The sequence below is a fragment of the Hyla sarda genome, chromosome 1 (genome assembly GCF_029499605.1).
Source record: "Hyla sarda isolate aHylSar1 chromosome 1, aHylSar1.hap1, whole genome shotgun sequence".
NCBI lineage: Eukaryota > Metazoa > Chordata > Amphibia > Anura > Hylidae > Hyla > Hyla sarda.
Genome location: NC_079189.1, coordinates 265,915,871 through 266,060,049, shown reverse-complemented (window position 1 = coordinate 266,060,049; position 144,179 = coordinate 265,915,871). Strand labels below are relative to the sequence as shown.

Sequence of the window (144,179 nt, the reverse complement as noted above, 5' to 3'; positions counted from 1 at the left end):
CACATGGGGTATTTCCATATTCAGAAGAAATGGGGTTACAAATTTTGGGGGGCATTTTCTCCTATAACCCCTTGTAAAAATGTAAAAGTTGGGGGAAAACCAGCATTTTAGTGAAAAAAAAAATTCATTTACACATCCAACTTTAACGAAAAGTCATCAAACACCTGTGGGGTAAGGCGGCTCACTGGACCCCTTGATACGTGCCTTGAGGGGTGTTTCCAAAATGGTATGCCATGTGGGGTTTTCTGCTGCTCTGGCACCATAGGGGCTTCCTAAATGTGACTTTCCCCCCCCCCAAAAAAAAAAAAAAATAAACATTTCAGCAAAATTCACTCTCCAAAATCCCATTGTTGCTCCTTCCCTTCTAAGCCCTCTACTGCGCCCGCCGAACACTTGACATACACATGAGATATTTCTTTACTCGAGAGAAATTGGGTTACAAATTTTGGGGGGCTTTTTCTCCTATTACCCCTTGTAAAATTTGAAAAACTGGGTCTACAAGAACATGAGAGTGTAAAAAAAATTAAGATTTTGAATTTTCTCCTTTACCTTGCTGCTATTCCTGTGAAACACCTAAAGGGTTAACACACTTTCTGAATGTCAATTTGAATATTTGGAGGGGTGCAGTTTTTATAATGGGTCATTTGTGGGGTATTTCTAATATGAAGACCCCTCATATCCACTTCGAAACTGAACTGGTCCCTGAAAAATTCAGATTTTGAAAATTTTGTGAAAAATTGGAAAATTTCTGCTGAACTTTGAAGCCCTCTGATGTCTTCCAAAAGTAAAAACATGTCAACTTTATGATGCCAACATAAAGTAGACATATTGTATTTGTGAATCAATATATAATTTATTTGGAATATTCATTTTCTTTACAAGCAGAGAGTTTCAAATTTCGAAAAATGCTAAATTTTCATGAAATATGGGGATTTTTCACCAAGAAAGGATGCAAGTAGCAACGAAAATTTACCACTGTGTTAAAGTAGAATATGTCACGAAAAAACAATCTCGGAATCAAAACAAAATTGGTAAAAGCATTCCAGAGTTATTAATGCTTAAAGTGACAGTGGTCAGAATTGCAAAAAAGGGCTCAGTCCTTAAGGGGTTAAAGGGGTACTGTGGTGGAAACTTTATTATTTTTTTTTTTAAATGAACTGGTGCCAGAAAGTTAAACTGATTTTTAAATTACTTCCATTAAAAAATCTTAATCCTTTTAGTACTTTTTAGCAGCTGAAAATTCTTTAACTTTTTGGATTTTTTTTGTCTTGTCCACAGTGCTCTCTGCCGACACCTCTGTGTCAGGAACTGTCCAGAGAAGCATGTTTGCTAGGGGGATATTTATCCTGCTCTGGACAGTTCCTGAGAGGGGCGCCAGGTGTCAGCAGAGAGCACTGTGGACAACACAAAAAAAAAAAATTTAAAAATTAAGATTTTGCTCTGTAGCAAACAGCTGATAAAAACTACTGAAAGGATTAAGATTTTTTTTATAGAAGTAATTTACAAATCAGTTTAACTTTCTGGCACCAGTTCATTTAAAAAAAAAAAAAGTTTCCACCGGAGTACCCCTTTAACCCCTTAAGGACCTGGCCATTTTTTGAACATCTGACCACTGTCGCTTCAAACATTAATAACTCTGGGATGCTTTTAGTTATTCTGATTACGAGATTGTTTTTTCGTGGCATATTCTACTTTAACATAGTGGTAAAATTTTATGGTAACTTGCATCCTTTCTTGGTGAAAAATCCCAAAATTTGATGAAAAATTTTAAAATTTAGCATTTTTCTAACTTTGAAGCTCTCTGCTTGTAAGGAAAATGGATATTCCAACAAAAAAAAAATTTAATTCACATTTCCTATATGTCTACTTTATGTTTGCATCATAAAATTGACGTGTTTTTACTTTTGGAAGACACCAGAGGGCTTCAAAGTTCAGCAGCAATTTTCCAATTTTTCACAAAATTTTCAAACACTATTTTTCAGGGACCAGTTCAGGTTTGAAGTGGATTTGAAGGGTCTTCATATTAGAAATACCCCACAAATGACCCCATTATAAAAACTGCACCCCTCAAAGTACTCAGAATGACATTCAGTCAGCATTTTAACCCTTTAGGTGTTTCACAGGAATAGCACATAACACATGACATACCATTATGGAAACTAGACCCCTTGGGGAACGTAACAAGGAATTAAGTGAGCCTTAATACCCCACCCCACGACTTTTGCATATGTAAAAAAACAATAAAAAATTCACTAAAATGTGTGTTTCCCCCCAAATTTCACACTTTTGCAAGGGTTAATAGCAAAAAATACTCCCCAAAATTTGTAACCCCATCTCTTCTGAGTATGGAAGTACCCCATAAGTGGACCTGAAGTGTACTGCTGGGGTGTACAATGCTCAGAAGAGAAGGAGTCACATTTGCAAACTTTGATGAAATGAGGGGGGGGGGGGGGGAGACATGTCGCATTTAGGAAGCCCCTATGGTGCCAGAACAGCAAAAAAATAAAATAAATAAATAAAAAAACACATGGCATACTATTTTGGAAACTAGACCCCTTGAGGAACGTAACAAGGGGGAAGTAAGCCTTAATACCCCACAGGGGTTTCACGACTTTTGCATATGTAAAAAAAAAAAAAAAAAAAAATTTTCACTAAAATGTGAGTTTTCCCCAAAATTTTACATTTTTACAAGGGTTAATAGCAGAAAAGACCCCCGACAATTTGTAAATACATTTCTTTGGAGTAAGGACATACCTTATTTTTGATGATTTAGGCTTGGCGGGGGCACAGCAGGTCTTGCTGGAGTGGGAGGGCAGTCAGGGGCCTTGAGATTCATATGGAGCCAGGATGTGGGTCCCCCCCCCCCCCCTCAAGGAGCGTTAATGGGGGAGCACTGAGCCCTAAAATAGGGTAACACTATGGGGGACAACGGGCCGTAACTGGGGTATACAGGCCCGTAATATGGGGTACAGTGGGCCAGAAAATTTATAATAAAAAAGGATATATTCCCAGAATGATGACCCAGAGCATAGCCCAAAAAAAATAAAAATAAAAATATGCCCGCCCCAAACCCTATGCTCTGAATCCTCATTCTGGGAATGTGATGTGTGTGGCCGTCCCTAACCTGTTGCCTCAAATGCGCACACGCTCAGGTGGAGAGAGAGAGAGAGCGCTGCGCATTTGAGGCAACATAAAGTCCCCGATGATAGTGACTCAGTGACATATGACCCATTTTTGAAAAAAAAAAACACCCCCAGAGGTTTTATCAGGTTTTTTTTTTTTTTAAGGTTTTTGGGGCAATTTAGAGATTTATGGGGTTAAAAATTTGGAATGTACTCTGGACTTGGTACATTGGTCAAATTATGGAAAATTTACATAAAAAGGGTAAATTTAGGGCTCCATGGAAGTGTGATACTCCCTGAAGCAGCCTATGCAGAGGCCCGGATTATCTGGGCAAGTGTCACATTGATATGTGGTGTCCTTTCGAATCCCCCTCCTGAAACACACTCTGCATTTTTTCTGGGTTCGTCCCTTCTTTCCAGTGGGGGGGGGGGGGGGGAAGAAATCACACCTGGAAAGTGTTGGCCTGGGACGATCCTGGCGCCTATAACTCCAGACCCTTGGGAAGTCCGGCCTGATCTTTCCCGGTCAGCAAAGATCAGGAAACTTAGGACTTCTTCTTGGTACTGGAGGAATGTCCCTGTGTTGCCAGCGTACTGGGATAGTACAAAAGCGTTGTACCTGTACCATGTAGACCGCAACTTTTTTGCACCATGCCCGTGTTTTCCGCATGGTGTTATATGGCTTGAGGACTTGATCTGAGAGATCAACTCCCCCCATATACCGATTATAGTCCAGAATACAATCGGGCTTGAGGACCGGTCCCACGGTACCTCGCACAGGGACAGGGGTGCTGCCGTTCCCATGAATAGTGGTCAGCATAAGGACATCCCTCTTATCCTAATACTTCACCAACAACAGGTTATCATGGGTCAGGGCACGGGACTCACCCTTGGGGATAGGCGTCTGGACCAAATTTAGAGGGAGGCCTCTCTGGTTCCTCCGCACGGTCCCACAAGCGGACGTGGATCTGGCGGCAAGGGATGTGAAGAGAGGGATGCTGGTATAAAAGTTGTCCACGTACACGTGGTAACCCTTATCCAGCAATGGGTGCAAAAGGTCCCAAACGATTTTCCCGCTAACACCCAGAGTGGGGGAACAATCTGGGGGTTCAATACGGGAATCTCGTCCCTCATACAATCTAAACTTGAGAGTGCACCAGGAGGTACTCTCACAAAGTTTATAGAGCTTCACGCCATACCACGCCCGCTTCGAGGGAATATACTGGCGGAAGATGAGTCTCCCCTTAAAACTGATGAGAGACTCATCTACCGAGAGGTCCCTGAGCGGTACGTAGGCCTCCAAAAATTTGGACCCAAAGTGATCGATGACTGGCCTCACTTTGTAAAGCCGGTCATGGGCGGCATCACCTCGGGACGGACATGCCACATTATCTGCATAATCCAGGCATTTCCGAATCGCCTCGAACCGCTTCCGTGTCATCGCCATACTGTAAAGCGGGGTCTGATAGAGGACGTCCCCCGCTCCAGTACTGATGAGCACTTTTTTGACCAGGCCCATATGCAGCGTGAGGCCCCAAAATGTCCTCATTTCCGCTGCATCAATGGCGCGTCATTCATTGGACCTGGCCAAAAACTAATCGGGGTGGTGGGCAATGAACTGCTGGGCATACAAGTTCGTTTGCTCCACCATGTGATTGACCAGGCTGTCACAGAAATTTTTTTTTTTTTAAAAGTCCAGATCAGTGAAGCCAGCATGGTCAATCCGGATTCCAGAGTCGCCAACAAACTGCGGAACCCGTGGCTGATAACCCTCTGGGGGGCTCCAGACAGGGTCATCGGAAGGGGGCTCCGGTGCACTTGTCTGGGGGGCCGGACTCCTATTACGAGCGGCATTGCCACTTGTACCAGTGTCAGCCACTGCGTCACTCTCATGGGGGGTGCGTGGCCTCGCCTGGCGGTGTCTCCGCCGCCGTACAGGGGACTCATCACTGCTAGATGAGGAGGACGAGGAAGAACACAAAAAAGTAGGATCTTCTTCGTCCTCACTGGCAGATTCGGAGTCGGAGGCTAAAAAAGCGTAAGCCTCCGCTGCCGAAAATGCCCGGCGGGCCATCGCCTTTTTTCTACGGTGGCGGGGTGGTGGGGAGGGTGGGGGGGGCAGGGAAGTGTGTGGTGCTTGGTGTAAACTTACAGGAAAAAAAAAAAAAAGCTGCGGACAAAAAAAATAAATAAATAAGTGGCACTCGCAGCACCCTGAACCCCCCTAATAGGGCCCGGGGGTCACACGGATCAGGTGACAGCGGACCCTTGGGGACCTATTAGGGGGTCGGAGGGGGTTACTTTTTTTTCTTTTCTGTTTTTTCACTTTCTTTTGATTGCCTACCTGTCCCTGGAAAAAAGCTCACCCTGATCTAATGGGGTCCTCTTCTTCCTGGGGGTCTCCGATGCTCTGAGGGGGGTTCCCGGTCCTTATCTTCCCGCACTGCCCGCTGACTGAACTCAGTAAGCGCGCAGAGCGAGGAGAAGGAGCTGTTAACCCCTCCTCTGCCGCACTGCTATTGGCTGGACGATCGCCAGCCAAGAGCAGCGTTGCTGGGGAGGTGACAGCAACGGCAGGTGATTGGCGGTGTATCGTACACCTCCGATCACCATTTATTACCGGGTCATCGGGTCACAATTGACCCGAATGACCGGAATCGGCGCAGTTCGCTGGCGTGAATTCGCTTGCGATCTGCGCCAATCGTCGACATGTGGGGGTCCCGGGACCCCCCCCTCGGCATTTGCATGGCATGCCTGCTGAACGATTTCAGCAGGCATGCAGTTTCGATCTCCGCCCGGCGAGCGGCGGAGACCGGAATGACTCAGGACGTATGCATACCTCCTGGGTCCTTAAGTACCAGGTACCCAAGACGTATGCATACGTCTTGGGTCCTGAACAGGTTAAAGAAAGGAACACATACATGTGAGCCTATTACAGACAGTACCCCACCAGGGGAATGTATATAAAGGGGGGGGGGGGGGGGGGAACGGTAAGTGTACATTTGGAAGGGACGCGTTCCCTAAATTTAATTTTCCAGGAATGGATGAAGTGTAAGTGCCAATTATGTTCCCAGAATGATGAACCAGAGCATAGCCAAAATTAGAAATATGCCCACCCCAAACCCTATGCTTTGAATCATCATTCTGGGATTGTGATGTGTGTGGCCATCCCTAAACTTATCTCAAATGCGCACCCCGCTCAGGTGGAGAGAGAGTGCTGCACATTTGAGGCAACATGCAAACCCCCAATGCTATTGACTCTGTGACCCCTTTTTGGGAACAAAATAAGAAACATTATCAGGGGTATTATGAAAGAATTATTATAATTTTTTTTTTTTTTTTTTTATTCAGCTTTTTTTTGGTGGTGGGGGGGGGTTAAAATTTTGAAGACAATGTGCTATGGGACTGGTACATAGGAGCAGAATTCTGGGAAATTAAAATGAGGGAAGAGGATAAAAATGTAGTACTCCATGGTAGGGATCAAACCGATCGGTTTGGCCGATAATCATGATTTTGGGCATTATTGGTATCGGCAATTACCATGCCGATAAGCAGATAATGCCCCGCACCCACCGCGACCGCACCCCGGTCCCCCACCCCCCGACCCGACCCGCCGCACCTCCCCGGCCCCATTGCCTCCCCCATCCCCGGTTTTATAATTACCTGTTCCTCGGGCCCGAGGTCCACGCTATTTCTGGCTCCTGCGGAGTCCTGCGTTACGCTGTGCGCAATGACGAGTGACGTGACGTCACCGTCAGTGCGCACAGTGACAGCTCAGGAGGACGCCACCGGAGCCAGTTGAAGAGTGGACCACGGGAACAGGTAATTATAAAACTGGGGATGGGGGTGGCAATGGGGCCGGGGCGGTGATAGGACTCAGGACCCCCGGACAGGCAGGGGGAGAGAAGCGGGTGGCGGCGGCGGTCTATGGCACCGCAAAAGCCACTGCAGTTCATTGATTTAAAGAGCCCGCTTTAAATCAATGATCTGCAGCGGTGTCGCGGGGGGATAAATAGCCGATAACTTATACCGATATTCCGGTATAAGTTATCGGCTATCGGCCCTAACCTCCACTGATTATCGGTATCGGCCCTAAAAAAACGATATCGGTCGATCCCTACTCCATGGTAGTGTGATACTTCCTAAGATGTCTGATAGCAGGGGGCCCCCCACGATATCCCGCAGAACCATGCATACTAAACAAAACACCGGGTTCCTGCGACAGTGGTCCTGACTCAAGGCATCATGCCATTGGTGCCTTAACACCACGCCCCCTCCATGCATGTCAATGGGAGAGGACGTGTCATCTGGCACTCATCTGACCATGACATCACGATCACGGCCTCCGACTCCAAGCGTTCTGAAGGTCCCAAATGATTTTCCTGCTAAAACCCAGAGAAGGGTGGGGAGGGCATTCTGGGGGTTCAGCACGGGAATCCCGTCGCTCGTACACTCTAAACTTGCAAGTATACCCTGAGGTACTCCCGCAAAGTTTTTACATCTTCACAGGACATAGGCCTCCAAAACTTTGGTCCAGAAGATTTTATACAGGCTGTCATACGCGGGATCACTTCAGGGAAACCGGGGACAGGTCATGGTCATACTGTAGAGGGGTCTCGTAGAGGATGTCCCCACTCCAGTACTGTCTTACCTTTGTTTGTTTTTTTAACTAGGCCCATATGCAGCACAAGGCCCCAAAAGATCCTCATTTCGGCTGCATCTACTGGGAACCAGCCATTGGGCCTAGCTAAAAAAGGAGCCCGGGCTTGCGGCAACGAACTGTTTAGTGTACAGGTTTGTCTGGTCAACCATTAAATTGACAAAGTAGTCACTAGAAGGAAAAATATATATATAAAATTCCCAGCCTGACCGAGTTTGACTTATATGGAACTTCCAACAAATTTGTCTCAAGATCGTGATAGTGTCGGGCTCAGAAGTTGCCGGAACTTAGGAAAAAAGAGTCTCAGAGAAAGCTCTTTAAAAAGGGTCACTCCAGTGGAAAAAATTTTTTCCATATCAACTGGCTCCAGAAAGCTAAAACAGATTTATAAATTACTTCTATTAAAAAAAAAACTTAATTTTTCCAGTTCCTATCAGCTACTGTATACTAGATAGGAAGTTGAGTTGTTCTTTTCTGTCTGACCACGGTGTTCTCTGCTGACACCTCTGCCCATATCAGGAACTGTCCAGAGTAGAAGCAAACCTCTCCTGCCCGGACAATTCCTGATATGGACAGAGGTGGCAGCAAAGAGCACTGTTGTCAGACTGTTAAAAAAAAAATTAAAAAAAAATAAAAAATTTCCTCTACAGCATACAGCAGCTAATAAGTACTGGAAGAATTAAGATTTTTAATAGAAGTAATTTACAAATTGGAGAAGTATTGTTTTCCACCAAGGTACCCCTTTATGGGTACGTTCACACAATACATATGCTGCAGATTTTCTACAGTGGGTTTTCTGCTGGTATGTGAATCATCAAATTTGCAGCAGAAAGTCAGCAGCATATATAGTACATGTGAACATACCCCCAAGGGTTTAGGGTTGCAGATCATATACTATAAATTTATAAGACGAAAGCACTGTATTACAACCTTGTAATTCCTGCAAAAGAAAAAGATGTCAGCAATGTGTTCAATAGCTGAATACAGCATATAGGTTTCTATATTTGATAAGGGGATGGAGTTGCTGGGTTTTTCTATGTGATTACACGTGTCCATGGATGCACAGAGGATTGGCCAATACAGCACTGGTGTTGGATCAATAATCTGATAATACAAACCAATGACACTGCCTAACAACTAAATAAGACTTTATCCAGTAAGCTCAGTACAAGTAATGATCTTTGTTATGGTTGGATCAGTTTTTCTTCCCAGTGGTTGTAAAACTACAACATGTAGACAGAGCCATATCTATAAATCTACAATTCAACAGAAGTATGCATGCATGTTCTAGTATAAACTCAAAACGGCTGATGAAACTTGTACTGTATGTAACCTGTAATGTATGTGACCAGTACTGTCAATGACCAGTAAAGCCCAACTTCTCTGCTGCGTCCTATACTGGCCTCCTCCCCTACTCTCCAATAGTAAGAGACAAGCTAACCTGCAGAACCAGGCAAGGGGGAGAGGGGGTTGTAAGGTGATGTGTATGAATGGATAGGGGCAGTGGGGGAGATTTATCAAAACCTGTCCAGTGGAAAAGGTTGTTGAGTTGCCCATAGCAACCAATCAGATCACTTCTTTCCTTTTTGAAGGCCTGTAAAAAGTGAAAGAAATTATCTGATTGGTTGCTATGGGCAATTCAGCAACTTTTCCTCTGGACAGGTTTTGATAAATCTCCCCCAGTGTGCATCTACTCTGTATAAGTATCTACATATACTACCAAACTTTTTGTCCTGCACGATATGAATTTTTTCCCATACAGCAATACTAGTTTGGCCCCTCCCCCTCGGGAATGAATTAATTATCAACCCAGCGCTGCGCTGTCCCCACATTAGGGAACTAATCATATGACCCGCGAGCACTGTTCTGCCCCCCAATTAATTATCAGTGCTGCACTGTCCCAATCGGGGTAAACACTCACATGTCACCCGCAGGCGCTGCCCTCCTCGTCCTCCTGTTTGTTGCGGCCGCTGGCGCTGACACTCTATACTGTACGCTGTGTATCCCTATGTCCGGGCTGCAAAATGTAAACAAAATAAACTTCAACTCACCTTCCCCGTCGGTCCGGACCAGGAACGTTGGAGAGCCGTCAGCCTATCACTGGCCAAAGCCATGTTCTGCCCCAGCTGGTGATAGGTTGAGCCCACTGTCATGTAAGAAGCCGGTCTCTTACATGACAGTGGGCTCAGCCTATCACCGGCCGAGGCGGAACATCACTGCGGCCGGTGATAGGCTGACGGCTGTCCGACGTTCCCGTCCCCTGGAAGAGCGTAAGGCCAACGTAGGTGTGTTAAAGTTTATTTTGTTTACCTTTTGAAGCCCGGGCATAGAGATACACAGCGTACAGTATAGAATGTCAGCACCAGCGGCCGCAACAACAGGAGGACGAGGAGGGCAGCGCTTGCGGGTGACATGTATTTACCCCGATGGGGACAGCGCAGGGCTGATCATTTTGTGTGTGTGTGTGGGGGGGGGGGGGGGGAATACCGTTCTATACCATGGAACCGCCATAAGTTACAAAAATACCGCGATACACATATTTGGCCACACCGCCCTGCCCTAACATATACTGTATGTGTGTGCATAGTATCTACATATACTGTGGCCCATATTCATCAATCAGCCTGAAACCCTAATTCAGAGCTTTCCAACCAGGGTGCCTCCTGCTGTTGCAAAACTACAACTCCCAGCATGCCCAGACAGCCATTGGCTTTCTGGGCATGCTGGGAGTTGTAGTTTTGCCACAGCTGGAGGCACTGTCCTAATTGTCTGTTTGTTTTTTCCCCATAGCAACCAATCACAGCTCAACTTTCACTTTACCAGAGCTCATTAACCCCTTAAGGACCGGAGGTTTTTCCGTTTTTGCATTTTCGTTTTTTGCTCCTTGCCTTTAAAAAATCATAACTCTTTCAAATTTACACCTAAAAATCCATATGATGGCTTATTTTTTGCGACACCAATTCTACTTTGTAATGACGTCAGTCATTTTGCCCAAAAATCTATGGTGAAGCGGGAAAAAAAATCATTGTGCGACAAAATTGAAAAAAAAACGCTGTTTTGTAACTTTTGGGGGCTTCCGTTTCTACGTAGTACATTTTTCGGTAAAAATGACACCTGATATGTATTCTGTAGGTCCATACGATTAAAATGATACCCTACTTATATAGGTTTGATTTTGTCGGACTTCTGGAAAAAATCACAACTACATGCAGGAAAATTAATACGTTTAAAATTGTCATCTTCTGACCCCTATAACTTTTTTATTTTTCCGTGTATGGGGTGGTATGAGGGCTCATTTTTTGCGCCGTGATCTGAAGTTTTTAACGGTACCATTTTTGCATTGATAGGACTTATTGATCACTTTTTATTCATTTTTAAATGATATAAAAAGTGACCAAAAATGCACTATTTTGGACTTTGGAATTTTTTTGCGCGCACGCCATTGACCGAGCGGTTTAATTAATGATATATTTTTATAATTCGGACATTTCCGCACGCGCTGATACCACATATGTTTATTTTTATTTTTATTTACACTGTGTTTTTTTTTTTATTGGAAAAGGGGGGTGATTCAAACTTTTAATAGGGGAGGAGTTAAATGACCTTTATTCACTTTTTTTTTTCCACTTTTTTTTTGCAGTGTTATAGGTCCCATAGGGACCTATAACACTGCACACACTGATCTTCTATGTTGATCACTGGTTTCTCATAAGAAACCAGTGATCAACGATTCTGCCGGATGACTGTTCATGCCTGGATCTCAGCAGTCATTCGGCGATCGGACAGCGAGGAGGCAGGAAGGGGCCCTCCCGCTGTCCTGTCAGCTGTTCGGGATGCCGCGATTAGCCGCGGCTATCCCGAACAGCCCGACTGAGCTAGCCGGGAACTTTCACTTTCACTTTTAGCCGCGCGGCTCAGCTTTGAGCGCGCGGCTAAAGGGTTAATAGCGCGCGGCGCCGCGATCGGCGCTGCGCGCTATTAGAGGCGGGTCCCGGCTTCACTATGACGCCGGGCCCGCCATGATATGACGCGGGGTTACTGTGTAACCCCGCGTTATATCAGAAGAGCAGGACCAAGGACGTACCGGTACGTCCTTGGTCCTTAAGGGGTTAAGATATGAAAGTTGAGCTGTGATTGGTTGCTGTGGGGGAAAAAAAAAAAAAACAGACAATTGGGCTTCCAGGCTGATTGATGTGTCCCCCCTGTATGTGTGTATTGAGAGAAATATATATATATATATATATATATATATATATATATATATATATATATATATATATATACATACATACACACACACACACACACACACACACACACACACCTGGGGCTTCAGAGTTCCACCAAGCAGGTACTATTTATGAGGGTTTTTCCAGACATTTTTCTACCCAGACTATTTCAGTGTAAGTACTGTCCATTTCCAATACACACAATAAAAGCTTCCGGTGTAGACATCAAACAGATTGACCCCTATAACTTGATGGAAGCTAAAAGCTATTTCGTTTGTAAGGGTACATTCACACTACAGGATCTGCTGCATATATTTTTTTCTCCATATTTTGTGGAGCTGATTTTGCCACCCATTAAAGTTTATGTGTAGCAGAATCAGCTGCACAAAATATGCAGCAGATCCTGTACATTATACTCTATGGATAAAGACAGCTTTCAGAGGTATTTATTGGACGTGTATACATAAGGAAATACCCTTCAACAAACACTGCCATATGTGCTGTCAGAACGCCTAGAGCAGCACCAGCTGGAACCACAGCCCTACATATAGGTGGTATGTGAGACATGACAGGGGCTGCTGAGGGATAGTAGAGTAATAAGAAGAGATCCAAGATAAAAAGGTGCACTACCGACTAGATAGGTCTCATTCTACTCATAGACAAACTCAGGAGAAGCAATAAAACAAATTCCTATAGTAAAGTATACACATGTCTGACCAGTTTCCTTGTATACGTGTAGTCTAAGCCTCCGGGCTTCACGTCAAACTCCTCCGTGTTCCCTGTCGGTTCAGCCTTGGTATGACTACTAAGGCAAAGCAAGAGAGCAACGCTCAAAAGCACAGCGGCCGCCATCTTCCTCCCCGGCTAATAGGCTCCCTGTGCTTAGTGACGTGGGGACTTAAACATGGTAGAACGTCACACTGGGTGTAGTAGACTAGCAGTCAGGTGACTTGAGAAGGGGAGGAGCCTAGTCCTACAACGGAGGTAAATGAGGTCTATATATGCAGAGCGGAGCCCCACCCACTTCACAACATCATCCCAAATCCTTCCGCCATATTCTCCTCTAGCTGTACTGCTGATCTAGGCCCCCACGTGACATCCACATGGGTCACATTATTGTGACATCCTCACAGGTCCTAGCCCTACATCTTAGTACATTATCTAGAATACACAGAGCAGATCCTTGTTGTTCTTTGTGTTGTGATCTCTACTGCTTAGTGCAGTGTTTGCCAAGCAGGGTGCCTCCAGGTGTTGCAAAACTACAACTCCCAGCATGCCTCGACAGCCGAAGCCTGTCCAGGCATGCTGGGAGTTGTAGTTTTGCAACATCTGGAGGCACCCTGGTATGGAAACACTGGCTTAGTGTGTCACCCCAGTAGTAAGATGATTACATAAGAAGGGGGTTTGTTACAGTGTGCAACCATGTACCGTAATAAAATGATTACATAAGGGAGCTGCTGCTGCTATTGTATGCAGTTGTGACCTGGACTTGCCACTGTTTAGTTCGTTAACCCCTTAAGGACCCAGCCAATTTTCACTGTAGGACCCGGCCATTTTTTGAACATCTGACCACTGTCACTTTAACCCCTTAAGGACACAGCCCATTTTCACCTCTAGGACGCAGCCCTTTTTTGCACATCTGACCACTGTCACTTTAAACATTAATAACTCTGGAATGCTTTTACTTATCAATCTGATTCCGAGATTGTTTTTTCGTGACATATTCTACTTTAACATAGTGGTAAATTTTTGTGGTAACTTGCATCCTTTCTTGGTGAAAAATCCCAAAATTTGATGAAAAAATTGAAAATTTTGCATTTTTCTAACTTTGAAGCTCTCTGTTTGTAAGGAAAATTGATATTCCAAATATTATTTTTTTTGGATTCACATATACAATATGTCTACTTTATATTTTAATCATAAAATTGACATGTTTTTACTTTTGGAAGACACCAGAGGGCTTCAAAGTTCAGCAGCAATTTTACAATTTTTCACAAAATTTTCAAACTCGCTATTTTTCATGGACCAGTTCAGGTTTGAAGTGGATTTGAAGGGTCTTCATATTAGAAATACCCCATAAATGACCCCATTACAAAAACTGCACCCCCCAAAGTATTCAAAATGACATTCAGTAAGTGTTTTAACCCTTTAGGTGTTTCACGGTAAAAGCAGCAAAGTGAAGGAGAAAATTCAAAATCTTCATTTTTTACACTTGCATGTTCTTGTAGACCCAATTTTTGAATTTTTACAAGGGGTAAAAGGATAAAATTTATACTTGAATTTGTAGCCCAATTTCTCTCGAGTAAGCACATACCTCATATGTCTATGTAAATTGTTCGGCGGGCGCAGTAGAGGGCTCAGAAGCGAAGGAGCGACAAGGGGATTTTGGAGAGTACGTTTTTCTGAAATGGTTTTTTGGGGGCATGTTGCATTTAGGAAGCCCCTATGGTGCCAAAACAGCAAATAAAAAAAACATGGCATACCATTTTGGAAACTAGACCCCTTGAGGAACGTAAAAAGGAATTAAGTGAGCCTTAATACCCCACAGGTGTTTCATGACTTTTGCATATGTAAAAAAAAAAAAAAAAATTTCACTAAAATGTGTGTTTCCCCCCAAATTTCACATTTTTGCAAGGGTTAATAGCAGAAAATACCCCCCAAAATTTGTAACCCCATCTCTTCTGAGTATGGAGGTACCCCATAAGTTGACCTGAAGTGCATTACGGGCGAACTACAATGCTCAGAAGAGAAGGAGTCATATTTGGCTTTTTGAGAGCAAATTTTGCTCGGGGGGCATGTCGCATTTAGGAAGCCCCTATGGTGCCAGGACAGCAAAAAAAAAACGACATGGCATACCATTTTGGAAACTAGACTCCTTGAGGAACGTAACAAGGGATAAAGTGAACCTTAATACCCCACAGGTGTTTCACGACTTTTGCATATGTAAAAAAAATAATTTTTTTTTTACCAAAAATGCTTGGTTTAGCAAAAATTTAACATTTTTAAAAAAGGTAATAGCAGAAAATACCCCCCAACATTTGAAGCCCAATTTCTCCCGATTCAGAAGACACCCAATATGGGGATGAAAAGTGCTCTTCTGGCGCACTACAGGTCTCAGAAGAGAAGGAGTCTCATTTGGCTTTTTGGAAGCAAATTTTGCTCTGGGGGCATGCCGCATTTAGGAAGCCCCTATGGTGCCAGGACAGAAAAAAAAAAACACATGGCATACCATTTTGGAAACTAGACCCCTTGGGGAACGTAACAAGGGGTAAAGTGAACCTTAATACCCCACAGGTGTTTCACGACTTTTGCATATGTAAAAAAAAAATATTTTTTTTACACTAAAATGCTTGTTTTCCCCCAAATTTTACATTTTTACAAGGGATAATAGCAGAAAATACCCCCCAAAATTTGTAACCCCATCTCTTCTGAGTATGGAAATACCCAATAAGTGGACGTGAAGTGCACTGGGGGCGAACTACAATGCTCAGAAGAGAAGGAGCATCATTGAGCTTTTGGAGAGAGAATTTGGCCATGTGCATTTCCAAAGCCCCCCGTGGTGCCAGAACAGTGGACCCCCCACATGTGACCCCATTTTTAAAACTACACCCCTCACGGAAGGTAATAAGGGGTGCAGGGAGAATTTACACCCCACTGGCATTTGACGTATCTTTGGAACAGTGGGCTGTGTAAATTAAAAATTTTATTTTTCATTTTCACAGACCCCTGTTTCAAAGATCTGTCAGACACCTGTGGGGTGTAAATGCTCACTATACCCCTTGTTACATTCCGTGAGGGGTGTAGTTTCCAAAATGGGGTCACATGTGGGTATTTATTGTTTTGCACTTATGTCAGAACCACTGTAAAATCAGCCACCCCTGTGCAAATCACCAATTTAGACCTCAAATTTACATGGTGCACTCTCCCTTCTGAGCCTTGTTGTGCGTCCCCAGAACACTTTGCGCCCACATATGGGGTATCTCCATACTCAGGAGAAAATGCGTTACAAACTTTGGAGGCTTTTTTTCTTTTACCGCTTGTGAAATTTTAAAGTATGGGGCAACACCAGTATGTTAGTGTACAAAAATGTTTTTTTTTTTACACTAACATGCTGGTGTAGACCCCAACTTTACCTTTTCATAAGGGGTAAAAGGAGAAAAAGCCCCCCAAAATTTGTTAGGCAATTTCTCCCGAGTACGGCGATACCCCATATGTGGCCCTAAACTGTTGCCTTGAAATACGCCAGGGCTCCAAAGTGAGAGCGCCATGTGCATTTGAGGCCCAAATTAGGGATTTGCATAGGGGTGGACATAGGGGTATTCTAAGCCAGTGATTCCCAAACAGGGTGCCTCCAGCTGTTGCTAAACTCCCAGCATGCTTGGACAGTCAATGGCTGTCCGGAAATGCTGGGAGTTTTTGTTTTGCAACAGCTGGAGGTTCCGTTTTGGAAACACTGCAGTAGGATACGTTTTTCATTTTTATTGGGGGGGAAGGGGTGGTGGTGGGGGGGGGGGCAGTGTACGTGTGTATATGTAGTGTTTTACTCTTTATTTTATGTTAGTGTAGTGTAGTGTTTTTAGGTTACATTCACACTGACGGCGGATTACACTGAGTCTCCCGCTAGGAGTTTGAGCTGCGGCTGCTGCAGCTCAAACCTGAAGCAGGGAATTCACTGTAATCCGCCGCCAGTGTGAATGTAACCTGTACATTCACATGGGAGGGGGGGGGGGCAAAACTACAACTCCCAGCATGCACTGACAGAACGTGCATGCTGGGAGTTGTAGTTTTGCAACAGCTGGAGGCACACTGGAAAATACTGAGTTGGGTAATAGAACCTATTACCTAACTCGGTATTTCCCAACCAGTGTGCCTCCAGCTGTTGCAGAACTACAACTCTCAGCATGTACTGATTGCCAAAGAGAATGCTGGGAGATGTAGTTATGCAACAGCTGGATGCACGCAAGTACAACTCCCAGCATGCCGAGACAGCCATTTGCTGTTCCTGAATGCTGGGAGTTGTAGTTTTGCAAGATTTAGAGGGGTTCAGGCTGGAGATCACTGACAGTGGTCTCTAAACTGTGGCCCTCCAGATGTTGCAAAACTACAAATCTCAGCATGCTAAGACAGCAAACTGCTGTCTGAGCATGCTGGGAGTTGTAGTTTTGTAATATCTGGAGGGCTACAGTTTAGAGACCACTGTCAGTGATCTCTAGCCTGAACCCCTCTAAATCTTGCAAAACTACAACTCCCAGCATGCCAACACAGCAAACAGCTGTCAAGGCATGGTGGGAGTTGTAGTTTTGCAACATCTGGAGGGCGACAGTTTAGAGACCACTCTCTAAACTGTCGCCCTGCAGATGTTGCTAGGCAACAGACTCTGCACACGCGGCGTCATACTTACCTCCACCGCCGCCGTGATCACAGCCGCCGCCGGGTAAGTGATCGCCGCCGCCGCCGCTACTGCACGGTTCCCCCCGCTGTGCCCGGACACCGATGGGCGGGCATAGCGCGGGGAACCGAACTTTAACCCCCCCGCCCCCAGTCTTCTATTGGTCGGCCGCTCCGCCGATCAATAGCAGGGATAGGAGGGGTGGCAACCCTGCCACCTCACTCCTATCTCTTCAAGGGGGATCGAGGGTGTCTTGGACACCCCCGATCCCCCTTATTTTATCGCGGCGACGCGATTGATGGGCAGGGGGAGAGCGCTCCCCCTGCAAACACTATAGATGCCGTGATCAGACTGATCACGGCATCTATGGGGTTAATGCTGCCGGGACCGGCGCGATCGCGGCCCCGGCAGCTGCGGTGGGACTCCGGCTGTGATTGACAGCTAAGTCCCACCCGCGATCTCCTGCGCTGCCCGCGGCAGAGCAGGAGATCGCTTGGACGTATGCATACGTCCATTTGCGCGAACGTGTAATTCGCCTGGACGTATGCATACGTCCAATAGCGGGAAGGGGTTAAGCATTAATAACTCTGGAATGTTTTTACCTTTCATTCTGATTCCGAGATAGCTTTTTCGTGACATATTCTACTTTATGTTAGTGGTAAAATTTTGTCGATACTTGCCTTTGTGAAAAATTCCCAAATTTGATGAAAAAATTGAAAATTTTGCTTTTTTTTTTTTACTTTGAAGCTCTCTGCTTATAAGGAAAATGAACATTCCAAATAAATAATATTTTGATTCACATATACAATATATCTACTTTTTGTTTGCATCATAAAGTTGACATATTTTTACTTTTGGAAGACATCAGAGGGCTTCAAAGTATAGCAGCAATTTTCCAATTTTTCACAAAATTTTCAAAATCGCATTTTTTCAGGGACCAGTTCAGCTTTGAAGTGGATTTGAAGGGCCTTCTTATTAGACATACCCCATAAATTATCCCATAATAAAAACTGCACCCCTCAAAGTATTCAAAATGACATTCAAAAGGTTTGTTAACCCTTTAGGTGTTTCACAGGAATAGCAGCAATTTGATGGAGAAAATTCAAAATCTTCATTTTTTACACTGGCATGTTCTTGTAGACCCAGTTTTTGAATTTTTACAAGGGGTAAAAGGAGAGAAATCTTCCTAAAATGTGTAACCCAATTTCTCTCTAGTAAGGAAATACCTCATATGTGTATGTCAAGTGTTCGGCGGGCGCAATAGAGGGCTCAAAAGGGAAGGAGCGACAGTGGGATTTTGGAGAGTGAGTTTTTCTGAAATGGCTTTTGGGGGCCATGTCACATTTAGGAAGCCCCTATGGTGCCAGAACAGCAAAAAAAAAAAAACACATGGTATGCTATTTTGGAAACTAAACCCCTCAAGGAACGTAACAAGGGGTCCAGTGAGCCTTAACACCTCACAGGTGTTTGACGACTTTTTGTTCTAGTCGGATGTGTAAATTAAAAAAAATATTTTTTTCACTAAAAGGCTGGTTTTCCCCCAAATTTTACATTTTTACAAGGGGTAATAAGAGAAAATCACCCCCAAAATTTGTAACCCCATTTCTTCTGAGAATGGAAATACCCAATGTGTGGACGTCAAGTGCTCTGCTGGCGTACTACAATGTTCAGAAGAGGAGGAGCGCCATTGAGCTTTTGGAGACAGAATTCGTTTGGAATAGAAGTCGGGGGTCATGTGTGTTTACAAAGCCCTCCGTGGTGCCAGAACAGTGGACCCCCCCACATGTGACCCTATTTTGGAAACTACACCCCTCACAGAATTTAATAAGGGGTGCAGTGAAAAATTACATTTTTCATTTTCACGGACCACTGTTCCAAAAATCTGTCAGACACCTGTGGGGCGTAAATGCTCACTGTACCCCTTATTACATTAAGTGAGGGGTGTGGTTTCCAAAATGGGGTCACATGTGGGTATTTCTTTTTTTTGCGTTTATGTCAGAACCGCTGTAAAATCAGCCACCCCAGTGCAAATCACCAATTTAGGCATCAAATGTACATAGTGCACTCTCACTCCTGAGCCTTGTTGTGCGCCCGTAGAGCATTTTACGCCCACATATGGGGTATTTCCATACTCAGGAGAAATTGCGTTAAAAAGGTTAGTGTAAAATTTTTATTTTTTTACACTAACAAGCTGGTGTAGCCCCCAACTTTTCCTTTTCATAAGGGGTAAAAGGAGAAAAAGCCCCCCAAAATTTGTAGAGCAATTTCTCCCTAGTACGGAAATACCCCATATGTGGCCCTAAACTGTTTCCTTGAAATACGACAGGGCTCCGAAGTGAGAGCGCTCCATGCGCATTTGAGGAGTAAATTAGGGATTGCATAGGGGTGGACATAGGGGTATTCTTCGCCAGTGATTCCCAAACAGGGTGCCTCCAGCTGTTGCTGAATTCCCAGCATGCCTGGACAGTCAGTGGCTGTCCGGAAATGCTGGGAGTTGTTGTTTTGCAACAGCTGGAGGCTCGGTTTTGGAAACACTGCCATAAAATAAATTTTTCATTTTTATTGGGGGGGGGGGGGGGGGGCAGTGTAAGGGGGTGTATATGTAGTGTTTTACCCTTTATTATGTGTTAGTGTAGTGTAGTGTTTTTAGGGTACATTGGCGGGTTACGGTGAGTTTCCCGCTAGGAGTTTGCGCTGCGGCGAAAAATTTGCCGCAGCCCAAACTTGAAGCAGGAAACTTACCGTAAACCCGCCTGTGTGAATGTACCCTGCACATTCACATGGGGGGGGGGGGGGGGGGCAAACCTCCAGCTGTTTCAAAACTACAAAAAGTAAACAAAACAAAAGTAAACACCCCCCCCCCCCCCCCCCTGATCTGCTACTGGTCATCTCTTCTGGCGACCATTAGCAGAGATAAGAGGGGTGGCACCCATACCACCTCACTCCTATCCCTTCAGGTGTCTTAGACAACCGCGATCCCCCTTATATTCCGGGTCACCATAGACCCAGAATCGCGCAAATCGCAAGTGTGAATTCACTTGCGATTTCCCGCAATCGCCGACATGGGGGAGTCTGATGACCCCCCCTGGGCGTTTGCACGGGATGCCTGCTGAATGATTTCAGCAGGCATCCTGGTCCAATCCCCGCCCGGCACGCGGCGGGGGCCGGAATTCTCCATGACGTACGCGTACATCATGGGTCCTTAAGTACCAGGGTGTCATGACGTACGCGTACGTCAAGGGTCCTTAAGAGGTTAAACTACTGAAACAGGACGGCAGTGAAGAAGCATTAAAAAGCTATAGAGAAAATGTAAAATATGTTAAAAAAAAACCTGATAAAAGCCGCAAAAATAGAGACAGAAAGACTCATTGCCAAAGAAAGTAAAACTAACCCCAAAATGTTCTTTAACTATATATTTATAGCAAAAAGGTCAAAATTGAAAGTGTTGGACCTTTAAAAAATTATAAGAAATTATAAACGGGGATCAGGAAAAAGCTAATATATTAAACAAATTCTTCTCCACTGTATTCACCAAGGAAAATGAAATGCCAGGTGAAATACAGCGAGATAAGGTAAACTCCCCAGTACAGGTCACCTGTCTAACCCAGGAAGAAGTACAGTGCCGCCTGCAAAAAAATCAAAATAGACAAATCACCAGGTCCAGATGGAATTAACCCCCGTGTTCTAAAGGAACTAAGTAATGTAAAAGACAGACAACCATTTTTAATATTCAGGGTCTCTATAGTGACAGGGACTGTTCCCCAGGACTGGCGCATGGCAAATGTGGTGGCAATATTTAAAAAGGGGTCAAAAGGTGACCCTGTGAATTATAGACCAGTTAGTTTAACCTCCGTTGTATGTAAATTGTTTGTAAGAGATGATATTTTGGAATATCTTGATAAAAATAAATGTATGACTCCATATCAGCATGGCTTTATGAGGGATCGGGTCCTGTCAAACTAACCTGATCAGATTTTATGAGGAGGTGAGCTCCAGACTGGACCAGGGGGAATCGCTGGATGTCGTATATCTGGATTTTTCCAAAGCATTTGATACGGTTCCACATAAAAGGTTGGTGCATAAAATGAGAAGGATGGGGCTGGGGGAGAATGTGTGTAAGTTGGTAAGTAACTGGCTTAGTGATAGGAAACAGAGGGTGGTTATTAATGGTACTTATTCTGATTGGGTGACTGTTACTAGTGGGGTACCACACGGGTCAGTCTTGAGTCCTGTTCTATTTAATATATTTAAAATTGACCTTGTAGAGGGGTTGAATAGTAAAGTAGCAATCTTTGCAGATGATACTAAACTCTGTAAAGTGGTAAACACTATAGAGGACAGTGCACTGTTACAAATGGATCTGGATAGGTTGGAAGCTTGGGCTGGGAAGTGGCAGATGAGGTTCAACACTGAAAAATGTAAGGTAATGCACATGGGGAGGAAAAATCCGGGCTGGGATTATGTATTACATGGAAGAACACTTGGGACGACTGACATGGAAAAGGACTTGGGACCCTTAGTTAATAGTAAATTTAGCTGTAGTGACCAGTGTCGGGCAGCTGCTGCCAAGGCAAATAAAAATCATGGGGTGCATCATTAGGGGCATAGATGCCAACGACAAGGAAATAATTCTGCCACTGCACAAATCACTAGTCAGACCACACATGGAATACTGTGTACAGTACTGGGCACCAGTGCACCAGAAAGATATAGTGGAACTGGAGGGGGTTCAAAAACAGGCAACCAGGGTAATATGGGGAATGGGAGGACTACAGTACCCAGAAAGATTATCAGAATTAGGGTTGTTTAGTTTAGAAAGAAGAAGGCTTAGGGGAGACCTAATAACTATGTATAAATATATCAGGGGACAGTATAGAGATCTCTCCCATGATCTATTTATACCCAGGACTGTATCTATAACAAGGGGGCATCCTCTACGTCTTGAGGAAAGAAGGTTTCTACACCAGCACAGACGGGGGTTCTTTACTGTAAGAGCAGTGAGACTGTGGAATTATCTGCCTAAGGAGGTGGTTATGGTAAACTCTGTAAAAGAGTTCGAAAATGCATCCAGCCCCTTTTTGGAGAATAATAAAATCGCAGGTTACGTATACTAGATTTATAGGGACAGAACGTTGATCCAGGGATTTATTCTGACTGCCATATTTGGAGTCGGGAAGATTTTTACCTCTAGTATGAGTTTTTTTTTGCCTTCCTCTGGATCAGCTCAACTCAGTAGGGACTTATTAGGGGTATAGGTTGAACTTGATGGACTCTGGTCTTTTTTCAACCTTATGAACTATGTTACTATGTTACCATTTTGGAAACTAGATGCCTCCAGGAACCTTTACCCGGCTTCATCTTTCTGGGAACAACTAACATGTGACAGAATTTTCGCCTGGAAATACGACAGCACTCATGAGCAAGAGCTCTTCGCATTTGAGTACGAGGTTTCTTACGGACCTAACAGTTACATACATTCAAAGGAAAATACAAGAATGGAAAACCCACATGCAGGGCCCATGTCCTGCAGGAACTCATGGGAACTGAGTTCCTGCACTTTTTCCACAGCAGGAACGCAGTTCCCATTAGCAAGAGTCCTGCAGCCCTTAAGGAGGTACTCCACCCCTAGACATCTTATCCCCTATCCAAAGGATAGGGGATAAGATGTCTAATTGCGGGGGTCCCGCCGCTGGGGACCCCCGCGATCTCAGCTGTGGCACCTCAGACATCCAGTGCATGGAGTGAACTTCGATCCATGCCGAATGACTGGCGAAGGGGGGCAGAGGCTCGTGACATCATGGCCATGCCCTCTCAATGCAAAAAGTGTGGGAACTCACCCAAGATGTCCACTTAAAGGGGTACTCCGTACCAAAGGATAGGGGATAAGATGTTTGATTGTAGGGGGCCCGCCGCTGGGGACCCCCGCATTTTCCCTGCTGCACCCGGCATTCGTTTAGAGCGTTGGGTGCAGCGCCGGAGCCTCGTGACGTCACAGCACCTCAATGCAAGTCTATGGGAGCCTATTACAAACATGTGAGCCTATTACAAACAGTACACCCCCTAGGGAAGGTTTATAGGGGTGAAGTGGAGATTTGGAACAGACGGGTGTTCCCTAATTTTTTTTTCCAGGAATGGATGAAGAGTACTATGGGGGGGGGGGGGGGGAATGAAAATTGCAATTTTAATACTGATATGCCAATTCCCAGAATGATTACCCAAAGTATAGCAGAGAGTAAAGATGATGCCCGCCCCAAACCCTATGCTTTGAATCATCATTCTGGGAATGTGATGTGTGTGGCCGTCCCTAACCTGTTACCTCAAATGAACACCCCCTTCAGGTGGGGAGAGAGTGCTGCACATTTGAGGCAACTGCAAACCCCCAATGCTGTTGACTCTGTATCCCATGACCCATTTTTTTTTTTGGGGGGGGGGGGGGGGGGGCGGGTTGGTCTTAAAATTTGGAAGACAATGTACTCTGGACTGGTACATTGGAGTATAATTCTGGGGAATTAAAATTAGGGAAAAGGATTAAAAATTGAGTGCTCCATGGAACTGTGATACTCCCTGAAGCAGTTTTTAATGCAGAGGCCCAGATGATCGGGGCAAGTGTCACACTGAGTGGTGGCATCCTTCCGAATCCCCCTCCTGTGACACACACTGCATTTTTTTTCTGGGATCATCCCTTCTTTCCAGTGTGGGGGACCTCACCTGAAAAGTGTTGGCCGGGGACGATTGGGGGGCCCACAGTTCCAGAGGTGCTCTGACCCACTCCTTGGCGGCCACCAAAATGAGGGCCTTTAGAACTACCTCTTGAAACTGCAGGAATGTCTCTGTGTTGCCAACATACTGGGATAGTACAAAAGAGTTGTACATGGCAACCTGTACCATGTAGAGTGCAATTTTTTTGTACCATGTCCGTGTTTTGTGCATCATATGGCTTGAGGACTTGATCAGAAAGATCAACTCCCCTCATATACCGATTGTAGTCCAGAATACGATCGGATTGAGGAACGGTCCCGCGGTAACTCGCACAGGGACAGGGGTGCTGCCATTGCCATGAATTGTGGTGAGCATGAGGACATCCCTTTTGTCCTTATACCTGATCAGCAACAGGTTTTCATGGGAAAAGGCACGGGACTCACCCCACAGATAGGAGCATGTAGGGAATGGGGCGGAAGGCCTCTTTGATTCTTCCGGACTGTCCCACAAGAGACCGTGGATCTGGCGGCAAGGGATGTGAAGAGAGGGATACTAGTATAAAAGTTATTCACGTAAAGGTGGTAACCTTTATCTAGCAATGGGTCCAAACGATTTTCCCGCTAACACCCAGAGTGGGGGAACATTCTGGGGGTTCAATACAGGAATCTTGTCCCTCATACACCATAAACTTGCAAGTGTACCCTGAGGTACTCTTGCAAAGTTTATACATCTTCACGCCATATCGCGCTCGCTTGGTTGGGATGTATTGCCGGAAGCTGAGGCTCCACTTAAAGCTGATGAGAGACTCATCAATAGCGACCTCCCAAAATTTGGCCCGGAAGTGATTGATGACTGGCCTGATTTTATACAGGCGGTCATACACGGGATCACCTCAGGGGAGACATGCCGCATTATCAGCATAATGCAAAATTTCTGAATGGTCTCAAACCGGGAACGTGCATGGCCATACTGTAGAACGGGGTCTGGTAGAGGACATCCCCACTCCAGTATTGCCTAACACTGGGTTTTTTAACTAGACCTATATGCATAACGAGGCCCCAAAATGTCCTCTTTTCAGCTGCATGCATTGACTGGGCACCACTCATTGGGTCTAGCTAAAAATTAGCCCGGGTTTGAGGCGATGAACTGTTAGGCATACAGGTTCGTCTGGTCAACCATCAGATTGACAAAGTCGTCACTGAATTATTTTTTTAAATAGTCCATTTCAGTGAACCCGACGATGTCAATCTTGATTCCTGAGTTGCCAACAAACTCAGGAATCACAGGCTTGTGGTCCTGACAAGTTTGCCGGTATGGGGCACCAGTAAACTTGGCTGGGCGGCTTGACTAGTATGAGCGCCAGGGGGACTCATAATAGCATGGGACACAGGGTCAGGAGCAGAGGAGGTTTGTTGCCTCACATGGCGGTATCTCCACCGCCTTGGTGGCTCATATAGTTACATAGTTAGTACGGTCGAAAAAAGACATATGTCCATCAAGTTCAACCACGGAATTAAGGTGTGCGCGATATTGGGGAAGGGATGGGATTTTATATTTCTTCATAAGCATTAATGTTATTTTGTTCCATGAATGTATCTAATCCTGTTTTAAAGCTGTTAATTGTTCCTGCTGTGACCAGTTCCTGAGGTAGACCGTTCCATAAATTCACAGTCCTCATGGTAAAGAAGATGATGAGGACAAGGAAATAAGGACGGCGGGATCTTCCTCGTCCTCTGTGGCGCTTCCAGAGTCGGAGGCAAATAAGGCATATGCCTCCTCCGTTGAAAACGCCCTGCAGGCCATTGCCCTACTCTAATGGGGGGTGAAGTGTATATATGGGGGGGGGGGGAAACTTTATTGGTGTGTGTGGGTGTGTGTGGGTGTGTGTGTGTGTGTGTGCTGTGTGTGGTGTGGTGCGAGACTTCCTACCCTAACCAACAAACCCACCCTAAGAACACAAATATAAAAATATAAAATAAGCAAAAAAATAAATAAATAAATAAAAAAACTTTAACCCCTTAACGACTTGGGACGTAAATGTACGTCCTGGTTTGGCGGTACTTCGGTACTTACCAGGATGTACATTTACATCCTGAGTATGAGCGCAATCATCGGAGCAGTGCTCGCATCATATACGGCAGGCAGGGACCCGCGGTAATGGCCAACATCTGTGATCTGTACAGATTACGGCATCTACAGCAATGCGCATGATAAAATAGATGATCGGATCACCTGCAGCGCTGCCGTCCGATCATCTGTATTGGCGGACGGAGGTCCCCTCACCTGCCTCCGTGCATCTCCCGGCATCTCCTGCTCTGGTCTGAGATCAAGCAGACCAGAGCAGAAGATAGCCGATAATACTGATCAGTGCTATGTCCTATGCATAGCACTGAACAGCATTAGCAATCAAATGATTGCTATAGATAGTCCCCTATGGGGACATAAAAAGCGTTAAAAAAAAAAAGTTGAAAAATGTAAAAAAGAAAAGTAAAAAAAAAAGTGAAAAATCCCCTCCCCCAATAAGAATGAAAACTATCAAAATATAATGTTAATGATCCCGTACGGTGAACGGCGTAAACCTAAACATTTTTTAAAAAGTCCAAAAATGATGCTTTTTTGTCACATTTTTTGTCAAATTTTTTTTATAAAAAATGATATAAAAGTTTTATATTAGCAAATGTGGTATTGATAAAAAGTACAGATGAAAGCGTAAAAAATTAGCCTTTCATACCGCCCTATATACAGAAAAATAAAAAAAAGTTATATATTTTTTTAACTCCTTGAAGGGGTACTCCGCCCCTGGCATCTTATCCCCTATCCAAAAGGATAGGGGATAAGATGTTAGATCGCCGCGGTCCCGCTGCTGGGGACCCCGGGGATCACCGCTGCGGCACCCCGCCATCATTACTACACAGAGCGAGTTCGCTCTGTGCGTAATGACGGGCGATACAGGGGCCGAAGCAGCGTGACGTCATGGCTCCGCCCCTCATGACATCATGGCCCTTCCCCTTAATGCAAGTCTATGGCAGGTGGCGTGACGACCGCCACGCCCCCTTCCCATAGACTTGTATTGACGGGGGCGGGCTGTGACATCACGAGGGGCGGAGCCGTGACGTAACGAGGCTCCAACCCCTGTATTGCCCGTCATTACATGCAGAGCGATCTCGCTCTGCCCAGTAATTATAGCGGGGTGCTGCAGCAGCAATCCCCGGGGTCCCCAGCAGCGGAACCCCGGTGATCTGACATCTTATCTCCTATCCTTTGGATAGGGGATAAGATGTCTAGGGGCGGAGTACCCCTTTAACGACGAAGGACGTATATACGTCCTCCGCCGGCTCCCACGATAAGTGACGTGGTGACCCCGCGTCATATCGGGTCGATCAACGGCCGGGACCCGCGGCTAATACAGGACATCACCGATCGCGGTAATGCCCTGTATTAACCCTTCAGATGCAGCGATCAAAGCTGACCGCCGCATCTGAAGCGAAAGTGAAAGTATCCCGACTGCTCAGTCGGGCTGTTCGGGACCACCACGGTGAAATCGCGGCATCCCGAACAGCTTACAGGGCACCGGGAGGGACCTTACCTGCCTCCTCGGTGTCCGATCGGCGAATGACTGCTATCGATAACGTTGATAACACTGATCACAGGCGTGTTAATACACGCCAGTAATCTGTGTGAAGGATTAGTGTGTGCAGTGTTATAGGTCCCTATGGGAGCTATAATAGTGCAAAAAAAAAAGTAAAAAAAGTGTTAATAAAGATCATTTAACCCCTTCCCTAATAAAAGTTTGAATCACCCTCCATTTCCCATAAAAAAAATAAAACAGTGTAAATAAAAATAAACATGTGTGGTATCGCCGCGTCCGTAAATGTCCGAACTATAAAAATATATTGTTAATTAAACTGCACGGTCAATGTCGTACACGTAATAAAATGCCAATGTCCAAAAAAGCTTATTTTTGGTCACTTTTTATACCAATAAAAAATGAATAAAAAGTTATCAAAAAGTCAGATAAAAACAAAAATGATACCGATAAAAACTTCAGATCACGGTACAAAAAATGAGCCATCATACTGCCCTGTATGTGGAAAAATAAAAAAAGTTATAGGGGTCAGAAGAGGACATTTTTAAACGTATAAATTTTCCTGCATGTAGTTATGATTTTTTCCAGAAGTATGACAAAATCAAACCTATATAAGTAGGGTATCATTTTAACTGTATGGACTTACAGAATAATGATAAGGTGTCATTTTTACCGAAATATGCACTGCGTAGAAACGGAATCCCCCAAAAGTTACAAAATGGCGTTTTTTCTTTGATTTTGTCGCACAATTATAATTTTTTTTCCGTTTTGCCGTGGATTTTTGGGTAAAATGACTAATGTCACTGCAAAGTAGAATTGGTGACGCAAAAAATAAGCCATAATATGGATTTTTAGGTGGAAAATTGAAAGGGTTATGATTTTTAAAAGGTAAGGAGGAAAAAACGAAAATGCAAAAACTGAAAAACCCTGCGTCCTTAACCCCTTAACGACGCAGGACATATATTTACGTCCTGCGCCGGCTCCCGCGATATGAAGCGGGATCGCGCCGCGATCCCGCATCATATCGCGTCGGTCCCGGCGCTCATCAACGGCCGAGACCCGCGGCTAATACCACACATCGCCGATCGCGGCGATGTGCGGTATTAACCATTTAGAAGCGGCGGTCAAAGCTGACCGCCGCTTCTAAAGTGAAAGTGACCCGGCTGCTCAGTCGGGCTGTTCGGGACCGCCGCGGTGAAATCGCGGCGTCCTGAACAGCTGACCGGACACCGGGAGGGCCCTTACCTGCCTCCTCGGTGTCCGATCGACGAATGACTGCTCCGTGCCTGAGATCCAGGCAGGAGCAGTCAAGCGCCGATAACACTGATCACAGGCGTGTTAATACACGCCTGTGATCAGGATGAGAGATCAGTGTGCCCCTATGGGACCTATAACACTGCAAAAAAAATGTTAAAAAAAAGTGTTAATAAAGGTCATTTAACCCCTTCCATAATAAAAGTTTGAATCACCCCCCTTTTCCCATAAAAAAAATAAAACAGTGTAAAAAAAAAATTAAAATAAACATGTGTGGTATCGCCGCGTGCCTAAATGTCCGAACTATAAAAATATATCATTAATTAAACCGCACGGTCAATGGCGTACGCGCAAAAAAATACGTGGAAACGTGGAAAAATAAGTACGTGGAAAAATAAAAAAGTTATAGGGGTCAGAAGATTACATTTTTAAACGTATAAATTTTCCTGCATGTAGTTATGATTTTTTCCAGATGATTTTTTTTTTCCGTTTCGCTGTGAATTTTTGGGTAAAATGACTAATGTCACTGCAAAGTAGAATTGGCGACGCAAAAAATAAGCCATAATATGGATTTTTAGGTGGAAAATTGAAAGGGTTATGATTTTTAAAAGGTAAGGAGGAAAAAACGAAAGTGCAAAAACAGAAAAACCCTGAGTCCTTAAGGGGTTAAGGACACATGACGTACTGGAACGTACTGGAACGATACCACACCCTGTAGGGCCAGGATCACGCAGCTAAAGGTGCGGACCTGCAGACACCTACAGATGGTAGGGGTTAAAAAAAATTTTTTTTTTCCTTTTATATAACTGTCCCTACCTAATTTAATGCTTTCCCTGACTGCTTTCTGTGCCAAGGGGCCACAGAAAGTGGGCACTTTTTTAAGTGTGAGGGGGAGATGGCAGCTCCGTCTTGCACACCAGATCTCTAGGAAATGGTGGCCAGAATGGAGCAACGTGCTCCTGCACCCACCTACCTATACTGCTGTACTGGGGTGTGGCAATACTGTCTCCCCCCCAGTAATGTATGGATGATGACTGGTGGTGTATATTACACCACCGATCATCATCCTTATTCAGGTCATCGGGTATCCGGGTCAACGTGACCCAGATGACCCGGAACCGACGCAGCCCGCCGGTTAGTATTTACCGGGGATCGCCAATATGGTGAATCCTCAGGATCCCACTTGTCACTTTGCCAGGATGCCTGCTGAATGATGTCAGCAGGCATCCAGCTCCAGTCCCCGCCCGGCGTGCAGCGGAAACTGGAATTGCAGAAGATCGCGGGTCTGAATTGACCGGCGATCGCCGACATGTGAGGGTCTCAGGACCCCCCCTCGACAATGTGCTGGGATACCTGCTGAATGATTTCAGCAGGCATCCTGGTCCAGTCACCGACAGGCTAGCAGCAGGGACCGGAATTCCCACGGCGTACCCATACGCCCTCATTCCTTAAGGACTTTAAAACGGGGGCGTATGGATCCGCCTGCCGTCCTTAAGGGGTTAAACATAATGATTCATTTTTAGGAGCTACAATAAATCTGACATCACCATCATTATAGTGTTAAAAGTAACATTTTAAATTTTTATGGTCCACTGTTCAAAAAAAACATCAAACACCTGTGAGGTGTTTAGGCTCACTGTACTCCTTGTTAAGCTCCTTGAGGGGTGTAGTTTCCCGAATAGTGTGCCATGTGGAGTTTTTTTTTATTTTTTATTTTAAATAACCATGACAGCAAAATTCCCCCTCCAAAATCCACAGTTGCTCTTGAGCCATGTTGCGAGCCCGAAGAGCACTTTATGTCAAAATATGATGTATTTCCATACACAAGAGAAATTGGGTTACAAATTTTTGGGGGGCTTTTTTTCCTTCTACCCCTTGTAGAAATGAAAAATAAATAAATGGGGCTACATGAACATGTTGGTGTAAAAAAGTGAAGATTTTGAATTTTTTACTCCACTTTGCTGCTATTTCCGTGAAACACCTAAAGAGTTAGCAAACTTTCTGAATGTCATTTTGAATACTTTTAGAGGTGCAGTTTCTATAATGGGGTCATTTATGGGGTATTTCTCACAGATAGACAACTCAAATCCACTTCAAACCTAACTGGTCCCTGATTTTGAATTTTTCGTGAAAATTTGTTAAATTGCTGCCATACGTTGAAGCACTCTGATGTCTCGAAAAAGTAAAAACATGTCAACTTTATCATGCCAAAAAAAAACATAAAGTAGACATATTGTATATGTGAATCAATATAATTCATTTGGTATGTCCATTTTCCTTACAGGCAGAGCGTTTCAAAGTTAGAAAATTGCTAAATTTTCATGAAAATTTTGGATTTTTCACCAAGAAATTATGCAAGTAACAATGAAAATTTACCACTATGTTAAAGTAGAATATGTCACCAAAAAATCATTTTGGATCAGAATGAAAAGTAAAAAGCATCCCAGAGTTATTAAAGGGGTATTCGGGGAAAAACTTTTTTTTTTTTTATATCAACTGACTCCAGAAAGTTAAACAGATTTGTAAATGACTTCTATTAAAAAATCTTAATCCTTTCAATAATTATCAGCTGCTGAAGTTGAGTTGTTGTTTTCTGTCTTGCAACAGTGCTCTCTGCAGACATCTCTACTTGTCTCGGGAACTGCACAGAGTAGAAGAGGTTTGCTATGGGTATTTGCTTCTAAACTGGGTGGTTCCCGAGACACGTGTCATCAGAGAGCACTTAGAAAAGAACAACTAAACTTCAGTAGCTCATAAGTACTGAAAGGATTTAGATTTTTTAATTTACAAATCTGTTTAACTTTCTGGAGCCAGTTGATATATATATATATAAAAGGTTTTTCCTGGATAACCCCTTTAATGCATAAAGTGACAGTGGTCATATTTGCAAAAAAATGCTCTGGTCCAAGGTCAAAATAGTGTTGGTCCTTAAGGGGTTAAAGTGGAATAATAAGAGTCCTTAAAGGAGATAAAAACAAGTAAAAACAAGCTTCTTTCCCTGTGCCCGGGATGCAAAAAAAAACAAAAAACTTTTACTCACCCTCCTACATTCCCCAGTTGCAGAGATATCAGGTCTGGCCGGCTCCTTACATCGCTGCAGCTGGCGAAACGCTCACATCGCTGATGTTCAGGGCCTAAAGAAACCAGAAGACCTGCAGCACCGGAGAAATATGACCCGATATTTCTGCAACGGGGGAACGTAGGAAGGAGTTAAAGTTATTTTTTTTCTTTTGCAGCCCGGTTTGGGGAAAAAAGTTTGTATTTACTGCATATCTCCTTTAAGGTGTAAAGATCTGCCAAACAGAGGAGGTCTATAAGGAGCATCTCATTCAGTCGCCAGGTGAATTTCCTCTGGGGGAGGGCGGGGAGATTTAAAGTACATGAGATCGGGAATGGACCACAGGGTCAATGGTTGCGGTCATGAGAGAGGGGAGAAGATGATGAGCGACAAAGACAGTCGAGTCTTGAGTACACCCCTTTAGCAAAGGAAAAGAAGGTATAGTCACGTACAGTAGGATGAAGCAAGCACCAAGCATCGCTCAACTGGTGCATGTGCAGTGACGTCTTAATATCATTCAGCGCAGCCTAAGAAAGCGCACTAGAGCCCGAGGAGGTGTCCAGAAAGGAATTGAAAGGTGTCCAGAAAGGGGTACTCCGATGGAAAAAAAAAAAAAAATTTTAGGGATCGACCGATTATCGGTTTGGCCGATATTATCAGCCGATATTCACGATTTTGGACGTTATCGGTATCGGCAATTACCTTGCCGATAATCCCCCGCCCTCCACACCACCGCGCCGCAACGAAAGAAATGCTAAATATGCTAATATATACAGAGATAAAGCTCAACTAACCAATCAATGTAACATGATGATTTTAACATCATAACTAAACCTCCCTTTTTGTCAGATGTAACACAATGTACTTCCGTGTAATTAAACAGAAACTCTTTGAGAACTCTCTGTGAACAATTTCTGAGTTTCCTGCTGAGGAAAGAGTTTTAATACCAACATTCTGTCTGGTGTGAATCCCTTGTGCCGACCCTCAGCAATATGCAGCAGCGGTCACTCAAATTTTAATGCCTCACCTCGAGCCATCCTTGACACTTTTAATTAAAAATCTTAATCCTTCCAGTACTTAGCTATTGTATAATACAGAAGAAGTCCTTTGGCTGTCTGGGCATGCTGGGAGTTGCAGTTTGGCACCCACTAGGAAGGGCAGCAGTAAATATTGCTTACTGCCCCCTTCCTCCCCCCCCACCGTTATACTGCTTACTGCCCCCTTCCTCCCTTATAACTCAAAAAATGACATTAACCCCAATAACTCTGAAAATCCCATTAGTGAGACTACATGTGTAAAACTTAATGGAAATGTAAAGTGTATGTTCACAAATGCCAGAAGCCTAGCAAATAAAATGGGGGAGCTTGAGGCCTTGATACTGGAGGAACATATTGATATAGTTGGGGTCACTGAGACATGGCTGGACTCCTCGCATGACTGGGCTGTCAATCTGCAGGGGTTTACATTGTTTCGCAAGGATAGAATGAACAGAAAAGGTGGTGGAGTCTGTCTGTATGTAAGAAGTGGTATGAAAGTCAATGTGAACGATGCCATAGTGTGTGATGATTCTGAGGATGTGGAATCATTGTGGGTAGAATTACAAAAGGAGGGAAATACTGAAAAAATAATATTTGGTGTAATCTACAGACCCCCTAATATCACTGAAGAGATAGAAGGTCGGCTGTATAAACAAATAGTGAGGGCCGCCCGGGCAGGTACAGTGGTAATAATGGGAGATTTTAACTATCCAGATATAGATTGGGGCCGGGGGTTGGCTAAAACTACAAAGGGGAGAAAATTCCTAAATTTATTGCAGGATAATTTTATGGGCCAGTTTGTGGAGGACCCAACAAGAAGTGATGCCTTGTTGGATCTGATCATTTCCAACAACGCAGAGCTGGTTGGTAATGTAACTGTGCGGGAAAACCTTGGTAATAGCGACCACAATATAGTTACTTTTGACTTAAAATGTAGAAAACAAAGACAGACGGGGAAAGCAAAAACATATAACTTTAAAAAGGCAAACTTCCCTGGGTTGAGGGCTGCACTACAGGACATAGACTGGGGGGAGGTGTTCTCAAATGCTGATACAGAAGGTAAATGGGACATCTTTAAATCAACTCTAAATAACTATACAGCTAAATATATACCAAAGGGGAACAAATATAAACGATTAAAACTAAATCCTACATGGCTGACACATGATGTTAAAAGAGCAATAAACAACAAAAAAATAGCCTTCAAAAAATACAAATCTGATGGGTCAGCTATAACATTTAAACAGTACAAGGAGCTTAATAAAATCTGTAAAAATGTAATAAAAACAGCAAAAATTCAAAATGAGAGACAGGTGGCCGAAGAAAGCAAAACTAATCCTAAATATTTTTTTAGATATATAAATACAAAAAAACCAAGGACAGAGCATGTAGGACCCCTTAATAATGATAATGGGGAGGTTGTCACGGGCGATCAAGAGAAGGCGGAGCTACTGAATGGGTTCTTTAGTTCTGTATATACTATGGAAGAAGGAGCTGACATTGGCCAGGTCAGTGCTGGTAACACATCATATAATGTACTGAACTGGCTTAATGTAGAGATGGTACAAGGTAAGTTAAGTAAAGTAAATGTAAGCAAATCTCCAGGGCCGGATGGACTACACCCAAGAGTTCTTAGAGAGGTAAGTCCAGTAATATCTGTACCCTTGTTCATGATATTTAGAGATTCTCTGGTGTCTGGTATTGTGCCAAGGGACTGGCGCAAGGCTAATGTGGTACCAATCTTCAAGAAGGGCTCTAGGTCTTCGCCAGGCAATTATAGACCGGTAAGTCTAACGTGCATTGTGGGTAAATTGTTTGAAGGACTTATAAGGGATTACATTCAGGAATACATAGGGGATAATAGTATTATAAGTGATAGCCAGCATGGGTTTACTAAGGATAGAAGTTGTCAAACCAATCTAATTTGCTTTTATGAAGAGGTGAGTAGAAGCCTTGACAGAGGAATGGCTGTGGATATAGTGTTTCTGGATTTTGCCAAAGCGTTTGATACTGTCCCTCACAGACGTCTGACAGGTAAGTTAAGGTCCTTGGGCTTGGAAACTTTAGTTTGTAACTGGATTGAACACTGGCTCATGGATCGTACCCAGAGAGTGGTGGTAAATGATTCGTACTCTGATTGGTCCCCGGTTATTAGTGGTGTACCCCAAGGTTCAGTACTGGGCCCGCTGCTGTTTAATTTATTTATCAATGATATAGAGGATGGTATTAACAGCTCTGTTTCTATCTTTGCAGATGACACCAAGCTTTGTAGCACAGTACAGTCTATAGAGGATGTGTATAGGTTACAAGATGACTTGGATAGACTAAGTGTCTGGGCATCCACTTGGCAAATGAGGTTCAATGTGGATAAATGTAAAGTTATGCATCTGGGTACTAATAACCTGCATGCGTCGTATGTCTTAGGGGGGATTAAACTGGCAGAGTCACTGGTAGAGAAGGATCTGGGTGTACTTGTAGATCACAGACTACAGAATAGCATGCAATGTCAGGCTGCTGCTTCCAAAGCCAGCAGGATATTGTCATGTATCAAAAGAGGCATGGACTCAAGGGACAGGGACATAATACTCCCCCTTTATAAAGCATTGGTACGGCCTCACCTGGAATATGCTGTTCAGTTTTGGTCGCCTGTTCATAAAAGGGACACTGCAGAGTTGGAAAGGGTGCAGAGACGCGCGACCAAACTAATATGGGGCATGGAACATCTTAGCTATGAGGAGCGATTAAAGGAGTTACAATTGTTTAGTCTTGAGAAGAGACGTTTAAGGGGGGATATGATAAACGTATATAAGTATATTAATGGCCCATACAAAAAATATGGAGAAAAACTGTTCCAGGTTAAACCCCCCCAAAGGACGAGGGGGCACTCCCTCCGTCTGGAGAAGAAAAGGTTTAGTCTAAAGGGGCGGCACGCCTTCTTTACCGTGAGGACTGTGAATTTATGGAACGGTCTACCTCAGGAACTGGTCACAGCAGGAACAATTAACAGCTTTAAAACAGGGTTAGATACATTCCTGGAACAAAATAACATTAAAGCTTATGCAGAATTATAAAACTACATCCCTTTCCCTTATCCCCTTACATCCTTCCCTTCAATCCCCTGGTTGGACTTGATGGACGTATGTCTTTTTTCAACCATACTAACTATGTAACCGTTGTTTCCCTACCTGCGCCTGTCTCCAGTGAATATCTGCGGTCCCCAGGCCATCTTCTCCCCCCGTTCTGCCCGACATCCAGGGGTGGGCAGAACGGGGGGTTGCCATGGCAACCCACTGTCCTGTGCTGCCATTGGTCATAATCAGTTCTGACCAATGGCAGGGGATAGGAGGAGATCGCAGCACTGTGACCTCGCTCCTATCCCTCAGGATGATCGGGGCTGTCACTGACAGCTCCGATCATCCCTATTTTCCAGGTGATCGGGTCACCAGAGACCCGATCAGCCCGGAATACTAGAAAATCGCATGTCTGAATTGACATGCGATGCTCTGCGATCGCCGACTTGGGGGGGGGGGGTCTCAGAACCCCCCACGGCAATGTACCGGGATGCCTGCTGAATGATTCCAGCAGGCATCCCGGTCCGGTCCCCAACCAGCTAGTGGCGGGGACCGGAATTCCCACGGGCGTATGCATACGCGCCACGTCCTTAACGACGCAGGACGTATATTTACATCCTGTGCCGGCTCCCGCGATATGATGCGGGATCGCGGCGCGATCCCGCATCATATCGCGTCGGTCCCGGCGCTCATCAACGCCGGGGACCCACGGCTAATACCACACATCGCCGATCACGGCGATGTGCGGTATTAACCCTTTAGAAGCGGCGGTCAAAGCTTACTGCCGCTTCTAAAGTGAAAGTGACCCGACTGCTCAGTCGGGCTGTTCGGGACCGCCGCGGTGAAATCGCGGCGTCCCGAACAGCTGACAGGACACCGGGAGGGCCCTTACCTGCCTCCTCGGTGTCCTGAGATCCAGGCAGGAGCAGTCAAGCACCAATAACACTGATCACAGGCGTGTTAATACACGCCTGTGATCTGTGTAAAAGATCAGTGTGTGCAGTGTTATAGGTCCCTATGGGACCTATAACACTGCAAAAAAATTTTTTTAAAAAGTGTTAATAAAGGTCATTTAACCCCTTCCCTAATAAAAGTTTGAATCACCCACCTTTTCCCATAAAAAAATAAAACAGTGTAAAAAAAAATAAACATATGTGGTATCGCCGCGTGCATAAATGTCCGAACTATAAAAATATATCATTAATTAAACCGTACGGTCAATGGCATACGCGCAAAAAAATTCCAAAGTCAAAAAAAGCGCATTTTTGGTCACTTTTTATACCATTAAAAAAAATGAATAAAAAGTGATCAAAAAGTCCGATCAAAACAAAAATCATACCAATAAAATCTTCAGATCACGGCACAAAAAAATGAGTCCTCATACCGCCCTGTACGTGGAAAAATAAAAAAGTTATAGGGGTCAGAAGATTACATTTTTAAACATATAAATTTTCCTGCATGTAGTTATGATTTTTTCCAGATGATTTTTTTTTTCCGTTTCGCTGTGAATTTTTGGGTAAAATGACTAATGTCACTGCAAAGTAGAATTGGCGACGCAAAAAATAAGCCATAATATGGATTTTTAGGTGGAAAATTGAAAGGGTTATGATTTTTAAAAGGTAAGGAGGAAAAAACGAAAATGCAAAAACGGAAAAACCCTGAGTCCTTAAGGGGTTAAGGACTCGGGATGCAGGGCGTGTGCATACGCCTGGCCTCCTGAAGAGGTTAACACCCCACAGGTGTTTGACGACTTTTCGTAAAATTTGAATGTGTAAATGATTTTTCTTTTATACTAAAATGCAGTTTTTCCCCCAAATTTTACATTTTTACAAAGTGTAATAGGAGAAAATGCCCCCCAAAAATTTTAACCCCAACCCTTCTGAGTATGGAAATACCCTATGTGTGGACGTCAAGTGCACTGCGGGTGCACTACAATGCTCAGAAGAGAAGGAGTCACATTTGCACATTTTGCTGAAATGGGGGGGGGGGGGATGTAGCATTTAGTGCGAGAACAGCAAAAAATTTTTTTGATTTGGACATACCTCATATCTGGGCGTAAAACAGCTCTGCGGGTGCACACTGGTCAAGGAAGAACAGGAGGGCAATCAGGGGCCTTAAGCTTCGACATAGCTGTATATAGAGCCAGAACAGCGGTACCCCCCCCCCTCAAGGAGCGTTAAATGGGGTAAATAAATGGGGTACAGTGGGACATAAAATTATAAAACAGGTTATGTTCCCAGAATGATGACCCAGAGCATAGCGAAAACAAAAAAATATGCCCACCCCAAATAATCATTCTAGGAATGTGATGTGTGTGGAGCGAGAGCTGCACATTTGTGGCAACATAAAAAGTCCCCGATGATAGTGACTCAGTGACCCATTTTATTTTTTTTTTAAACTACCCCAGAGGTCTTATCAGGTTTTATTTTTTTTTGATGAAAGAGTTTTTTTGGGCAATTTAGTGGTTTTATAAGGTTAACATTTGGAATGTACTCTGGACTTGGTACATTGGGGTAAATTTATGGAAATTTAAAATGAAGAGGGAAAATTTAGTACCGCATGGAAGTGTGATACTCCCTGAAGCAGTGGTGGTGTACTTCCGTATCCTCCTCTTGTGACACACACTGCATTTTTTCCTGGGATCGTCCCTTCTTTACAGTGTAGGGGACCTCACCTGGAGAGTGTCGGTCTGGGACGATCCTGGCACCTATAACTTCAGTTTCTTGGGAAGTCCGGCCTGCTCTTTCCTGGTTGCCAAAGATCAGGGCCCTTAGGACTATTTCTTGGAACTGGAGGAATGTCCCTGTGTTGCCAGCGTACTGGGTCAGTACAAAAGAGTTGTACATGGTTACTTGTACCATGTAGACCGCAACTTTTTTGTACCATGCCCATGTTTTCCACATGTCGTTATATGGCTTGAGGATTTGATGAGAAAGATCAACTCCCCCATATACTGATTGTAGTCCAGATTACAATCAGGCTTGAGGACCGATGTTGTGGTACCTTGCACAGGTGAGCTGCCGTTACCATGAATTGTGGTCAGCATAAGGACATCCCTCTTATCCTTATACCTGACCAGCAACAGGTTTTCATGGGTAAGGGCACGAGACTTACCCTTGGGCATAGGTGTCTGGACAAAATTTAGAGGGAGGCCTCTCTCGTTCTTCTGCACGGTCCCACAAGCGGACGTGGATCTGGCGGCAAGGGAAATGAACAGTTGTCCACGTACACGTGGTAACCCTTAACCAGCAATGGGTGCACAAGGTCCCAAACGAGCTTCCCGCTAACACCCAGAGAGGGAAACATTCTGGGGGTTCAATACGGGAATCTCGTCCCTCATATACTCTAAACTTGTAAGTGTACCCGGAGGTACTCTCACAAAGTTTGTAGAGCTTCACGCCATACCGCGCCCGCTTCGAGGGAATATACTGGCAGAAGACGAGTCTCCCCTTAAAACTGATAAGAGACTCATCTACCGAGAGCTCCCTGAGCGGTACGTAGGCCTCCAAAAATTTGGCCCCAAAGTGATCGATAACCAGCCTCACTTTGTAAAGCCAGTCATAGGCAGGATCACCTTGGGGGGGCGGGACATGCCTCATTATCAGAGTAATGGAGGCATTTCCAAATGGCCTCAAACTGCTTCCATGTCATGGCCATACTGTAAAGCGGGGTCTGGTAGAAGATCTCCCCGCTCCAGTGCTGCCCGACACTTAGCTTTTTGACCAGGCCCATATGCAGCACGAGGCCCCAAAATGTCCTAATTTCTGCTGCATCAATGGCGTACCATTCATTGGACCTGGCCAAAAAAGAATCTTGGTGGTGGGCGATGAACTGCTGGGCATACAGATTTGTCTGCTCCACCATTAGATTGACAAAGCCATCACTGAAAAAATAACTGAAAATTTCAATTTCAGTGAACCCGGCCGTGTCAATCCAGATTCCAGAGTCGCCAACAAACTCCGGAATCTGTGGGCGATAAGCCTCTGGGGGTCTCCAGACAGGTTCACTGGAAGGGGGCTCCGGTAAAATTGTCTGGGGGGGGGGGGGGGGGGTCGGACTCCTATGACGAGCGGCATGGCCACTCGTACTAGCGTCGGCCACTGGGTCACTTTCACAGGGGGTGCGTGGCCTCGCCTGGTGGCGCATCCGCCGCCTTCTGGTGGGGCTCATCATCAGTACTAGATGATGAGAAGGACAAGGAAGAACACAGGAATGTAGGATCTTCCTCGTCCTTACTGGCAGATTTGGAGTCGGAGGCAAGTAAGGCGTATACGGTGGCGGGAAGGGGGGGGGGGTGCGGTCGGCAAAGTATGTAGTGTGTGCTTGGTGTGACTGTATTATATAACGGTGTGTGACTAGAAATCACACACAGTTATATGGGAAACAGAAAAAAAAGCGATGCGGACAAAAAGAAAAAAAATGGGGGTGCAAAATGCAGAGCCCGGAACCCCTAATAGGGCCCGGGTCACGCTGATAGACTGCGGTGGACCCTTGAGCACCTATTAGGGGGTCAGGGGGAATACATTTTTTTTTTTTTTTACTTCTGACTCCTACCTTTCCCGTTTCTGTATTCTGTCCCTGCTCTAAGGTGGCTTCTTCTTCCCTGAGGGGCTCTGATCACGCAGAGGAGGGTCCCTGGCTCCTTCTTGCAGCTCTGCCCGCTGATTGATCTCAGTGAGCTGGCAGAGTTGCGAGAAGAGGCGGTTAACCCCTCCCCTGCCGGCTGCTATTGTCCGGCCAACAGTAGGTAATTGGGGGTGCATTGTACACCCTCGATCACCATGTATCTCCGGGTCAACGGGTAACACGTGACCCGTATCGCAGCTGTGTGTGTGTGTCTCAGGACCCCCCCTGGGCATTTGCACGGGATGCCTGCTGAATGATTTCAGCAGGCATCCCGGGCCTGTCCCCGCCGAAATTCCCACGGACGTATGGATACGCCCCGGGTCCTTAACGATCTAAAACCCGGGACAATTAGAGTACCTTGGGAAAACACATTGAGGGCCTCTAGTACCTTAGAATGTGTCGGCAGATAAGAACCATTTGGCCCATCTAGTCTGCCCAATAATCTGAATCCTAGCAATAGTCTCTGGCCCTATCTTATATGAAGGATAGCCTTATGCTTGTCCCATGCATGTTTAAAGTACTCCGGCGCACACTTTTTTCCCTTTTATCCTGTCCGGGCTGCAAAATAAAAGAAAACACACTTTCTCTTTCCTGCTAACGAGCCCCCGGAGCTCCGGTACAGGTGTTCGGTCCGCGGACTGTGTTCTTCTTACTTCCTGTTAGCCCGGCACGTCACACGGAGCTTCAGCCTATCACCGGCCGCAGCGATGTCCCGCCTCGGCCGGTGATAGGCTGAAGCTCCGTGTGACGTGCCGGGCTAACAGGAAGATAAAAGGAAAAAAGTGCGCACCGGAGTACTCCTTTAAACTTCTTCACTGTATTTGCAGCGACCACTTCTGCAGGAAGGCTATTCCATGCATCCACTACTCTCTCCGTAAAGTAATACTTCCCGATATTACTTTTAAACCTTTGCCCCTCTAATTTAAAACTATGTCCTCTTGTGGTAGTTTTTCTTCTTTTAAATATGCTCTCCTCCTTTACCGTGTTGATTCCCTTTATGTATTTAAAAGTCTCTATCATATCCCCTCTGTCTCTTCTTTCTTCCAAGCTATACATGTTAAGGTCCTTTAACCTTTCCTGGTAAGTTTTATCCTGCAATCCATGTACTAGTTTAGTAGCTCTTCTTTGAACTCTCTCTAAAGTATCTATATCCTTCTGGAGATACGGCCTCCAGTACTGCGCACAATACTCCAAATGATGTCTCAACAGTGTTCTGTACAGCAGCATCAGCACTTCTCTTTCTACTGCTTATACCTCTCCCTATTACATCCAAGCATTCTGCTAGCGTTTCCTGCTGCTCTATTACACTGTCTTCCTACCTTTAAGTCTTCTGAAATAATTACTCCTAAATCCCTTCCCTCAGATACTAAGGTCAGGGCTGTGTAAAATAATTTATATTCTGCCTGAGGGTTTTTACGCCCCAGGTGCATTATCTTGCACTTATCCACATTAAATTTCAGTTGCCAGAGTTCTGACCATTCTTCTAGTTTGCCTAAATCCTTTTCCATTTGGCGTATTCCTCCAGGAACAACAACCCTGTTACATATCTTTGTTTCACCAGCAAAAAGACATACCTTACCATCGAGACCTTCTGTAATATCACTAATGAAGATATTAAACAATATTGATCCCAGTACAGATCCCTGAGGTATCCCACTGGTGACAAGACCTTGCTCTGAATATTCTCCATTGACTACAACCCTCTGTCTGTTACTCAGCCATTGCCTAATCCACTCAACAATATTGGAGTCCAAGCTCAAAGACTGTAGTTTATTGCTAAGTCTTCTATGTGGGACAGTGTCAAAAGCCTAACTAAAATCTAGATATGCGATGTCTATTGCCCCTCCGCCATCTATTATTTTAGTAACCCATACAAAAAAAATCAATAAGATTTGTTTGACATGAAGTAAACCCATGTTTTTCATCTTGCAATCTATGGGATTTTAGAAGTTCCACAATCCTATCCTTTAGTAGGGTTTCCATTAATTTCCCCACTATTAATGTCAGACTTACTGGCCTATAGTTGCTCGATTCCTCCCTACTACCTTTCTTGTGAATGGGCACAACATTTGCTAATTTCCAATCTCCTGGGATGGCTCCTGTTACCATTGATTTGTTAAATAAATCTGTTAACAGTTTTGCTAGCTCACCACTAAACTCTTAATTTTGGGTGTATCCCATCAGGCCCCTGTGATTTATTTGTCTTCACTTTAGAAAGCAAACGTACAACCTCTTCCTCTATAAAGACACATGCATCAAACAATTGCTTAGTTTTCCTCTCTAATGGAGGTCCTTTTCCTTCTGTAGAAACTGAACAGAAGTTTTCATTAAGGCAAAAAAATTAATAGAGAGGGTGATGTCCAAAAAGCCATCTATCACCCTTTACCAGCTGGAGTAAGGTGCCACCTCATAATAGGCATGATTAATCAGCAGGCCCAGCCAACCAATCACCTGTCCTGCTGGGCGGCATTGGCTGTGGCAGATAGACGGTGGGGAGGCTTACCTGGGGTCTGGTGTGTTGGCAGTCCCCAGTGGCAGAAGTCCTGGTGGAGAAGATATAACAGCAGGTGGTAAGCACTGTTTGCCTCCTGCTGTTTCCTAGCAACAACTCCCAGCATGCTGGGAGGTTTAATTTTTCAACAGCTGGAGGCACTGGTTGTGCAACACTGAGTTAACAACCAGTGTGCCTCCAGCTGTTGCATAACTACAACCCCCAGCATTCACAGGCCGCCAAAGGGCATGCTGGAAATTGTAGTTTGTCTCCAGCTGTTGCATAGCTACAAGTCACAGAATGCCATTCAGCTGTCACTGCATGCTAAGAGTTGTAGTTTTCGCAACAGCTGAATGCACACCGAGTGCGAAACAGCTTTTTACCCAATTCAGTGTTGCGCAACCAGGGTGCCTCCAGCTGTTGCAAACTACAACTCCCAGCAGACAACTGGTCACACAAAAATCAAGCCCTCATACTAGTCTGGATGAAAATATGAGTTATGACTATGACAATTTTATTTTAACGTTTAGTTTTTTCCCTCCTTGCCTTCTGAGTCCTTAAGGCCCAAATGGGCCGAGTCCTTAAAAGGGTTAAAGTTCGATGTGCTTTTACCCTTTTGTGAAAATGAGAAAATTGGGCTAATAGAAAAAAGCCCCACCCCCAAAATCTGTAACCCCAATTCTTAGTATATAAATATCCCATGTGTGGATCTAAAGTGCTCTGCAGGCACATTACAGGGCTCAGAAAAAGAGCACCATTGGGCTTATGGAGAATTTGGCTAGAATTCTGTTTACAAAGCCCCCATGGTGTCAGAACAGTGGACCCCCACATGTGACCCCATTTTGGAAACTACACCCCTCACGGCATGTAATAAGGGGTGCAGTGAGCATTTACTGGTGTTAGATTTTTTGGAACCATGGTACATGAAAAAGAAGTTTAATTTTTCATTTGCACAGCCCACTGTTCCAAAAGTCTGTCAAACATTAGTAGGATCCACTGTTCTGGCACCATGGGGGCTTTGTAAATGCAAATGGCCCCCCGACTCAAATTCCTGCCAAATACTCACCCCAAAAGCCCAATGGCGCTCCTCTGAGCATTGCAATTTGCCCGCAGAGCACTTTGCATCCCCACATGGGTTGTTTCCATACTCAGAAGACACTGGGTTACAAATTTGGGGGGCATTTCCTCCTATTGCCTCTTCTAAAAAAAAATTAATTGGGGGGGCAGCATTTTAGTGAAAAAATCTCATTTACACAGACTGAAGTCAAACACCTGTGGGGTTAAGGATCACTATACCTTCCTTGTAGTTTTCAAAATAGTATGCCATGTGGGTCTTTTGCTGTTCTGGCACCATAGGGGCTTCAAATGCGGCATGCCACCCCCAAGACTATTTTAAAAAAACTCTCCAAAATCCCATCGTCTCCTTCCCTTCTGAGCCCTCTATCACGCCCACAGAGCACTTTGCTTCTACATATGAAATATTTCCTTACTCTAGAGAAATTTGATTACAAGTTTTAGGGAGCTCTCTCCTTTTACCCCTTGTAAAAATTAAACTGGGTCTACAAGAACATGAGTAAAAAGTTTTATATTTTGAATTTTCTCCTTCCCTTTGCTGCTATTCCTGTGTAACACCTAAAGGGTTAACACTTTCTGAATGTCATTTTGACTACTTTGAGGGGTCTAGTTTTTACAATAGGTCATTTATGGGGTATTTCTAATATGAAGGCCCCTCAAAGCCACTTCAAAACAGGTCCCTGAAAAATTCTTATTTTGAAAAATTGCTGCTGAACTTTGAAGCCCTCTGATGTCTTCCAAAAGTAAAAACGTGTCAGCTTTATGATTTAAACAAAGTATATATATTGTATGTGGATCAATAGATATCTTGGGATGTCAATTTTCCTTCTAAAAAGAGCTTCAACGTTAAAAAAAAAATAAAAAAAAAAACAAAGTCTTCAAATTTTTCAAAAAATGTTGTAATTTTTTACCAAGAAATTTTGCAAGTATCGACAAAATTTTCCCACTAACTGTAGAATATGTCACGAAAAACCTCTCAAAATCAGAATGAAAAGTAAAAAAGCATCCCAGAGTTTAATGCTTGAAGTGGTCAGATGTGCAAAAAACACTTGTCCTTAAAGGGTACCTCTCAAATAAACTTGATATATTTTAGATTAATGAATGTTGAATAACTTTCCAATAGCATGTTAATGAAAAATATGCTTCTTTCTATTGTATTTTTCCTGATCAGTCCTGTCAGCAAGCATTTCTGACTCATGCTGGAGTCCTAAACACTCAGAGCTGCCAGCTTGCTTTGTTCACAGCCAAACAGGCTGTGAACAAAGCAGGCTGGCAGCTCTGAGTGTTCTTTGTGAACAAAGCAGACTGGCAACTTGTAGTGTTTAGGACTCCAGCATGAGTCTGAAATGCTTGCTGCCAGGACTGGTAGGGAGACCCCTAGTGGTAATTTCTTCAAAAGTGGAAAATTAAATAGAAAGAAGCATATTTTTTATAACATGCAATTGTAAAGTTATTCTGCATACATTAATCTATAATCAAAAGTTTTTTTGATGAGAGGTAGGTACCCTTTAAGGCCAAAATGGGCCTGGTCCTTAAGGGGTAATAAAAAAACCAATTCACAAAATTAGTGTTTAAAGTTGCCCTATTTGGACCACCTATAACTACCCATTTCTGTATACAGGGCTGTATGAGGGCTCATTCCCCTCCCCCTCCCCCCAGCAATTTGGGGCTTTTAGGTTTACAAAATGTAGAGACTTGAGCACAAATTATATTTTGTGGTAAAAAAATAAAAATAAAAAAAACAAACACCAATGCAGACCTCGATTTTTATACATTAGTTTCAGTTGTCAAAAAACTTCTTCAAACATTTTCCTTTAGAAACTTTTATTATCAACCAACAAGCAAACTGGAGATGGACTTCAGATCAGAGTGCTATGTAAACCAAGCATCAGGCATCTGAAAAAAATAAAAATAAAATACAAGTTACTGAAGGGTATAACTCAAATAGAGAAACTCACACTGACATGACAAGGACTTCTGTCTTTCCACCTACAATTGCATTGTCTTTGGGCTCGTTCACACTGCCATTGGGCTCAGTTATGTGGAGCTCTGTCGGCAGTTCTGTCAAGTTCAGTGGGAAAAAAATTGAATAGTGCAAGCAAATAAACTTGCATGGGGTCTGTTGGGAACTGCCAGTAGCAGTGTGTAACGGACCCCTTTCAGGGTCCATTCATCTCAAGACAAAAACACAAAAATAGACCCTTAATGGGTCAGATTCAAACAGCAATGAGACTAGCCTTATTCTGAAGTCACCTGAAACCAGTTACTCTTTATAGTGCAAAGTATAGTTACTCTAAATTCACACATTATCTACTAAAAGCAGGTTCCACTTTAAACATCTCCATGTATCCAGTATAACTGCAAAACACTGATGTAGTACGCTTTTCAAGACGTTTGTCAAATGGATGCCATTATAGCCTATGGGTGGCTGATATATTGACGAGTACCCTTCAATTCACCCTGGTTGCTGGACTGCAGCTCTGAATTCTGTTCACTTACTAGAGAAAGGCTCCCCATCGGCAGCCCACAATCAGAGGTGCCGATGGGACCACTTAACAGTAAGGATTATCTGCATTTTATGTTTAACCCCTCAACAATGGACGTATATTTATGTCCATTGCCTGCTCTAGTTATGAAGTGTGCTCTGTAACTTAGCATGCTTCATAACCAGTGGGTCCCAGTTGCTATTAGCAACCAGGAACAGCAACTAATGCCAGACATTGCAGTCCCGTATTAACCCTTTAGACATTGCAATCAAAGTTGATTGTGGTGTTTAAATAGAGAGAAAAGTCAACCCTGCTAGCTCAGTGGGCTGCTCGCAGACCTCCCTTCTTGCCGCCCGATCTGTGACTGCACTGGTCAGCTATGGCAGGCTGAAGCAGTGGAGCACTAATAATGATTAATACTATGGCATAGAATTGTTCATTGTATGCAATGTAAGGACTTCATGTAATACTAAGTGTAAAGTAAAAAGAAGGTTAGTGTGATTTTAATCCCTTCCCTAATAAAAGTTTGATCACCCCCGCCCCACCCCCAAAAAACACCATGTAAACTAACATGTGGTACCACCGCATACATAAATGTCTGAACTATAAAAATATAACTGCACCGTCAATGGCATACATGTACAAAACACCAATTTTTTTATTTTTATTTTTTTACTTTTTGGTCACTTTTTTATACAAAGTAAAAAGCGATCAAAAAAGTGTCATCAAAACAAAAATGGCACCATTAAAAACAGATCACAGCTCAATAATTAGCCCTCATCTCCATATAAGGAAAAGTTATAGGAGTCAGAAGGCATTTTATGTACAAAGTTTTTAAGAGTGAAACAAAATCTATATAAGTTGTAGGAATGTAAGAAAAAAATCGATTCTCGCGATAATCGCGATTTTTCATTTGCCGATACAGAATCGATTCAAAATATTTTTGAATCGATTCTTTTAGGGATGTGGAATTTTTAATAAAACGCACTTTATCTTACCTGCCAACGAGCCCCCGTAGCTCCGGTACAGGTGTTGGGTCCCCGGGCTGTATTCTTCTTACTTCCTGTTAGTCCGGCATGTCACACGGAGCTTCAGCCTATCACTGGCCGCAGAGATGTCCCGCCTCCGCTGGTGATAGGCTGAAGCTCCATGTGACGTGCCGGACTAACAGGAAGTAAGAAGAATACAGCCCGGGGACCGAACACCTGTACCGGACTGTACCGGAGCTCCGGGGGCTCGTTGGCAGGTAAGATAAAGTGCGTTTTATTTTATTTTGCAGCCCGGACGGGATAACATGAGAAAAGTGCGCGCCGGAGTACTAGATCGCCGCTGTCAAAGCTGACAGCGGCGTCTATTGGGATCTACGAATGCTCCCAGGTGGGCGATATATCGCGATGTATCGTCACCTAGACGGTATCGCGATATATCGAATCGCCACACTGGTATCGCGATTCGAATCGAATCGCCAAATTCTTGGCGATTCACACCCCTAATAAGTTGGGTATCATTTTAATTGTAGGGACCTACAGAATTATAATGTGTCATTTACTGAAAAGTGTATTGTAGAATCGGAAGCCAAAAAAGTTACAAAACTGCGTTTTGCTCAAGTTTGCCTACACATTTTGTTTTGTCATATTGTGGTAGACTGGAATGATGTCATTACAAAGTACAATTGGTGGTGCAAAGAAAAAACAAGCACATATGGACGCGATGGTGGAGTTCACCAAACCAGGCCCCAATGGCGGCGATCCTGATGTCATGGCAACGACGATCTGGGTAAGTGGTCCGGGAGACCAGTTTACAGTCTAAGCAGTGGCCCTTCAGATCTTGCAAAACTACAAATCCCAGCATGCACAAACAGCAAATTACTGTGCAGGCATTCTGGGATTTGTAGTTGTGTGCCTCCAGCCGTTTCATTACTACTCCCAGCATGCACTCTAAGCACATGCTGGGAGTTGTAGTTTTGCCACAGATGGAGGCACACTGGTGAGGAAACACAAAGGTAACAGAACCTTACTCAGTGTTTACCCACCAGTGTGCCTACAGCTGTTACAAAACTACAACTCCCAGCATGTACACTGTCAGTCCATGCTGAGAGTTGTAGTTTTGCAACAGCTGGAGAGGTTTGTGCACCCGCCCCCCCACATGAATGTACAGGGTTCACACAGGTGGGGGTTTACAGTGAGTTTTCTGCTTCACGCCTGAGCTGCAGCAAATTTTCTACTGCAGCTCAAACTCCCAGCGGGAAACAACCTGTGACTGTACAATAAAAAAAAAAAAAAAAAAACACCACAAAATAAATGCTAGAACAATCCATATACACCCCCTTAACACTGCCCTCCAATAAAAAAACTATAAAAAAAAACTCTTACAGTAGTGTTTCCAAAAAGGAACCTCCAGCTGTGGCAAAACAACTCCCAGCATTGCTGGAAAGCCATCGACTGTCCAGGCATTGCCAATTTCCCCCCCCCCCCCCATTTGTAACAGAAACAGGATAAAAGCTTTAACCTGTCTTTTGCAAAAAATATTGATAACATGTATAGTCAATATTGATAAAAATGTTGTATATTTGTAGGTTAAAATGCGGTCCTTGCAGCTATTGCCTGTGCAGAAATGACACAGGAAGTGTGGCTGGGGACAAGTAGGCTCCTGGCTTGTCAGTCTGCTGTGTGAGCCAAAAGCATGCGCACAGAGCCCCGCTTGTCATCAGTGCACACTTCCTATATTTTGTCTCTGCAGAGACAAGACAACATTTTTAACCAAAAATATTTTTTTTAACCTATGTACTGTATATTACAAGTCTACATATGTTATTATCTACAGTGCATTATATAAAAGGTTCTTGAAAAATCAGGAACCCTTCATAAGTCTGAGTACCTGTAAAGTCAATTTGATTTAGCAAAAAAAGTTTTAAAAATGCTACTAACGTTATATTGTCACAGCATTCAGCATGGGTGAAGACTGAGTCAGAAAACTCAATTGGAGACTGAACCTGTAGTGTCAAGTGCTATGCATGAAACACTTAAAAAACTGTACCTAAATTGGTCACCTAGTCTAGCATAGCTAACTATCCAGATATAGATTGGGGTCCGGGGTTGGCTAAAACTACAAAGGGGCGACAATTCCTAAATTTATTGCAGGATAATTTTATGGGCCAGTTTGTGGAGGACCCAACAAGAAGTGATGCCTTGTTGGATCTGATCATTTCCAACAACGCAGAGCTGGTTGGTAATGTAATTGTGCGGGAAAACCTTGGTAATAGCGACCACAATATAGTTACTTTTGACTTAAAATGTAGAAAACAAAGACAGGCGGGGAAGGCAAAAACATATAACTTTAAAAAGGCAAATTTCCCTGGGCTGAGAGCTGCACTACAGGACATAGACTGGGGGGAGGTGTTCTCAAATACTGATACAGAAGGTAAATCAACTCTAAATAACTATACAGCTAAATATATACCAATGGGGAACAAATATAAACTACTAAAAATATTGCCCTTTTAACAATTTGTCAGCCATGTAGGATTTAAACCAAAAAATAGCCTTCAAAAAATTTAAATCTGATGGGTCAGCTATAACATTTGAACAGTACAAGGAGCTTAATAAAATCTGTAAAAATGTAATAAAAACAGCAAAAATTCAAAATGAGAGACAGGTGGCCAAAGAAATCAAAACTAACCCTAAATATTTTTTTTTAGATCTATAAATGCAAGGGACTGGCGCAAGGCGAATGTGGTGCCAATCTTCAAAAAGGGCTCTAGGTCTTCCCCAGGAAACTATAGACTGGTAAGTTTAACGTGCATTGTGGGTAAATTGTTTGAAGGACTTATAAGGGATTACATACAGGAATACATAGGGGATAATTGTATTATAAGTGATAGCGGTGCGGCGGTGATAGGACTCAGGACCCCCGGACAGGCAGGGGGAGAGAAGCGGGTGGCAGCGGGGGCCTATGGCACCACAAAATCCACTGCAGTTCATTGATTTAAAGCGCCCGCTTTAAATCAATGATCTGCAGCGGTGTCGCGGGGGGATAAATAGCCGATAACTTATACCGGAATATCGGTATAAGTTATCAGCTATCGGCCCTAACCTCCACAGATTATCGGTATCGGCCCTAAAAAAACGATATTGGTCGATCCTACTGGACACCACTTGATATTTACCATAAGGATAAGCTAGCGCAGCCTTCTTGCTTCACGTTCAGATTCCAGCAATGTCAGGACATCTCCTTCTCTAACTGGTCCTTTCACATTTCTAATAATGGAACGGTTGCTGTCATCCATAAATTCTACACGGACCTGGAGAAAACAAAATACCTTTGTCATAAAAATTGTGATACCCAAGTCTTAATCATTGACCATACAAAAAACTGTAAAAAGGTTATCCCAGGACTAAAAAAAATTCTCCATCCACAGAATAGACTAACTGGTGGAGGTCCAACTACTAGAGACAATGGTGTTAATCTGTTCGAGTGCATGGAGCCTTAGCACACATTCTTGCCCACCACTCCATTTACTCTATGAGACTTCTATACATTGCTGAGTATTTACTTTAGCTGTGTTTTTATGTCTACAACAATGAATGAAGTGCTGGCTAAACACGCATGCTGCTGCTTTTCACTTTAAGTGTTACTGTCATTGGAAACAACTTTTCTTTTACAATACTTCCTTAAAAACTAAGCATTTTCCTAATATACACTTCATTAAAATTTTTTATTGCTAAATGTGAAATAAATGTTAAAGAACATGGCCACTAGAGGTCTCTAATTTTGATATCAAACCCTGGTATCTAGGGCTCTTTAGCCCTGGTAACTAAAAAAAGGGACCAAAATTCAGACGGGAGGAGGAGTGGGGGTGTGGTTTTTGCCTCTGCTCACTCAGTACAGTGTATAATACAGCTTTACCACTGAGGAGAACAGCTGTGAGATCCAGACAGTTTGCAGCCTCTTCAGAAGCACTCACATGCACAGCAACAAGCAATACAAGGTGCTAAACTATTTATATGCAAAATGATCTATTTGACAATTTTATGAACTTTCTTGTGTTTGTGCACCATATATGTTCACATGGCTGCTTTACGGTAATAAAATGCACTTTGGTCACAAAGCTATGAAAATGTCTGTGTGCAGACCTCATGACAAGAGAGGGGAGTGCGGAGGAGAGCAGCTCATCATACTCCAGGAGACAGCCTCAGAAATGCAGAGACTCATTTCAATAATACATAGATCAAAAGATGCTTTAAATATTAACACACATTATGCACACAGGTCTTAGGGTACATTACTACACTGATTTAACCCTTTAACGACGCAGGATGTATATTTACGTCCTGCACCGGCTCCCGCGATATGAAGCAGGGTCGCGCTGCGATCATCAACGGCCAGGACCCGCGGCTAATACCACACATCGCCGATCTCGGCGATGTGCGATATTAACCCTTTAGAAGCGGCGGTCAAAGCTGACTGCCACTTCTAAAGCGAAAGTATCCCGGCTAGTCAGTCGGGCTGTTCGGAACCGCCGACGTGAAATCGCGGCGTCCCGAACAGCTTGCAGGACACCGGGAGGGCCCTTACCTGCCTCCTCGGTGTCCAATCGACGAATGACTGCTCCGTGCCCGAGATCCAGGCAGGAGTAGTCAAGCGCCGATAACGCTGATCACAGGCGTGTTAATACACGCCTGTGATCAGGATGAGAGATCAGTGTGTGCAGTGTTATAGGTCCCTATGGGACCTATAACACTGCAAAAAAAAAAAAAAAGTTAAAGAGTCTCATCAAAAAAACTTTATTCTAGATTAATGTATGCAGAATAACTTTACAATTGCATGTTATTAAAAAATATGCTTCTTTCTATTTAATTTTCCACTTTGAAGAAATGACCACTAGAGGTCTCCCTACCAGTCCTGGCAGCAAGCATTTCAGACTCATGCTGGAGTCCTAAACACTACAAGCTGCCAGTCTGCTTTGTTCACAAAGGAGAACACTCAGAGCTGCCAGCCTGCTTTGTTCACAGCCTTTTTGGCTGTGAACAAAGCAGGCTGGCAGCTCTGAGTGTTTAGGACTCCAGCATGAGTCACAAATGCTTGCCGACAGGACTGATCGGGAAAAATACAATAGAAAGAAGCATATTTTTCATTAACATGCTATTGGAAAGTTATTCAACATTCATTAATCTAAAATATATCAAAAGTTTATTTGATGAGAGGTACCCTTAAAAGGTCATTTAACCCCTTCCCTAATAGAAGTTTGAATCACCCCCCTTTTCCCGTAAAAAAAATAAAACAGTGTAAATAAAAATAAACATATGTGGTATCGCCGTGTGCGTAAATGTCCGAACTATAAAAATATATCATCAATTAAACCGCACGGTCAATGGCGTACGCGCAAAAAAATTCCAAAGTACAAAAAAGCGTATTTTGGTCACTTTTATACCAAATGAATAAAAATTAATCAAAAACTCTGATCAAAACAAAAATGGTACCAAAAAAACTTCAGATCACGGCGCAAAAAATTAGCCCCCATACCGCCCTGTACGTGGAAAAATAAAAAAAAAGTTAGGGGTCAGAAGATGACATTTTTAAATGTATAAATTTTCCTGCATGTAGTTATATAGGTTTGATTTTGTCGTACTTCTGGAAAAAATCATAAGTAGGGTATCATTTTAATTGTATGTACCTACAGAATAATGATAAGGTGTCATTTTTACCGAAATATGCACTGCGTAGAAACGGAAGCCTCCAAAAGTTACAAAATGCAGTTTTTTCTTTGATTTTGTCGCACAATGATTTTTTTTCTGTTTCGCCGTGAATTTTTGGGTAAAATGACTGATGTCACTGCAAAGTAGAATTGGTGACGCAAAAAATAAGCCATCATATGGATTTTTAGGTGGAAAATTGAAAGGGTTATGATTTTTAAAAGGTAAGGAGGAAAAAACGAAAGTGCAAAAACGGAAAAACCCTGAGTCCTTAAGAGGTTAAAGGACAAATCATGTTAAAAAAACTTCTCTCCGAAGGATAGGGGATAAGTTTTAGATTGCAGGGGGTCCGAGCACTGGGGCCCCCACGATCTCCTGTTTGGAGCCCCTGTGCTGTATCACAGGAGCGAGTTCCAACCCCCACCAGAAGCCGCTACCCCCCCTCCATAAAGCTCTACTGGAGAGCCGAAGATTGACCAACAGCTCTCCCATAGAAGTATATGGAGGGGTAGTGGCGGCCTCTGCTTCAGGCAGGGGTCGTGACGCACAGGAGATCGCAGGTGGCCCCAGCGCTCATGATCACCAGGGTAGAGCTGGGCAGTATGACCAAAAACGGGTATCACTATTTTTATAAGCTATGGCGGTTCCACGGTATTTAACAGTATTTCTTTCCCTACCCCCCCCCCCCCATCAAGTGGCCCCCCCCCCCGTGGGTACTGCTTATCTAACCCCCCAGGTTTATCAGCCCAGCACTGTCCCCACATCTGGGAACTAGTCATGTTACCCGCAAGCACCGCTCTCCTCGTCCACGGCACTGGAGATCTGTACTGTACTACATATTCCTGTGCCCAGGCTGCAAAAAATAAATAAAAAAATAACTCACCTTCCTACGTTCCCCCGTCGCTCTGGTAATGGCCACACACTGGGGATGGGAACATCACAGAGCCATCAACCTATCACAGGCCGCAGCGATGTCCGCCTCAGTCAGGGATAGGCTCTGACATTCCCATCCCCAGTGTGAGGGGAACATGGAAAGGCAAATTAAAGTTTATTTTGTTTATATTTGCAGCCCAGGCACAAGGACTATGTATTACAGTACAGAGTTCCAGTGCTGGCAGCCAGCAACTCACAGGACGACGAAGAGCGGTGCATGCGGGTGACATGATTAGTTCCCTGATGTGGGGGACAATGCAGTGCTGGACTGACAATTCATGGGGCGGAGGGAAAGAAGCAGAAGAGCGCCCGTGGGTCACATAAGATTAGTTCCCCCGATGTGGGGACAGCTTGCTGCGGCTGATAATTCATTAGAGGGCCCAACTGGTATTGCGGTATAGGAAAAAAAAAAAAAAAAAGTCTATTCGGTATGAACAGGTATACCGCCCAGCACTACACCAGGGTCCCATTAGCTGGATCCCAACACAAATCTATTTACAGAAGGGGGTCATCTACAAATATGTAGTGATGTTACTTTGGTAACATGCCAACGCATTTCTAATGCATTACAAAATCCTAGTCATGGCTGTGCTATAGATCATATGAAAGGGCAGCATTTTTATTGTGGGGGATGACCACGTTTGCGTGATGAATTTGGAAGTAAAAGATGTTTTACACCAGACATTTGTAAGTTACTTCCAATTAAAAAAAAAAAAAAAAAGTTTAAAGCCTCATTTATGCGCCCTGGAGGAAATCTTGTAGTAATCAGTCAGACCCCATGCTAGTGCTGCCACTTCTGTAAGGAACTAGCCAGAGTAGGAGCAAGTCCCCATACCAAAACTTCTCTGGATAGTTGTTGACAGTGACAAGGGACAGCAGGGACCACCATAAGAACACATGACTTCCTCCAAAGCATACAAACCGTACTGGAGGAGTTTTTTATTACTTAGAAGTAATTTGCAAATCAGTAAAGATGTCACCAGTTGAGTTGTAAGTGTTTTCCCTTTGAAGTACCCTTTCCCTCCTTTACATCAGAAGCACATGGACCAGTAAGGCTAGGTTCACAACACTATTTGAGCCTCCGATGCACAGATACTATTTCGGATGCTCAAATTGGCTGAAAATGCATCCGCGCAAGAACAGATACATACACATTAACTCCTATAGGGCAGTGGACCCGATTGTTGTCAGCTAGTGATTATGATTGGGTCATTTTCTCAGCACGTTTGATTTTCATCTGCAACAATTTTCAGTTTGTCAAAAGACAGACACTGAGAAAATGTCCCGATCAAGTCCGCTGCCCCATAGAAGTTAAAGGAGTACACCGGCACACACTTCCTTTTATCCCGTCCGGGCTGCAAAATAAAACAACACTTTCTCTTACCTGCCAACGAGCCCCCGGCGCTCCGGTACAGATGTTCGGTCCCCGGGCTGTATTACTTCCTGTTAGCCCGGCACGTCACACGGAGCTTCAGCCTATCATTGGCCGAAGGGGGAAGTCGCTACAGCCAGTGATAGGCTGAAGCTCCTTGTGACGTGTCGGGCTAACAGGAAGAATACAGCTCAGGGACCGAAAACCTGCAGCGGGGGAGCGTATGCAGGTAAGAGAAAGTGTGTTCTCTTTTATTTTGCAGCCTGGACGGAATAAAAGTGCACGCCGGACTACTCCTTTAATGTGTCCATACACAAGATTTCTGCAGATATGAACTTCCAAAATCATATCTGTGCATCAGATAATCAAATAGTTTTGTGAACCCAGCTCCGCCTTACCTGAGTACACTGCCCCTGAGATCCGGTTCTTCCAAGAACTTTGGTAACCTGAAAAGAAAGACAGTCCTTAATGATTTATAAGAGAGACAGACATTGCAGAGTGTCCTACCAAGGGTAGCCAACTGTTCAGCATCCATTACTAAAGATCAGATGGAATTATTTTACAGTTCAATAAATTAAAAGTATATTGAGCTCTAGACATGCTTATAATTTCTAGGATTCTTTGACAAATACTAAAGAAATTGGCAAGTGAGCGAATTCTGACTAGGTAACCCAGAAGAGGAGCGCACACATTGGAAAGCGATCATAACAGGAGGCAGCATATCCAAGAAAGACCGGTAATATCTGCAGCGTAACGACCCCCGGGCTCTATGGACCATAAGCTGCATGATTCTCTGCTCGGCAACAATCACCAGTCTTATCAGCCATTACAACGGCCCTGTTTAAAGTGCGGCCCGGCAGCAATCACGCCACATCTAACGGTCTGATGTCCCGCCCGGTTAGACTCCTATTACGTAAGCGCTATTTTACCAGGGTCGCTGTACGCATTTGCCAGCTGTATACACCACATTACCCGAGCTAACTTGATGGGTTGCACGCGGCTGGCGTCCATAGCTATGGCTGCTGTAGGCCCAAAAAGAGGATAACGTGCGCAGGAAACGCCCTTTTATAGGTAGGAGCGGAAAGCGGAAGTGACGCCAGAGCGCGGTTTTGGTGACTCCTTGTGGATGAATCGAAGATTATTACCTGCAAGGACAAGGAACGGCAGAATTATCAAATGATTCCAATACTTCGCTTATGTCAGGTTTCTTGTTTCGAATCAGCCATAAACTTGCTTAGCATATATAATTGTGCCGTACAGTGTCCGGGTTTAAACACAGCCATCTTTGAGGAGACCACAGTGCTCTATAATAAAGGGCGGTTCCTGTTCCTTGGGACTAAAGTTGTGTAATACAAGTCCCGCTCTTGTAAAAGTCTGTGTGATTTTTTTTTTTTTCTTTCTGCTGCCGTTTGTGTTTCAGTTTATTCCTTCCCCTTACATAAAGGTTCCGCTTTCTGCCCTTGACGGGGAACATGGCGTCTGCAACCAGACTGATTCAGAAGCTGAGGAACTGGGCGTCTGGGGTAAAGTGATATCATTTCGGGCCATTGTTAATCATGGCACTAACCAAGCTGGTGATAGACGTAATGGCATTAATGTTTAGTGGCAAATCCTACTGCTAGCTCCGTTTAGTGGTCCGTAGATGACGAGGCTGAAGTTAGTTTCTTATTTGGCCAGCTTCTTATTCACTGAAGTTGATTTCTTATTAGAGCATTTTCTTGAAAATCACTATGACAAAAGAAAATGCGTTTTTTTTTTTTTTTTTTTTATACATAATTGTTAAACATTATGTGGGAACAACTATAGTCAGAATAGAAACCTAGATTGTGTTTTTGCAGAAATAATAATAAAAAAAAATCGTAAACATGCAAAAAATTGATAATTTTTTTTTCGAACAAGTAATTGATTATTTGAAGGGGCTAAACAGCATTGGGCCACTAAACCTAAGGGGAGAAAAATAAACAGTCCCTGCTTAATACCAGTATCCAGTCTGGCCCAAACTGTGGATTGGCAAGAAGACAGGTGATTACATTTTCACCATTTTGGATAAGCATCTGAGGAATTTAAGGGGTTATACAACATTGGCTACAAACCTGAGGGGGTAAATATAAGAAGTAAGGGATCCTTCATAATACCTAACTGTATCCAGCCTGGCCAAATAAGTGGATTGGCATAAAACAGGTGCCAATCTTGCTAACTACTTACTTATTCAAACAAAATTAAATGTAACTGGTGTTTCCAAAAGGTTAAAGGAGAACTCCAGAATAGGAAAATTGTCCCCCATACTGCCAGCAGTAAAAAAATAAAGATGTACATACCTTCCTTTGCTCCCCCGGGGCCTCCCGTAACCCACTCCGGTCTCCGCCACAATCTTCTTCCTGGTTGCTGGTGATCGGGGAGTCATACCACACTCCAATCACCGGCCACAGCGAAGTCCCGACTCGGCCGGCGATAGGGTGAGCGGCAGTTTGATGTTTTCGGCCCCGGCAGCACAACAATAGCGCAATGCGCCACTTAAAATTTATACGTTTTTAACCCCTTAAGGACCCAGCCATTTTACACCTCAGGACCCGGCCATTTTTTGCACATCTGACCACTGTCACTTTAAACATTAATAACTCTGGAATGCTTTTAGTTATCATTCTGATTCCGAGATTGTTTTTTCGTGACATATTCTACTTTAACATAGTGGTAAAATTTTGTGGTATCTTGCATCCTTTCTTGGTGAAAAATCCCAAAATTTTATGAAAAATTAGAAAATTTTGCATTTTTCTGACTTAGAAGCTCTCTGCTTGTAAGGAAAATGGATATTCCAAATAATTTTTTTTTTTTATTCACATATACAATATGTCTACTTTATGTTTGCATCATAAAATTGACGTGTTTTTACTTTTGGAAGACACCAGAGGGCTTCAAAGTTCAGCAGCAATTTTCCAATTTTTCACAAAATTTCCAAACTCACAATTTTTCATGGACCAGTTCAGGTTTGAAGTGGATTTGAAGGGTCTTCATCTTAGAAATACCCCACAAATGACCCCATTATAAAAACTGCACCCCCCAAAGTATTCAAAATGACATTCAGTCAGCATTTTAACCCTTTAGGTGTTTCACAGGAATAGCAGCAAAGTGAAGGAGAAAATTCACAATCTCCATTTTTTACACTCTCATGTTCTTGTAGACCCAATTTTTGAATTTTTACAAGGGGTAAAAGGAGAAAATGTATACTTTATATTTGTAGCCCAATTTCTCTCGAGTAAGCACATACCTCATATGTCTATGTAAAGTGTTCGGCGGGCGCAGTAGAGGGCTCAGAAGCGACAAGGGGATTTTGGAGAGTACGTTTTTTTGAAATGGTTTTTGGGGGGGCATGTTGCATTTAGGAAGCCCCTATGGTGCCAGAACAGCAAAAATCCCCCACATGGCATACCATTTTGGAAACTAGACCCCTTGAGGTACGTAACAAGGAATAAAGTGAGCCTTAATACCCCACAGGAGTTTCACGACTTTTGCATATGTAAAAAAATAAAAATAAAATTTCACTAAAATGTTTCCCCCCCAAATTTCACATTTTTGCAAGGGTTAATAGCAGAAAATACCCCCAAACATTGTAACCCCATCTCTTCTGAGTATGACGGTACCCAATAAGTTGACCTGAGGTGTACTATGGGTGAACTACAATGCTCAGAAGAAAAGGAGTCATATTTGGCTTTTTGAGAGCAAATTTTGCTCGGGGGCATGTCGCATTTAGGAAGCCCCTATGGTGCCAGGACAGCAAAAATCCCCCACATGGCATACCATTTTGGAAACTAGACCCCTTGAGGTACGTAACAAGGAATAAAGTGAGCCTTAATACCCCACAGGAGTTTCACGACTTTTGCATATGTAAAAAAATAAAAATAAAATTTCCCCCCCAAATTTCACGTTTTTGCAAGGGTTAATAGCAGAAAATACCCCCCAAAATTTGTTACCCCATCTCTTCTGAGTATGGAGGTACCCCATAAGTTGACCTGAAGTGCACTACGGGCGAACTACAATGCTCAGAAGAGAAGGAGTCATATTTGGCTTTTTGAGAGCAAATTTTGCTCGGGGGGCATGTCGCATTTAGGAAGCCCATATGGTGCCAGGACAGCAAAATAACCCCCACATGGCATACCATTTTGGAAACTAGACCCCTTGAGGAACGTAAGAAGGTGTAAAGTGAGCATTTACCCCCCACTGGTGTCTGTCATATCTTTGGAACAGTGGGCTGTACAACATTTTTAATTTGCACAGCCCACTCTTCCAAAGATCTGTCAGACACCTGTGGGGTGTAAATTCTCACTGCACCCCTCATTACATTCCGTGAGGGGTGTAGTTTCCGAAATGGGGTCACGTGTGGGGTTTTGTTTTTTTTGCGTTTGTCAAAACCGCAGTAACAATCAGCCACCCCTGTGCAAATCACCTCAAATGTACATGGCGCACTCTCCCTTCTGAGCCTTGTTGTGCGCCCCCAGAGCAGTTTGTGCCCACATATGGGGTATCTCCGTACTCGGGAGAAATTGCGTTACAAATTTTGGGGAGCTTTTTTCCCCTTTACCTCTTGTCAAAATGAAAAGTATAGGGCAACACCAGCATGTTAGTGTAAAAAGTTTATTTTTTTTACACTAACATGTTGGTGTAGACCCCAACTTCCCCTTTTCATAAGGGGTGAAAGGAGAAAAAGCCCCCCAAAATTTGTAAGGCAATTTCTCCTGAGTACGGCGATACCCCATATGTGTCCCTAAACTGTTGCCTTGAAATACGACAGGGCTCCAAAGTGAGAGCGCCATGTGCATTTGAGGCCTGAATTAGGGATTTGCATAGGGGTGGACATAGGGGTATTCTACGCCAGTGATTCCCAAACAGGGTGCCTCCAGCTGTTGCAAAACTCCCAGCATGCCTGGACAGTCAACGGCTGTCCGGCAATACTGGGAGTTGTTGTTTTGCAACAGCTGGAGGCTCCATTTTGAAAACAGTGGCGTACCAGACGTTTTCATTTTAATTGGGGAGGGGGGCTGTGTAGGGGTATGTGTATATGTAGTGTTTTTTACTTTTTATTTTATTTTGTGTAAGTGTAGTGTAGTGTTTTTAGGGTACAGTCACACGGGCGGGGGATTACAGTGAGTTTGAGCTGCCGCGCAAAATTTGCTGCATTGCAAACTTGCAGCCCAATACTCCCTGTAAGCCCCTGCCCATGTGAATGTACCCTGTACATTCACAGGGGGGGGGGGGGACCTCCAGCTGTTGCAAAACTACTACTCCCAGCATGCCTGAGAAGGTTTGGGAGTTGTGGTTTTGCAACAGCTGGAGGCACACGGGTTGGGAAACACTGAGTTAGGAAACAATGTTTCCCAACCAGTGTGCCTCCAGCTGTTGCAAAACCACAACTCCCAAACATTCTCAGGCATGCTGGGAGTAGTAGTTCGGCAACATCTTTAGAGCCAGATGTTGCTGAACTACAACTCCCAGCATGCTTGGAGTTGTAGTTTTGCAACATCTGGAGGACTACAGTTTGCAGACCACTAATACAGTGGTTCCCAATCTGTGCCCTTCCAGATGTTGCAAAACTACAACCCCCAGTATGCCAAAACTGTCCAGCCATGCTGGGAGTTGTAGTTCTGCAACATCTGAAGGGCCAGATGTTACAGCACTACAACTCCCAGCATGCCTGGACAGTAAGGGCATGCTGAGGAGGTGTAGTTTTGCAACATCTGGAAGGGCACAGTGGTCCAAAAACTGTGGACCTCCAGATGTTGCAAAACTGCAACTCCCAGCATGCCCAGACGCCAAGGGCTGTCTGGGCATGCTGGGAGTTGTAGTTTACAGGGTCCCATTACAGCAATGCATGTCGCTTTACGGCGACGTGCATTGCTGTAAAGGGCCCGACCGCGGCTGAAGATCTACTCACCTGTCGCCACCGCCGCCATCTTCCTCGCCGGGATCCGGGTCTTCAGGGACGAGGTAAGTACCGGGGCCGGTCCCCAGCACTCCCCCGTCCCCCGCCGTGTCCTCCGGTCTTCCTCCCGTCCTCTCCGGACTTTCAGGGGCCGGGCAGGACGGGAGGAAGTAACCGCCCCCCCTCCTGCGATTGGTCGGTTAACTAACCGACAGATCGCAGGGGATCGGAGGAGGTGGCAGGCTTGCCACCTAGCTCCTATACATTAGCATGGTCCTGGCTGTCTGTGACAGCCGGGATCATGCGAAATTACCGGGCGGTCGGGTCCCAGAGACCCGATCAGCCCGGTATCGCCGCAGATCGCAAGGGTGATTTCCCTTGCGATTTGCGGCGATCGCCGACATGGGGGGCCTACATGGCCCCCCTCGGCGTTTGCCCTGGATGCCAAGGATGGAAGGATTTCAGCAGGCATCCAGTTCCGATCTCTGCCCGGCGCGCGGCAGAGACCGGAAAACGCCAGGACGTACTGGATGTCCTGGGTCCTTAAGGCCCAGGGTGCGGGGACGTCCCCGTACGCCCTGGGTCCTTAAGAGGTTAAATTGTCATCTCCTGACCCCTATAACTTTTTTTATTTTACCACATATGGGGCAGTATGAGGGCTAATTTTTTGCGCCGTTATCTGAAGGTTTTAGCGGTACCATATTTGTATTGAGTAGACTTTTTATTTTTAAATTTTTTTTTTCATGATATAAATAAAGTGACCACAAATACGTCATTTTTGAATTTTTTTGCGCGTACACCACTGACGCTGTGGTTTAATTAATGATATGTTTTTATAGTTTGGACATTTATGCACGTGGTGATAGACAACATGTTTATATTTATTTTTAGTTACATGTTTGTTTGTTTTTTGTTTTTTAATGGGAAAAGGGGGGTGATTTGGACTTTTATTAGGGAAAGGGTTAAATCACATTTATAATTTTTTTTTTTTTTTTTTTTTTTTTTTTTTTTTTTTGCAGTGTTATAGCTCCCATAGGGGGCTATAACACTGCACACACTGATCTTTTACACTGATCATTGCAAAGCCATTGCTTTGCATTGATCAGTGTTGTCATTAGTCGATTGCTCAAGCCTGCATCTCGGGCTTGGAGCAATCAATTGCCGAACTGACCCGCCGGAGGAAGGTAAGAGGATCTCCACTCGCGTCCTAGCTGATCGGGACGCCGCATTTTCACTGCGTTGGTCCCGGTCAGCCCCACTGAGCAGCCGGGAAGCTTTTACTTTTGTTTTAGACGTGGCGTTCAACTTTGAACGCAGTGTCTAAAGGTTTAATAGTGCGTGACCCTGCGTTATATCGCGGGAGCCAGCCAAGGATGTAAATAGAAGTCCTTGGTCGTTAAGGGGTTAAATAACTTTGTGCCGTGATCTCACACAACGAACCCATGTGGGGACATTTATCATCGTTTGCTTTGGTAAGCGAGTTCTGTTGGCAATTTTTTTTTTCTTTTCTTTGGTTTTGCTTATGTATGATGCGTTTATTCTACTATCAAATGGGTTAATCATGGGTTTAGCTTGCATAAGCAAAAAACAATAAATTACCTCAGAACACCACTTTGTAAGCCCAGCTCAAGTTGCAGCTGTGAAAAAAATTTGATAGATAGGGGTGTGTTATTAAATTTTTTACCACTTTTTACCCCTAAATGTACTAACCCATTTTTCCTATTTTTTTTATATTCAGATCCGTGTATCCTGTGGACTTCTTCAGATTTAGTGGACTAAGATGACCCACTTTTTTTTTTTTTTTGTTTAATATTAATAAACTGTTTGAAGGCATGTGGGGAAGTGTTTTTTTGGAATAATTTAATTTTTTTCTTAACTTTTTTTTTTATTTTATTTTTTTTTTTTAACGTGTTTTATTTTTTGATTTACTTTACAGGCTTAGTAGTGGAAGCCATCTTATAAACTGAGTCTATTACTAGCATTAGCCCCAAAAGCATCTAGCGCTGAACACCAATTACCCCAGTACCCACCGCCACAGGGGTGCCAGGAAGAACCGATACCAACAGGCCTGGGGCTTCAAAAAGGGCACTCCTAGACCTAGGCGGTAACAGGCTGTTATTAAGGCTGGGGAGGGACAGAAACAATGGCCCTCGCCCACCCTGGTAACATCAGGCTGTTGCTGCTTGGTTGGTATATTTCCATTTTATTTTTGAAAGCATAGGGTTCCCTGTATATTCATACTCTGTCAGATACCATCCAAGCAGCAACAGCCTGACGTTACCAGGGTGGGCGAGGACCATTCTTACTGGCCCTCCCCAGCCTAAATAATGTCAGCCTGTTACCACCGAGGCCCAGGAGCACCATTTTTGACGCTCCAGGCCTGTTGGTACCGGCTCTTCCCGGCACCCCTGTGGCAGTGAGTACCGGGGTAATAATTGGTGGCTAGCGTTAGCTGGTTTTGGGGCTAATGCTAAGCCCTGGCTTAGTAATGGGTTCCGTTTAGAAGTCAGCTTCCACTACTAAGCCTGTAAAGTAAATAAAAAAAAATTTTTTAAACACAACACAACCCCCCCCCAGAAGCCCTCAAACGTTTTATTATTAACCCCTTAACCTGTTAAGGACTATGGGCGTACCAGTACACCCGGAGTCCGCTCCCGTTCTACAACACGGGGCCACATAGCCCGGTCAGGGTCCGGCCTCTGACAACGGCCGCGCGCTATTAACCCTTTAGACACGGCGTTCAAAGTTGAACGCCGCGTCTACAGTGAAAGTAAATCATTGCCGGTTAGCTCAGGGGGCTGCTCAGGATGTCCGCGGTGAAACCGCGGCATCCTGAAAAGCTGTGACACAGCAGGAGGGTCCCTTACCTTGCCTCCTGATGTCTGATCGTCGAATGACTGCTCAGTGCCTGAGATCCAGGCATGAGCAGTCAAGTGGTAGAATCATTGATCAATGGTTTCCTATGAGAAACCATTGATCAATGTTAAAGATCAGTGTGTGCAGTGTTATAGCCACCTATGGGAGCTATAACACTGCAAAAAAAAAGTGGAAAAAAAAAAAGTGAATAAAGATCATTTAACCCCTTCCCTAATAAGTTTGAATCACCCCCCTTTTCCCATTTAAAAAAATAAAAATAAACATGTGGTATCACTGTGCGGTTAATTAAACCGCACAGTCAATGGCGTATGCGCAAAAATTCCAAAGTCCAAAATAGCGTATTTTTGGTCACTTTTTATATCATGGAAAAAGCGATCAAAAAGTCTGAATACAAAAAATGGTACCGCTAAAAACTTTAGATCACGGCGCAAAAAATGAGCCCTCATACCACCCCATATGCGGAAAAAAAAAAAAGTTATAGGGGTCAGAAAATGACAATTTTAAACGTATACTTTTTCCTGCATGTAGTTATGATTTTTTTTTCAGAAGTACGACAAAATCAAACCGATATAAGTAGGGTATCATTTTTATCGAAAAACGTACTGTGTAGAAACAGAAGCCCCCAAAATTTACAAAATGCAGTTTTTTTTTTTTTTTTTTCTCACAATTATTTTTTTTTTCCATTTCGCCGTAGATTTTTGGGTTAAATGACTGATGTCATTACAAAGTAGAATTGGTGGCGCAAAAAAATAAGCTATCATATGGATTTTTAGGTACAAAATTGAAAGAGTTTGATTTTTTTTAAAGGTAAGGAGGAAAAGATGAAAGTGCAAAAAAACGGAAAAACCCCGGGTCCTTAAAGGGTTAAGAACGCAGGGCTTTACCGTTTTTTGCATTATCTTTTTTTTTTTTTCCTAATCACCTTCTAAAAATCATAATGCTTTCAATTTTGCACCTAAAATTCCATACGATGGCTTATTTTTTTTGCGCCACCAATTCTACTTTACAGTGACAGTCATGTTACCAAAATATCCACGGTGAAGCTGAAAAAAAATTCATTGTGCGACAAAATTGAAGAAAAAATGCCACGTTGTAAATTTTGGGGGCTTCCGTTTCTACACAGTAAATTTTTTCGGTACAAATGACATCTTATCTTTATTCTGTAGGTCCATACGTTTAAAATGATACCCTACTTATATAGGTTTGATTTTGTCGTATTTCTAAGGGTGCATTCCCACAGGGCGTATACGCAGCGTATTTGACACTGCGCTAAATTTATGGCAGCAGCGGGAAATACGCTGCGTATTCCTTGCTCACTATACACACAGGGCTTTCCGGCGGCAGCCCTATCTGTGTAGTGAGTTTTAGAGGCGGGGCCGTGTGCCGCGTGTCTGACGCACGGCTCCGCCTCCAAAACTCACTACACACATAGGGCTGCCGCCGGAAAGCCCTGTGTGTATAATGAGCAAGAAATACGCGGCGTAATTCCCGCTGCTGCCGTAAATTTTGCGCAGTGTCAAATATGCTGCTTATACGCCCTGTGGGAATGCACCCTAACAATAAAATCAGAACTACATGCAGGAAAATTTATGTTTAAAATTGTCATTTTCTGACCCCCTATAACTTCTTAATTTTTCCGCATATGGGGCGGTGTGAGGGCTCATTTTGTGTGCGCCGTGATCTGAAGTTTTATCGGTATCATTTTTATATTGATCAGACTTCTTGATCGCTTTAATAAATTATTATTTTTTTGATCATATAAAAAGTGACCAAAAATACGCTATTTTGGACTTATTTTTATAATTTGGACATTTCCGCACGCGGCGATACCACATTTTTGAATTTACATTTTTATTTATTTTTTCTATTTTAGTGGGAAAAGGGTGGTGATTCTTACTTTTATTAGGGAAGGTGTTTAAATGATCTTTATGAACTAACTTTTATTATTTTTTTTATATAAATTTTTTTTTTTTTTTTTTTTTTTGCAGTGTTATAGAACACCCCCCACACCCCGGTGGCTGTTTCACTGCTTATACTGATCTCATACACAGATCACTGCCATGCATTAACATGGCAAAGATCAGTGTAATCGGCGGTTGATTTCTCAAGCCTGTATTTCAGTCTTGGAGCAATCAATCGCCGATCGGACGCGACTGAGGCAGGTGAGGGGACTTCCGCTCGTGTACTAGCTGATGTGGGCATAGCGATTTCACCGCAATGGTCCCGATTTAGAGATGAGCGAACTTACAGTAAATTTGATTCGTCACGAACTTCTTGGCTCGGCAGTTGATGACTTTTCCTGCATAAATGAGTTCAGCTTTCAGGTGCTCCCATGGGCTGGAAAAGGTGGATACAGTCCTAGGAGACTCTTTCCTAGGACTGTATCCACCTTTTCCAGCCCAACGGAGCACCTGAAAGCTGAACTAATTTATGCAGGAAAAATCAACTGCCGAGCCGAGAAGTTAGTGACGAATCAAATTTACTGTAAGTTCGCTCATCTCTAGTCCCGATCAGCCAGACTGCACTGCCGGGAAGCTTTTACTTTAATTTTAGATGCGGCGATCAACTTTGAACGTCTCGTCTAAACGTTTAATAGCGCGGCACAACGATTGGTCCCGCACGCTATTATCCCAGGATCCCGGCGTGTGACCCCGCGTTCTATACCGGGCGTATGCGTACGCCCTGCGTCCTTAAGAGGTTAAACCAAAAAAACGCAGGTCATCTTAGTCCACCAAATCTGAAGAAGTCCACAGGATACAAGGATCTGAAGTGAGAGGAAAAAAACTAACAAAAAATGGGTTAGTACATTTAGGAGTAAAAACTGGTTAAAAAAAATATGTAATAGAGAGAGATTCCATTCTACTGCACTACATATAGGGACATATAACAATCACTGGCCTCCATACCTCGCTCTAATCGGCTTTTACATACGGTACTGCCACTTGTAAACCTAACCTATATGTTAACACTCCAAATACCCATATATTATGCATGCTATTACATTTATTGAATGGATTTTATTTTATACATGCTATTTATGTTATTGTTTTGGCTGAGGGCGAGCCGGATGAGGAGCAAACATAGGGGAGGACATTTGCGCTCGTTTTCTTCATTACACCAGGAAGCAAAGATCAGGGTGTAGTGAAATGTGTCCAGGGAGCTGGTGCCAAATGCTGAGCGAGGCTGCAAGCCCCCCCCCCCCATAAAAAAAAATAATAATAATAATAATAATAATAATAATAATAAAAAAAAATTTGTATGGGGCGGGTGTGTGCATTTCTGCCAATCACAGTGGCTTTGCTGGCTCAGCATTTATCGTCAGCTGCTTGGACACACATCTCTACAGGGAGCAGTTTTCTTCAATACACCAAGATGATTCCCTTTTGGAGGTTGAACTAGGTAGCACAGCCTTTACACCACAAACGGATCCCAAAAATAGGGAAACTTTGAGGAAGGCACATTTCTTATAATACTCTATGGAGAAAGGATGCATCCAGGTAAGGCTGGGTTCACACTACGTTTTCTCCCATACGGGAGCGCATACGGCAGGGGGGAGCTAAAAGCACGGTTTTAGGTCCGGTTGTAAAAGCGCATACAGCGCAAAAATTAGCCGACCGAACGGTTCACTCCGGTCGGCTCATTGAAATGAATGACATACGGGAGCGCATACGGTGACATACGGGAGCGCGAGCTTTTAGCTCCCCCCTGCCGTATGCGCTCCCGTATGGGAGAAAACGTAGTGTGAACCCAGCCTAAGGCTTCTTTCAGATCTCCTTTTTACACAAGTTTAACGGGTCAGTTTTTAAAACTAAAACCGGCCCGTTAAACACATTTGTTACCGCATGCATAGAATAAAATGCAGTGACTGATGTTACACACAATGATCTTTTTTGCAGATTCTGTTCCTGCATCTTTTTTATTTTTTTTTACCAGATACAAGACGGAGCCTGCAGCACTTTTTATACATTTATTTTTTATTTTTCCCCTAACACATCTGGTAACTGATGCCTCCTCTCCTCATATAGTATAATACAAAACGTACCTTAGGCCCCTTTCACACTGCAGGTATCATTCTGTAAAAAACCTCCGTTATTACTCCCGGCAAAAAGTTCTGAAAACAGCTGGCAAAAAATTCCATTCATGTCATGGAATTTTTTGAACATCCTTTTGCATCAGGCATGTCCGTTTTTACTAATGACAGTTATTTTTGACAGCACAAAAGATGGTGCATGCACAAATATTTGGTCCGGCAAAAAAAAATTGTGAAAAACCGGACGTTAAAATTTAACATTGAAGTCTGTGGGAACCTGATGTTCAAAAAACACCCATTATCATCAGTTATTGTCAGGTTTTTTAACATCCTTTTTTTGCACTGAGCATGCTCAGTACAGCTTTAAAAAAAGGGCTAAAAACCTGATTTAAAAAAAACGTATGTAACTGGTAACGGATGAACAACATCAGGTTTTTTAAGGAAAAAAACATTAAAAAATAACAGATGATGGTCGCCAGTTATTACCAGTTATTGCATCCGTTTTTTTTTTTTTCATCCGTTATTGTAAAATAACGGCAGTAAAAAAGCAGGATGATACCTGTACTGTGAAAGGGGCCTTACCCGAAATTATCATTTTTCGGCATCCAGTAGTGGCAGGAAGGCTGGTATCCAACTCTCAGGGCTGCACTGGGAGTACTGTTGTGCTGTCAGGACCCTGAACCAAATTAGAAGGGGCTGCCACTACCACCTCCTGCCTGTAGGGGACGGCAATTTGAGAGTCTTGCAGCCCTGCATTACACTATGGAGCTCCAGTCAGCTCATACAGTGCACGGTGGGGCCCACACACGGTGATGGCAGTTGCTCAGCAGCCAATATGGGGAAAAGGAAGAAGACCAGCACAATAAACAGCCAGAGGTATGACAGGGAAGGTGAGGAGCTTCTGGATAGCATCTCTGCTCTGCTGAATGGTGGCTCCAGGTCTGTCTGTGTTCTAGTAGCTTTATTACCAGCAGTACCACAGAGCCCCCCTCCCCTACTGCTGGTAATAAATCTACTAGAACACAGACAGACCCATGAGGGGGAACAAGTGGTCTTTTGTGGCAGAATGGTCTGTAGTTGAGGGGTCCCTTCTCAGATGTTGAGAATCCTATGTGCCCTTCTGCTAACACTTCCTCTCAGTAACTTGACTTTCAATTTACCCTTGACCTGTCAGTCATGATTTTACCCCTTTTAATGATTAAAAAGAGGACAAATCCCCTATACACTGATCTCCACCAACCTTCATAGACTCCTGCACACAGATGTTTTCTAGTATAATTAGCAGGATTTGACAGGAGTCTGAGACAGCTGGATAACAGGTGATAAAATCCCTAGATTTATCAGTGTATGACCCTATTATATCCTGGTGGCACAGAGTATGACCCTATTATATCCTGGTGGCACTATTATATCCTGGCAGAATATACAGTATGTAGCTCCTGCTCTTCTTGCATCCCCTCCCGACCCTTCTTAAAGGAAATCTGCAGCCCTAGCAATGTATCCCCTATCCACAGGAATAAGTGTCAGATCGTGGGGGGTCCGAAAACTGGGACCCCCCTGCGATCTCCTGCATGGTGCCTCGGCTCTCCCGTGCATGTGGCGTGCCGGCCGCAGCATGTTCTATGGGAGAGGCGGTAATGTACCTTTTGTGCCTCCCCACCTCTCCTATGGAGCTGTATGAAGAGGGGGTGTACCATTAACTTCAGCTTAGGTTTATGCTACATGCATTAGCAAGTGTAGAAATCCGGGGACCCTGTTTGGGAGATCGCTGTCGGCCCCCCTGCGATCAGACACTTATCCCCTATCCTGTGGATAGCGACTAAGTTGTTTCTGCTGCAGATGTCCTTTAACTCCTTAACGACACAGGACGTAAATGTTCGTCATGGTGAGATGGTACTTAATGCACCAGGACATACATTTACGTCCTATGCATAACCACGAGCATCAGAGCGATGCTAGCTTCATGCGCGGCAGGTCCTGGCTGCTGAGAGCAGCCAGGGACCCGCCCGTAATGGCGGACATCTGCGATCGCACGGATGTCCGCCATTAACCTCTCAGATGCCGTGATCAATACAGATCACAGCATCTGCAGCATCGCGGTACTTTGGATGATTGGATCGCCCGAAGCGCTGCCGCGGTGATCCGATCATCCAGCATGGCAGCCGGAGGTCCCTTCACCTGCCTCCGCTGCCTTCCATGGGTCTTCTGCTCTGGTCTGCGATCAAGCAGACTAGAGCAGAAGATGACCGATAATACTGATCAGTGCTATGTCCTTTGCATAGCACTGAACATTATTAGCAATCGGATGGGGACTATTAAAGTGTAAAAATAAAAGGAGAAAATGTAAAAAAAAAAATAAATAAATTTGAAAAAACCCCTCCCCCAATAAAAACGTAAAGTCCCATTTTCCCTATTTCACCCCCAAAAAGTGTAAAAAAAATAAAAAATAAAAAAAATACAAATACAAATCTAAGCTCACAAGTAGAAGACACAGGTTACATCTCACAAATATGCAGGGGTCCTGTGTCGTCTACTTGTGAGCTTAGATTTGCTTTGGACTTGATAAAGGGAGGAATCCCGAAAGCTTGTCTCTACAAAATGCTGTTAGTCCATTAAAAAAGGTATTACAAGATACTGCAACATTTGATTTGCATCTATATTTTTATTTTTATTATCATTTTATATAGATATTTGGTATCGCCGCATGCGTAAATATCCCAACTATTAAAATAAAATGTTAATGATACTGTACGGTGAACGGCATGAACATTAAAAAAAAAAATGAAAAAAAAAAGTATTAAAAGTTTTAAATGAGCAAATATGGTATCAATAAAAAGTACAGATCACGGCGCAAAAAATGAGCCCTCATACCGCTGCTTATACGGAAAAATGAAAAAAGCTATAGGTCTTCAAAATAGGGGGATATTAAACGTACTAACTTGGTTAAACAGTTTGCGATTTTTACCGTAAATTGTACGGCGTGAAAACTAAACCTTCCAAAATTTAGCAAAATTGCGATTTTCTTATTAAATTTCCCCACACAAATAGTATTTTTTGGTTGAGCCATACATTTTATGGTAAAGTGAGTGATGGCATTACAACGAACTGGTTCCGCAAAAAACAAGATTTTTTGAAGGCGAGGAGGAAAAGACGAAAATGTAAAAAATAAAGTCCTTAACCCCTTCCCGACCTATGACATACCTGTACGTCATGGGTGGCAAGGTGTTACCGACCCATGACATACAGGTACGTCATGAACATTACTGCCGCTACTCGCGGCATCCCGCAGCGCCCGGTAAGATGGTGGCCAGCCATCTTACCGTGCGACCACGGGGGGTTTCATCCCCCCCAGCGATCGCTGCTATCAGCTGGTCAAATCTGACTAGCTAATAGCAGCGTTTCGCTATGAAAATACTTAGCAGCGCGGTGTGTGAGTCCCGATCACGGGGATCGGGACACACACCGCTCTGCTAAGTGTCCCTGACCCGTCCCCCGGCATCACTTACCCGTCCGAGCGGTCCCGGCGTCCTCCATGCGGTCCTGGCTGCGCTGCGTCCCGGAGGTGAGTTTGCAGCAGCAGTGCGGCATCTTCATTGGCAGCAGTGAGATCGCCGTAAAGCGATCTCACTGCTGCCTCTGAGAGTTTCAAAACTGCAACTCCCAGCATGCCCAGACAGCCTTTGGCTTTCTGGGCATGCTGGGAGTTGCAGTTTTGCAACATCTGGAGGTCCACAGTTTGGAGACCACTGTATAATGGTCTCCAATCTGTGCTCTTCCAGATGTTGCAAAACTACAAATCTCAGCATGCTCAGTCTGTCCAGGCATGCTGGGAGTTGTAGTTCTCTAACATCTGGAAGAGCACAGATTGGAGACCATTATACAGTGGTCTCCAAACTGTGGACCTCCAGATGTTGCAAAACTAAAACTCCCAGCATGCCCAGACTGCCCAAGCATGCTGGAAGTTGTAGTTCGGCAACATCTGATCCTTCAGATATTGCCGAACTACAACTTCCAGCATGCCTGGGCAGTCTGGGCATGCTGGGAGTTGTAGTTTTGCAACAACTGGAGGCACACTAGTTGGGAAACATTGTCCGTTTCCTACCTCAGTGCCTCCAGCTATTGCAATTGTTGCAAAACTATAACTCCCAGCATGCACTGACAGACCATGCATGCTGGGAGTTGTAGTTTTGCAACAGCTGGAGGCACACTGGTTTGGAAACACTAAGTTTGGTTGCAAAACACTTGAAAGTTTATTACTTAACTTAGTGTTTCCAAACCAGCGTTCCTCCAGCTGTTGCAAAACTACAACTCCCAGCATGCACGGACAGCCAAAGGGCATGCTCGGAGTTTGCAACAGCTGGATATTTGCCCCCTCCCCCAATGTGAATGTACAGGGACACTCACATGGGCGGAGGTTTACAGTGAGTGCTGCAAGTTTGAGATGGCGCAAATTTTGCGCTGCAGCTCAAACTTCCAGCGGCAAACTTGCTGTGAACCTCTGCCCATGTGACTGTACCCTAAAAACACTACACTAACACTAACCTAAAATAAAAAGTAAAAAACACTACATATACACATACCCCTACACAGCCCCCCTCCCCCCAAAAAATGAAAAACGTCTGGTACGCTACTGTTTCCAAAATGGAGCCTCCAGCTGTTGCAAAATAATAACTTCCAGTATTGCCGGACAGCCATTGACGGTCCAGGCATGCTGGGAGTTTTGCAACAGCTGGAGGCACCCTGTTTGGGAATCATTGGCATAGAATACCCCTATGTCCACCCCTATGCAAATCCCTAATTCAGGCCTCAAATGCGCATGGCGCTCTCTCACTTTGGAGCCCTGTCGTATTTCAGGGCAACAGTTTTGGGACACATATGGGGTATCGCCGTACTCGGGAGAAATTGCCTTACAATTTTTGGGGGGCTTTTTCTTCTTTAACCCCTTATGAAAAGGTGAAGTTGGGGTCTACACCAGCATGTTAGTGTAAAAAAATAATTTTTTTACACTGACATGCTGGTGTTGCCCTATACTTTTCATTTTCACAAGAGGTAAAAGGGAAAAAAGACCCCCAAAATTTCTAACGCAATTTCTCCCGACTACGGAGATACCCCATATGTGGGCGCAAAGTGCTCTGGGGGCGCACAACAAGGCCCAGAAGGGAGAGTGCGCCATGTACATTTGAGGCGATTTGCACAGGGGTGGCTGATTGTTACAGCAGTTCTGACAAACGCAAAACAATAAATATCCATATGTGACCCCATTTTGGAAACTACACCCCTCACGGAATTTAATAAGGGGTGCAGTGAGCATTTACACCCCACTGGTGTATGACAGATTTTTGGAACAGTGGTCTGTGAAAATGAAAAATAAAATTTTTGATTTGCACAGTCCACTGTTTCAAATATCTGTCAAACGCCAGTGGGGTGTAAATGCTCACTGCACCCCTTATTAAATTCCATGAGGGGTATAGTTTCCAAAATGGGGTCACATGTGGGGGGGGTCCAGTGTTTCTGGCACCATAGGGGCTTCCTAAATGGGACATGCCCCCCAAAAACCCTTTCAGAAAAACTCACTCTCCAAAATACCATTGTCGCTCCTTCCCTTCTGAGCCCTCTACTGCGCCCGCCGAACACTTTACATACACATATGAGGTATTTCCTTACTCGAGAGAAATTGGGTTGCAAATTTTAGGGTGATTTCTCTCCTTTTACCCCTTGTAAAAATTCAAAAATTGGGTCTACAAGAAAATGCGAGTGTAAAAAATGAAGATTTAGAATTTTCTCCTTCACTTTGCTGCTATTCCTGTGAAACACCTAAAGGGTTAAAACACTTACTGAATGTCATTTTGAATACTTTGGGGGGTGCAGTTTTTATAATGGGGTCATTTATGGGGTATTTCTAATATGAAGACCCTTAAAATCCACTTCCAACCTGAACTGGGCCCTGAAAAATTACGATTTTGAAAATCTTGAGAAAAATTGGAAAATTGCTGCGGAACTTTGAAGCCCTCTGGTGTCTTCCAAAAGTAAAAACTTGTCAATTTTTTTATGCAAACACAAAGTAGACATATTGTATATGTGAATCAATATGTAATTTATTTGGAATATCCATTTTCCTTTCAAGCAGAGACTTTCAAAGTTAGAAAAATGCTAAATTTTCAAAATTTTCATGAAATTTTTAGATTTTTTACCAAGAAAGGATACAAATATCAGTGAAATTTTACCAATAACATAAAGTAGAATATGTCACGAAAAAACTATCTCGGAATCAGAATGATAAGTAAAAGCATTCCAAAGTTATTAATGTTTAAAGTGACAGTGGTCAGATTTTCAAAAAATGCCCAGGTCATGAAGGTGAAAATGGGCTGGGTCATGAAGGGGTTAAGGACGCAGGACGTAAATGTACGTCCTGGTGCGGTAGTACTTAACTAACCAGGACGTACACTTACGTCCTGTGCATAACCGCGGGCATCGGAGCGATGCCCGTGTCATGCGCGGCTGATCCCGGCTGCTGATCGCAGCCAGGGACCCGCCGGCAACGGGCGTCCGCCATTAACCCCTCAGGTGCCGGGATCAATACAGATCCCGGCATCTGCGGCAGTGCGCGATTTCAATGAATTATCGGATCGCCCGCTGCGCTGCTGCAGGGATCCGATCATTCAGAACGCCGTACGAAGATCCCCTCACCTTCCTCCTCCCGGCATCTCCTGCTTTGGTCTGAGATCGAGCAGACCAGAGCAGAAGATGACCGATAACACTGATCTGTTCTATGTCCTATAAATAGGGGACTATTCATAGCAATACCATGATTGCTAATACTGATCTGTTCTATGGGGACTATTCAAGTGTAAAAAAAAAAAAAAAAAAAAATGTAAAAGTAAAAGTAAAAAAAAAGTGAAAAATCCCCTCCCCCAATAAAAAGTAAAACGTCCGTTTTTTCCTATTTTACCCCCAAAAAGCGTAAAAAATTAATTTTATAGACATATTTGGTATCGCCGCGTGTGTAAATGTCCGAACTATTAAAATGAAATGTTAATGATCCCGTACGGTGAAGAGCGTGAACGAAAAAAAAAGTCCAAAATTGCTACTTTTTTAATACATTTTATTTAAAAAAAAATTATAAAAAATTTATTAAAAGTTTTTTATATGCAAATGTGATATCAAAAAAAGTACACATCGTGGCGGAAAAAATGAGCCCTCATACTGCCGCTTATACGGAAAAATAAAAAAAGTTAGAGGTCATCAAAATAAAGGGATTATAAACGTACTAATTTGGTTAAAAAGTTTGGGATTTTTTTTAAGCACAACAATAATAGAAAAGTACGTAATAATGGGTATCATTTTAATCGTATTGACCCTCAGAATAAAGAACACATGTCATTTTTACCATAAATTGTACGGCGTGAAAACGAAACCTTCCAAAATTAGCAAAATTGCGTTTTTTTTCTTTTTAATTTCCCCACAAAAAGTGTTTTTTGGTTGCGCCATACATTTTATGATATAATGAGTTATGTCATTACAACGGACAACTGGTCGCCCAAAAAACAAGCCCTCATACTAGTCTGTGGATGAAAATATAAAAGAGTTATGATTTTTAGAAGGCTAGGAGGAAAAAATAAAAACGTAAAAATTTAATTGTCTGAGTCCTTAAGGCCAAAATGGGCTGAGTCCTTAACCCCTTAAGGACCGAGCCCTTTTTCACCTTAAGGACCAGAGCGTTTTTTGCAATTCTGACCACTGTCACTTTAAACATTAATAACTCTGGAATGCTTTTAGTTATCATTCTGATTCCGAGATTGTTTGTTTTTTCGTGACATATTCTACTTTATCTTAGTGGTAAAATTTTATGGTAACTTGCATCCTTTCTTGGTGAAAAATCCCCAAATTTGATGAAAAAAATGAAAATTTTGCATTTTTCTAACTTTGAAGCTCTCTGCTTGTAAGGAAAATGAATATTCAAAATAATTTTTTTTTGGGTTCACATATACAATATGTCTACTTTATGTTTGCATCATAAAATTTATGAGTTTTTACTTTTGGAAGACACCAGAGGGCTTCAAAGTTCAGCAGCAATTTTGAAATTTTTCACAAAATTTTCAAACTCGCTATTTTTCATGGACCAGTTCAGGTTTGAAGTGGATTTGAAGGGTCTTCATATTAGAAATACCCCATAAAAGACCCCATTATAAAAACTACACCCCCCAAAGTATTCAAAATGACATTCAGTAAGTGTATTAACCCTTTAGGTGTTTCACAGGAATAGCAGCAAAGTGATGGAGAAAATTCAAAATCTTCATTTTTTACACTCGCATGTTCTTGTAGACCCAATTTTTTAATTTTTGCAAGGGGTAAAAAGGAGAAAATTTTTACTTGTATTTGAAACCCAATTTCTCTCGAGTAAGCACATACCTCATATGTCTATGTTAATTGTTCGGCGGGCGCAGTAGAGGGCTCAGAAGGGAAGGAGCGACAAATGGTTTTTGGGGGGCATGTCACCTTTAGGAAGCCCCTATGGTGCCAGGACAGCAAAAAAACACACATGGCATACCATTTTGGAAACTAGACCCCTCAGGGAACGTAACAAGGGGTAAAGTGAACCTTAATACCCCACAGGTGTTTCACGACTTTTGCATATGTAAAAAAAAAATTTTTTTTTTTACCTAAAATGCTTGATTTCCCAAAAATTTTACATTTTTAAAAAGTGTAATAGCAGAAAATACCCCCCAAAATTTGAAGCCCAATTTCTCCCGATTCAGAAAACACCCCATATGGGGGTGAAAAGTGCTCTGCTGGCGCACTACAGGTCTCAGAAGAGAAGGAGTCACATTTGGCTTTTTGAAAGCAAATTTTGCTATGGGGGCATGCCGCATTTAGGAAGCCCTTATGGTGCCAGGACAGCAAAAAAAAAACACATGGCATACCATTTTGGAAACTAGACCCCCTCGGGGAACGTAACAAGGGGTTAAGTGAACCTTTATACCCCACAGGTGTTTCATGACTTTTGTATATGTAAAAAAAATAATTTTTTTTTTTACCTAAAATGCCTGTTTTCCCAAAATTTTACATTTTTAAAAAGGGTAATAGCAGAAAATATCCGCCAAAATTTGAAGCCCAATTTCTCCCGAGTACGGCGATACCCCATATGTGTCCCTAAACTGTTGCCTTGAAATACGACAGGGCTCCAAAGTGAGAGCGCCATGCGCATTTGAGGCCTAAATTAGGGACTTGCATAGGAGTGGACATAGGGGTATTCTACGCCAGTGATTCCCAAACAGGGTGCCTCCAGCTGTTGTAAAACTCCCAGCATGCCTGGACAGTCAGTGGCTATCTGGCAATACTGGGAGTAGTTGTTTTGCAACAGCTGGAAACAGTGGCGTACCAGACGTTTTTCATTTTTATTGGGAGGGGGGCTGTGTAGGGGTATGTGTATATGTAGTGTTTTTTACTTTTTATTTTTGGTGTAGTGTAGTGTTTTTAGGGTACAGTCGCACGGGCGGGGGGTTCACAGTAGTTTCTCGCTGGCAGTTTGAGCAGCGGCAGAAAATTTGCTGCAGCTCAAACTTGCAGCCGGATACTTACTGTAATCCTCCGCCCATGTGAGTGTACCCTGTACATTCACATTGGAGGGGGGGAAACATCCAGCTGTTGCAAAACTACAACTCCCAGCATGGACGGTCTATCAGTGCATGCTGGGAGTTGTAGTTTTGCAACAGCTGGAGACACACAGGTTGTGAAACACCGAGTTTGGTAACAAACTCAGTGTTTTGCAACCAGTGTGCCTTCAGCTGTTGCAAAAGCTACAACCCCCAGCATGTACGGACAGCGAAAGGGCATGCTGGGTCTTGTAGTTATGCAACAGCCGAAGGCATACTACATTGGCTGGGGATGCTGGGGATTGTAGTTATGCAACAGCTGGAGACACACTGGTTTACTACTTAACTCAGTGTGCCTTCAGCTGTTGCAAAACTACAACTCTCAGCAGTCACCGACAGCCAACGGGCATGCTGGGAGTTGTAGTTATGCAACCACCAGATGCACCACTACAACTCCCAGCATGCACTTTAGCTGATTGTGCAAGCTGGGAGTTGTAGTTACACAACAGCTGAAGGTACACTTTTCCATAGAAAGAATGTGCCTCCAGCTGTTGCAAAACTATAAGTCCCAGCATGCCCATAAGGGCATGCTGGGAGTTGTGGTGGTCTGCCTCCTGCTGTTGCATAACTACAGCTCCCAGCATGCCCTTGTTGCATGCTGGGAGCTGTTGCTAAGCAACAGCAGGAGGCTGTCACTCACCTCCAACGATCCACACAGGACTGTCCCTCGCCGCCGTCGCCGTCGCTCCTGGGGCCCCGATCCCAACAGGGACGCCGGGGATCGGGGTCCCCAGCACCCGGGGTCGTCTTCCCACTCACGTCCTCCGGAAGAGGGGTGGAGCGGGTTGCGGGAGTGACACCCGCAGCAGGCGCCCTGATTGGCCGACGAATCAGGGCGATCGTGAGGTGGCACCAGTGCCACCTCACTCCTGCAGGCTCTGGCTGTTCGGGGCCGTCTCTGACGGCCCCGATCAGCCAGTAATTCCGGGTCATCGGGTCACTGGAGACCCGATTGACCCGGAATCCGCCGCAGATCGCTGGACTGAATTGTCCAGCGATCTGCGGCAATCGCCGACATGGGGGGACATAATGACCCCCCTGGGCGATATGCCGTGATGCCTGCTGAACGATTTCAGCAGGCATCCGGCTCCCCTCCGGCTAGCGGTGGGGGCCGGAAATGCTCAGGGCGTATCCATACGCCCTCGGTCCTTAAGGACTTGGAAACGGGGGCGTATGGATACGCCCTATGTCCTTAAGGGGTTAAGGCCCAAATGGGCTGAGTCCTTAAGGGGTTAATAAACAGTTTGTCCCACTGTGGCCTCACTTTACATAGTTAGTATGGTTGAAAAAAGACGTACGTCCATCAAGTCCAACCAGGGAATTGAAGTGAAGGGTGTAAGGGGATAAGGGAAAGGGATGTAGTTTTATAATTCTGCATAAGCATTAATGTTATTTTGTTCCAGGAATGTATCTAACCCTGTTTTAAAGCTGTTAATCGTTCCTGCTGTGACCAGTTCCTGAGGTAGACCGTTCCATAAATTCATAGTCCTCATGGTAAAGAAGGCGTGTCGCCCCTTTAGACTAAACCTTTTCTTCTCCAGACGGAGGGAGTGCCCCCTCGTCCTTTGAGGGGGTTTAACCTGGAACAGTTTTTCTCCATATTTTTTCTATAGGCCATTGATATACTTCCATGCCCCATATTAGTTTTATTTTATTTTTTTAAAGCGATAATGCTTGCAATTTTTCACCTACAGACCCATATAGTTTTTTTTTTTTCTGCCACCAATTGTACTTTGTAATGACATTAATCATTTTAGCACTAAATCTAAAAAAATTATTTGTGGGGCAAAATTAAGGAAAACACATTTTTTTAACTTTTGGGGATTTCCGTTTCTACTCTGTGCACTTTTCGGTAAAAATGATGTTATATTTTTTCTGTAGGTTTCATTTTAATTGTATAAACCTAACTTCTATAGGTGTTCGGTTTATTTTACTACTTAAAAAAAATAATACATTTTTTTTAATGAAAAGGAGTATGCTTAAAGGGGTACTCCGGTGCTTACACATCTTATCCCCTATCCAAAGGATAGGGGATAAGATGCCTGATCGCGCGAGTCCCGCAGCTGGGGACCCCCGGGATCATGCACGCGGCACCCTGTTTGTAATCAGTCCCCGGAGCGTGTTCGCTCCGGGACTGATTACGGTCGACCGCAGGGCCGGCGGCGTGTGACTTCACGCCCCCGCCCCTGTGTGACGTCACGCTCCGCCCCTCAATGCAAGCCTACGGGAGGGGGCGTTATAGCTAGCGGAGCGTGACGTCACACGGGGGCGTGATGTCACACGCCGCCGGCCCTGCAGTCGACCGTAATCAGTCCCGCAGCGAACACGCTTCGGGGACTGATTACAAACTGATTGCCGCGTGCATGATCCCGGGGGTGCCCGGGACTCCTGCGATCAGGCATCTTATCCCCTATCCTTTGGATAGGGGATAGGATGTGTAAGCACCGGAGTACCCCTTTGAAATCGTCCTCTTCTAACCCCTATACATTTTTATTTTTTTATTTTTTCTTTCTATGGAACTGTATGAGGGCTTCATTTATTTATTTATTTTTTTTGCACCTTGATTTGTAGGGATGTAAGAAAAAATCGATTCTCGCGATAATCGCGATTTTTCATTTGCCGATACAGAATCGATTCAAAATATTTTTGAATCGATTCTTTTAGGGATGTGGAATTTTTAATAAAACGCACTTTTCTTACCTGCCAACGAGCCCCCGGAGCTCCGGTACAGTCCGGTACAGGTGTTCGGTCCCCGGGCTGTATTCTTCTTACTTCCTGTTAGTCCGGCACGTCACATGGAGCTTCAGCCTATCACCAGCCGCAGCGATGTCCCGCCTCCGCTGGTGATAGGCGTTTTATTTTATTTTGCAGCCCGGACGGGATAACATAAAAAAAAGTGAGCACCGGAGTACTAGATCGCCGCTGTCAAAGCTGACAGCGGCGTCTATTGGGATCTATGAATGCTCCCAGGTGGGCGATATATCGCGATGTATCGTCACCTAGACGATATCGCGATATATCGCGATATATCGAATCGCCGCACTGGTATCGCGATTCGAATCGAATCGCCAAATTCTTGGCGATTCACACCCCTATTGATTTGTAGTTTTCATCGGTACCATTTGTTTTTTTCTTTAAATGGGTGTTTTTGATTGCTTTTTTTTATTTTATTTTTTTTTAACATTTTCTTTCTCCAGCTATATCAAGTGACCAAAAATCTATAATTCTGGTCCTAAAAATAAAACTGAAGAAAGCATTTCAGCACCTTTATCTAGAACTGTGTAGTACAAAGGACCACCCAATTTGCCTGCCCATCTTTTTATCTAGTTTGACAGAAACTGATATGTTTAGCTGATAGGAAATTCACCAAGAACGGATGTTCAAAAAAATGCATTTTTTAAACATGTGCCAAAGTGAGCCAAAAAAAGCACCTTTAAAATGCATCAGTTAAACTGAAGTCAAAACGCAATGTAAATGGAGCCTTAGCCGTAGGGGATAAATCTCCAATCCCCTTCAGGAGGGGAACCCCCCCCCCCCTTTTCCGGGGAGCAATGCCCTAACTTATAACCCAAATAAAATTTTACTTTTATTGTGATTGATTAAAATAACATGGAAAACGTGAAAATCAAATGTAGTGATTTAAAACTATCAGGAAATACAGGGTGTCTTCTAATAATGGCCCACTAGGTGGTGCTACAGTATAAGTTATGGAGTTCTCTTTTTCCCCTATGCCGGTTCACTACCGTTACATAGTCACTCCACACTTAAACACAGCCTGTATTCCTGTCTAAAAGTGTATAGATGCTCTAACGTTTCGTTTGTGACCAAACTTCTTCAGAGAGCTGCCTAGGCAGCTATCTGAAGAAGTTTGGTCACAAATGAAACGTTAGAGCATCTATACACTTTTAGACAGGAATACAGGCTGTGTTTAAGTGTGGAGTGACTATGTAACGGTAGTGAACCGGCATAGGGGAAAAAGAGAACTCCATAACTTATACTGTAGCACCACCTAGTGGGCCATTATTAGAAGACACCCTGTATTTCCTGAAGGGGATTGAAGATTTATTCAGTAAGAGCCCATAACCCAGTGGGACCTCTCTGTTGGACTTAGCCGTAGGGGAGACACCAGGTCGCTGCCACAAGTGTGGTCCCAATTAATTGGCAGCTGGCTGCATCTGACCACAGTTTAGCGGGTCTGTTGTTTGTACAGTAAGGCTCCATTCACTTTGCGTTTTTGACTTCAGTTTAACTGATGTGTTTAACCGCTTAAGGACCCATGACGTACCGGTACGTCATGAGTCCGCTCCCGTTCTATAACACGGGGCCACGGCCGGGACCCGTGGCTAATAGCGCGCTGCACTGATTGCAGTGCTGCGCGCTATTAACCCTAAAGTGAAAGTAAATCATTGCCGGTTAGCCTGGGGGGGGGGCTGTCTGGGATGTCCTCGGCTAAATCGAGGCATTCCGAACAGCTGTGACACAGCAGGAGGGTCCTTTACCTTGCCTCCTGGTGTCCAATCGCCGAATGACTGCTCAGTGCGTGAGATCCAGGCATGAGCAGTCAAGCGGCAGAATCATTGATCAATGGTTTCCTATGAGAAACCATTGATTAATGTAAAAGATCAGTGTGTGCAGTGTTTTAGCCCCCTATGGGAGCTCTAACATTGCAAAAAAAAGTGAATAAAGATCATTTAACCCCTTCCCTAATAAGTTTGAATCGCCCCCCTTTTCCCATTAAAAGAAAAAAAAAAACAGTGTAAATAAAAATAAACACGTGGCATCGCCGTGTGCAGAAATGTCCAAATTATTAAAATATTGTTAATTAAACCGCATGGTCAATGGCGTATGCGCAAAGAAAATCAATAGATAAGTCCTATCAATGCAAGAATGGCACTGCTAAAAACGTCAGATCATGGTGCAAAAAATTTGCCCTCATACCATCCCATATGTGGAAAAATTAAAAAGTTATAGGGGTCAGAAGATGACAATTTTAAACGTATACATTTTCCTGCATGTAGTTATGATTTTTTCCCAGAAATACGACAAAATCAAACCTACATAAGTAGGGTATCTTTTTAATCGTATCGACCTAGAGAATAAAGATAAGGTGTCATTTTTACCAAAAAAATGTACACTGTAGAAACTCAAGCCCCCAAAAGTTCCAAAATGGTGTGGTGTTTTTTTTTTTTTTCTTCTTCAATTTTGTCTCACAATGATTTTTTTTTTTTCAGTTTTTCGCCGTAGATTTTTGGGTACAATTACTGAAGTCATTACAAAGTAGAATTGGTGGTGCAATAAATAAGCCTTCATATGGATTTTTAGGTGCAAAATTGAAAGAGTTATGATTTTTTAAAGATAAGGAAGAAAAAATGGAAAAACCCCGGGTCCTTAAGGGGGTTAACATATATGTTTAACTGATCCATTTTGAAGTGCTTTTATCGCTTACTACTTTTAACAGATGTGTTTTTTTTTTTTGTTTTGTTTTTTATAACCATTTTTGGTGAATTTCCTATCAGTTAAACATATCAGTTTCTGTCAAATTAGATCAGGGGTCCTCAAACTTTTTAAACAGGGGGCCAGTTCACTGTCCCTCAGACCGTTGGAGGTCCGGGCTATAGTTAAAAAAAAAATAAAATACAAATGCCTATGCACACCTATATATCGTATTAGTGGACTACCCCTTTAAGTACACAGCACAGTCCCCCCCCACATTAGGTAGGCAGTGTAGATCCCTCCCCCCCCCCCCCCCCCCACATTAGGTTGTAGTTCCCCCACATTAGGCTGGCGGTTGTAGTTCCCCCACATTAGGCTGGCGGTTGTAGTTCCCCCACATTAGGCTGGCAGTATACAGTGCATAGTGAAAGTATTCGGCCCACTTGAACTTTTCAACCTTTTGCCACATTTCAGGTTTCAAACAGAAAGATATAAAACTGTAATTTTTTGTGAAGAATCAACAAGTGGGACACAATCATGAAGTGGAACAAAATTTATTGGATATTTCAAACTTTGCTAACCAATAAAAAACTGAAAAATTGGGCGTGCAAAATAATTCAGCCCCTTTACTTTCAGAGCAGGAGACTCTCTCCAGAAGTTCAGTGAAGATCTCTGAATGATCCAATGTTGACCTAAATGATTGATAAATAGAATCCACCTGTGTGTAATAAAGTCTCTGTATAAATGCACCTGCACTGTGATGGTGACTCAGAGGTCCGTTTAAAGCTCAGAGAGCATCATGAAGAACGAACACACCAGGAACGTCTGAGATACTGTTGTGGAGAAGTTTCAACATCCCAAGGAGCACTGTGCAAGCGATAATATTGAAATGGAAGGAGTATTAGACCACTGCAACTCTACGAAGACCTGGCCGTCCCTCTAAACTTTCAGCTCATACAAGGAGAAGACTGATCAGAGATGCAGCCAAGAGGCCCATGATCACTCTGGATGAACTGCAGAGATCTACAGCTGAGGTGGGAGACTCTGTCCATAGGACAACAATCAGTCGTATACTGCACAAATCTGGCCTTTATGGAAGAGTGGCAAGAAGAAAGCTATTTCTTAAAGATATCCATAAAAAGTGTTGTTTAAAGTTTGCCACAAGCCATGTGGGAGACACACCAAACATGTGGAAGAAGGTGCTCTGGACAGATGAAACCAAAATCAAACTTTTTGGCAACAATGCAAAACATTGTTTGGTGTAAAAGCAACACGGCTCATCACCCTGAACACACCATCCCCACTGTCAAACATGGTGGTGGCAGCATCATGGTTTGGGCTTCTTTTCTTCAGCAAGGACAGGGAAGATGGTTACAATTAATGGGAAGATAAATAGAGCCAAATACAGGACCATTCTGGAAGAAAAGCTGATGGAGTCTGCAAAAGACCTGAGACTGGGACGGAGATTTGTCTTTCAACAAGACAATGATCCAAAACATAAAGCAACATCTACAATGGAATGGTTCACAAATAAACATTTCCAGGTGTTAGAATGGCCAAGTCAAAGTCCAGACCTGAATCCAATCGAGAATCTGTTTAAAGAACAGAAAACTGCTGTTCACAAACGCTCTCCATCCAACCTCACTGAGCTTGAGCTGTTTTGCAAGGAGGAATGGGCAAAAATTTCAGTCTCTCGATGTGCAAAACTGTTAGAGACAAACCCCAAGCGACTTACAGCTGTAATCGTAGCAAAAGATGGTGCTACAAAGTATTAACTTAAGGTGGCTGAATAATTTTGCACACCCAATTTTTCAGTTTTTTATTTGTTAAAGTTTGAAATATCCAATAAATTTCGTTCCACTTCATGATTGTGTCCTACTTGGTGTTGATTCTTCACACACAATTCCAGTTTTATATCTTTGTTTGAAGCCTGAAATGTGGCAAAAGGTCAAAGTTCAAGGGGGCTGAATACTTTCACTATGCACTGTAGTTCCCACCACATTAGGATGTAGTTCCCCCACATTTGGTTGGCAGTATAGTTCCCCCCCACATTTAGCTTGCATTATAGTTCCCCCACACCTTCAGTGCTCCGACCTCCGGTCCGGCCATAGTAGTAGGTCCCGGGAGCGGTGGTCGGAGCACCGAAGTTGACGTGCCGCTGGTAACACTAACCAAGCTGGCCAGCACACGTCCTGCTCCGCTCCTCCGTATTCTGTTGCTATGGGCGCACGCACTGGGCGTCAGTGACGTTCCTACGTGTGCTACATCCCGGTGGTCCTTGCGTTTTTAAAGTAAACGTGGGGCCGCAGAGAGTTAACGGGGCATCCCTGTGTCCCGAAAATATCTTTTGGGACACAGGGATGTCCTTAGGCAGCGGCAGCAAAAACACCCGGTGGGCCGCATGTGGCCCACAGGCTGTAGTTTGTGGGCCCCTGAATTAGATACAGATGGGTGGGGACATTGGGTTGTCCTTCGTGCTTCACTGTTCTACAGAAAGGTGCTGAAATGCTTTCTTCTGTGTATTTTCTTTTTTCTGTGTAGTTCTGTGTAGAGAAGTCCCATGGGACCAAGGACAAAGTCTGGGTCACCATGGTGACCTGGAGCCGTGGATTGTCAAGCCCTGATATATGTCGACAACACTGATATGTGCTATAGTACAGCATTGTTCAGTGTATGCCACCGCAAGATTACATGAAGTATTACCCTATGGGAACTAAAATTGTGAATAAAATGTTGAAAAAAAGTGTAATGTGGATTAATCCCTTCCCTAATAAGTTTAGACCCTTTTTTTTCCATTTTCACATTAAATAATGTAAACAAAAACTGAGAAACGTGTAGTCTCTCCACATGTATAAATGTCCGAACTACTAAAATCTAACAATATTTAACATTAATTAAACTGAACAGTTAATGGTGTAAACGTTAATCCAGAAATACCAAAGTCCTGAATTTTTTTGTTTTTAGTAGCATGCATAATATATGTGTAGATGTAAAGTTACTGCGTAGTAGTAGAAAAAAGATGACTCAGAAAAGGCGCCTTGCGCATTACCCTAGGAGACAACAAAGATCACCCCACATGAGGTGGGGGTGTAGAGTGTCTAAGTGTCCGCTCACCTAGAGTGTATATTAAATACGCATATAACCTCAATCAGAGGTACAATGGAGGATCCCATGAAGGCCCGCAGGTCTCAGGATGCAGCCGGATGGAGCTACTGTAGCAAGAGAAAAGTGTCCTTGATGCAGGCGCTCAGGTGTCCAGGAGAAACTCACAACTGGATCATGGAAGTGAATGAAGTTCAAGTTTATTGGAGTCGGCCATCAATAACTCATTTCGGGGTATACAAACCCCTTCTTCAGATTGGCAGATATAAAGCATCAAACTGGGCTTTTTATGCACACTGATTTAAAAAAAAAATCAAGATCATGGCAGGGTCAGAGGTCAAAGTAGCAAACATAAAGATATAGATGTAAAATAGCAGATACATTCAACCATCCACAATTAAATATAATAGACTAGCTGTACATGATTAAATATGTCTGTAATTTGGTTATAGGAGTCTCTTTAATAGGTTGCAGAAACAGTCTTATTCCGTCCGGTGTATAAATAGGAAGGAGGCTTGATGCGCATCTTCTCTTTGCCTGCCGTGTCCTCCACGGCATATAAACAAAGCATGTCGTGACTCTGATTGTAAACAGAGCGAAGAAGCGGCGTGAGAGTTTCTAGGGATGCGTCGCCAAGAAGCGAGTCCCTGCATATAGTACACTGCAAACGGGCAGGCAGCTCATTTGTTTAGTAGAGAAATGGTAAGGTAGCAATTTGCCTATAGGGGGAAAGACTTCAACATGTGGTGTCAAAATGATCACAAGAACGGTGAGCAAAAATCCCAGAACCACACGTGGGGACCGAGTGAATGACCTGCAGAGAGCTGGGACCAAAGTAACAAAGGCTACCATCAATAGCACACTATGCCGCCAGGGACTCAAATCATGCAGTGCCAGATATGTCCCCCTGCTTAAGCCAGTACGAGTCCGGGCCCATCTGAAGTTTGCTAAAAAGCATTTGGATGATCCAGAAGAGGATTGGGAGAATGTCACATGGTCAAATGAAACCAAAGTAGAACTTTTTGGTAAAAACTCAACCCGTCGTGTTTGAAGGAAAAAAAAAGTTTCATCCAGAGAACACCATACCTACTTTGAAGTATCGGGGTGGAAACATCATTCTTTGGGGCTGTTTTTCGGCAAAGGAACCAGTATGACTGATCCATGTAAAGTAAAGAATGAATGGGGCCATGTATCATTTTGAGTGAAAACCTCCTTCCATCAGCAAGGTCGTTGAAGATGAAACGTTGCTGGGTCTTTCAGCATGACGATCCCAAACACACCGCCCAGGGCAAAGGAGTGGCTTCGTAAGAAGTATTTCAAGGTCCTGGAGTGGCCTAGCCAGTCTCCAGCTCTCATCCCCATAGAAAACCTTTTTGGAGGGAGTTGAAAGTCCATGTTGCCCAGTGACAGCCCCAAAACATCACTGTTCTAGAGGAGATCTGCATGGAGGAATGGGCCAAAATACCAGCAACAGTGTGTGAAAACTTTGTGAAGACTTACAGAAAACTTTGACCTCTGTCATTGCTTACTTACTTATTTTCCACCATAATTTGCAAAAAATTATTTACAAATCAGACTGTGATTTTATGCATTTTTTTTTTTCTCATTATGTCTCTCTCATAGTTGAGGTGTACCTATGATGAAAATGACAGGCCTCTCTCATCTTAAGTGGGAGAACTTGCACAATTGGTGGCTGACTAAATACTTATTTGCCCCACTGTAGATGAATACTTTAGAGAGTGTAGTTTCCAAAATGGGATCACTTGTGGAGGTTCTCTATGGTTCTGGCAGCTAAAACCCTTTTGCAGGCATAAAGTGACCTATAATCCATTCTGCCTAAAATGATGCCCTTGAAGCGAAATGGCGCTGATCTACTTCTGGGTCCCGCCACACAGCCAAAGAACCAGATATGGACCAGGGGTATTTCCAAGGGGACGAGCAGCTCAATAAAATATAGGGTGCATTTCTTTCAATATCACATGTGATGTACAAAAAATTTGATTACATTTTTTAAGAATTACTTTTTAATAATTCCTGCCAAAAAACTATGGTGTAAAAATACAAACTTTTTGAATTTTCATTGAAAATGTTGATAAAAAAAATGCTGTTAAAATAAAGCGGACATCTAAAAGTCTGTTTCATAAACTATTTGTTCAGTAAGTATAAATATATGTAACTTATGTGTTAAAATAGCCAAAAAAATACTACAAATGATATCAGCTAACTAACTGTATACGTGAAAAACAACCTGTGACAAAAATCTATTTCCGAATTATCATGATTGGCAAAATGTTACCAGAGTTATTCTCTAGTAAATACATACATCCCCGATTTGAAAAAAACAGGCTTGGTTTTTAACCGGTTGCCATATGATGGCTTATTTTTTGCGCCACCAATTCTACTTTGTAACTACTTTAGTCATTTTACCCAAAAGTCTATGGCGAAACGAAAAATAAAAAAATCATTGTGCGACATAATTGAAGAAACACCATTTTGTTAATTTTGGGGGGTTCCGTTTCTACGCAGTAAATTTTTCGGTAAAAATGACTCTCTTTATTCTGTAGGTCCATAAGATTAATATGATACCCTACTTTTTTTTTTTTTTTTTTGCGCCGTGATCTGAAGTTTTTAGTGGTACCATATTTGTATTGATCGGACTTTTTTATTGCATTTTATTCAATTTTTTTCATGATATAAAAAGTGACCAAAAATATGCTACTTTGGAATTCTTTTGCACGTACACCATTGACTGTGCAGTTTAATTAACAATATATCTTTATAATTTGGACCTCTCCGCATGTGGCGATACCACTTATGTTTAATTTTATTTACAGTTTTATTTTTGTGTTTTTGTTTTTTTTTAAATGGGAAAAGGGGGGTCATTCAAACTTTTTGCAATGTTATAGCCCCCATAGGGGGCTATAACACGACTCACACTGATCTTTTACAATGATCATTGTTATCCCATAGGATAACATTGATCAATGATTCTGCGCTTGACTGCTCATGCATGGAGCTTGTGCCATGTGCTATTAGCCACGGGTGCCAGCCATTGTTAGAGGCCGGGCCCGACCCGCTATGACTCCCTTATAGAAAGGGAGCGGACTCAGGGCGTACAGGTACGCCCTGAGTCCTTAAGTGGTTAAAAGGTAAGGATAGGGCCAGATTAAGGCTGCCTGGAAGTTGGAGCACTTCATTATGATGGGGGGCCCCCCCCCCACTCAACAGTTCCCCTACATTAGGTTGGCAGTATAGTTCCCCCGCATTAGGTGCAGTATAGTTCCCCCGCATTAGGTGCAGTATAGTTCCCCACATTAGGTGCAGTATAAGTCCCCGCACATTAGGGGTGCAGTACAGTTCCCCCACAGACATACAGCCTTCAGCCATATACAGTGTATGGCTGGAGGCTGTATACCTGTTTACTGCCGCAGTGTTCAGACCACCACTCCTCCTCTGGTCCGGGGTCACAATCTACTGCTATGGCCTATGGGTCCCGGGACTGGAGAGGAGCAGTGGTCGGAACACTGAAGATGACGTGCTAGTGAGTGGTGACTTGCCATGCGTGCGTCCTCCTCACTGCTCCACTCCGCTCTTCTATGGGCACATGCACTACCTCCCGGCGGCCCCTGCGTTTTTAAAGTTAACGTGGGGCTGCAGAGAGGTAACAGGGACATCCTTGTGTCCTGAAAAGATTTTTCGGGACACAGGGATGTCCTGAATGTGACGGGGGGCCCCCTGCGGGTGATCCATCCGGCCCTGGGTAAGGAGGAAAAAACAAAAGTGTGAAAAACGCTCTGTCCTTAAAGGGTTAAGGGGCGTACAGGCCTAATTGTATTGGTCCTTAGAGGTTAACCCCCTAAAATCATCAGTTACTTATCCGTAATACACATAAGCAACTGGCAAGGTTGGCATCTGTTTGCTTGACAATCCACTTTTTGTGCCAGACTGGAAACAGTTGGATATTATGAAGGGACCCTTACTTTTTTTTATATTAACCCCCTCAGGTTAGGGGCCCAAGGGTTATTAACCCCTTAAGTTCCTCAGATACTTATTGAAAATGTATGTTGTTGGCAAGGTTACATAGTTAGTTACATAGTTAGTATGGTTGAAAAAAGACATACGTCCATCAAGTCCACCTGTTTTATTGCCAATCCAATTTTTAGTCAGTCTGGAAGCAATTTGGTATTTTATATTTACTCCCTCTGATTTGTGGCCCAATGGCTTTTTAACCCCTTGAAATCCTCCTTTAACTATTCAAAATGCAGAAAAAGTAAGTAGTTGGCAAGGGTGCCACATACGTGTTTTTTTTTTTTTGTTTTTTTTTTAAAGTGTATGATTTCCCGTATTTTCATTCTCGGACAGATACCATCCAAGCAGCAACAGCCTGATGTTACCAGGGTGGATGAGGACCCAGCCTAAATAACATCAGCCTGTTACCCCGTAGGCCCAGAAGCGGCTCTTCCTATACCCCGTGCTTATAATTGGGGGTTTAGCTCTAGCTGTTTATCAGGTAACTGTAAACCTTGGCTTAGTAATGGATTCCGTCTATAAGATGGCTTCCGCTATGAAGATTGAAAATTTAAAATAAAAAGACACAAAAACCCTCGTTAGCCACTTTATTAAAATAAAAAAAAATGCAGATTAACGACTTAGTCTACAGAATTCACCGTAATCCACTGCATATACAGATCTGAAACAAGAAGGAAAAAAAAATAGAAAAATGGGTTAGTACATGCATAATGCATTGCCTTCTCAAACAGGGAGCCTCCAATTGTTGCAAAACTTCAACTCCCAGCATGCCCTGACAGCCTTTGGTGTTGTAGTTTAGCAACAGCTTAAGTCCCCTGTTTGGGAATACACTGCCAAAAGGGTCTGTTCACATTATCCAAATGTACAATGTGAACAGAGCCTTAGTACTTACCACCTCCTGGCTGTAGCTCCACCGCTAATGATTTAATCACTGGGGGTGGAGCTACACAGACTTGACCAGGACAGGAGCCAGGTAGGTAGGTAGAAGTCGACTTCTGTATACAGTCATCTATAGATGGCTCTATATGTTGGATATAGGAGCAGGGAGTCCCCTTAGTATAGTGTCAGTATTCCTGTCTCCTGTATAGTATACATTTGTGCACTATGCACACCTGTATACTATAGGGCGGTGGAGGTAAGTAGTGATGCATCACTCCTTACCTCCTTACACTCCGTGGGCCGGGCGCTCTGCATCAAACCAACGGAGTGGTACCCTGAAGGCAGTGAAAAACTGCCTTAGAGTACAAAATTGGCTGTTTCACACACACGCAAAAATGAAGGAAAAAACTGTGGCAGTTTTTCTGGTGTCTTTGTTGGTGGGAAAAAACGATTTCAAATTCCCATTCCTTTTTATTCTCATAGGAATACGCCACGACCAGAGGACTCTGGCAGTGGCTTACCTCTCCTCGGTCCATGCAGCTTTGTTATACTGAATTTCATGTATAGTGAGAGTGAGTAATCTTGACTGCTGAGGTTGATTCAGCTGACCTCTATCATATGTATATGGGTGCCTTGGCTAGAAAGGGCTGCAATACAACACCTGTTTGCTGTGAACATAGAGGCGCTTCCTAAAAGGGTTATTCCACCCCTAGACATCTTATCCCCTATCCAAAGGATAGGGGATAAGATGTCTGATCATGGGGGTCCAGCCTCTGGGAACCCCTGTGATCTCTCCTGCAGCACCCCCTGTCATTTGCTGCATGGAGCAAACTTTGCTCCGTGCCTGATGACGGGTGATACAGGGGTCAGAGTATCGTGACGTCACAGCCCTGCCCCCTTAATGCCAGTCTTTGGGAGGGGGCGTGGCGGCCATCACTCCCACTCCCATAAATTGTATTGAGGGGGTGGGCCATGATGTTACGAGGAGGAGGGGCCCCTGTGTCACCCGTCACCAGGTGACGAGGTGCTGCAGGAGAGATCGCGGGGGATAAGATGTCTATAGGCGGAGTATCCCTCCAAACAATGATCCAAGATGCCTGTTTTTGGTATTTTTCTCTCTATTTGCGCTTTTTTTTTTTTTTTTTTTTACTTTATTACATTTATGACCTTTTTTTATTGACTTTTTATTTATTCTTTTTAAACCAACAGCATAATCTACAAGAAAAATTACAGCTACGTTATACAGAAATTGCAAGCAGGTAAGTATTGGCAATGTAATAATAGTGGCAGAGATGGAGGAGTTGCAGCAAGTCTAATGCCATAATATACTTGTCAGTTAATCTCACTGGCAGGATTAATCCAGCTGGATAGTCTTCTGCTAGAGTTTAAGAAATGCAGAGAAATCAAATCACCTAGGGACAGTCTGTAGCCTCTATTCCTTACAAATACCAAAGATGTGTACTGGTTTGCTCCACAGCCAACCATAGGAAATTGTTTTCTTGGTGCATCCTTCTTTCTATCAAGTGTTTTAGAAGTATTATTTTTGTCATGTTTAGGACACCTATAAAATGGTTACCTTTTAGAAGCAGCTTTTATAGAAGTGCTTTTTCACTTTAAATTCCCACTTTCTTGCATGTTGTTTCAGTTAATAAGGCATGTTACCTGCTGTAGGTAGACCAGATTTTTTTTTGTGCGTGTGAATAAAATATAGAATAGAAATTCTGAGACGTATGTGATGAGTTCATAAAAAGGCTCAGAGCATCTATACTGAGTGACTATATACAATAACTGATGTGGCCCAAAGCAATCCATTCTGGTTTGCGAATTCTTCCTTTCAGTCATTTACAGTCACTCTCTAGTGTGCAGTGCTTTTCTCTACATCACCTCTGCTCTGTTCACAGAGAATCTAGTCCATCAAATTTCTCGTTAATGTGAAGAGTTGGACAGTAAAAAGAAAAAAAAAAACTATTAGGCTAGGTTTCCACACAGGTTTTTCTCGATGTTTTTTGGAAAACTGCCACTGCAGATTGTAATGTCTGTTTTGGGTTATGTCCAGTCTGCCGTTTGATTTTGGTGGTCTGAACAATTTTCTGTTCCCTGGCCAGGGAATAGCTTAAAGCTTTTACCCTTTCATCCAATAGCTCTTTGGGTGTGTCTAGATAAGGCCAGCTCAGTCAAGTTTCGGGGCTGGTGATTGACATCCTGACATGCTGCTAGGAAGATGTTGGTGAAACACTGTGTTTGTGCCTTAAATGTACTATTTTTGCTTTAGCATGCACTTTGTGTGTTCTGGGTTTTAGCCATGGTTACGTAGCATGCTCATAGTAGATTTTAATCTGTGTTTGATTAGTCGTTTTTTTTTTTTTTTTTTTAGGATTTGTATATCCTTTCTGATATGTGTCTGTTCACACTGTGTTTTCTCTTGTATTAGTTTTCTGTATTTCTGTACCAAGATATACCTATTACCTGTCCATGTTGACTCCGGGGAATTGAGAATTAGTACAAGAGATCTCTGTGCTCCATGGTGGACTCTGGAAGATTGAGTTCTAGTATCAAGGCATTCCTGTGTCTTCTGGTGGTTCTGGGGTATTGTGTTCATTCCTGTTTAGCAATAGATCTTTTATCTTTTGTGTAGGGGACTCTGGGGGTATCGATTATTCCCTTTGTCTACCGAAGGTCTTCTGTGGCATTGAGCTTATTCCTGTTTTGTTCTTTGAGTCTATTCAGACTCATCCTTTTCTTGTCTAGTATGTTATAATTTCTGTTTTGTATCCTGGAGTCTATTTGGACTCATCCGGTTCTAGTCTAGTGTTTCATGTATTGTATTTCTGTTTCCTACTGGGTCAGCATCTTGTCTACACGGTGGAGCGTTTCCACTGGCCAGTAGCCTATTTGGCTTTATTATTAATGGCTACTCCTTTTTATCCTGTTTTGTTTAGCTCATCTTTGTCTTTTGGTACTTGTACCTATTTGTGAACAGTGTCCTATGTTCCTGTATCAGTTTGCCGGTTTATATTATGCCCTGGTAGTATATGTATCCTGTCTTGTAGATCTGGATGTCTAGTAGTTTTCCGTTTCTGGTCTGTGACAGACTGTGTTATGTGTGTTTTTACTCCACTGCACTTTAGCGCAGGAAGGGATCGGCACTCAGTTGTCGATCCATTGTTTAGGATGGATGGGCAAGTAGGCAGGTAGAGTGGTTTTAGTGTCAGTTTAGGGCTCACTCTCCCGGTCTCCCCCAGTCGGTCGTATCACAGTTTTTGAGACAAAGCCAGAAGTGGATTCAGGGGGAAGAAGTTTAAGTTCTTCTTTTATATTTCCTATTTCTTTTGAATAAACTTCTGGCTTTGGCTCAAAAACTGCGTGGAAACCTAGCCTAAGAGCGGTGCATGAAGTGCAGGATAATTGAAAACAAGCTACTGTAATCCAGATATAAAAAATATATAACCTATTGTTTTCTACACATGTTACTTAAATGAATAAAGTCAAAGAAAAACCAGCTCATGGTAGATCAGTCCTCATGCACTCGTTGTAATATTTTTAGGAAGTCAGGATGATGTAGAGCCGTTCCCTCGGTGGAACTTATAATGAAAAAAGAAGGTGGGTATCCAGCTACCAAGAAAAAATTAAAAGTCCAAAATTTATTGATCCATGTTAAAAGCGTTAGAAAGAAAAACACCCAGCGAAGGTAAAATACTTTTTTCTTGAAAGCTGGATACCCCACTTCTTCTTCTTTTTTCATTATAATGTTACTTATATGTCAACTAAAATATAGCTGAGCTCAATTAACCCTATCCCACCACCATTTTCAAGGGTTGGGTTTTTTAGTCTGAAGTCCTATGCAAGTCTGGGGGGCTTCCCATACCTTACGCCACAAGTCCAGCTTGTAAGCCATGCTCCTCCCACAAGCTATATCCCTTTTTCTCATCCCCACCTTACTCCATAAGCTACACATCTCTGGATGAATGTGTTGGTCCAGCTTGCAAGCCATGCTCCCTCTGACAAGCAAAACTCCTTTCTACATTGGTTCTTTATTGTGCATTGGTCCTACTTGCAGGTTGCGCACCCTCCTGTAATGCCACACCCCTTGTATTTTCAACCCTTTTTTTGCACTGTTCTGGCATGCAAGTCACACCCACTACAATCTCTTTATCACAACTCTGCCCCACCTGAGATTAAGGTACGAAAACAAGAGCATTCTCCAATGTTTTTCCCCTTCCACAAGGTTTAGGTAGGAAAAACCAGGCTGTGCCAGACAGTCTGCTAGTAATTCTAATTCAAGAATTAATACATAAATAGCAGGATACCTAATAATAGGTTCTACCAAAAATAGTAATAAATAAATAATAAAATGAATAGTAAATGTATAACACTAGAAAATGGGGAACCTGGTACTTAGGTGCTTCATATATGAACTCCTTAGACAAGGATAATAAACAAAGAAAATTGAGTCATTTCAATTAAAATAGAATTATTTTATTGTTTGCAGTTTAAAAACAATAGATGGGGGAAATTAGCACAGGAGGGGAAATGGGACAAATAAAGGAATAAAGGGCGTCACTGCTGCCAGCACATGTAAAACTGATTAGAAAATACAAACAGAGGCAATAGGTAAGCTGTGCGTAGTAATACAAAGACATAAGTCTTAAAGTGCATGAAATAACAAATTAACCTCAAATTAATGAGTGCAGCAGCAGTGCAGTTAACTATTTATATGCATATTGCCCAATCAGGAACCAGAACACATAATTAAAGTAAATATTTTGTACCTGTCAAGCCAGGACAAACGTCTGTCTCCATTACAGCGCATAGTGCACCAGCCTTCGGACGCCGCGCGTACTTCCGGGTATCGCGTCAGCTGATTCCGTCACATGACAAGTCACATGACAAGTCACATGACAGGCAGTGAATGACGTGAACCCGGAAGACAGCGGCGCCAGGGATCGGCGCATGCGCACAGTGACTGCACCGCTGGTTTAATAAAGTAAAAAAAAAAATCATATTTACAAAAATTTGTACAATATATACATAAACAGCGTCAAGGGGTATAGATAAACTAATGTGATAAGACCACAAGTTATTTTGATACAATTATTAAAATTAGTAAAACACACTTGATGCAAGGAATATCTATAAACAGTGCCAAAGTGCATGGTGCATAGCAGCATAATAAAAGCAACCAAAATAAGTGAATGAAGACGTATATATTATATAAAAAGGGCCAAAGTGCATAGGTGGATGGCCATATGTATTAAAGCAGCCAAAATCAAGATAGAAATGTAATCAGAGAGTGATAAAAAAATTATTGTATAAAAATAGGGATTTAGTGGTAATAAAAAATATATATAGTGAATAAATATTGCACACTATATATGAGAAAAGCCAAACAACCTAAAAAAAATAATTATAAAACATTATAAATATGAACTCATGAAAAACTCATGAAAAATTATTACCGTAATATAAATTCATAAGAAAATATATTGTAGCGGTAGAATACATAAATACTAGAATTGATAAGATTTAGGGGCACTGGTGGGCTAATGAGGGAAGAGAAGGTGGGGGGAAGGAAACAGGGAGGGGGGGGAGAAGAAAAAAAGGGGGGGGGTGTTGACGGACGGAAGAAAACAAATTTAGTATTAGTAATACAATAAAAACACACATATATAAAATAAAAGGGCAATACCTGCAGCCATGTAAGAAAGAAACGTGTAATGGAGCTATAAATATTTAGTTAAAGAGCATGTCTGGGTTCTCAAATTGGACTAAATCCAACAAGATATTAGTGCATTGTAAGGAATCTTTGTGGAATCAAGAATAGAAGGGCTTTTTACTTCAGAGAGGACAAAACAACGTCACAAATGTCTGTGTTGGAATTGTGGGAGGGAATAGGTCAACTTGACCATTTGTTGATGTTTCTTGTTACTGCAGAGATTCTCAAAAAATGTTCTTTAATCCTATGAGGTGAAAAGCCCTTCTATAACCATTGGGAACCACTGTTGTAGGATGGCTGGACTTCTGTAGTGGTGAAGAAATTTTTTTCTGATAACATTTTATTTGGTTATATTAGAAAATGGTCAAGTTTTACTAACCATATCTGCTATTATAAAGTTTTGTACAGAACCATCATAAAATAATGACCAACATTGGTAATAAAAATTCAATTAAAGTATCTAAAATAGTTTCATAAAATGTTAAATTACTTAAAATTAGGACCCAGCCTCCACCAAATCTTCCAGTGGGTCCAAGTCACAAGTTTGCTAACAACTACTACTGCACTCGAGATGGACGAAGAGAAACTGTACCTCCAAATATCATTATGTCACCACAAAAGGCTCTGGTGTCAGAATCCTCACCCAGGTAAGAGGAGAATTTTTGTGCTTGATTTAAAACTGTACTAAATCTTAAGCTATATTAACACTATTTTGGTCAGAATTTTTAACCAACCATTTTTTTTTTTTTCCATTATAATTTTTCCCTGTGTTCGGTCCACTCCTGGTTTTGTCTAAAAAGCCTGAGTATAATACTGACCAATATAAAATATTGTCTGAACAAAGCCTAAGGTGTGTGCTTTTTTTTTTTTTTTTTTCTTTCTCTCTCTCAGCCTGTTATGGCTTAACAAATGCCCCAAAATGTGTGTGTGTGTGTGTGTGTGTGTGTGGGGGCGCGGGCGCCAAGTATAGTGTTCATTCTCATTTAGGCAGTATGCTTACAATTGTGTAGAAGCATGTAGGAACACAGCCTGTTAGTCTTATGTCATCTTCCATGGTCCACCACTCAGGGATGTGGAAATTGTATCGGTGAATTCTTCAGGCATTTAGCCCTTCTTCGGGCTATTAGAGCTAAACGCCTAAGAAATTCACATATAACTGGGCAATCATTCTCGCCCCGTCACTAAACTCCTATAGACTGCAGCTGTATGCTGCAGCCTATAGCGAGCCGCGCAGGACGTCTGTGTCCCAGCGTAGGCGCATGCAATGACGTCACTCATCGTTCGCACCTCCATTAGGACAGAGAATGCAGTCCAGCAACATAACTGCCGCTCCCGTGAGCCTGCCGGAGGACCCATGGGGATGGAGGACAGGTAAAAGCAGAGGGAGGGGGTTTGGTGAACTAGTGAATGATATGGCAAAGGAGGGGAGGGTGAAATAGAATGGCAGGGGGGGGGGAGTGAAATAGAATGGCAAGGGGGGGAGAGTGAAATAGAATAGAATGGCATGGGTAGCATCAGAGAAGGGGGAATATAATGTCGCAGGGTGTGATAAAGGGGGGAGTTTAACTGGCACAGGATGGTAGCAGCGTTTCTAATGCTGATACTGGTACTACATTGTGCATTGTCAACGTGATTATGTACAATTGATCGCTAAGCAATTCCATCCCTAAATTTCCCATCAAATATTAAAATATAACTTTTATTGAGCCATGATTAAAATCAAACTCACAATTGCCAAAGTACTTGTGGTTGCTTGCTACTGCCTGTAAATAATTCTGCATTGGAGATATTGTGGCTGCAGTCCACAATTCTCTTAGTGTGTTAAATTTAAAACCACTAACACATTGCCCACCCGCCCGACACTTCGCCACAAGCTGTGGCTTTCTGAAGGGCTAAGAGGCAAAAGGCGTGCAATTGAGCCACGCAGGGGTTTATATAACCTCCTATTCAGTAATGTCATCGTAGAACTTAACTTCCTTTCTAAACATGAGGTTTAATTGGTACAAAATTTGACAGGCATCTGTTTTAACCTATCTGTTGTTACCAGAATGCCCTTCATGATAGTAACAATGATTGATACATATTTCAGTGACTTAGTTCTCTCCACGTCACTCACATGTAATTGGATCGGTCCAGATCCCTTCCACGTAGCTGCGCAACTAGACCTGCGCTAGCTGATAGTCTCCTGAGTATCGGACCCATGCGCATGCACCATGAGGTCTGCACAGTCTCGTCTGAGCTAACTGATAGTTTATGAAATGTCGGGCATATGCGCTTGCACTTGAGGCTACGATGTCCCGTATGCGCAACCTGTTAGTTTATTTATGAGTGCAATAAATGCACAGCGCATCAAAATAAAAAGATATGTATGGGTGCCTGTGAAAAATAAGTCTTATTTATGGGGCACTTGTATTATACTACAATTCTGATTAACTATATATTGTTTACAAGGTAAGTTTATATAACAGTAAAACATACTCATCTCCATTTATGTTGAGTTATTTTCGATACTTTTGTATATTAATATTTCACTGGCTATACAGTGGGGATCAAAAGTTTGGGCACCCCAGGTAAAAATTTGTATTAATGTGCATAAAGAAGCCAAGGAAAGATGAAAAAAATCTCCAAAAGGCATCAAATTTTATTTCCATAATTTACACTTTCAAAATAACAGAAAACAAAAAAAAAATGGCATCTGCAAAAGTTTGGGTACCCTGCAGAATTTATAGCATGCACTACCCCCTTTGCAAAGCTGAGACCTGCCAGTGTCATGAATTGTTCTCAATCATCATCTGGGAAGACCAGGTGATTTCAATCTCAAAGGTTTTAAATGCCCAGATTCATCTGACCTTGCATTTACAATCCCCACCATGGATTCTTCTAAGCAGTTGTCTAGAAATCTGAAACTGAAAATAGTTGACACTCACAAAGCTGGAGAAGGCTATAAGAAGATAGCAAAACATTTTCAGATGTTAATATCCTCTGTTCGGAATGTAATTAAGAAATGGCAGTCATCAGGAACAGTGGAAGTCAAAGCAAGATCTGGAAGACCAAGAAAAATATCAGACAGAACAGCTCGCAGGATTGTGAGAAACTATTCAAAACCCACATTTGACTGCACAATCCCTCCAGAAAGATCTGGCAGACACTGGAGTTGTGGTACACGATTCCACTATAGAGATACTTCTACAAATATGGTCTTCATGGAAGAATCATCAGAAGAAAACTTCTACGTCCTCACCACAAGAATCAGCATTTGAACTTTGCAAATGAACATATAGACAAGCCTGATGCATTTTGGAAACCAGTTCTGTGGACCAATGAGGTTAAAATTGAACTTTTTTGGCCGGAATGAGCAAAGGTACATTTGGAGAAGAAGGGGAACAGAATTTAATGAAAAGAACCTCTGTCCAACTGTTAAGCATGGGGGTGGATCAATCATGCTTTGGTGGGGTTGTATTGCAGCCAGTGGCACAGGGAACATATCATGAGTAGAAGGAAAAATGGATTCAATAAAATTTCAGCAAATTTTGGATGCTAACTTGATGCCATCTGTGAAAAAGCTGAAGTTAAAGAGAGGATGGCTTCTACAAATGGATAATGATCCTAAACACATCTCGAAATCCACGGGGGATTAAATCAAGAGGCATAAAATCTCAAAGAACTGGAAGACTTTTGTAACGAAGAATGGGCTTAAACAAGAATTAAAAGACTCTTGGCTGGCTACAAAAAGCGTTTACAAGCTGTGATACTTGCCAAAGGGGTCAGTACAAGATATTAACTCTGCAGGGTGCCAAAACTTTTGCAGACGACATTTTTTTGTTTTCTGTTATTTTGAAAGTGTAAATGATGGAAATAAAATCTAACTTTTGTTGACATATTATAAGAATGTCTAATCTGTAATTTGATGCCTTTTGGAGACTTTTTCATCTTTCCTTGGCTTCTTTATGCACATTAATACAAATTTTTACCTGGGGTGCCCAAACTTTTGATCCCCACTGTACAGTAATTATATTGAGGATACCATTACAGCTCTCCCACTAGTACACTATATTAGAGATAATAGTACCTCATATTGAGTAGTGTTTGTTACCTAACTTGAAACAACACAATATAATAGTAGCTCATATTGAGAAACTTTATTGCATACCTTGAAACAACACAATGTTGCCAACCTGGGGTATTCAAAATTGAAAGTAACAATTTATACTAGTCGTCATTCTTTATAGTCAACTGTATCATAGACATAATTATATCAGGAAGAACCTTTTATTAGACATAAACAAAACACAGTGAAAATACGAGCCTAATGAGCCCCTAATTTAATTATGTATTAAGGCAGGTTTTATAGAAAGTCCGAAAATATAAAGCCCTCATTTAGTCCATTTGGGCTTTGTGCTTTGAGTCTCCATATCCATTTCACCTCTTCACAAAGCAAGATTTGGTTGAGGTTACCACATCTTGGGCCCAATTTACATTGGGTTAATCCCCCAAATTTTTATTCAAGAGGATCATCAATATGTACTTCCCTCATGTGTCGCGCAATTGGGGTGTCTTGCCCAGTGTTTAATGTGCTGACATGTTTTGAGATGCGTCTACGTAATTGTTGAATAGTCTTGCCCACATATAATTTTGGGCAAGAACAAGAGGCCACATAGATCACCCCCATAGTCTGACAATTAATGAAGTCCTGAATTTTGTAATTACAGTTGTCTACTGGGTTTCGAAATTCTTTTTTTTTTTTTTTTACCCGGGGAATGTCCTTACAGTACGCACAATGTCCACAGGGATGTGAGCCATGTATTGGTGACTTCAACCATGTAGTTAGAACTTTTTCTTGAAAGAAACTCTTTACAATTTGATCCCGAATATTCCGACCACGTTGGTATGTTATTGAAGGGTGAGGGGAGATCACCTCTCTGTTCACCATCCATATGTAATAGGGGCCAATACTTGCGGAGTATGTTCATAATCTTCTGATTATTCTGGTCAAACTTACTTAATACACCTGATGATTTTTGTATTTGTGATTGGAGAGATCTTGTCACTGAGGAGTTACGAACGTGGAGTTGCCCTAGCCCTGGCATAAGAAGTACTTTCTTCGAGTATCCTCGAGCTGTAAAACTCCTAAACAGTAGATCACATTCCTCTTGGAATTCCACCGGGTTACAGCTATTTCTTTTTGCTCTCAAATACTGGCCTACTGGAATTCCTCTATTTAGCGGTTTGGCATGACCCGAAAGTGATTAACGCCATATTTCGGGATTTCTATAAGACACTTTATTCTAGTCACACGGCCGACATGTCTTTGGGTGGGGCGTTTCTGGAGTCGCTTTGTTTACCGTCTTTGACTGATGATCAACGTATGATCTTGAGTGCGGACTTTTCAGAGGCTGAGGCGACGCACGCTATTAAGAACTTGCACAGTGGAAAAGCCCCGGGACCCGATGGGTTCACAGGAGAGTTTTTTAAGGTGCTGAAGGATAACGTGGTGACTCCATTGACGCGTTACTTTAATAATCTATTACACACGGGTTCCCTGCCCCTACATACCAATGTGGCCACCATTAAATTATTGCTGAAACCGAACAAAGATCCTCTTCAACCGCACTCCTACCGGCCTATCTCGCTCATAAACCAGGATCTCAAGTTGGCGTCCAAAATGCTGGGGGATCGCCTTAGTGCATTCCTCCCTTTGCTTATTGGGCCCTCGCAAGTTGGTTTTGTGCGAGGTAGGTCAGCCGTCTCTAACTTACGTAAGGTGCTGACGGTTCTAGATAGGGTTCATCACCATCCTCAGCCAGGGGAATCGCCCTTGTTACTAGCTCTCGACGCCGAAAAGGCCTTCGATAATGTCCGATGGGACTGGCTGGAGATGGTGCTGGACAAGATGGGAATTACGGGCCCCTTCCGCACTTTCTTAGGGGGGTTATATTCCTCCCCACAGGCCAGAGTACACACATCGGGCTTTCTCTCTCAGACTTTTCCGCTCCACAAAGGAACGAGACAGGGCTGCCCCCTTTCCCCTCTCCTTTGCAATTTGGCTCTTGAACCCTTGGCGAGATACCTGGAGGATTCCGCTCTGTTTAGTGGGGTCCGGATCCAGCGAACGGAGGTCAAGTTGACTCTCTTTGCGGACGACGTTTTGATTTTCCTGGCAAACCCGAGTGATCATTATGGCCCCCTGATGTCCACTCTAGAACATTTTGGCCAATTCTCTGGCTATAAAATTAACCCCTTGAAAAGTGAAGCTCTACCCCTGGGCCCACCCAAACCGGCCTCCTATTGGACGGCTATGGGTATACCACCTGTCATCATTAAAAACCATATAACGTACTTAGGGATCAACATAGGGAAACTCCCTTCCTCCTTATACACCCTTAATTACCCTCCCCTTTTCAAGACAATCGCAGATGAACTTCACCGTTGGTCCCACCTTCCCCTCTCCTTTCTGGGTCGCTGCCATTTAGTAAAAATGATAAGTTTCCCCCGCATGTTGTACCACCTTCAGACTTTACCATTGCTGCTTAAACACACACATATAAATGATCTCAACAGGGCTTTTACTCGTTTTGTGTGGGCCGGTCGACGACCGAGAATAGCGTTACAAAAGTTGATGCTACGTTCTCCTGATGGCGGGGTTGGTTTTCCCAACGTTCGCGGTTACAACTTGGCCTGCTTGTTCAGGCATGTATTGGACTGGATCCACGAATCTAGTTCTCATTCTAATTACCCTTTAGAGGCAGACCTGGTCTTCCCATGGAAGCTTTCGGCTTGCCTACACACACGCATCCCTCGCCTCCCGACCCACATAAAAGGTTCCCTAGTGGTGAGGGACACCATTGTGACCTGGAAGGCTGTTCGTAAGGCATTTAATTTGCCTTTTCTGCTGTCTGGGCGCCTGGACCTGTGGGGACATCCTGAGTTTCCGCAGGGGGTGGAAAGTAGTTTATTCTCGGCTTGGCGACAGAAAGTGCTCAGAGTAGCTAGGCAGCTCATGCATGTGGAGGAAAAGCGATGGTTACGCCCCCAGGAAATCTTGTCTGATTTCTCCTTACCCTCGACTCATTTCCTTCAGGTCTCCCAACTTCTCTCTTTTTGCCAATCTCGCCTTCGCAACCCTGCTTCTGAAGTGTGCCCCTCATCCTTTGAGGATTTGGTGGGCTCTCAAGCCCGTAAGTTGTCTCTCTCACACTTATATATGAGCCTCAATACTTATTTATTAAAAATTTCTCGAACTGCAGTGTTTCACAAATGGGAGTCCATTGTGCCAGATGAGGACCTACGCCAAAAAATATTGGAGGGTTGGAACAAAGTCAGAGCTAATGTCATAAGTGAGCGTTGGAGGGAGACTTATTTTAAATTGATGCATCATGGCTACCTGGGCTTCAATCTCCCGGCCACCCCCTCGTGCCCAGACAGGATTGTGTCTTGTCCTATGTGCTCTAGCCCTGGTACTGATTTTTATCATGGGATATGGAGCTGCTCCTCACGGACCTTTTGGACAGATGTAGTGCACTACATTGCTCGTTACTGGAAAATTAGGGTCCCTATGACCCCTCAAGCTCTCCTTTTCCAATCTGTCGGCCCGGAGATAGCTGAGGCGGCTGGAATGCGTACTGTGCCGCGTTTTGTTCATGTGATCCTACTGGTGGCTAAACGAGTTATTCTCAGGGAGTGGATCCACTCGCGAATGCCGGCATTGTCAGACGTGCTGGCGGAGTTAACAGCCTTTCTGGAGTTTGACAGATTGGATACGGAGAGACATAGGGAACGGAATGCTAAGAAATTTTTTGCCAAATGGCGCACATTTATGGTAGCTCATTTGGATAGATCGCAAATTGAGGCATTTGTCATGCCTTTCCGCCATACGGAATGGTATTGTAGGGCCTCACTCAGTGGTACTCTGGGACCGCTTCGCCTTCCAGATGGAGTGGGCTAAGGAATCCGGGTTGTCAGGCGAGCTTAGGGTGGCTATCTGCTTTTATACCTTCCCCTCACCTGGTCTCATTGACATTTCTTTTCTTCTTCTCTTCTTCTCTTTCTTTCCCCTCACTTTCCTTTATGTCATGCCCTTCCATGATGTTTCCCATTTTATGTGCCTTGGTCCTCTGTTACAGTTTAATGTTGTTGTCTGTCCAGGAATGCTTGTGAATGTTTCGGTGTGAGCGGTCGGAAGGAACATTTTGGCCTGGTAGGCTGAATACTAATGCTTGCTTTTCTGTATATTACATATTTGTTGTGGCATTCAGGGTACTGCGCTACCCGCTTATGCCTGTTCGTATACCGTTACTTTTTCGCATTACTTGGTTCTCTTTATTTATATAATGTGAAAACTCAATAAACAAAGTTTAAAAAAATAAATAAATAAATAAAAACTCTCCCAATTAAGCAAGCTATTTGTTGAAGTTGGTTTACAAAATATGGAGGTTTGTACATGACCAGTTGAATCAATTGTAATGATTACCGTAGATCCAGAAAGTCTTGTGAATCTCCGATGTGAAGTGCATATTAATGTGGTTAGTGTTAAGTGACTGAACAAATGACTGGAATAAATGAATTGTGCCATCTCAAAAAATTAAGACCTCAACGATAAATCTACCCCAAAATAAAATGTGTGGTGTAAATTCAGAATGTTCATCAGAAAAAAACAATAGTGTCCTCCCACCACCAAGAAAACATTTGCATAATTTGGTGCACAGGGAGTGCCCATAGCCGTGCCTTTTTAACTGAATATAAAGGTGCCGATCAAAGAGAAGAAAATTGTGATTAAGAAGAAATGTACTAGTGCAATAATAAAGTGATTATGTGAAGTGAACTGTGTACATTTTTTTTTTTTTTTTTTTTTTTGTTTTTTTTTTTTTTTGTTTTGAGAAAGTGTTGTACTGCAAAAAGTCCTTGTTGATGTTGAATATTCATATAGAGTGATTCAACATCCAAACTCGCTATGTAGGTTCCAGTGGGGAATGTGATCTCCTGAGGCTTTCTCACTATGTCCCTGGTGTCCTTAATAAAGGAAGAAAGAGTGGATACAAAGAGTGCCAAGAATTGATCTACATATTGACTGATATTTTGCCAGGGATAGGGGAACTCCGCTTATGTACCTTTTTAGCAAGGCATAAAAAGTTGATATTGTAGGAGATGGATTATAGAGATTATATTCTTCCTCTTTTTATTAGGTTACTAGCTGAGTACCCGGCGTTGCCCGTTTTTTTTTCCTTCCTAATCCTTGTTGGGGAGGAAAATAAACAAAGGAGGAAGCTTTTGACTTCATATTCAATCCTCATATATTGTTGTCATATCCTGACCTCCTATCCCGTCCTCCTTTCCCGACCCGTAATATGTGTACCAGTTATTGAAATATCTCTAGCCGTACGGAAGTTATGTGGTAACATACATTTCCCATTGATTTGCATGGGACTTTAAACAAAAACCCTGACTCTCACAAATGGGGGTAGTTAAGGGTTAAATTAACTATCCTATATTTTAAGTGGACATATAAGTAACATGTGGGTGTAGGTGGTCGGCACTTCCGCAATGGTGGTGGTGCGCGAGGCAAAGATGCTATAATGTTTAAAGAAGGCCCAGCACTCACCAAGGTAGATGCAAGAATGTGAAGTTTACTCACATAAGTGGACAGAACACGTTTCGGCGGAATAGCCTTCCTTTGCTGTCTAGTACATAAGTCAGCTCTCTCTGTTATATACACACGAGGAGGCGCCCTAAGATGACATAATGTTGTCATGACGACTGACGTCACACCCGCTGTGTCGGGCAGGGAGTGACGTCATCTTAGGGCGCCTCCTCGTGTGTGTATATAACAGAGAGCTGACTTATGTACTAGACAGCAGAGGAAGGCTATCCCGCCGAAACGTGTTCTGTCCACTTATGTGAATAAACTTCACATTCTTGCATCTACCTTGGTGAGTGCTGGGCCTTCTTTATACAATATAAGTAACATGTGACCAAGTATTATCGAAATATCTCAAGCAGTTTGGAAGTTATGCAGTAACATATATTTCCCATTGACTTGTATGGGACTTTAAACATAAACCCCGCCCCTGGTGAGTAAGTGTTAAATCACCTATCCTATGTTTGTTGTTGACATAGAAGTAACGTGTGCCAAGTTTCATGTTAATATCTTTAGCCGTTTGGACGTGATGCTGGAACATACATATACACACACACACACACACACACACACACACACACACACACACGTTGAGTTTTCTATATATATATATATATATATATAGATTGGCATTTTGGCAGATTGGCATTTATATATAGATATAGCATTTTGTAAAAGGATTTGCAATTCCTTATTAAACTGGTTTAAAGGATTATGATTAGAGATGAGCGAACTTACAGTAAATTCGATTCGTCACGAACTTCCCGGCTCGGCAGTTGATGCCTTTTCCTGCGTAAATTAGTTCAGCCTTCAGGTGCTCCGGTGGGCTGGAAAAGGTGGATACATTCCTAGTAGAGTCTCCTAGGACTGTATCCACCTTTTCCAGCCCACCGGAGCATCGGAAAGCTGAACTAATTTATGCAGGAAAAGTCATCAACTGCCGAGCCGAGAAGTTCGTGACGAATCGAATTTACTGTAAGTTCGCTCATCTCTAATTATGATCTATCCTTAAATATGTGTTTCTTTCATTTAGTAGTCTCATAACCATTTCCTTGTAGTACGTTTGATCCATTCACACGATGTTCCCACCTTTTTATTCGAAGGTTTGCAAATTATTTTATCATTACTCCTGAATGTCAATAAGTGTCCACAATTCATCGTTAGATTCGATGGTACCCTAGGATTTCGTGATCTGAGAGCTGATCTCGTGTGTGTGTGTGTGTGTGTGTGTGTGTGTGTGTGTGTGTAACCATTTTTACAAATGCGTCAATATTGGTGTATTGAGATATTGAAGATGTAAAAACGTTGGTTTTAAATTAGAGAATGGTGGTTGCACAGTATAGATGCCTGTATCATTTTCTTATACCAATTCTTCCAACATTCTGACCACTTGCTGGTCACATCTAATCTCTACTGCTGGGCTGCTTACTGTGATTGGCAGTTGCAATTGGCAGTATAGCACGGAGTGTGTCACCAAACTATGTGTAAGGGCGTCACCATGAAAAGTTTGGAAAGCTCTGACTTAGGGAGTATAATTGTTTAAATGGGAGCCATACCTGATGGGGGTCATATCTGTGGCCTGTCTACCTACTGGGGGAGCTCTACCTAATGGGGCTCATTTATTTCTATCTGGGGCTCTGTCTGGGAGCCCTAGCTTTTTACCAGCTGGGGGACATATATATCTGGGGCCTTATTTACATACTAGTGGAGCCCTACATGCCTGCCTACCTGATGAGGGGACGTTCCTGACTGAAGGGGGGGGGGGGGGGGACTACCTATTTATTGGGGCAGACTTGCTTATCAGCCCTAATCCACCTAATGGGGTGACATACTGGTCTGCCTATAAAGTTTTTATTAAGACCTTATTTTCAGACTATTTTGGTTGAATTGATTTTATGTACCAGGACAAGAGGATCATCATGAGGGACAAGTAGATTGTGCTCCGTAAAAGTGTTTTGTTTTTTTTTCTTTATTTCCACACCCCCTGCCTCTACTAACAATGCTGAGGTTTTTCAGTAGATTGTGACATACAATTTGGCCAAAGTTACCCTAATGTTTGTAAAGAGTCCTAAGCAAAACCAGGACCTCCAATATGATGCCTGATGAAGCAGTCTAGCTGTGAAATGCATTGCATCATGGGTGAATAAACCTCAGATCCCTTTTTACTTGGTTGTCCTGCGCTCTTTATCCCGTCGCCATATTGGAGGTCCTGGTTTTGCTATATTTATTTGGACGTGGAGCAGCTGCGGACGCCCACCTTATATGCCATTTTCATTGTTGCACTTGGTTGAGTGTAACCTGTTGAGGTAAGCGCTTTTTTTTTTTTTATTTTTTTTTTATTTTTTAACCTCAAGTCAAATATATGCAACAACGTTATCACACTATGGAGCGCTGTCTCTTACATTTTCATTCCTAAGCAGACTCCCACAGGTATTAATTAAATTAAAATTGTCAGCCTGTTCACCCACCCTTATGTTAACAGTATGTAACAGCTATCATTAACCAGTTGCTGTCTCAGGACGAGCCAGCTCGTCCTGAGACAGCAAGTGGTGTATGGCGTGGGTTACAGACTTGAGCCTGTGCCATACTGGCCGGTCCCCAGCTGATTCCTGTAGCTGGGGGCTGCCATTAATAGTAGACATGCGGCGATAGCCGTTTCCTCATCCTCCTATTACACCCAGATGCCAGATTATTTTTAGGGGCCAACATTTTCAATTTGAAATTTATTATTTAAGTAGGTGAAAAATTATTTTTTTGCTTCAATATAGAGGTGCATATCATGACTGTTAGAAAGAATAGAGTCGCACTCATCCTAATATATCTTCAGCAAATCATTGAATCTTTATTCTTTAGCCATAGCAGTGAAACAGGTAAAACAATATTCCATAGTGGGAAGCGCGAGCCGGCAAGCTCTCGGACGTGGAGCACACAAATGAGAGACAACTAGTTTCAAGTCACCTGCGGATGCTTCTTCCAGCCAAGGTGCATGCCTATCTCAGGTGGTAAGTGTCTTTTTATGCTCAGTATAGGGTAGCCATGGAAACATAAGAGTGTATAATCTACCACCGTAAAGGGAAAAAAAACAAATGCAAAAATATATTTAAAACCACAATAAGATAAAAGGATTCACAGGAATGAAGACAAGTCGTTCCTTTCACTTAAGCCCCAAGGACCTGTAGCATTTAACGTAATTATCTAGAGTGCTTCTCTGTGTAACAAATGGGTTTCTTTTTTTTTCTCCAATGGGGACATTTGCTACTTTCTCCAATCCGGCAAACTTCAAGCCCACACTGCTATTGCCATGGCATTCAGCCATGTGGGCAATAATGCGGGGGCGCCTTTGCCCATTCTGAGTGAGAACAAATGTTCTCTGAATCGCGCACACAGTTTAGTCTTCCCAATATAAAAATGATTACAGGGACATGACATATACATACCGGAAATGACAGTTTCTACATTGGAAGTTACCTTTTTGGTTCTATTTTTCTTAGCCAGTAGTTTCCTGATTTTTTTATTTTTTTTATTTATTTTTATTTAATCTCCTACTATAGTAACATAGTTCATAAGGTTCAACCTATAACCCTAATGAGTTCCTAATGAGTTGATCCAGAAGAAGGCAAAAAACACTCAAACTCGAGGTAAAAATTCCTTCCCGACTCCAAATATGGCAGTCAGAATAGATCCCTGGATCAACCTTCTGTGTCCCTATAGATCTAGTATCCATAACCTGTAATGTTGTTGTTCTTAAAAAAAGAGTCTGGATGTATTTTTTTTTTTTTTTTTATTCTTTTACAGAGTTCACCATGACCAGCTCCTCAGGCAGAGAATTCCACAGTCTCACTGCTCTTACAGTAAAGAACCCCCATCTGTTCTGGTGTAGAAACCTTCTTTCCTCTAAATGTAGAGGATGCCCCCTTGTTATAGATACAGTCCTGGGTATAAATAGATCATGGGAGAGATCTCTGTACTGCCACCTGATATATCTATACATAGTTATTAGGTCTCCACAAAGCCTTCTTTTTAGACTTCCTAAAAGTTATCCAAGTTGCTCTTCTTAATGATTTGATTGATAGAAGAATTTGCAAAGTAAAAAAAAACGAAACGTCTGTCATTGTTTTCTATACTCATTCAATCCCTGCTTTCGGGTAACCCCTTTCTTTTAATCGTATGGTTAACTCTTCGGAATGTTCTAGGAACATACTCTGGTCACTGTTTACCCGTTTTAATCTTGAGCTGACTATATGGAATGTTATCTTTAACCTAGAAAGGGTGAGAGCTATTATAGTGTAATCTAAAAAATTTTGTAATAGTTTTTCTGTAACCTACAGTTTTTCTGTAACCTCCCCTTAAGAACCTAGGACGTATGGATACGCCCTGGCTTCATGGTACTTAAGGACCCAGGACGTGTCCATACGCCTGTGGGAATTCCGGACCGGGGTGACTGCTGATATCGATCAGTAGGCACCCTGCGCATATGTCGGTGTCAGTAGGCACCCCCCCATATGTCGGTGATCGGCGTAAATCGCAAGTGAACTCACACTTGCGATTTGCGCCTATCCCGGGTCATACGGGTCTATGGTGACCTGGAATATAAGGGTTGTCTAAGACACCTACGATCCCCCTGAAGGCATAGGAGTGAGGTAGGTGGCAGGGGTGCCACCCCTCCTATCCCTCCTATTCGTCATCAGATCGGGGGCGGGGGGGTTAACTTTCATTTTCCCAATCCTGCCCACCCACAATAGGTGGGGCAGAACTGGGAAACCGAAGAGGACCGACGGCAGAAGATCCACTTACCCATCCGGAGGCAGCAGGCGATGTCGTGCGGCAGAAGAGGACGGCTCCCTGGATCCTACGGAAGCCGGTAAGTTGCTTAGCGACATCTGGAGGGTTACAATCTGAGACCACTATACAGTGGTCTCTAAACTGTATCCCTCCAGATCTTGCAAAACTACACCTCCTAGCATGCCCAAACAGCTGTTTGCTGTCTGGGCATGCTGGGATTTGTAGCTTTTGCAACATCTGAAGGGCCACAGTTTGATCACTGTGCAGTGGTTTATAAACTGTAGCCCTCCAGATGTTGCAAAACTGCAAATCCCAGCATGCCCAAACGGCAAACAGCTGTCTCGGCATGCTGTGAGTTGTAGTTGCGTACCTCCAGCTGTTGCAAACTACGTCTCCCAGCATGCCCTTCGGTGATCAGTACATGCTGGGAGTTGTAGTTTTGCAACAGCTGGAGGCACACTGGTTGGAAAATACTGAGTAAGGTAACAGAACCTAACTGAAGGTTTTCCAACCAGTGTGCCTCCAGCTGTTGCAAAAGTACAACTCCCAGCATGCACGGTGTGTCAGTTTGACGAATTTTCATTAAAGTTGGATGGGAAAATGAAGAGAATTTTTTTCACTAAAATGCTGGTATTAGCCTAAATTTTTCATTTTCACAAGGGAAAATAGAAGAAATGGGTTACAAATTTTGGGGGGCTTTTTTCCCGAGTATGGAAATACCCTATATGTGGATGTAAAGTGCTCTGTGGGTGAACTACAATGCTCAGAAGAGAAGAAGCGCCATTGGGATTTTGAAGATAAAATTTGTCTAGAATTGAAGGCCACGTGTGTTTACAAAGCCCCCATAGTGCCAGAACAATGAACACCCCACATGTGACCCGATTTTGGAAACTACACCCCTCATGTAATGTAATAAGGTGTTCAGTGAGCTTTTACGCCCCACAGATGTCTGACAGATTTTTGGAACAGTGGTCCGTGAAAAATAAAAATTTTCACTTGCACAGCCCACTGTTCCAAAGATCTGTCAAACGCCAGTGGGGTGTAAATACTCACTGCACCCCTTATTAAATTCTGTGAGGGGTGTAGTTTCAAAATGGGGTCACATGTGGGGGGGGGTCCACTGTTCTGGCACCACGGGGGGCTTTGTAAACGCACATGGCCCCTGACTACCATTCCAAACGAATTCTCTTGCCAAAACTCAATGGCGCTCCTCCTCTTCTGAGCATTGTAGTTCGACAGCAGAGCACTTGACATCCACACATGGGTTATTTCCCTACTCAAGAGAAAATGACCCCCAAAATGTGTAACCCTATTTCTTCTATTACCCCTTGTAAAATTTAGGGTGAAAAAACAGCATTTTAGTAAAACAAACTTTTTTTTTTTTTCCCATTTACACATCCAACTTTAACAAAAAGTCGTCAAACACCTGTGGATAGTTAAGGCTCACTGTACCTTTTGTTATGTTCCTTAAGGGGTGTAGTTTCCAAAATAGTATGCCATGTGAGTATTTTTTGCTGTTCTGGCACCACAGGGGCTACCTAAATGCGACATGCCCCCTAAAACCATTTCAGCCAAATTTGCTTTAAAAAAGCCAAATTTGACTCCTTCTCTTCTGAGCATTGTAGTTCGCCTGCAGAGCATTTTATGTCCTAGCATGGGGTATTTACATACTCAGAGGAGATGGGGGTTACAAATTTTGGGAGGCAAAATACCTGTTGGGTGTTGAGGCTAACTGGACCACTTGTTACGTGCCTTGAGGGGTGTAGTTTCCAAAATGGTATGCCATGTGGGGTTTTCTGCTGTTGAGGCACCATAGGGGCTTTCTAAATGTGACAGGCCCCCCAAAAACCATTTCAGCAAAATTCACTTTCCAAAATCCCATTGTTGCTCCTTCCCTTCTGAGCCCTCTACTGCGCCCGACGAACACTTGACATACACATGAGGTATTTCCTTACTCGAGAGAAATTTGGGTTACAAATTTGGGGGGGCTTTCTCTCCTATTACCACTTGTAAAAATTCAAAAACTGGGTCTACAAGAACATGCGAGTGTAAAAAGATTTTGAATTTTCTCCGTCAATTTGCTGCTATTCCTTTGAAACACCTAAAGGGTTAACACACTTACTGAATGTCATTTTGGAGACTTTGAGGGGTGCAGTTTTTATAATTGGGTCATTTATGGGGTATTTCTAATATGAAGGCCCTTCAAATCCATTTCAAAACTGAACTGGTCCCCCAAAAATTCTGATTTTGAAAATTTTGTGAAAAATTGGAAAATTGCTGCTATATTTTGAAGCCCTCTGATGTCTTCCAAAAGTAAAAACATGTCAACTTTATGATGCAAACATAAAGTAGACATATTGTATATGTGAATCAATATATAATTTATTTGGAATATCCATTTTCCTTATAAGCAGAGAGCTTTAAAGTAAAAAAAATGCAACATTTTAAATTTTTTCATAAAATTTTTGCATTTTTCACCAAGAAATGATGCAAGTATTGACAAAATGTTACCACTAACATAGAAGAATGTCACAAAAAAACTATCTCTGAATCAGAATGAAAAGTAAAAGCATCCCAGAGTTATTGATGCTTAGTGACAGTGGTCAGATGTTCAAAAAACGGCCGGATCCTTAAAGAAGAAGTATCATGGACCAAGTCACAAATGTTTTTTTTATATCATGTGAAAGTGCATCAGCTCACCATTCTGACAATCTGCTCCCCATGTATCTCACCCTCTCCCTTCTCCTCTAATCCCCTCTGAAAGATCGGTACTTCCTGGTCCATGGAGGTCCCTGACTTCCTGTCTCCCATAATGCCTTTCAGTTCATCATAGAAGTAGCCCAGCCTAGACCAGTGCTTCCTAACCAGGGTGCCTCCAGCTGTTGTGGAACTACAACTCCCAGCATGCCTGGGAGTTTTAGTTTTGCAACAGCTGAAGGCACCCTGGTTGGGATACACTGACCTAGACACTGATCACTTTCCTAACAGCAGGCTCAGTGTTTCCCCTCCCCCTGCTTCTATTCTCAGGACATCGTTCTTTCAGACTGACCCGCTGTCAGATTGTGATCAGTGCAGGGGAAAGCAGGGATCTCCCCCTCCCCCTCTGCTTCTTCTTGGGACATCGTTCTTGCTCTTATAAACACTGAGCTGGCTGTCAGATGCTTACCTGCTGAGGAGATGAAGACACTTGCTCAGCTCACTGGGGCTTCTATGATTGGCTGAAGCTGCACATGGGAGGTGCCCTTGCCGTGCACAGAGCTGGCTAAGCTGCAGGCAGCACACAGAACTATGGGAAATTATGACATCACGGCCCCAGCATAATGCAGCTCAATGGGGGGGTCGCAAGTCATCAGAACAGGGAGCTGCTGAACTTCCTCTCTGAACAAAGAAGCTAGAAAAACAGGTTTTACATACAAGATGGGTTAAGTCAGTGATTTACAAAGTGATATAACTTTTGCTTCTGCATTTAAAACACAATACTTTTTCTACTTGGGACTTCTCCTTTAAGGTATAAATGGGCTGGGTCCTTAAGGGGTTAAATGGCCTTCTTCTATAATTAGCCTGACTTCTAGAAAATCCAAAGAAAGACTACCAAAAATGCTCATGAAGAGCATAGTTACTATGGTTTTTTTTTCATTCAAGAAGTTTAGGAAGGCGTGGAAGTCTGATATTGGGCTGTCCCAGACTATTAGGACATCATCTACGTATCTAAGAAAATATTTAATCTGTTGGATGAATGGATTTTTGGTGGAAAACACTAATTCTTGCTCTAAAGTTGCTAAAAAAAAAAACATTTAGCATAGGTATATGATACAGGAGAGCCCATGGTTGTGCCACGGGCCTGCCTGTACCACCTACCATCATGTAGAATGTCATGTCATTATTGTTAAGGACAAAAAGAAGGGATTCTCACACAAATTTTACAAAGTCATTCGATTTACCGGCACCTGACAAAAAAGTGTGTATTGCCTGTACACCCGCATCATGAGGGATGCAGGTGTACAGGCTTTCAATGTCAATAGAGGCTAAACAATAGGATTCTTGCCAAATGAACCCTTTGAAAGCCGAGAACAGTTCTCTGGAGTCTTTTAATAAGGTTGGGATGCCTTTTTAGCAAAAGGGCTACAAACCATTCCAGGTAGCTCGATAAAAATTCTGTAGGTGCCCCTATTCTGGCGACGATAAGTCATCCTGTCAGGCAAGTGAGGCGTTTGTGCACTTCTGGTAGCACGTACCATTTGGCTGGTTTTGGGGAAAGCGGTATCAATTTTTCTGCAGTTTTTAAAGAGAACTGATTTTTCTACATGGCGTCTGAGGGAGCAGAGGTGGTCTATAGTTCTCCTAGTAGTAATTTCTTTTAAAAGCATAAAGATTGCACAGTCCAGTATATACTTATTTCTTTTTATCTTATTGTGGTTGCTTTATACACTCTTGTTGTTATGTTTCCATGGCTACCCTATACTGAGTATAAAAAGACACTTACCACCTGAGCTAGGCCAGAAGAAGCATCCGCAGGTAATTTGAAACTATTTGTCATTTGTGTGCCCCACGTCCGAGTGCTTGCCAACTCTAGCTCCCCGATATGAACAATTTGCTGAAGATATATTTGGGTGAGTGCGACTATTCATTCTTTCTAACAGTCATGAAAATATAAGAGTTATGATTTTTAGAAGGCGAGGAGGAAAAAAACTAAACTCAAAAATAAAATTTGCTGCGTCCTTAAAGCTAAAATGGGCTGTGTCCTTAAGGGGTTAAACACACTATCATGTTGCAATTTTTGCTAATGATTTTCTTTAAACAGAATTTATTTTTCTTATTCCCTATGTGAGCTATAACACCGCAAAAAAAGTGAAAAAAAATAAAGGTCATCTAACCCCTTCCCTAATAAGTTTGAATCACCCCCCTTTTCCCATAAAAAAGTGTAAATAAAAATAAACATGTGGTATAGCCACGTGCGGAAATGTCTGAAATTCTAAAAATATATCGTTAATAAAATCGCACGGTCAATGGCGTACGCGCAAAAAAATTCAAAAGTCCAAAATAACGTAATTTTGGTCACTTTTTATATCATGATAAAATTAATAAAAAGTCAGATCAATACAAAATTGGTACCGATTAAAACTGCAGATCACGGCACAAAAATGAGCCCTCATACCGGCCAGTACGCGCAAAAATAAAAAGTTATAGGGGTCAGAAGATGAGAATTTTTAACGTATACATTTTCCTGCCTGTATTTGACTTTTTTTCAGAAGTACGACAAAATCAAACCTATATAAGTAGGGTATCATTTAGGGATCGACCGATTATCGTTTTTTTTTAGGGCCGATACGATAATCGGTGGAGGTTAGGGCCGATAACTTATACCGATATTCCGGTATAAGTTATCGGCTATTTATCCCCCCGCGACACCGCTGCAGATCATTGATTTAAAGCGGGCGCTTTAAATCAATGCACTGCAGTGGCTTTTGCGGTGCCATAGGCCGCCGCCGCCACCCGCTTCTCTCCCCCTGCCTGTTCGGGGGTCCTGAGTCCTATCACCGCCACCGCTCCCCCCAACCCGCCGCGCCGTGACCGCCCCCCCGACCCACCGCACCGCGAACGATGCCCCCGCCCCCCCCACTGCCGCACGTCGTGCATGTCACGTCACTCGTCATTACGCACAGCGTAATGCAGGACGCAACAGGAGCCAGATGTAGAGTGGACCCCGGGAACAGGTAATTATAAAATCGGGGATGGGGGTGGCAATGGGGCTGGGGCAGTGGGGGGTGCGACACGGTTCGGCGGGGGGGCGGTCGCGGTGACATGATCGGCAAGGTAATTGCCGATACCGAAAATGCCCAAAATCGTGATAATCGGCCCAACCGGTCGATCCCTAGTATCATTTTAATGGTATGGACCTACAGAATAAAGAGAAGGTGTCATTTTTACCGAAAAATGCACTTCGTAGATACGGAAGCCCCCAAAAGTTACAAAATGCATTTTTTTTCCCTCAATTTTGTTGCATAATGAATTTTATTTTTCCGTTTCGCCGTGAATTTTTTGGTAAAATGACTGTCACTGCAAAGTAGAATGGGTGGTGCAAAAAAAGCCATCTTATGGAATTTTATGTGCAAAATTTAAAGCGTTATGATTTTTAGAAAGTGATAAGGAAAAAATGAAAATGCAAAAGCTGAAAACGCTGAGTCCTTAAGGGGTTAAATCAGTGGAAAAATTACTTATGATTAGGAATCTTTAGATATTGTTTTTAATTATCTGATTAGGGAACTTGCCTATTCCATTCGATCAGGTAAGTCCTCACCCAGATTTATGTGGATTCATGTGATAATGGAGCATAATGGGGATTGAAAACCTTTTCAATACTACAGTATTTTATGGCTAATAGCCGAGAAGGCATGGGTCACCTGAAACTTTTTACAATGTGAATCCAGATGGATTTAAGATCGAATGCTCAAGGAAACCTTTTGATTAAACAATACAATTGAATTAGGCACCTTTTTATTTGAAAAGTTGTGTTTAAAGACAGCAACTGTGTAACAGCTGTGTAACCAAGCTAAGCTACTGGTGATTGTGCCTGCTCACTATATTTGCATGGATCTTTTAATAAAGAAGGATTAGTTCCATTTGCACATTCCTGGTCACGGTGACAAACTGGGGCATGGTTTAAGTTCACGGCACTGCTAATATTAATGTGTTGAAGCACAGTAAGCATGCATGTAGAACTGAGCTTGCTTCTTATTACATCAGGGAAGAGCTTGGTGCCACCTACAAATGTGAGCCAGGAGAGAAGCGGTAGTAGATAATGTAGAAAATTGGGTAGGCTACTGAATCTTAGACATACAATAAGTTAATTTTGGCTTATCTGTTAGATCTCAAAAAATATTTTAATTTACACCATTTGTCACCTTTTTGTTTGCTTTTAATATATAGCTCTGACGTGACTGTTGCTAAAGCACTAAAGAAGCCAGTAACACCAGGACCTTGTCCTCCCAAGCTGAAGTTGTCAAGTGATGAGCCGTATCTGTGAAGATATCCTGCAAAAACTGAATCTGAAATATGTGCATCTATTCAATTATTGTATTAATAAAAATAGAGAGAAAAAATGTGGAATTAACAAATCTAATCTTTATAGAATTAAATTGTTTCTCTTGTTTCAAATATTTTGTGCTCATATAATTGCTAATGTGACCACTGCCAAAAGGGCAAATCACTTTTTACTGAAAATGGCATGTTTTATGCTTAAAAGTCAATTAAATGTGTCGGACACCAGAGGTCTTGCATCATCGTAACTGCCCCCTGCCTGGTGTCATGTGAATCCCGTCTGAAGCACTAGAGGCACTGACTGCTCACCACTGGTTTCTGTACGATGCTTATTTACCTACTCAACACAAGCAGCACATTGTTTTTGTTTCACCTCACAGACCTAGTCTGTTAGGCTGAAAACTTCAATATTTCAGGATTGTTTCTCAATTATAAATGGAAAATTTAAAAAAAAAAAAAAAAATCACCAAAAATTATTTGTATCAAGTTCTTCTGTTTTTAAAAATATTTTTTTAAACAATAGGTCATTTTCTATTGATACATTCCCTGTAACCCCTTCCCGCCCTAGGACTTATGTATACGTCCCAGTTGCTAACATTTTAGCACAACTGGGCGTACGCATACTTCCTGGTGATATCCTGCTCAGCGTGATTTGCTGCAGGAGATGGCCGGTGGGACCCAGCTGTCAATTACTGCTGGGGTCCCACCGCAGCTGTCTGGACCGGGATCATGCTGGTCTTGGCAGCATTAACCCCAAAGATGTCGTGATCCTTATGACTGAATCCTGAAGGATTCCTGATCACAGAATCCATGGGCTTGACTGGGGAGGGGGCTCCCCTTGGTCACCAACAGCAATCCTATTGTGGGATCTCGTTGGTTGCCATGGCAGCAGGAGGCCAGCTGATGGCCTCCTGTCTGCCTATTATGGTAGCCTGTGTGGGCCAGCCATAATCTGGATCACACAGGCTGTATGTCAATGTATACCGACAGTTATACTGTGCTGCAGTACAGATGTCCTGCAGCATAGTACTATAACCTGTGGGGGAAAAAAAATAAATTGTAAAAAATTCACTAATGCCCCTTTACCAATAAAATATTACATCTCCCCCCCCCCCAAAAAAAAAAATAAAAAAAAAAAAAATATATATATATATATATATATATATATATATATATATATATATATATATATATATATATATACATACATAAAAGGCATTGCCACATCCTTAATAAATTAATAATACAAGAATGGTATTTCCTGCATGGTGAATGCAGATAGATATATAGAGATAGAGATGAATGAATATGAAAAACACAAATTTTGGTCCAAAGCGTGGAATAAAAAATATCAAACGGTAGCATGAATCACAAAAAATGGTACCAATAAAAAGTACAGCTTGTCCTGCAAAAAATAAGCACTCACGATGTGGTTGGACAAAAAATAAAGTGCAGTCAGAACATGGGGGGGGGGGGTAAAAAAGGATTTTGTTGACAAAAGGAAATAGAACATAAAAAAAGCTATATAAATGGGGCATCGCCATGATCGTACTAACCCGCCGCACACAAGATAATTTTTACCATCCAGTAAATGCAATAAAAAAAAGCCCCAGAAATTTTCACATTTTTTACAACATTTAAGAGTTTTTCGCAAAAATGCCATGAATCAACAATACCACTCAAAAATACAATATGTCACAAACACTCAGAATCGTGTCACTATGTAAAAGGATGTCAGAGGTATTATACCACTGTGAGAGACACAGATTTGAAAAATTAGGCTTGGTCCATAAGGTTTTTTTTTTGTTTTTTGTTTTTTATTAATGTATTTTTATTAAAGATTTTCCATACAAATAAAATTTAATCACAAACCATTAGTGCAATAGAATTCAAATAGACTCATAACAGGTATAGCAATGAAAAGATGCACACAAAAAGAAACAATAAGAAAACCAAGGGTTAGGTCCAAAGCATTGCAGGATTATGGGAATTACAATGTATGATAAAATAAAAAAAATCTCAATATGAATGAAACAGTACAAGACATAACAAGAAATCAGGATTCCCAGCTAACGGCAGAGCCACTATGAAGGACCTAAAACAAAACACACGTGGAAGGGGGAGAGGGAATCAGGGAGCAGAGTGTTGCAGATCAGAGAAACAGTCCCATACATGCCACACATCTAAGAACTTATTTATTGTATTGTTCAGGGAGGCTGTAAGCGATCCCAGGGACCGGACCTCCTGTATGTAGGCCTGCAAGTCATGCATTGAAGGAGGATCAGTGCGTCGCCAGAATTTTGCTATAAGGGTTTTGGCGGCAAGGAGTATGTGCATGAGTTTAGTATATTTGTTACCCAGGGAGAAGGGTGCAAAATGTACAAGGTAAACTAAAGGATCCAGGGGAATAGAGGTGGCATAAACCGGCTAGGAGGCATTCCAGCCCAAACCAGAAACCAACAATTAATAAACAAGATCAGAATATATGATAAGTGGACTCCACTCCCCCCTACAGTGCCAGCACTGTGGAGAGATGTCTGGGTGTAATCTATGGAGCAGTTCTGAGGTATGGTACCATCCCATTAACAATTTATACTGAGTCTCCTCCTAGGAAGTACTGATGGATGCCTTAGATGCCCGTTTCCAGATAATTCTCCACATAAAGTGATGGGTATTCAAAACCTCCTCCCCCTGGCCTATATATTTATGAGAAGGGTAACCAGAGAGTCTATTGGGAAGTTCAAGATGGCATAGATATCAGAAAGTAGGCTTTTAGATGCCGAGCCTTGGCGGCAAAGCAACTCAAATCGGGTGGGGAGGGACACCACCATACTACCCAATTTAGTAAGCATATGGTTCCCTAACTGAAGGTAATGAAGCCTTGCAAAGGGGGAGCCCGTATCTAGAATGCAGTTGGTTGAAGGACAACAAGGAACGGGTGAAGACATCCACTATATCTGCATAACAAAAAAAAAAAGCCTCCAAGAGCCCCAAGCTCCCACCATGTCCAAGGTCATACTAGCAGGCAAATCCAGGTGGTAGAGAAAGGACAGCAATGAGGAAGAGAAAAGCCCAAATCTGGTACTACAGTAGCCCCACACATAAGAGGGCTCTCATGGGCATGGAAGACCACAGGAAGGAGTTTGGGGGAATACGAGCTAACCAAAGCTTCTTGATCTCCATCCACTTGCTATAGGCTCTATAGGTGGACCATGCAGACAAATGGTGGTGATGGGCAGCCAAGTAATATTTAGTAACATCCGGGACTGCCAGACCCCCATAGATTTGCCCGTCAACATCACAGACATAGGAAGACAATGGCATTTATTGTTCCAAATAAAACAAAAATGCTGATTTAAATTATCGTAAACCAGAGAGGGGCCCCTGGACCAGAAGAGTCTAAAAAAAATAAAGAAAGCAGCTTGGGCAGCATCGTCAGCTTAACCGGCCAGAAAAGGAAATTAGATGGGACCTCCAACACTCCATCATGGCCCGAAGTTCCCTAAAGAGTGGAGGAAAGTTAGCAGACTACAGGGAAGTGTATTGGGGGTGAGGGAGACTCCCAAGTATTTAAGGGAAGTCACGGTGAGGAGGATGTCATCTGCAAATAAACATATCTTAAATTCTGGGTCTCCCTGGATCAGGTGAAGCAAGGGGTTCGATGCACAGTACAAAAATCAATGAGGACAGCAGACATCCCTGGCAGGTCCCATTGAAGAGAGGGAAACTGGCCGAAGTATGATAGGGAACCTTAATGGAGGCCGTCGGGTTGGAATAGAGTTCCCTCTATTCCCTCTAGGGGGTAAGAGTCATTTTACTGTGTACAAATGTTATGGTAAGCTTGCATTTTTTGCCTCAGTTTTCTAATATTTTGCTGCCATTTTGGAAAATTGTTCATAAAAATTACGATGATATTTGTACGCAGTAGTGGTTCTTTCAATTGCTGCCAGTAAGAAAAAAAACACTATGCATGATGTTTTGCCTGCAACAGTCCCCATGCTTGTGCTGCTATAGACAGTAGTAAAAGTAATGCCAGTATGATGTGCTAAGGTCAACTGTCACATGAACTTTCACTGTGTACTGGGTAACTTTATTTCTTTGGCAAAACACTCTTTGCTTTAGTCCTTTTGTATTGCAAAAATCATGCAGCAATAACATAAAGGAGTGGTTACTGTCCAGGCTGGCATTTTATTGCAGAATGCAGTTGGTTTAATCCCTTAATGACCACGGATGTAAGTGTACATCCTGGTGCGGAAGTACTTCGCGCACCAAGACGTACATCTACGTCCTGTACATGACCGTGCTTGTGTCATGTACTGCAGGTCCCCCACCCGCCGGTAATGGCGGACGTCAGTTATCATGCTGATGTCCACCATTAACCCCTCAGATGCCGTGATCAATACAGATCACAGCATCTGCGGCAATGCGCATGTTTAAATGGATAATCGGATCGCTCGCGGAGGTCCCCCTACCTGTCTCCAGGGGTCTTCTGCTCTGGTCGGAGACCACTGATAACACTGATCAGTTCTATGCCTTATGTATAGCACTGAACAGTATTAGCAATCAAATAAATGCTATATATAGTCCCCTATCGGGACATAAAAAGTGTAAAAAAAATAAATAAATAAAAAAAAAGTTCAAAAATTCGAAAAATCCCCTCCCTCAATAACAATGTAAATTGTCCCTTTTTTTTCCCATTTTACCCCCAAAAAGTGAAAACAAATAAACCTATTTGGTATCGCTGCATGCACAAATGTCCAAACTATCAAAATATAATGTTAATGATGATGAACGGCGTGAACGTAAAAACATTTTTAAAAGTCAAAAATGTCTGCTTTTTTGACATTTTATTAAAAAAAAAAGAATAAAAAGTGATTTAAAAGTTTCATATACGCAAATGTGGTATCGACAAAAGTAAAGCAAAGAAATGAGTCCTCATACATGCCCGTATACAGAAAAATTAAACAGTTATAGGTGGTCAAAATAGGGCGATATCTATCAGCAGGCATCCCGTGGCAATGCCTAGGGGGGTCCTGGGACAATTCAGACCTGCGATTTGCCTGGTGACCCGATTGCCCGGAAAAAAAAGACTGATCAGAGCTGTCAGAGCCAGCTCCGATCATCCTAAAGGATAGGAGTGAGGTGGCAGTGTTGCCACCTCCTCCTATCCCCTGCCATTGGTCGGTCGGTTTAGAGTTCATTTCCCCCACTCTGCCCGCCGATTGAAGTCAGGGCAGAGCAGGGGGGAACATGGCCGGCTTACCCGGACCGGCGGAGGGGGCAGCAGGAGGAGTGTGACGTGGAGAAGGCGGTAAGTGATCTTCTCTGTGGCCTTCTAAAAGCTGCAAAACTACAACTCCCAGCATGCCCACACAGCCAAAGGCTGTCTGGGCATGCTGGGAGTTGTAGTTTTGCAACATCTGGAGGGTCACAGTTTGGAGACCACTGTGTAGTGGTCTCGAAACTGTGGTCCTCCAGATGTTGCAAAACTGCAACTTTCAGCATGCACTGACTGTCTGGGCATGCTGGGAGTTGTAGTTTTGCAATATCTGAAGTGGAACAGTTTGGAGACCACTAAACAGTCAGGGATGCTGGGCATGTAGTTCTGCAATATCTGGCCCTTCAGATGTTGCAGAACTACAACTCCCAACATGCCTGGACAGTCTGGGCAAGGGGTTCGATGCACAGTACAAAAATCAATGAGGACAGCAGACATCCCTGGCAGGTCCCATTGAAGAGAGGGAAACTGGCCGAAGTATGATAGGGAACCTTAATGGAGGCCGTCGGGTTGGAATAGAGTTCCCTCTATTCCCTCTAGGGGGTAAGAGTCATTTTACTGTGTACAAATGTTATGGTAAGCTTGCATTTTTTGCCTCAGTTTTCTAATATTTTGCTGCCATTTTGGAAAATTGTTCATAAAAATTACGATGATATTTGTACGCAGTAGTGGTTCTTTCAATTGCTGCCAGTAAGAAAAAAAACACTATGCATGATGTTTTGCCTGCAACAGTCCCCATGCTTGTGCTGCTATAGACAGTAGTAAAAGTAATGCCAGTATGATGTGCTAAGGTCAACTGTCACATGAACTTTCACTGTGTACTGGGTAACTTTATTTCTTTGGCAAAACACTCTTTGCTTTAGTCCTTTTGTATTGCAAAAATCATGCAGCAATAACATAAAGGAGTGGTTACTGTCCAGGCTGGCATTTTATTGCAGAATGCAGTTGGTTTAATCCCTTAATGACCACGGATGTAAGTGTACATCCTGGTGCGGAAGTACTTCGCGCACCAAGACGTACATCTACGTCCTGTACATGACCGTGCTTGTGTCATGTACTGCAGGTCCCCCACCCGCCGGTAATGGCGGACGTCAGTTATCATGCTGATGTCCACCATTAACCCCTCAGATGCCGTGATCAATACAGATCACAGCATCTGCGGCAATGCGCATGTTTAAATGGATAATCGGATCGCTCGCGGATGCTGGGCATGTAGTTCTGCAATATCTGGCCCTTCAGATGTTGCAGAACTACAACTCCCAACATGCCTGGACAGTCTGGGCATGCATGGAGTTGTAGTTTTGCAACATCTGGAGGGCTACAGTTTGGAGACCACTACTAAGTGGTCTCCAAACTGTTCTTCCCCAGTTGTTGCATAACTACAACTCCTAGCATGCCCAGACTGTCCAGGCATGCTGGGAGTTGTAGTTCTGCAACATCTGAAGGACCAGATAATGCAGAACTACACGCCCAGCATCCCTGACTGTCTGGCCATGCTGGGAATTGTAGTTTTGAAACAGTTGTAGGCACACTGGTTGGGAAACACTGAGCTAGAGTCTGTTTCCTAATTCAGTGATTCCAACCAATTGTGCCTTCAGCTGTTGCAAAACTACAACTCCCAGAATGCACTGACAGACCGTACATGCTGGGAGTTTTAGTTTAGCAACAGCTGGAGGCACACGGGTTGGAATCACTGAGCTAGAGTCTGTTTTCTAACTCATTGGTTCCCCACCAGTGTGCCTACAGCTGTTGTAAAACTACAACTCCCACCATGTACGGTCTGTCAGTGCATTCTGGGAGTTGTCATTTTGCCACAGCTGAAGGTTTGGGGAGCCCCCACATGTGAATGTACAGGGTACATTCACAAGGGCGGGTTTACAGTGGGTTTCCTTCTACAAGTTTGAGCTGCGGCAAATTTCCCGCCGCAGCTCAAACTCCCAGCGGAAAACTTCCTGTGAACCTCAGTCTGTGTGAATGTACCCTAAAAACACTACACTACACTAACTAATAAAAAGTAAAACACTACATACACACCCCCTTACACTGCCCCCCCCCCCCATTAAAAATGAAAAAGTCTCATAAGGCAGTGTTTCCTAAACTGCGCCTCCAGCTGTTGCAAAACCACAACTCCCAGTGTTGCTGGACAGCCATAGACTGTCTGGCGGGCTGGGAGTCTTGCAACAGCTGGAGGCACCTTGTTTGGGAAACACTGCTGTAGGGTTTTGGTGGAGACAAGCCCCATCCTTGTAACCTGGTTCACCCCTATTGCAAATTCCTCATTTAGCCCACCTCAAATGCACATGTCGCTCTCTCACTTCAGAGCCCTGTCGTATTTCAAGGCAACAGTTTAGGGCCACATATGTGGTATTTCCCTACTCGGGAGAAATTGCATTACACATTTTGGGGGGATTTTTCTCCTTTTAAATTGGTGATTTGCACAGGGGTGGCTGATCGTTACAGCGTTTCTGACATGAACGCAAAAAAAAAAAGCATTTTGGAAGCTACACCCCTCACGGAATGTATTGGTATTGGGGTATTGCGAGCCTTAACAACCCACAGGTCTTTGACACATTTTCGTTAAAGTTGGACATGAAAATAATAAATAAAAATTTTTTCCCTAAAATGCTGGTGTTACCCCAAATTTGTCATTTTCACAAGGGGTAATAGGAAAAAAGCCCCCAAAATTTGTAACCTCATTTCTTCTGAGTATATAAATACCCCATATGTGGATTTAAAGTGCTCTGCAGGAGAACTACAATGCTCAGAAGAGAAGGAGCGCCATTGGGCTTTTTGAGAGAGAATTAGGATGGAATAGAAGGCTATGTGTGTTTACAAAGCCCCATGGTGCCAGAACAGTGGACCCCCTCCACATGTGACCCCATTTTGGAAACTACACCCCTCATGGAATGTAACAAGGGGTGCAGTGAGCATTTACGCCCCACAGGTGTCTGACAGATTTTTTGACAGAATTCGTCTGTAAAAATTAAAAATTTAATTTTCATCACATCAGCACCACAATGCGATTGCCCCATTGATCCTAAAGGAACAGGAAGCACAAAGAGGTTAAAAGGCTCCTCCCCAGACAACCCCTCAGTGTTTCCTGTTCCTTTAGGAAGCATTGAGGTTTTACCTCCTGGTCCTGGGGCTTGTGTCAGGATCGGTACGGGCCATACCAGACAGCGGAGGTTGGTCGTCCCCAGGATTTCCCCCCTCACAAACGCCGCTCCGGGTTGTGCAATCTCTGCAGCTGGCCTCCCGGACCCTCCAAGTCCCCGCCGCGACGCTCGGTGAGTTTATGGGGCGGGGAGATAGGTGTGCGGGACCTCGGGCACACACGCATGTCCCCCCTGGTCTTTTCCTGGCCTCCAGCTGGCATGTGACGTCACGTCGTGCATAGGGTGCTGGGATTGCCGGGGACCGGAAGTTACGCCTTGTTGCGGCGCAGAATTTGAAAATCATGCCGGGCGGTGCTGCACGCGGACGCCGCTGGAATGGCGCCAAGTTCAAATCAGCTGGGGCTATTTAAGGTAAGACTCACCCATTTTTTCATGTTTTCTGTAAGAATGGACACTGCTTCTGCAATTCGCTCTGAATCTGTGGAGCAAGGGAAGTCTATCAGCCCAGTGAGTATCTGGCCCCGTGGGGGTTTCATTTACTTTTTGTTGTGGTTTTTTTCCCTCTACTTATAGGTATTCCTTCTCTCCTTTTTTAAGGGAGACAAGGACACCCAGAAAAAGCCTTCTAAAACCAAGCTTAAGAAATGTGCCATATGCTTTGAAAAATTACCTGAAGGACATCTAAAATCCTTATGTAATTCTTGTACAGCCAGGATTGTTCAGCAGGAGACTCCGTCCTTTATGGACGAACTAAGATCATTAATTAATCAACAGGTCCAGGGCTCTGTGGCAGCTGCTCTGCCTACGCCAGTTTCTTGTGATCCTCCTCCTGCTATAAAATCGAAGCCAACATTTAATGTGGATTCTGACTCAGATTCTGAGATAAATGCCTTATCTTCTAATGCATAATGATATTCCTTGTACCTCCAGAAAATTTGAAGAAAAAAGATACTATTTTTTCGTCTGAAGATACGGATACTCTCCTAAGTGCCGTAAAAAGTACTATGAATATAGAAGACCCTAAGGTTACCCAGTGCAGGATGAAATGTTTGCAGGGTTAAAACCTTGGAAACAAAATATGTTCACTATTCATGAGAACCTGAAAAGCTTAATTATGGATGAATGGAAAGAACCAGATAAAAAGCTTATGATTGCTAAAAAGTTTAGAGCAAGGTTCCCATTCAATAGTGAATAAACTGAATTGTGGAGTGAAGCCTCTAAAATAGACATTCAGGTCTTCCTCACAGCTATCACTACAGTGAGAAGAGTAAGTGAGGTTCAAGCATTTTCAATTGAAGAACCTTACCTTACTGTGCTTGAAGACAGAATTATACTGAAACTAAATCCAGCTTTTTTTACCAAAAGTCGTGACAAATTTCCATAGGTCTCAAGATATTATCCTACCAACCTTTTGTAATTCTCCAAAAAATATAAAAGAAGAAATATTCCATTCCTTGGATGTCAGAAGAACTATCCTTCTCTATTTACAGCAGACCAAGGATTGGAGGAAAGATCAACATCTCTTTATTCAGTTCCAGGGCCCTAATAAAGGGAAGAAAGTCTCTAAAGCTTCTATTGCCAGATGGGTGAAGTCATCTATTGCAGAGGCTTACTGAAGATCTGGGAATCAAGTTCCTGAACATCTAAAAGCTCATTCAACCAGAGCAATGGCAGTCTCCTGGGCTGAAAAATCTTCTGCTTCCTTAGAGCAGATTTGCAGGGCAGCGACTTGGTCTACCCCTCATACCTTCTTTAAACACTACAAACTGGATGTAGCCTCGTCTCAGGATTTGGCCTTTGGACAGAAAGTTCTGTAAGCCGTAGTCCCTCCCTAGACATCATTTATCTGCCATGTCTCATTGTGGTGCTGATGTGATGATGAGATGAAAAATGGGAATTATGACTTACTGATAATTCTGTTTTCTTGAATCATCACATCAGCACCCTTTAACCCCTCCCTAAGTAGTGTACGTATGTTTAGTTATTTATATGTATGCTTCTTAGTAATTTGTAAACACTGAGGGGTTGTCTGGGGAGGGGCCTTTTAACCTCTTTGTGCTTCCTGTTCCTTTAGGATCAATGGGGGCAATCTCATTGTGGTGCTGATGTGATGATTCAAGAAAACAGAATTATCGGTAAGTCATAATTCCCATTTTTTTCATTTGCACAGCCCACTGTTCCACAGATCTGTCAAATGCCAGTGGGGAGTAAATGCTCACTGCACCCCTTATTAGGTTCTGTGAGGGGTGTAGTTTCCAAAATAGTATGCCATGTGTTTTTTTTTTTTTTTTGCTGTTCTGGCATCATAGAGGCTTCCTAAATGGGACATGCCCCCAAAAACCATTTTAGAAAAATTTACTCTCCAAAAGCCCAATGTTGCTCCTTCCCTTCTGAGCCCTCTAGTGCACCCGCAGAGCAGTTTACATCCACATATGAAGTATTTCCTTACTTGAGAGAAATGGGGTTACAAATTTTGTGGGGCACTTTCTCCGATTACTCCTTGTGAAAATGAAAAGTTTGGTGTAACACCAGCATTTTAGTGTTAAAAATCAAATTTTTTATTTTCATGTCACACTTTAACGAAAGTTCGTCAATCACCTGTGGGGTGTTAAGGCTCACTGGACCCCTTGTTACGTGCCTTGAGGGGTGTATTTTCCAAAATAGAATGCCATGTGTTTTGTTTTTATGCTGTTCTGGCACCATAGGGGCTTCCTAAATGCGACATGCCCCCCAAAAACCATTTCAGCAAAATTTGCTTTCCAAAAGCCAAATGTGACTCTCTTCTCTTCTGAGCATTGTAGTTCACCCACAGAGCATTTTAGGTCCTAACATGGGGTATTTCCATACTCAGACATACACATATGAAATATTTCCTTACTCAAGAGAAATTGGGTTACAAATTTTGGGGGGCTTTTTCTCCCATTACCCCTTGTAAAAAATTAAAAACTGGGTCTACGAGAACATGACTTTGCTGCTATTCCTGTGAAACACCTAAAGGGTTAACAAACTTTCTGAATGTCATTTTGAATACTTTGAGGGGTGCAGTTTTTATAATGGGGTAATTTATGGGGTATTTCTAATATGAAGGCCCTTCAAATCTACTTCAAAACTGAACCGGTCCCTGAAAAATTTCGATTTTGAAAATTTTGTGAAAAATTTGAAAATTGCTGCTGAACTTTGAAGCCCTCTGATGTTAAGCAGCAAAATCATGTCAATTTTATGATGAAAATATAAAGTAGACATTTTGCATTTGTGAATCAATATATACCGTATTTATCGGCGTATAACACTTATAAAATTTTTAGCCTAAAGTCTATGTGCATGTTATACACGATACAACCCCAGGAAAGGCAGGGGGAGAGAGGCCGTCACTGCCCGCTTCTCTCCCCCTGCCTTTCCTGGGGTCTAGAGCCCTGCTGCCGGCCCTTCTCTCCCCCTGGCTATCGGCGCCGCTGCCCGTTCTGTCCCCCTGACTATCGGTACCGGCGCCCCATTGCCGGCGCCGACAGCCAGGGGGAGAGAAGGGGCAGCGGCACCCATTGCCAGCGCCGCTGCCCCGTTGCCTCCCCCCATCCCCGGTGGCATAATTACCTGTTGCTGGGGTCGGGTCCGTGCTGCTGCAGGCCTCCAGCGTGCATCCCCTGCGTCGTTGCTATGCACGGCGAGGCGCACTGACGTCATGCGCCGCGCCGTGCAGCGCATAGCAACGACGCAGGGGACGCACGCCGGAGGCCTGCAGCAGCGCAGACCCGACCCCGGCAACAGGTAATTATGCCACCGGGGATGGGGGGAGGCAACGGGGCAGCGGCGCCGGCAATGCGTGCCGCTGCCCCTTCTATCCCCCTGGCTGTCGGCGACGCTTCTCTCCCCCTGGCTATCGGCGCCGGCAATGGGGCGCCGGTACTGATAGTCAGGGGGACAGAACGGGCAGCGGCGCCGATAGCCAGGGGTAGAGAAGAGCCGGCAGCAGGGCTCTAGACCCCAGGAAAGGCAGGGGGAGAGAAGCGGGCAGCGACGGCCTCTCTCCCCCTGCCTTTCCTGGGGGTGTATCGGGGTATACACGCGCACACACGCACCCTCATTTTACCATGGATATTTGGGTAAAAAACTTTTTTTACCCAAATATCCTTGGTAAAATGAGGGTGCGTGTTATAGGCCGGTGCGTGGTATACCCTGATAAATACGGTAATTTATTTGGAATGTCTGTTTTCCTTACAAGCAGAGAGCTTCAAAGTTAGAAAAATGCAAAATTTTAAATTTTTTCATCAAATTTGGGAATTTTTCACCAAGAAATTATGCAAAAATTTACCACTTATATATAGTAGAATATGTCACGAAAAAACTGTCTCGGAATCAGAATGAAAAGTAAAAGCATCCCAGAGTTATTAATGCTTAAAGTGACAGTGGTCAGAATTGCAAAAAATGCTCCCGTCCTTAGGGTTATAATGGGCTCCGTCCCCAAGGGGATATAGGGGTACTCTGTTTAACTTTCGGGTGCCAGAAAGTTAAATAGATTTGTAAATGACTTCTATTTAAAAATCTTAATCCTTCTAGTACTTAGCTTCTATTTGCTCCACATGAAGTTCTTTTCTTTTTTAATTTCCTTTCAGTCTGAGCGCAGTGCTCTCTGCTGACATCTCTGTTCATTATTTTTTGCGCCACCAATTGTACTTTGTAATGACATCAATCATTTCACCCAAAAATTTACGGCGAACCCAGAAAAAAAATATTTGTGGGGCAAAATTGGGGGAAAAAAAAGTCATTTTGTAACTTTTGGGGTCTTCCGATTGTACGCAGTGCACTTTTCGGTAAAAATGACACCATATATTTATTCTGTAGGTCCATATGGCTACAATGATACCGAAATTATATAGGTTTTTCTTTATTTCACTACTTTAAAAAAATTATAACCACATGCACCAAAATTAGTATGTTTAAAATTGTCCTCTTCTGACCCCTATAACTTTTTTATATTTCCGCATATGGGGTGGTATGTGGGCTAATTTTTTGCACTATGATCTGAAGTTTTCATCGGTACCATTTTTGTTTTGATTGGACTTTTTGATCGGTTTTTATAATTTTTTTTAGAGTATACAAAGTGACCAAAAATACCGTATTTATCGGGGTATACCACGCACCGGCCTATAACACACACCCTCATTTTAACGTTTAAAAGTTTTTTACCCAAATATCCATGGTAAAATGAGGGTGCGTGTGTGCGCGTGTATACCCCGATACACCCCCAGGAAAGGCAGGGGGAGAGAGGCCGTCCCTGCCCGCTTCTCTCCCCCTGCCTTTCCTGGGGTCTAGAGCCCTGCTGCCGGCCCTTCTCTCCCCCTGGCTATCGGCGCCGCTGCCCGTTCTGTCCCCCTGACTATCAGTACCGGCGCCCCATTGCCGGTGCCAATAGCCAGGGGGAGAGAAGCCGCGCCGACAGCCAGGGGGAGAGAAGGGGCAGCGGCACCCATTGCCGGCGCCGGTGCCCCGTTGCCTCCCCCCATGCCCAGGGGCATAATTACCTGTTGCCGGGGTCGGGTCCGCGCTGCTTCAGGCCTCCGGCGTGCGTCCCCTGCGTCATTGCTATGCACTGCACGGCGCGGCGCACTGACGTCATGCGCCGCGCTGTGCAGCGCATAGCAACGACGAAGGGGACGCACGCCGGAGGCCTAAAGCAGCGCGGACCCGACCCCGGCAACAGGTAATTATGCCACCGGGGATGGGGGGAGGCAACGGGGCAGCGGCGCCGGCAATGGGTGCCGCTGCCTCTTCTCTCCCCTTGGCTGTCGGCGCCGCTGCCCCATTACCGAGAAGGGCCGGCAGCAGGGCTCTAGACCCCAGGAAAGGCAGGGGGAGAGAAGCGGGCAGGGACGGCTTCTCTCCCTCTGCCTTTCCTGGGGGTGTATCGGCGTATAACACGCACATAGACTTTAGGCTAAAAATTTTAGCCTAAAAAGTGCATGTTATACGCCGATAAATACGGTACGCAATTATGGACTTATACTTAAAACTGGTAATTTTTTTTACGTATACGCCATTGACCGTGCGGTTTAATTAACATATTTTTATAGATCGGACATGTACGCATGCAGCGATACTACATATGTTTATTTTTATTATGATTTTATATTTTTTATATGGAATTTGGGAAAAGGGAGGTGATTTGAACTTTTAATAAGGAAGGGGTTAATGGGTGTTTTTTTTTACTTTTTATTAAATTTTATTAAATTTTTTACTTTTATTAAAAAAAAATTTACACTTTATTAGTCATCTTAGGTGACTTTTAGGAGGAATGATTAGATTCCTCATACAGATCAATGTGGCTTATAGAACCACATTGATCTGCGCTCAATTGATAAAGCCTGGTCCTGCCAGGCTTTATCAAAGGGAGAGCCAGGACAGCCGCAGCAGCAGAGGTAAGCCCTACGGCTACCTCCACAGTGGAACGCCCCCCCCCCCCCCCCCACTGATCGCGCTGCTGGGGGGCGATTCACCCCACTGGACCACCAGGGAGTGTTCACAGCTTCCTTTAGACACCGCTGTCAACTTTGACAGCGGCGATCTAAAGGGTTAATAGCCGCCCGTGACGATCGCCGCATGTCGGCTATTAACACCAGCCCCCAGCTACAAGAATCAGCTATGGGCCGGCCGGTATGATGCGGGCTTGAGTTGGGAGCCTGCGTCATACAACGGTTAACAGCACATGGACTAGTATACACGTCCATGGTCGTTAACCAGTTATGGTTAAAATGGGCTTGGTCCTTAAGGGGAAGTACCAGCATGTACTGTACATTGCGGACAAAGAAATCAGGCTAGGTATATTTCAACAAACAGGAGAGCAGTATAATTTTATTGCTATGTATTACTGGTACGTGTAACAAAGGCTGCTGAAAATGAGTGTCTATGATGAGTACTTGTAATCCATGCTCTTACATGGCTTTTTGTAGTACTTTTTATTGGCATATCCTCAAGATAGGGCATCCGTATCCGATTTGATGAGAGTCTGACTTCAGCACTCGCATCACCTATTTGCCAATGCCATGTTGCCCTCATACAGTGTTCAGAGACAAAAGCAGACAGCTCTGTATACTGTGTATTGGCCAGGCTGGATTAATGCAGCTCCAATTGAAGCACCATTTTACGGTACTTATTTTAACATGTTTTAGCATACTTATTAATTAACATTTATTAAAAGAAACATGTCATTACTTTCATGCTACCTGAACATCAAGTCATCAGGGCAGGTCCTTGTTGTCATCTCTCCCATCCCGCCGGCTTTGATTAATAGGTCTCTCCCTGTTTAGATATAGTAAAGATATCAATCAAGGCCAGTGGGAAGGGGAGAATCTGTCTGGGACTGCCATGAAACATGAAAGTGATCACTGGTTCCCTTTAACTCTTTGGGGGATAAGGGGGTGGTTAGCAAGTATATTCACAGACATTTTGGAGGACAAGGGTTCCAGCAGAAGGGAAAAAAGGCACTTCACTGTGTGTATTAATCCTGTACTGTGACATCCATGTGCTTAACCATGTACTGTACAGGGATAATATGCAGTGACAGGACATTACAGGGTTAATATGTACAGTGATATAACAGAACAGGCATAATACACAGAGATGTCACATGATATGTCAGAAGAAAGTAATAAAACGTGGTACAAAAATACAATAAAATGGTACCAATAAATATTTCAGATCATGGAGAAAAAACGATTCTTCATACAGCCCCATATATGGGGAAAATGAGAAAGTTTTATAGGGGTCAGAATAGGGTGACTTAAGCATATTCATTTTGGCTAAAAAGTTTTAGTTTTTATTTTATTTTATATAAAGCAGTACAATCATTGAATAATAGAGATGCATGAAAACATGGATATCGTTATAATCATAATGACCCATACAATAAAGAAAACATGTCAGTTTTACCATAAAGTACACTGCCTAAAAACAACTCCCCCCCCCCCATTTTCAAAATAGCAGTTTTCTTTTTAATTTCCATATTTATTGCTACACCATACATTTTATGGTAAAATCAAAAGGTGTTACTACTAAGTCCAATTAGTTCTACAATAAAAATAGACTAGGGGTTGGGTGCAACCCACTTTTCCTATATATACCTGGGGTTACTGGAAATTAACTCCAACACCCCAGGAGTAGAAAGGGTAATAATAAAACAAGTAGTATTCGAGTCCTATAATTTGTTAATATTAAATTAGTTCTACAATAAATAAGGGTTAAGGGTCTTAGAAGTGAGGAGGAAAAAACGAAAAAGCACAAATGAAAATTTGCTGTGTCTTCAAGGGGGTAATCTTGGGATACAGACCCCAAATCACTCGAAAAGCCTGCTATGACCCCCCCCCCAATACTAGTGCCCAACTGAGCTGAAAGGTCCATTGCTCAACAGATCCCATTCACTTTAACACAGGGTTCGTCTGGTGTCCTTTTATAAGCATGATTTTAGTGGTGAAAGAATTTCTTCTTACAGTATTTTTTTCCACTCATGTCCTGCTATTCTGATGGAATCTGTGAACGGAGCTTTTATGCAGATGTGAACCTAGCTTTAGACTACCTAGCTTTAGATACACTTTTTTTTTTGTTTTGCCTTTTCATGGCTGTAAAAAATAAAAATAAAAAAACGCGAAAAACTGCTTTTTATGATGCAGTGTTATGGATTCCGCCCACTTAAAAAAAATTGTGTGCATTAGTACTGTATATGCATCATGAGTGCTCCAATCATTCCTGGGTGTATTTTCCCTTCAGTTTCTGGATTGGGGGTGGATACAGCAGTCTGACTCCCAAACATCAACATTTTATTTACTATAATGTGGATATGGGATAATAATTTGAGATGAGAATACCCATTTAAACCACCCTTTTCCCCATTGTCATTTCAGAAGGTAAATGTACTGCTAGCTTAAGCAATTTGTTTGCAATAAGTCAAATATATATATATATATATATATGTATAAACTCAATGGCCCTGATTTACTATTGTAAACCCGACATGTTTTGTCGGGTTGTGCGCCAAATTCTGTTGCATTGCATCAGAAATTCTGTCTGCGCCAGAATTGGAAAAAACCTGACTAACTCTCCATTTTACTGAAAAACCCCTGAAAAAGGGGCGTTGTCGCTGAAAAGGGGCATGTCCACGACATTTTCACAAAAAACAACATATTTACTAAGGTTTCCACAGAAAATGTAATGTATTTGAGCAGAGGAAAACCTGACAGATCAGAGCATGTGTAAAGAAAGCAAAATGTAGGGAAAAGTGCAAAATGTAGGGAAACCTTAGTAAATTCTGTGGGAAAAAAATTATAGGGAATTAAAACCCACAAAGAAAACTCCACTCCACTCCAAAGAAAAATCAGGGCCAATGTGTGTGTGTGTTCCAGCATCACTTCCAAACAGTTAGAGAGATTTGATAAAACTTGGTACACGTTACTTATATATCAACTAGAAACATAGGATAGATAAATTAACCCTAACCCACTCTCATTTGTGAGGGTCAGGGTTTTTGTTTAAAGTCTTATGCAAGTCTATGGGAAATGTATGTTCCAGCATAACTTTCAAATGGCTGGAGATATTTTTATGAAACTTAGTACACATGTTACTTTTATGTCAAATAAAAATATATGATAGTTAAATTAACCCTAACCTACCCCCTTAAGTCCCATGCAAGTATATTGGACTTCCAGTACTTTATTCCAAGCTCTGTTATGCATCTTCTGGTGAGTGTGTTAGTCTGGCCACACCCCATCTTAAAAAGCCACACCCCTTTCATTTTTTACCCTATTTGTGCATTGGTCCGGCTTGCAAGTCATGCCTACTTCCACAAAACCACGCCTTCTATTTTCGGCCTACAATCTCTTCATCACAACTCAGCCCCACCTGAGGACAGGATATGAGTACGGGATATGAGGTAGGATATGAGGTCGGGAAATGAAGACAAGTAATTCCAGGCAACGCCAGAGTACTTAGCTAGTAATGCTATAAAATATAGCTTTAAAGATCATATACTAGTTTTAAAGATAATCTATGTATATTGTTGATGGTATTCGAGGTAAAATAAATAGTTTGTTGCTGCTTACTAAATACTTTCCATAATCTATGTGCCAGTTTTAACTGTCTTCTAATTAGTGCTTTATCTTGTAGCACAACATGTTTTTATCTTTTCCATGACTCTCTCCTTAAATCTAATTTCAGTACCAATTTTCACACCATTGGTACTTTCATGCGCTTTTAGTTTTGCATAAAAGTCAGAAAATCTGTTGTAAAGTATGGATATTGGCATGCCATTTAGAATAATCCCAAAAGATATACACAAAAAGGCTACAATTCGCCCCAAAATAGTATCCGGAATTGTATCACCATATCCCACAGTGGAAATGCTCACCTGCAAAAAAGAAAACAGAAAATAAACTAGGTACATTACACCAGAGTTTAGTTAATTGTGCAAAGGTTTGGGAGTTTGCAGCATTATTAGACACAGCTTGCACTTGCGATTCTGATAATTGCAGTCCGTACCTGGACTTGGCACTTAAATAGTTCAAATCCATGTGCATCCTGCAGTTATCGTGAATTGTAAGCACTATATTGGCTAGTCACAGCCACTAGAGTTTGTGATTCACTGATATTTGTGAGCTGCAACTGGACTTTTTAAAAGTGGTAAGTCCAGGTCCCATGCACATTTCCAAATTGCGAGCACCATCTGTAGCCACTAGCACTGGGTATAAGAGCACCTTTATACTTTTATGACATATTTACATTAAAGAGTACCTGTCATTAACAAATGTTATTTATATAATGTAGATAATACAATTGTATATAATGCATATTTGTAATATACTTTGGTTAAAAAATGTGTATATGTTTGTCCCTACAGCTATTGTCTGCGAGGAGTCCAAATACAGGAAGTGTGGGCAAACAAGCAGGGCTCTGTGCAGTAAGGCTATGTGACACACTCCCGGCTCACTGATCAGGATGATTGATAAGCCAGGAGCCTGCACAGAGCCCTGCTTGTCCTGCCCTCACTTCCTGTATTTGGAATCATCATAGAGACACACATGCAATAGCTGCATCAACAGCATTCTTTCACCCAAAAATATACACATTTTTTAATCAATGTATATTACAAATAGAAAATAAAGAAAGTGGTCCCTATATAGGACTGAGGTGCCTTATTAAAATATAACTTTTAATTGTTAGTCGCTATATTACAAATATACATATAATAATATTATCTACAGTATATCTAAAGTCTTTTTATGGCAGATACACTTTAAAGGGAATCTCATGCCTCTAGATCATGCTCAGATGCTAGTTCAAGTTGTCAAAAAAGCTGTGCTTAGCTGCAGCATGCAAACCTTAATTGAATGCCTTTATTGAATGATGTACAGGTAGCCTCCTCCAGCACTGAGCTGTGTACGTCAGTCAGTCAAGGCAAGCTTCACAGTGGTGACAGGACAGTACAGAGATCTCTCCCATGATCTATTTATACCCAGCACTGTATCTATTTCAAGGGGACATCCTCTACGGCTGGATGAAAGAAGGTTTCTACATGAACACAGGCAAGGGTTCTTTACTGTAAGAACAGTGAAACTATCAAACTCTCTGCCAGAGGAACCATTCCTGGTGAACACAATAAAAGAGTTCAAAAGAGACCTGGACATGTTTTTGGAGAGTAATAACATTACAGGTTAAAGATACTAGATCTATAGGGACAAAACATTGATCCAGGGATTTATTCCTCATATTTGGAGTCAGGAAGGATTTTCTTCCCTTGGTATGGGGCAATTGGCATCAGCCTCATAAGGGTTTTTTGCCTTCTTCTGGATCAACACAGTAGGAAAAAAATAAGGTTATAGGTTGAACTTGATTGACTCTGTTTTTTTTTCAACCTTAAGAACTATGTACTATGTAACTTATAATATATTATTATAGCAAGTTTCATACTTAAATACTTGAGAAGTTTCATATTAATTTTATCTGGGTTTTATTTTATCAAAAAACTTAATAGTTAAGTGAGCTTGTGCCTTACACATCATTTAGCTTATAAAAAAAAAAAATCAATTGAAAATAATAACTTACTGCTGCCCACCACCAGGCATCTGGAATACTGGTGAAATTTGTGCCAGGTATATCATGTTCGACAGAATGCATTAGAGCAGAGAATGTAAACACACCCATAGCAATGAACAAGAACAAACAACAAACTTGTTGGTAGCATTGACGAATAGTGAAGCCAAATGCTCTCAGCCCAATGGAATGACGGGCAAGTTTTAAGATCCGAAATATCCGCATAAGCCGAATTATTTTCAGCACTTTTCCAAGTTGTCCGACTCTTTCCATTCTCTCTATATCATCAGGGTGTAGATGAACATATGCTTCTTCTGAGAACCTTTCAAATATAATCTGAATATAAAATGGTAATATAGCAATAAGATCTACAATGTTTAACACAGTTTTTAGGAATCTTTTAATATCTGAAGTTGATAATAGCCTCATGATATATTCGGTGGTGAAGAAAATTACACAGGCAATTTCCACATGTTCCATACAGGATACGCCATAGAAGTTCAAATGTTTAAGTTCCTCCACTGTACTGAGACACATAGTAACAACTGAAATCAAAACAAAAAAGCTGGATAATATGGCTATAATTTTAGCTGGAATAGAAGAATATGGATTTTCCACTAAGTTCCATATTTTCTTTCTCAAATGTCCAAGCCACTTGCCTTCAAAATGCTTTTCATGATCATGACGTTCAAGTTCTGCTTGGAGATCTTTCTGTATCTTAATATTCTCTTTCAGTTCATCCTGATGTTCTTGAAAAATACTGCGACAACAGTTAAGTGTATAGTTTATATGAATGCCCCAGTATTCTATTTCCTCAACAAAGTTAAGAGGGCACAGCTCATCCACTATCCATAATATTCCACTGCGATAGAAATGAAATATGTAGCAGAAAACTGTAGGATCCCGGTCAAAGAAATATTCATTCCTCTGTACTGAATAGTCATCGCAAAGATCTAATCTTTTTACTGGATCAGCACAAGTGGCAATTCTTCCAATTCTAGTCACTGGGTATTTTGCTGCTGCCAAGCAATCAATCTGGAAAATTTTTCCTCCAACATTGAGGTTGAGGATAAAAGGATTAATATATTTTTTTTTAGATTGTAAAGCATTTCGGTTTTCACATTTAGAGCTTCCTTCAGTACTATTCCAATTTGGATACAAAGTTCCTTTGTAAATATCCGTTAGACTGTGAGTGTGTTCTCCAAACTTGACAGTGGCAGAAAAGGTTTTTCCTCTAGTGCATACCTCCTTCATGGTTTAAATTTTCCAGTTGCACAGTATCTGATCTGTTATTAGTTATTGCTGGTAGACAAAACTGAAATGTATTGGTTCCAGAAAGGTCTTTTTCATGTGTGCTCCTTAGTCCTCAAACAACTGTTGTGTTTTGTTACAATGTAATCTGTTTCTGGGATAAAAAGGATAAAAGGGATGATTTAGCAAAGACTATTGCTGTGGCTAAAAACAGCTTTTCTTTAAATACTGTAATGGGATTGTCTAGTGCCAAATGAGTACATCATGAGCAGGACTGCTGGAATGGCTTATCTAAACCCAGTAAGTGGAGTGTATCTAGCTCAACATTTTACTTGTTTTGCACATGTGAATTTGCATCTCGCTCATGCTGCCATGCTTTGAGACAGTATGTGACAAAGTAGGCCTCAGAAAATCTATCTTTTATTACAAACTATTAAAGGGGTACTCCGGTGGAAAACTTTTAATTTTTTTATTTTTTATTAACTGGTGCCCGAAAGTTAAACAGATTTGTAAATTACTTCTATTAAAAAATCTTAATCCTTCCAGTACTTATTAGCTGCTGAATACTACAGCAGAAATTATTTTCTTTTTGAAACACAGAGCTGTCTGCTGACATCATGAGACCAGTGCTCTCTGCTGACATCTCTGTCCATTTTAGGAACTGTCCAGAGCAGCATATGTTTGCTATGGGGATTTTCTCCTATTCTCCTACAGTTCCTAAAATGGACAGAGGTGTCAGCAGAGAGCACTGTGCTCATGATGTCAGCAGACAGCTCTGTGTTTCAAAACGGAAAATAATTTCCACTGTAGTATTCAGCAGCTAATAAGTACTGGAAGGATTATGATTTTTTAATAGAAGTCATTTACAAATCTGTTTAACTTTTTGGCACCAGTTGATTTAAAAAAAATAAAAAATAAAATAAAAAAGGTTTTCACTGGAGTACCCCTTTAACAGTAAAGATGAGCAAACTTTTGAAATGTTCGACTTTTTAGAATCATCGGTTTGATTCGGCTTGGTTCAATGCGAACCGGCACTAAAATAAGCCCCAAACACATTTCTGTTTAACAGCTGTGAGGCCCTCTCTACCACTGCCAAATATGTATTCAAGTAGTATTTAAATGTTTTTAATACTAAGTTATGGCAACATGTGGTAACTAACAGCTTCTTAAATGCGCTGGTGGAGTTTTGAGGCATATTCACCCTATAATAAAGCGTCATCAAGTATCCTTGGTTGTCAGCAGATACCTGCCGGTCTTAAAATGTACACGGAGGTATTTAAAGCCACAGTGCCTTTTTCCAAGCATTCAAAAATATCCCTTTTTGGGAGTAGCAAGAGCTTTGAAGTCTGCCAAGTGAAGAAGATGGCACGGATTTTCCAGTCGTTCAAAAAATTATCCTTTTATGGGAGTAGCAAGTGTTTTTTAGTCCGCAAAGCGAAGAAGATGGCATGGATTTTCCAGCCGTTCAAAATATTATCCATTTTTGGGAGTAGCTATAGAATTGGCGGCCTGTCATTAGCCAGCGTACAACAGGAGTTGGTGGACTCGTGTTACTGGCATCAGGGAGCAGACAGCAGAAGCTGGCGGATTGGTGTTACTGGCATCAGCCAGCGGACAGCAGGAGGTGGCGGATTGGTGTTCCTGGAATTAGCCAGTGGACAGCAGGGGGAGGACTGGTGTTACTTGTAGTCAGTGTACAGCAGGGGTGGTAGTAGTAGTGTCTAATCAGTGGCATCTTGCCCTGGCGGTTTAAAGTTCTCACCGATCAATCCCTGATTAATTATGGTGAACGTCAGTTTTTCCACATTGCTTGCTGACAATCAAGTTCACTTTGGGGGGACGATGCTGGCCTTCTCTGCAGAAAACTCTCTCCAAAGCGACACTAGAGGGTGTCTGTCAGAGAAAGGGGACGATTGATGTAGGCCTCAACCTAGTGTTTCAGGTGGTGGTTCACATCCAGAGGCATAGCTTGTAGCTTATGGGCCCGATGCAAAATCTGCAACAGGGCCCAATATGCCAATTAAAATACTGGTCTCTTATGTGGCAGATGTGTTTTGGGGCCCTGTAAGGATTCCTCCTTGGGGATTAGCTCTGGGATCGTCCTGGTCACTTGCCACGGGACACGTTCCTCACAATACCACCACAGACCACAGTTCCGCATACAAGTCTGGCTCCTCGCCAGCTTTATTTCCACAGGTTGCAGGTAAAACAAAACATAAACAGGAACGAAATAAAGTCCTAGACCGTCTGGTCACTGACTACACATATCAGCATGCCCTGACTACGAACTGGTGAGCTACCTTCAGCCAGTTAAACATGTGTCTCCTGCAACCGGTTACTCACAGTTCACACCACTTCTTGGACCACTCGCAGCGCCTTCTGCGTGTTACCTAAACAGGGTCCGTGTGTCTTCCCCTCTAACAGCCAGCATACTGTTTCCCATGGAGAGCCCCAACTATTCTGTTTCCTTTCCTTTTAAACACACTTTCCCTTCCTGACACCTCATTAATCAGGCCACAGGTGGAGCATTCTCCAGAGTTAGCAAGGGAAATACACCCTTTCCTTGCCACACTGCCACATGTCCCCCCCCCCCCCCCTCTGCTCAGACCACCAGGAAGGAGCACTTTTATTCAAAAGGCAGAGTCCAACTGCCTTTCCTTTTCCTTGGACAACTTTTGTCCCACAGTCTCTGAAGTCTCTTTTTTCTTCCGGACTTTTACCAGCCACCAATTACAAGTCTCTCTGTCACACCTCTCCAGTACCAGGTTCTTCACCCTGGTGTGGGCAGGGTTCTTGAAATTAAGGAGAGAGGGGACCGATGCTTTTAACCTTTGTCTTCTTCTGGCTTGCCGGACCTCTGCCTCTGCTTCAGAGAATCTTTCGGCTTCACCAACCACTGTCTTGTTCTCTGTAGCTTCAGAGGACCTCCGACACGGGTCCATCGCAGTTTAAACTTTAGAGGACTTCCCACCTGGTTTCACCACACAGTTATGACTTCAGTGCATTTCTTACATGGTTTCACCTCATCCCTTCCAGCTTTCTCTTCAGGGGCACCAGCTTCCTCAGGTTTGGCTTCAGAGTCTTTGGCTCCTTCAGATTCTGGTGTAGAATCAGCTTCTACTACTGTTTGGCTCTTCTCTGCAGCTTCTTCAGGCTTACTCTTCTCTTCACCTGTAGCTTCAGTTGTGCCATTCTCTTTACTCATAGCTTTTGAGGTTGACTCTGGTTTAGCTTCTGCTTCAGAGGAATTCTCTGCCTCAGCATTACCTTCAGAATTTTAGGTCTGCTCAAGTTCAGGGGATTTCCCGCCTGACTCCTCTTCAGAGGATTTCACACCAGGTTTCAGCTCAGTCCTAGCTTCAGAGGACTTCTTACAGGGCTTCACCTTAATCTTAGCATTAGAGGACTTTTTACCGGGCTTCAGAGAAAGCATCCCTGTATCCCGTAACTTCTGCCCCAGAAGCCTTTCTTGAGCCAATTCCACCATAGCTTGGTCTCTGCTCACTTTTAGAACTTCCTGGTCCTCTTAATTTTTCTCACATTTTCACTGCTTACACTGGAGCTTAGCGGACTTCATCCTCTCACTGTCAAGCAACTCTGTC

The 144,179-nt window shown here is 43.0% G+C and overlaps 4 protein-coding genes across 6 annotated transcripts in view; 1 reads left to right on the top strand and 3 right to left on the bottom strand.

Moving 5' to 3' along the window:
• Positions 1-13,063, bottom strand: part of MYDGF (myeloid derived growth factor) — a 35,463-nt gene extending 22,400 nt beyond the window's left edge. Inside the window, exon 1 of one of the 2 annotated variants that reach the window (XM_056571823.1) lies at positions 12,729-13,063. In XM_056571823.1, coding sequence (XP_056427798.1) covers positions 12,729-12,863 — 135 coding nt within the window. In that variant the 5' untranslated portion in view covers positions 12,864-13,063. The remainder of the gene's footprint in view (positions 1-12,728) is intronic. The other variant, XM_056571813.1, reaches the window with a different exon arrangement.
• A 33,040-nt stretch (positions 13,064-46,103) lies between these two features.
• Positions 46,104-56,861, bottom strand: RPS28 (ribosomal protein S28). 2 transcript variants are annotated; one of them, XM_056571844.1, is made up of 4 exons: positions 56,752-56,861; positions 56,178-56,225; positions 50,948-51,082; positions 46,104-46,192 (listed from the first exon to the last, which is right to left on the bottom strand). In XM_056571844.1, the coding sequence occupies exons 1-3, from the start codon at positions 56,788-56,790 to the stop codon at positions 50,960-50,962; spliced, it is 210 nt and encodes a 69-aa protein (XP_056427819.1). In that variant the 5' UTR covers positions 56,791-56,861; the 3' UTR covers positions 46,104-46,192; positions 50,948-50,959. The 2 variants fall into 2 exon arrangements, with proteins under 2 accessions (XP_056427819.1, XP_056427816.1); XM_056571841.1 differs by lacking the exon at positions 56,752-56,861 and adding an exon at positions 56,468-56,609.
• On the top strand, positions 50,497-118,977 carry NDUFA7 (NADH:ubiquinone oxidoreductase subunit A7). The gene is made up of 5 exons (XM_056571838.1): positions 50,497-50,567; positions 57,224-57,302; positions 92,906-92,955; positions 97,910-98,056; positions 118,750-118,977. Exons 1-5 carry the CDS (start codon positions 50,512-50,514, stop codon positions 118,844-118,846), a joined length of 429 nt encoding a protein of 142 aa, XP_056427813.1. The 5' UTR covers positions 50,497-50,511; the 3' UTR covers positions 118,847-118,977.
• An 18,415-nt stretch (positions 118,978-137,392) lies between these two features.
• Positions 137,393-140,580, bottom strand: LOC130358216 (potassium voltage-gated channel subfamily V member 2-like). Its single transcript, XM_056561167.1, has 2 exons — positions 139,339-140,580; positions 137,393-137,644 (listed from the first exon to the last, which is right to left on the bottom strand). The coding sequence occupies exons 1-2, from the start codon at positions 140,578-140,580 to the stop codon at positions 137,393-137,395; spliced, it is 1,494 nt and encodes a 497-aa protein (XP_056417142.1).
• Positions 140,581-144,179: the final 3,599 nt, after the last annotated feature.

Coding starts and splice junctions, on each gene's coding strand:
- NDUFA7 (XM_056571838.1), top strand. CDS start 50,512: ATGTGGTGCCAATCTTCAAAAAGGGCTCTAGGTCTTCCCCAGGAAACT. Junction 57,303..92,905: donor TGAGGAACTGGGCGTCTGGG/GTAAAGTGATAT, acceptor TTAAACCAACAG/CATAATCTACAAGAAAAATT. Junction 98,057..118,749: donor GTGTCAGAATCCTCACCCAG/GTAAGAGGAGAA, acceptor TTTAATATATAG/CTCTGACGTGACTGTTGCTA.
- RPS28 (XM_056571841.1), bottom strand. CDS start 56,566: ATGCAGCTTATGGTCCATAGAGCCCGGGGGTCGTTACGCTGCAGATAT. Junction 56,226..56,467: donor TTATGATCGCTTTCCAATGT/GTGCGCTCCTCT, acceptor CTTTCTTTTCAG/GTTACCAAAGTTCTTGGAAG. Junction 51,083..56,177: donor CTCAGGGGCAGTGTACTCAG/GTAAGGCGGAGC, acceptor TGTTTTCTCCAG/GTCCGTGTAGAATTTATGGA.
- LOC130358216 (XM_056561167.1), bottom strand. CDS start 140,580: ATGAAGGAGGTATGCACTAGAGGAAAAACCTTTTCTGCCACTGTCAAG. Junction 137,645..139,338: donor ATGCCTGGTGGTGGGCAGCA/GTAAGTTATTAT, acceptor TCTTTTTTGCAG/GTGAGCATTTCCACTGTGGG.